We start from the raw sequence: 144,179 nt of genomic DNA, 5'->3' as shown, positions 1-144,179 counted from the left end.
TAGTCAACTTAACATAAAAAAATGCGATGCAAATAATGTCAACAACCATCAGAAAGGTGTTTGAAAGCGACCAGAGGGTCCTGACAAATTTCAGCTTCATTATATCAAATCATATTATCGTAGCAGAGTTTCTTGACAATAATTATAATCCGCACTTTGGAGCAATATTAGACCCACAATAAAATTAGGTTTTTTTTTTTTTTTTTTTTACAGAATAGACGCAATATCATACCAACGAAGATCCAAAGATCTACTGAAAATAACTACAAGTCTGAGGAGTAAAGTTGACGCAGTATACAAGAAAGCCGGAAAAATAACACTAATGGCATAAGAATATAGAGGTGGCGTTTCGGTCGTTGGGGGACGAAGAGCCGCTTCCAAACCAGAATTTAAAAGTTATCGAACTAGATCATCTGAGTGAAAAAGAAGCTTTTCCAGGTTTAGTAACAACAAATTTATTTTATCGACATTTACCGAGTAGTTTTCATCAACCTACGGACATATAGCATGCTCAGGGTGACTCTCTCTGAGCTCTAGAACAAAGGAGCAGTTCATAATATTATATCAACCTCATAGTGTCACTATATACCTTCGTTAGCATACTAAAATAAGCACGCATTGTGCCAAACGCGAAATGGTACCAAAGACAACAGTACATGTGGCATGTGGTCGTCTGGATGAGCCAGTATTGTTTACCATATGACTGTTAGAGGAAATAGATTACGCTGCCCTTCAGGACATAAAAAGGCTATTATGGACTTTAGAATATGACACTTTAGACGATGACGAAGCTAATCGTCCGGTTAGTTCCGCGATGGAATTGGTGATACGTACGGATAGCTACTACCATATTACACCAATCTGTAACATATGAAATAGAATATCTATATATATGTATATAATATAATATAAAAAACATTCAAAGTAAACAATGGCATGTCGCAGATTCTCTTCCCTTTTACATTGTCAGAGAGACATCAACGAGTCGATGATGAACAAGAGAGGACCCATCGATGTAAAGCGATCATCCGCGCAGCAAGGAGATGAACGTTCGCGTTGTTATAGTTGCTTTCTCGGGAAGTTGGCCTCATTGTACGTACTTTATTCGGCTTTCGAAGGAAGAATCGACTCCACAGATTCCTCTATCGCGCTACTTGGTAATAAGACATATTAGATAGATCCTTGTATACACTTGGGTTTACAGTTCGATTGACAGCTATAATCATCGATCAAAGAAGATAAAATCACTATTTGGTGCAAGGAAGATGTGGTACACAAAGTGCCATAGGCAAAAATAGCAATGAAGAATGCATCTTTTCTGCTATAAGCGCAAAACACTGCTTAGATCCTTAGGTACATGTAGTGTATTTATTAGTTATTCTTTGACAATTTATTTTTAATTAAAGAAACATTTACATATTTCCCAATTAGTGAAAGTTCGAAAAAAGGTAATAAAGAAAATGTGCGTATGTAGTTATTATCCAAATGATGACGAAACATTATTACACAAGACAGAGCATCCTTATTTATCCTTAATTTATTTAAATGTATCCGTTAAATAAGAAACTTTAATGTCCTCTATTTAACGTGTTCGCCCACCCATTTTGAAGAGGCGCGTGATATATTTATTATATTATCGAACCAAAGTCGTCATAATAAGACTGCTGAAAAGCAAAGTTGGATCTCGCTCTAAGCGAACATAAAAAAAGTATTTAAAGTGCCAGTAACTTTACAGCTTAATTATTTACAGTCAATACTTAAGGGTAGTATACTTTTGATTCTGTAAGGCCAGTAGCTAAGCTGTATGTAACGTAGGTTAATATATTAAAAGACCCACTTCGGCAGGTTATGAGCCCGGTAGGGACTTTTCGAATTAAGGAACGTGTAACGAACATAATCTACTAGACAATTTAGCACTCAAAATTATAGGAGAGTTACAATCGGCGATCTTTAATGCTATAACGCCGGAGTTACAGACCATATTTGTGGTGACAAACATCACTCAGCAATGCTGAGAGCTATTTATTCGATTTTTTCACACAATATCCACTAACTATTGATAGACGTTCAGCTCGAACAAGAAGGTTGCAAAATACAGATACTTACCGTACATTAATGAGGTGAGAAGAGAAATAAGATTCGGAAGGCTGTGATTCGAAAAATGTCAACATCGGAGAGGCTTTGCGGGCAGCCGATTGATATTGAACATCGTTCCTTTGTGCTAATTTCCCCTGTACCGTAACAAACACACAAAGAAGTATGCTTAAATGGGTTATTTTTCTACGTCTTTTACAAGCTGACTCCAAGACCTAGCAAATAGAGGTAAACGTGGTGTAAATTCGACAAATAATAAATCTCGCCGCTCTCTTCAGAATTCGAAACGCTTCCTCATAAGCGTCCACTAGCGAATGCGACGCACATCATGGATGGTTTCTTTCAGCGATGATGGAGGACTGCCGGGGCCTTCGCCTCCAATTTCTTCTACGAAGCAATTGTGTAAAACAGGAGGGTCAGAGGTGACAATGTCCCTCTGAGAAAATCCTAAAACTGCTTAGCTATGCATACAACACTCGTTTTTTGTGTGAGCGTCCTGAGGTGTGGGAATCCACATAACGTTCAACTCGACTGATGTCTGGAAGTCACCGATACGAGAGTGTATCTGTAATATAAAAAGCAGGCCAGAATGACTTAACGGTCTTCGGTTATGTCGTCATTGAGCTCATCATGCGAGGTCTTGCCATGCGTGAGTAGAAGGACAAATATGCATGGGATAACCTTTCCTTGTTAGTATTCCCATGGGATATCAAGGGAATAGTCATTAATTATCCTCATTTAGGTCAACTTTGCCCCATATTTCGACATTAATATCTACACCATGTTATATACCTAAATTTCTACCAAAAGAGACGGTTTAACCTCGAACTGTAGCTTCTACACAACGAAGTAGCTGTAGGTTGAAAAAACCATTTTGATCAAGTAAAAAAGTAATCCTCCTTATGAGCAACTATTTTTGTATCACTGCCACAAAAGAAACGACGATAATTATTGTTATCCGTTGCCCATGTAGACCCAGAAGTTCATGCAATCTTTTTTTTACTGGATTTGTTCCGCACTTAAACAGAAAGTTTTAGGTGTCTCAAAAGCGATCTTTTCGCACACATCTACAATCAACTAGTTATTATTAGCTAGCTTATCAACATATTCAATTCAGAGTTAGTCATATTTTCATCTATTATAGTATCAAAAATAAAATTTCGTGAAATTTTGGCCTGCTATTCCGTATATTGGCCAGACATATGTCAAGTTACTAACTTCCAAGAGTCTTGATCTATTCCAACTTAGAAAAATGAAGCCATTACACAAGCGTCTGACTGTAACTTCTAGTATGTTTTACGAGTCGTTCTGCAAGAAAAGAGGCGCAAGCATGCTTTTCAGCCTATAAAGTGACCACATGAACTAACAATTTTGGATAACTTTTTAATTAAACGAGGGTCTTCGTCTCGTAACGGAATCGTAACCAGTTTTTAACATCTAAGTGTTTCTCTTTATTTTGCCTAATAATGAAAACAGCAGTTACTTAGGACGATTATCTAACGGAACAAATGGGTGGCATTCTATATATCTGTCCTATACAACAAGTACTGCTAGCGCAAAAACCGTTTGCCCAAAACAGCACTAAAAACTCAGCCCTTGTTTGATGATAGCTCTGTTTTAGAGGGAAAACCAGAGAGAGATTAGTAATATCTGTTCCCAGTGATATATAGATTCTATCCGTTTTTACATATGCATGTATGAACTGTGAAGAAGTTTTTTGTTCCATCGAGTTATGGTCTTTCGAAATTGCCATGTTGTGTCCTAGTGATGGTTTACCTATATGAAAGGCATTCTTGCCCTAGCGAGAACTTATCAGAATAGCGCTTTGTTTAATCAGCGTAAGTGTTTACAATGTGTTGGTAAAGTAATATAGTTTAAGTCTGGTTTTTGATCGGGGTTTCTAGACCAATAGTACCGCACAACCAGTAATATCCTGCTGCTATTTTTCTTGATTGCCTATGGGAGATATCGGTTTCGGTGTTCAGTCATATGTTTCACCGAAATAAGAATGAAACCTTCAACTTGTCAACGTATCTATTATCACTGGGTCACCTGAGTTAAAACGCTGTTATTTGTTCGACGTTAGATGAAAATTAAGTTCGCCAATTTCCAGGATACTTATATTCGGTAACTATTATAAGTGGCAAAGTGATAATTACTATCTAGACTGCAATATTTAACTTGCTATTTCACCCTGCTCGCACTTAATTTGGAGATGGTATCTATTAACTTATACGTTTTCGTTATGTACGTTAAATACGTCGTTCAACTATAACATCTGACTCGTGCCACCTAGACACGATAGTTAGATTTTTTGGTTTAGACTTTTTAAATGTTTTCGATCGATCATTTTTAGTCGTTAAAAAAAGAAAGGTACCGAATTGTGGTCAGTCGTATGCGAGTACACGGGTGCAGCCCGGGTTCGTTGTGCCAGATTTGTTAGCGCGATAATGCTGTGCATGAGCTGATTTTTAAGAATTTCCTTAGAATAACACAGAATGATAAAGAAGCAAAGTTTGGGGAAATTTAATTAGTTAGAAAAAGCCGAGGCTCAAATTTATCGAGACGACAGTTGTCGTATCCTAAGGTCGCTGTAATAGATAGCAAAGCAACTTGTGATCTTACGGCCACGAACGGCTGTTGTCTCGCTTTTATTTCGCCTCCCAACGCTAACCGAGAGGAGTTGCGTTAAGCGTTACCAGTCCGTCTACTCAAATCGGCCAGATTCCGCCATCCGATCAGGCGGCCGCCTTCCAAACAGCGACCGACAGTAGCGGATAATTGGGGCAGCTTTCGCCTTGTTCCACCTTTAAGTTTTCCTGCGTTGGGGTCCACCTGCTTCTGCTTTCACTGGCATGCAGCAGTGACTAGAGCAACTACAGGGGAAAGCCGCAGCAGCATTAAAGGAAGAATAATTCATGTTCGTGCTGGCCGCTTTCACTGAGGGACGCGGCAGTTAATCATCGGCGTCATCCCCGTTAGACGGCATCAATAACCGCTACATCGCCGACGATCAAATTGTGGCCGAACGGGGACCGGTAGAAATAGGGGGAAAGAGGCGAAGTGTAAAAACCACGGGCATCGCTGGTAACGAACTCGAGCCAGGTGAGACGTAGTAGCGCAATGACGGGCAGAGAAAGCTGGCCAGATTGGCTGGTATCTAGGCACATCAGGAATACATATGAACTTTGCGAGAAAGCGAGACGAACGCAGAGTAAGAAGAAGGAAACAACATGAATGAAATCAGGTAACCAAAGCGAGCTCGAAGAAAATAAAAGAACAGCACAAGGATTCGAGGAAGGGAACAGAAGCGAAAGGCCAAAATGGTTTGAGAGTGCATGAATAAAAAGCACTAAAAAAGCTAAAAGGAAATGAATAGAAAGGCAATCAGTAGGGCAAACATAAACATGGAGTTTGCTAGTGTTGTCTCCTTTTCTGTGCCATAGAATTGGGGCTCGATGAAGACCCTTTTCGCTGGTACTATGCAGTGGCATTGGTGCATGGCCATCAACACGTCCGTATAGCTTCGCCGGGTTGTTACACTTGACAACGGCCTGGACACCGTCATTGAAAATTGATGGGGAGAAAAACAAATGAAGAAGAAGTTATCGCTTGATTTGGAAATCTGACAGATAATGCGACGTTGGTGACAACTGCGTTGGGACAAAGTTTGACCGTGAGTTTCTCAAGCTTATCGCTGCATTAGCGGGTAATTTAAATGAATTCTTTTAATACTTCACCAATATAAGATGATGATTAAACATTTCCTTAAACTTTAATAAATTGCTTGCAATTTTATCATTTTCGCTTTAATGCGATTATAATGAAACCTACCTATTATCTTGTGCATCATAACCGCTATCTTCACAAAAACCGGACTATAACATTATATTGGGCTGTCACAAGCGAATCCGGCAGACTTTAAAGTAGTTGGGCTAAACTTATGATTTAATGTCTGTCTACAATATTACAAGTTCTCTCCCTGTCTTTTTAAACACTTTTCTTAGCGCTCTGGCAACTTCTGAACAGTCCCATACCTCCCATTTGCGTTTCCATATGTAACTTTTTTTTATCTATGATTTTTCGAAGAATAGTGGAATATGCGTGCCCATTAGTGACTTTTTTAGGGCACCGTAATCACACGAACTTACGTTGGGCAAATAAGCAGGTTGAATCCGACGTTCGATATTCCTTGGAAGTAACTGAAGCATGGCGAAGAGGTTTGACGTTATCATCAAGGCTGTGTGCTTTCGATTACTGTGCCAACGGTCGGTGAATCTTTTGAGAAACCTGAAACAACGGCCGCATTCACCGTTTCATTTTCGACACATGTCTCATAATGGCAAATGCCCTTGCAAGTACTGACTTCATCTTACGTTTGAATCTAACAGATATTGCCATTAAACTCAGTGTCTTTCTAGGGCCACGCTTTTCTCTCGTCTAATCTCTCTCCACCTAGCGGTTATGTTTAGTCTGTGTTGATTAGTTTTCCGCAAATCGCGTGTAGGATTCACCACACCTGTTCCCAAGTGGCCTGCATTCAATCCGCGTGGACCATTTCCATAATCAGTATTTTCACTATTTGGGTTATAACCCTGTAACACAATAAAAAGTTGACAATTGAGCGTTAATTTTTGAAACTATAACACGTTTTTTTTCTCTTAAACTAATTTATCCTTTAAATGATAAAAACATCGGTTTTTGTTCATATATTCTGTTGACTGATTGATGAAATTGGGATATTTAGCAGTCAAATTTCATGTGTTAGCATCGTCTAGCTCAAACATTGTTCCGTTTTGACGTCCGCAAGGTTCGCTTGTAATGGCCTAATGATTGAGATTTGTTAGTGTTAAACTGAACTAGAAGCTATAATTGCGATCTATTTTGAGCGGTACTTAATTTATGGAAAGGCCAATTTGTCATGATTCAAGTGAAAAGAGGTTTCTTTTGTCCGGGGTAGAATACAATGCTAGAAGGTAACCGATGTGTCTTGAACTGAGGTACGACGCAGTCATAGATAGCTTCCCTCCTGTAGCTAAAAACTGGCCTAGCTCGTTGAGTTCTCCGTCGTATGCAATTTCATTTTATTCTTGAAAACCCTATGTACATGGGAAGGTGTAACTTGATTTCGCATTTATATCCTTGTTGTTTATTTCAAGTCCAAACAAACGCCTCAATATAATTAATAAGACGCATGAATGGCTTCAAGATAATTTTACATTTTAACCGTATGTACGAATAGACAAATTTTAAAATCTGCAATAGGAAACTGTAGACCCAAAAGTAGCCAGCCATCAAAAATTTGATCTGTAATTGTTTTTATGCAAAGTTGAAACTTTTTTTTTCCCTAAAATGCTTGCGGCCGGTGACACGGCGGGTGCTCTATTTTGAAAATGCTAACAGCCAAGAGGTATAATAATAATAATAATAATCAGTTTTGACGCTTTGCAATGGTGTAAGCTATAATAGGGCCGAGTCCAAATGGAAATCGTAGGGGTAAGCCATGAAATATCACCTTTTAACAAATGCATCCTTCGTCAAGTTATACTTGTCTAATTGTAAATACGAGTTAGATAAATTAGCCTATGAGTCAGCAGGTTTTCGAATACCTTGGACATTATGTTTCGATTCTGTACTTTGCCTATTTTACTTTGTTAGATCATTTCTGCCTCTTCGTTTTTGCACGGGAGGTAAAAGTGAAACAGAAAGTAAGGATAAGTGGGTTTTCTCGACAGGTTTTTTTCTAAACAGTTCCCCGATGGTGTACGGAACGCAGCTGTTGTGTGCGCTAATGGCTGTGTAAGCTAATGGCTACCCAACAAGCGACGCTGTCTGAGATGTTGATTGGGGCCTGGACTACTCTTTTAGTCGACTTCTAGAAAGTCGGCCTTGGCGCGAGAGGCCAAGAGATAATTGTACAGCACACAGAACAGCAGCGCGCTTGTTCAGCAGCTTCGATCAGTAATTTGCGTAAAACTATTAAACTGGAGCAACGTTGGCAGGTCGTTAAAAGAGAATGTTTCATCTCCAGAAAGAACACACTTCTTCTTCAGAAAAGATCCCGTTCATAAACAAAAAAACAAACAATTACGGTTGATGTTGATCAGGGATTCTTGCCAATCGTTCCCGCTGCTGCTGCTGCTGTTGCGTATTCTATTACAACAAAAGCTGTGATCGCTTTGAGTTGTTAGTCCAGCCGGTACTTTACATATTAGTTTGCCCTCAATCGCAGAACTACCCCACAACCGTAATTTCTATACTTGTCGGACTGATATAATTAGACAAGAACCTTCTGCAAGCGCAAAGGGCAGAATGGTGTGGTTAGTTGTGCCAAACGCATTAATTTCCGAAAGGATCCTGTCGAATTAAATTTATCACTTAATGTATCATGAATACACAAAGGTTCAAAGTTTTCCTGAGCTGTAGTCTTTTCACTTCACCTCTGGGGTATCGTTTTGGCGGAAAAGAACTTAATACTACTAATAACGGGGCTGATCAAACCCTATCTAGTATATTATACTTCGGCGCCGTCAGCGAGCGGCTTCAGATTTAATCAGTTAAAATATTATTCTAGACAAAATATGATAACAATTTGCTTTGAGCTTTTTTGCCTCCCATTTAAATTACGCACAACAATTTGGGTTTAAAAAGCGCGTCAACATACGTAGAATTCTCTGAAAACTGTTATATAGTAAAGCGGATGAATGAAAAAAATGTGCGAACGTGGATGTTTTACACAAAAAGAACGGAAGAAGGATAAAAATAATTGGTGGCGGGTATTTTTGAATTAGTTTTGTACATTGTTTCTTTAGAGTTCCTTGCTACAAGTTCACATAAATATGCGTTTAGACAGCAGCATCAAATGGAGAGATCACGATATGATATATTGTCGCATATTGCTGTATGCTGTTATAAAGAGAATTAGCGACGATCTACCCGATGGGTCCAGTTGACTATGCATATGTTATCTTGACGTTGTGCATATATGCGCATTCCCAAGCATATACGAGTTACCGTGTCAGGATGATATTTGAATTTACTTATACGACAAAACAGGAGCAAGACAAAACGTATGACGGTTCAACTTGCCTCATGTCTGGTGAGGTAGGGTTAGGTTTATTCGTTACAGTCGGCTGACCTAGAGCAGCAATGGTAGCAATAAGAGACCTTGCGAAAGCGTTCCATCACACTTTTCTACAGCAGGAACCCGTACAACAGCGTTATATCGTCCACTGCGGAATCGTAGCACGAGTAAAAATGCAGATCCGCCTAAACAGGCCTACTAAAGGTTATACGCAACTCTCTCTCTCTCTCTCTTTCCCTCTCGCATCGTGCCAATAACGCGGCAAAAGTTTGAGATAGGGTGGACAAAAATTGTTTCGAAATTTTCCGCCGGCACGACAAAGCAAGCAGAGAATGCCGCTATGTCCTACAACGGCTTCGACTGGTCCTGCTAGAGCAGGGCAGACAACATAGGGCCAGGCAACTCTAGCTGACTCTGTAGCTGCACCCGTGTGTAACAAGGTCGCTATGACGTACCAACTGTCCGTCATCCTCGCTGCGACGGGCTAAATGAACGTTTGTAGTTTAAAACAAGAGTAAAAAATAATAATAATAATATCGATCTGTTTGGGGTCTTGTGAGGTGACGATGCAATTAGGGTAATATTTAGGTAGAGACTAGCAGATAAGTGCAAGGCGCGTACCAACACGCACTGGACAATCGTCGTTAATTAAATCAGTAATATAGTGTGCCACAAATGTCCTGTAGGGACGTCTTAACGTCACAATAGTGATGTTAATTGATTAATAATGCACCGCTATTTGTGCGAACTTAACAATCAGAAGGGGAGAACTGTACCAGTCAATTAAGTGGATAAATGTGCTATTTTAAACACAAGTAGTATATGTTCGGCGGCTGATCCTATAAGCTGCGGCGTAAGCCGCGAATAACAATCCAGGCCATTGCTAATTCGATTTTGCCGGGCTTCAACAAAGAAAGATCGCGAAAATCCACTTCCGTGCATAAACACATGGCATAGCTATAAACAATATAGATAAGGGTCAGCTTGCAAAAATATACGTTGAGCAAATATGATTTATCAAAGATAGCTGGGTCGTTAATATCACGTTTATTGTCTATGCCGTTCAGAGACGACTTTTCTAAGGCTGACATATGTGATTTTTTTCTTGGCTCATTATGCTAGCCACCCAGGGACAATGTATCAGCTACGTGCACGTTAGCAGAGGTACCTTCAACCCTTAAAAGAGACATGGATGTAGATTAACTGCTTTCTGTGATACTTTATCTGTGTCTTTCCAGAGTCGTTCTTTCCTTTTAGGATACGTACATACATGACAGGATAATCAATAACAATATACTACCAATTGTGCTTCACCTGCATCGAGTACGTTTTGATTTAAAGCGGCCTGCTTGTTGGAAAGGATCAAACTAACAATGCTTTAGATTTTACTAGCAAACCTAGACATTTAAAGGAGGTTTAGACGGTTTTGAGAGGAATGAACCATGCAAGATTTTCAACCGTTTGTTGTTGGAAACACATATTCAAATAGTGCCACGTTAGTCTAAAGGAAAAAGAAAAACCTTATTTGACTCAAGAAGCGCTAAAGCGTGGCTGCGATCCTAAATAGTGTGAAGCAAGATTCAACACTTTCCAAAAGAAACTTTTCTATATACGTTTGTTGTTGATTCTAAATGCACAGCGCTATATTGATACGTATTTGCAAAAACAAATAGAAAGTACAAATATTATTAAAACACGAAAGATTACGCACCTTTATCATTAACACTCTGTAGTCATAAAAGGTAAATTTCTGTCATATATGTATAATTCTAGTCACTAGATGGTTTTGTCAGGTTTTTCGGTTACTGCCCGTTCGTTCTCATATAGCAACGGCCGGCGGCAAAACTTAATTAGAACTGACTCGATTAACAGGCCTGTTTCGCTTTGTCCTGATCAGAAGACAGGCCGTACATCACAGGCCGTCACCTAGCGTGAAGCCCAATAGCAAGCTAGAAAAATAAGTGGCAGTCCAAAAATGGGAAGCCGCTAAACGGAGGAAACGCCTATTTTTGATTAGTCAAGCTCTGATTGAATACGTTTAAAAATAGAATAATCGTTTTTGTGTAGACTTAGATGGAAATCAACTGGCACTTAGCCCTCTCGAAGCCAATGAACTTCCAATAAGAGAAGCAACTACAATGATCGTTAGGGTGCTCGATTACAGTTGTACTTTACCATTATTAAGTCAAACAGGCGTTTACAGTCTGAGCTGTAACATATCTTCCCTTCATATGGTCGCAGTTATCTTAGTTTCAACTCGACGTGGATGCCTCAGGTTCGGGATCAGACAGCGACGTTAGAAGCCATATTTACGCAGAACAGTAAAATGATCTAAACTATTGATTTTCACGAAAGGAATTGTTTTATAGTAACAAAGGTGCAAACGTAATTTCTGAGTAGCTTATCGATATTTACAAGCGTTCATTTCTATTGGTACCATCTTTTTTTTTACTTAATGAAATATGCCTTCATTCTAGTGGAGTCAATTTTCAGAGGAATCAAACACCTATTATAACTCCTTACCTCACACAGTTTGTCCGCTCGGGATGCCATGCTGTTATACCCTTGGCAACCAGGACGTAGAACTAACCAAAGATACAATAAGGCAATTTGAGCTCATCGGTATGCGCACGTACATCCGCTTGTAAAAGTCAGTTACAGGCAAGGACAAGTTTACTGCCATCCGGGTGAATATCATTTGAACCATTTACTGTCCTGACCAGTTTTATCCTATTTAGCCCCCCCTTCTTTTAAGCCAAGCTCTTCGTTGTCGAAAAACGTACTGCCAGCTCTGCCAGTGTCACCTGTTCAGATTTCCTTAACTTAGCCAGTGCAGCTCTATAGCACACCAGAAAGTTCTGAATCGTAATAGAAATAGACCAGGTAATATTATCATTGGAAACGACCTACATTGTTAGCCAGAAGTCGAGTTTCGTCTGTGCAAACGAAGCTGAATTGTATTGGTGTCCCAGATAGATGTTTCCTCTACTTTTTTCTGTCTTTTGTTCTATATGTTTTTCCCATATATTCTGTGAGCGTTTGCGTACATTTGGCCTCCTTAAACAGCAGGAGGTCAGGCCATCTTAACGAAGTGTTTGCCATCGTTTTCGGTAATAAGCGAGAGTTTTGAAAGAAAAGGAGTTGCCGATCCATTATGTTTCGCTACATTTTTCAACCGTTAGGGCAAACGCAGGGCAAAACGATCAACTACCACAGTTTCGGTCCCCCCGTTGGTTGCCGCTTCCACTTCAGAAGAATTAATCGTTTAAAGGCGCGTCTATGACAGGGATGATAGCGCCGTTAGAATAAACAGAAAAGTACAAAGGACAAACGCGTCAGTGGAGGCGAGAATGACCTTTAGGAAGTTACGTTTGACAACAATTCGATTTGCTTTTGATCGTCGTCGTTGCTATTGCCGTCTCACGAATTGCAGATTGCGTCTCCCACTGTGCTCTTATCAGCGTCCTTACTTTTGTAGAAGATACAGAATTATGAGAACCCAATTGTTGCATAAACTCTGAGCATCTTAAAGACCTAGTTAAAGACCATTTGTTCTGGCCGATATTAAAGCCCAGGTGAACAGAGTCGACGATATTTTAATGGAATATACTTGGCTCGCGATCAGCTCTAAAATAAGACAGGTTGATGTTTGTACACCGACATAGAAAACGAAATATCACTGTGCACTTTAAGCTGTCCACGCTTATTATACGACACAACCTGATACCCGTTGTAGTGGGCTGGAATAGATGTCTTAAACCGGGGCAAGTGCCGATACACTTTGTTCAAAAAGTTCCGGCCTAACCGCCTTGTTAAAGCTAGAACGGTTATTCAAATATTAAAAGTAAAAGTAGTGCTTTCAGTGAGGTATTTTTCTTCTCCAAATGGCCCTCAGGAGTATAGCAATGGAAGAGCCTTTCAAAAGGAAGGTCGTAGTGTGTATTGTTCTACGTCGCTAACCTAAATCGACGCATGCCTATAGATTGTCTCTTCGGTCGATTTTCCAAAATAGGTTGGTTTTGGGTTTTGCTGACATATGCACGAACATAAAAAGGTGTAATCTGTATGGTCCTTAGAGTCCTAGTGACTACCAGTTGTAGTCATTGTATCTCCCAAAGAGTTTTCATGCAGCCTAGATCACTCTATAGCGATGCTGGTAATGGACAACCTTGAACTGAGTTTTTGGCTGACTATCAATGTAACTCGTATTAGTTCTGCTGATTGCCCACATATATAGTAGTATCTGCCATGCGATGCCACCAGCGCGGATTAGGTAACTTGCTTCTGCGATAGCTGTTTTTTTCGAGGTTTACTACTGCCGTACATGTAGCAGCCTTCGTTGATACACGAAACATCATTGACGCGGCAGTACTGGGACAAATGTAAAATCAAAGAAGAAAAACGCTAAAATCAAAGAAGGCTTCTCGCCTCTGATTAGGGAATAGAGGGGTGTATCTGTACGACATTTACCCCATGAAGCAAAAGGGAGAAAGCGAGTTTTGGCGTTTTCAAAATAAGGCGAAGGTTCTATATTTATGCCATTCACGTTACACCCCGAGGCCCTAACAGAGAACAATGATTCCTCGTTTGCTTAAGAAATCCTTGGTCTCCTGTTCTTATCAATCAGCTTATGCTTGTCCGCTGTTTACAGGATATCTCTTCAAGATCGCCTATGACACTTTAACGATAGCCAAAAACCGTGAAGGCTTCTATTCGACAGTAATATGGAAAAACAAAGTGGTGAAGATAGATATCGGAAAGTCAGTACTACTCGGATCTGAAGAATAGGTCCACTTAGATAAAGGCCATTAAATATCAATCGGGAAGATAAATTAGAAAACTCTGCTTGATGTAAGCTATTACAGTAATGCTCAACCTTCGCTTCCCCGATACGAAGCATTGGAAATAGAAACGAGCAATCCATGGTCAAAAACAGCAATATGTCATTTTAGGGGACGGATGATTGATAATGGTGGAAGAAGCAGTAGGCTATCTGGTTTCTAGAAGTTTATTTAAAATTTTTCATTTTCCTTAAGCTTACAAATAGAATTTGTAGGGTAGAAACTGTGAAGCTACGTTTCAATAATTCTCTCTAGCTTTTCCTGGCCAGGCCAATCGACGCTTTTAAACTTGCCTTTTGTTCTTTTATGCATAACCGCCTATACCAGACGTAGGTTTTTTTAACGTTTCACGCTTAGTTCAGCAATATCGATTTGTTCGCTTTCCCCAAAAATGGATCATCCAGTGAATGGTTACATGCTACAGCCATACACTCATGAGTCTAGACCTATGTCTTGTGCTAGAAATAGAAAAGTATAAGGCCTCTATGGTCGATGGTATTTTCGAATGAAGAAAGCCTACTGCAGAACAATGATGAAGGTGCGATCGGAACAATCGCGTAGAAAATGATCTTGCTCTGTACCTTTCACTTGCCCACTTCGGTCGAAAATTTAAGATGGTGAAGAAGTCATCAGTCAATCTGTCATCGTAATGGGCCCTTTTACAGCAGTTCGCGACAAACAGGCTTTTAGGCCGAACGATCGAGAAACTGGATCTTAAGAAAACTGAATTATGCATATATATACTTGTTTTTTTCTTCATTTTGCGCGCTCGGCTTTCTTCTACAGCAGCAGCAGCAGGCAATACACTCAGCTTCTATTCATTACACTCGACTGTCGAGATGCAAGAAATATTGCATCTTACGGCTGTTACTGTCCGTCGTAAAATAAATACGTAGAGATCAACGTATCGAACATAGGATGTTGTTTCTGAAGTATACAAACAATCGTAATTAACATAGTTAAAGATAAAATGTATAGCTAATTATTTTACGTTGACATCTGTTTTTGAAAATAATCGTGGAGTCTACGAAGCGATTACGTCTCTGCGCATCACCATAAGACGACACGACATTTATGCCGACAAAGACAGTATGACTGATTAAGCCAATCCGGTCTATTTAGCTCAATCTGGCTTATTGTTATACGACCAATTTTCGACTTTCGTCTCCGTTGATTTTATGGATTGTCCCAAAAATCAATAAAATGACCTGTGCATCCCTATTGGGTCATTCGACTCACTGAAGTTTAGAGCTCTGCAATTGCAACATGTAAAAAAGTTCTACAGAAAAAGACGCTGAGGATCAACTTGTAGCAGCAGAAGGCTGTCGTTTTGTCTTGTATACAGGACTTGTTAGTAGGTTTGTTTCCATCATTCCACCATTTGTTTTCTAACTGAATTTTAACAATATTGGAACAAAAATCACGCAATGCGCACTATAATAGGAGTAAACTATTATATATTCATCTTGAAAAGGTAATAAATGAATGAGCGAACCATTTCATCGAAGTTTATTATAAGAGTTTTCAACACAAAAAGGAAAGAATCGGCTGAAAGCTGAAGTTGTTCGATGTGTTTAGAATATAGGTGCTTCAAACGAAAATTATTCCCAGAGGCGTGTCCCTATATGGCACAAAATATTTTTATGAGAACAGTACTTGAAACAGGATTTTTATTTGGGGATGTCTTGGGAATCTGCTCATAATTGGGGCTCGATCGACAGTTTTCTCTGTTGATAATAAACAGTTATGCGTTTGTATGCTTGTTTGCACGAAATATAAGTTTTTAACCTCAGAAACCCCAGTTTTGCTAACTGGGAACAAGTGGATTTTATAGCCGTAAATAAATTAGTCTGGGGGGGGGGGGGGGAAGCTGGCGATAAAGAAGGGAACGTAGCCTTGGCTGATTATTTTTCTCCCTGCTAAAGATTGAGTGGGTCAGAAAGAAGTAATAATTGCGGGCAGAAACTAGCGACTTGGTCGTCGCCATTGTTGCGTGTTTCGTTATCTCGGCTACATGAGATACATGTAAAACAATATATTCATAGCAGTACTAGAAATTAATCTATATTCGATTTCTACATTGGGTTTTAGAGCTAAATATATCTAGCCTCTGAGCACAGGAACGGGCTTTTGCTGTTTGACTCTCAGCTGTCGTTATTTGTGACAGATGCTTCGATACCGTTGCTTAACGCTAACTCAGTGGCTAATCAAATTGAGGATCTCAATACGAGCAACTTGGAGAAGCAAAACATGAAACGGGCCTAGAACTGGGTGACGACGCCCAGATTTGAATTCAGGGCACCTTTTTGCCCTTACACTTCCTAAGCTAACACGTCACAATTATGCCATCGCTAAGGCTCAAGAACAGTCTGTCGAAGAAAATTATCACTAACAATAAATCAAATAATAAACATCACTAGCAAGCATTTCAATAATAGTTTAGGAAACAGTTCGGTCGAGGTAACGTGCTGCGTTCAGGCTACTGTTGCCGCATGCGGAGAAGGAGTGGATGTTCATTTTATAAAGATATTTACTGCATTTCTCCTAGTACATTCTAAGACTTCAGTGATGCAATTGCGTTTCACAAATACAAGAAACACATTACAGATTGAAGTAAAATAGGACGAATGAAGTCCGCAATCGGGAATCGTCACCATTGATGAGGTGAGTGTAGCTACAGCTCAGGGTGTAGTTACCGCTACGATGCTCCCCGAACTTCAATTTCACTTACATTCGCATACCCATCGAGAAACCAATACGGCACTGATTTTGCGCCCTTTTATCCCTATGCGTTACGATGGAGATACAAATATGCTCGAAGCCTGACCTATATCCGTAAATGTTATCTTTTTCAATCGCTCGTAGAACCAAGCGAACTAGTTTCTATACGTAGATATTCCCTGCAAAAGCTATTTTTACTTATAAGGCTCTTCAGTTCCTGTATGAAGCCGTCTGGCATGGTTTTTTGTCGTAACGAATGAATGATCGACTCTTTTTGGTTTGATTTTGATGTAAAAAGCTTTTATCGTTACTGGCCCTGTGGTCACGGTACCATTCGCAAGTTGTTTCCTTTATTCAGCTATTGATTCGCTTTACAATACATAGATTTCTTTTATTGAGAAAGGGGTAATAATTGAAACAAATGTGTAAACGGCCACTGGCCATTTCCACGATTCTCATTGTCGGTAGTCGCCGTTTCAGCCAGGCGAATTACAGAAGCCACCCTTTAGATTGCCCTGTCGAGCTACGTCACCGTTACTAAGTTATTATTATTTCGAATAAGACCCGGTATCAATCTTAAGCTGGAACTCAGCGCCAACGCAACAAAAAAGATAGTACGATTTTGACAGATATTTTATCATACAACAACACATCAAGTACTCAGACCTGTCTTGCACTTGCTGAAACGAAAGAATATCTCTTTAATGAACGCCCATATGTGGGCAGGGTGCAGTATCGTAATTGATTAGTCATGATTTAGTAAAATATCTGTCAGGCTTTTCGAAAGGTAGTATCCGTGTTTGTTTCGTTCGTAGTTTCGTGTTTACAACTGGTTAAATCGTGTATATCGTTCGTGAGAAGCTTACTTAGCTCTTGAAGCCGTTACTGTCGTCATTTTAAACCTATCACAATATTTCATGTAGAAATTGTGCTTTGAAGTAAGCTTGGCTATTTTTTTTTTCAAAATGCGATAACTTCAACATGTCATAATATAGAAAACCCTTTCTAAACGAGAAACCGTGCTAATTTGAGATATGAAATCTACGACTAAAGCAAAACTACAAAAGACAATCATGAAATCGATTGATCGGTAATTTTTAACCAATCAACTAAGCCGCAGTACGAAAGATTAAACGACAAACATTAGATATACGAATCGATATTTATCCAAGGAAATGAAATTGGTCTGTTTCTTCTGACAGATAATTCTTCCGTTGACCACAATCTTCAGTTCCGTTGAGAACAATCTTCAGTTGACTCTTCAGCAGTTTTTTATCCGTTAAGGGTTGACTTGTTGTGTCTACCGTAATATTTTCCTGCATGAATTATTGGGCTTGCAGTGTAGAGGTTCCGGTGTATTGTGCAGGGATGGAGTTTATAAGCTAGGGAGATCTTGTGAAGAGCTATCAATGGATTTAATACAAAACTTAATAATTGTGCAATTACATTAAAGCATCCAGATTCGCTATACAATATGATTGAGCCATTCCTCGCACAGTCCGAGAAAAGGGCGGCTATATTATAGCATAGTAAAACATTTAGTCGCCTTTGAGAGCCGGGTCACTTAAACTGGGTTTCCAAAGAGGTCGCGTCAGCCGTTATAAAGAAAGCGATTACTTAAAGCTTAGACAGTAACGCGTGAGGACTGCTAGATTCTATGGTTTATAGAGTGCAACAGATCATTCTCGTATCCCGAAGGGTTCCAATGCAAAGCTTCTTGTGTATGTCCCTCTCAGCGATCTGTTTATCGTTGATATAGTTCGTGGGCGCCAGGGAAGTTGGGCGTTCCCTCACTGTTTTTGTTTCCTCAATTAGCCGTTAGCTTGCTATCGTTACTTGCGGAAGTTGTGTTTTTTTTCGGGATTTTTCGAGACAGAGAACGGAGGTTTCTGTGTTATTGCTACCGCTGTCACAGTAGCGATAGCTGGTAGATCCTTTGCCTGAATTTGGTGCTTTGCAACCAATCGTGTAATGATAATTTAGCACAAAAAAAGTCTCTTAAATCTTATGAAAGTTGTATGAAGCGGTCGTGTGTACAACGACGAGTTCGTAACTCGAATATAGCCATGGCTTTAAACAGCATACATTTGTGGTAAATTGTTATATCGGTTCACCTTTCACGGAAGATTAAGCATAACATACTCTTACTAACGATTTGCCCTAATATAGCTGACGCGGTTGTAATGGTCCCGTAAGGGCGATTGCGCCGCATTTGGGATGTGTAAGTTTCGAATCAGAGTACTATCAAAGTGGAAGCTACTGATCTAGAACGAAAATAAGTGTTTTTATTATTAATGAAAAAAATTAAGGAGATGACAAATTTAGACAACCTATTCCTCAAGTTAATTGAAACCAATGATATGAATGCAATAACCACTGACCCACTCCAAGAGGTTTAATAATTTCAACTTCAACCAATAGACATAGCTGTTCTATGCCGAGTATGCATGTAGGAACCTCAATTTCAACTTATAAGTATAATCATTGATTTGCCAAAGGTTTGATCAGCTGGGTTTGCATTGCTTTTTGGCCTTAGCAGTCAGATAGCCAGACGGCAAGTCGATTATTTAATTTAAAACACCCGATTCGACCGAGAATATCAATTTTTATCCTATTTTTGTGTTCCTTTGAGTTTATTAATTAAGCTGTTTGCATGGAAATTACATAATAAGCACCTCAGATGATCGGACAATAATTTTCGGAAAGCCTACAGAAGAAAGGAAGATCTCGAGCGACAAGCTAAACTTTAAGCTATAAAGGCCGAGTTGTTTGAATACGATTGTTAACGCTCACTACCTAATACCATAATGTTTATCTTACTCAATACTTTTTTCCAATAGCTCATGGAGGTGTTAAAGAGAAACTACACTCTAGGATAATGGTGATCTCCGACGAACGAAGTGCTGACCGCTAATGGGCGCTTTGGCCTCATCCATTTCGTATTCGTAAAATAACGTGTCTAAGACATTCCACCACCATATGGCTATTGCGTGCATTGTACAAAATATATTTACATTTTATATTTTCTAATATAACTCTTATACCATCACTAATTACATACGCATTCAACAGACTAAGCAGAGAAAGTTAATTAATTACAGAGCGACGGTGTCGGTATATAACTAATGGCTCCCGCTGGTCACCATTGCCGTGCACTTTAAAATAACTACATCTGTAGATGAGATCATCTTTTCCTTTTCTTTCTTTTAGGTAGTGCTCTTAAAAAGGTAAGAACTTGTATACTAACCTGACTCATAGTGCCTTATGTATCGGATATAATTCATTTTCAGCCGTATTATTACACGCCACACCCGTATCGTTTTAAATTTTCCTTTGATGGTATAAAATATATATCAATCCTGCATTTTGATTGGAGGACCTCGTCAGCTCTTACTTACCATGTCAAAATCCTCTATGATTTTAAGACTTTTTGTTAATTTTGATCGTATCCTTTTTGATTTATCCGCTTGTTCGAAGAGTACACACAGGTGCGCAAACATAGCAAGGGATAAATACAATGTGCATTTTTCTTTAAGCGCCTTGCATGATCCATCGTAACTTTAATTGAACGTAAATTCTACTTGGACTCAGAAACTCTCAGAGATAAGATAATGAAACCATTTCATTTCCGATACATTTGAGATTGGGCGATGTAAGGTATGATATTAAGTCCTCTGATCCGATCAATTCGAAGTGAAATTATGTCAATGAGCATCGATGAGTCGGTCTGTAGCTCATACGGGCACACCCGTGTCATCTAGTTTGCCTTAGGTTATCTAAACTACATTTTTCGAATTTTACATCGGGCTACGCCGTTACGAATTCCATCAGACGGCTGGGTCCCTGCAAGAACAGAAGTGTACCTATGCCTGGAGCCGAACGCTAGCTACCACGTGTCCTGAGGACTACCAAGCAAACACATTACCTACGAAGCTATCACGGGGATCCGAAGTTATCTGAGTCAATGCTTAACAGCAATACCCAACAGAAAATCGAATATATTTGTTTTTATCACGCTCTCGCGTTGTGTGAAGTGTTTAGAAATTACTAAGTACAGAAAAAAACCTTTTATACCATATAGATTGTAGATACTCATTAGATAAGTGCGAGTTTATTCAAAGAAGCAAATTCAATTTCTCCCACTTATGAGAATAGCCATTGATACGATCGTTTTATTTATTAATATTTTCTTTTACGGTTACGGACGAATACTCACTATAGAACTAACAGTTGCCTCCTTGTTGCCGTCTACTTCTGGAAGAGGTTTTCTCAACAGCTCCTATGTTGATTGGTGCATGGTACAGCTTAAACTTTTTTTTTTTTTAATTTATCTTGTCATCTAGCCTTTCTGGGAGAATTTTTTAAAGAGAGACTTCTGTAACAATACACATTAACGAATTATAATTACTATTCAGTATATCCATTGTTTTGGTTTGTGTTGGAAAATGGTTACAAGAACATAGAACGATCCGGGTAACGTAATATGGTATGTTAACAGAGCTCAATACAAACTTAATCAATCTATTTCGAAATATTTTTGCGATTAATTTGACATCCAGAGAAAAGACGGATCAGGGGCTCCAAGTGGAGAACTTCAATTTGAACAGGCATAGCAGGAAGAAAAAGTAATTCTACCATTGCTCCTATTCAGTATCAGTGACCATGTATAATAACTGCTTTCTAAGTTACTTGTGTGCAAGTGTCAAGTCAGTTACAAATAAAGGGAAATTAGCTATAGAAGTTCTTTCGCACGTATGGATATGCACCATCTTCCATACACTAGCTAGATCAAATTGCTTAATATTTTAACGTGCGCAGATCAAAGTCCGTTCATATCATTGATGGATATAACTAATAAGAAGAAGGCTTAAATCTTTGCAGTACGTCAATTGTTCTTAATACATTTAATATTGAAATGGTGAGTGCGACACTTGTTGGTCTGCCGCAATAACTAGGGGCATTCTAAGCTATATACTCAAGGTGAAACATTTAGAAGTCCTATTTGCTCAGCCGATATTGGTGAAAACTTCACAACGTCATAGGGCAAATAGTTGCTAAGAGATACGTACTGCTGGAAGACTGGTTCACTAAAGAACAGTTTACAATGAATACTTTCTATAGCGCCTCAAAGTTCGTGTCGTACCATTATTTTCTTTTTGACCTAGTTCCTTTCTTGCTCATAAAACCTAGAATTAAAGAAATTAAATCGAAAAAGCCTAAAAAGATTATTAAATTTGAATTCCGTTTTCCGCAACGAGTTAGGACTGCCGCCGTCCATGCTTCAAAAAATCTAACAAAACGGGTAAATGAGAATAGATGCTTCATCGCAGAAATATGTGTTCGCGGCTAAAATTCAAACGGTATATACAAGCGCATAGAATGAGATAGTGGTAAGCAATACAAATGCACCACGAATAATGCATCTTAATCAGACGTAGCAGGAAGAATATGGTAATCTGATGGCCTAAGTGACCATTAACTATTCTCAGTTGAAGATCGAACGCCGTTTTCCCAGTCGGTAAATAAGCAAATGGTTTCCACAGGAGAATTTGAGACTAGTACTATTGCGCGCAGTTTTCTTTCCTCCTAACCATGTGGCTTATAATATTGTGCCTAGTTACAACGTTGATAGAAGTCCTGTAGAATCTGTGGGATTTAAAAAAAAATTCAATTAATTTCATGATTACAAGTGCTACAGGTACGAGTGCATACTGTGCTCATTCTAAAAACCTTGCACTAATAATGCAGTGCTTACGTGAGTTACCGTTTCAACGTCAAAAAAGCAGCAAACATGAATAATCTACGAAAGCTGCACGAACACGATATTGAGTGCTTCCACTGTTGCGCATCAGTTTGTCAGCACCCCATTAGTGTTTCGATGGCGTCATTGTTAGGTTTTCGAATAGGTTGCAAACTCAAGCAAGGTCTTATTTCGACGGCAAGAAAATGATGTTGTGCAAAAAATCCATATCTGTAATATGCTTTAGTTCGTACGACTAGAAGAAGACTGATCGTACGATTACTAGCGACTACTACGTAGCGCTGACAAGTTGTACGCTATAGAAAAAAAAAGTTCCTTGCCAGTCGGCAAGGCATTAATTGGAATTTTCGTTCCGGACTCGATCTGACCTCGCCTATCTTCAGACAGGACAAGTGTCTTGACCTACCTTAATGTATTAGACGTTCGTCTTTATGGCCTTGAACAGAACACAGATCGAGAAGCTACCCTGTGGTGGTCTTTTAGCGCTTCTTTACTAGGACCCGTTTTGTCCTGTGTCACACTCGTGCGGTTGAGTTCCTCGTACTTCGAGCTCCTTTTAGATCAAGATCAGGAGCGAGTTCATTCTTCTTGGATTCCGATGTATAAAGGTATCTCAGAAAAAAGCTTGCATGCCCCTAGACACGTCACTATGGCACGAATTTTAGCGGTAGACTTGAGATGATAAATACATTTCCAGTTAGAAACGTCTGCCTGGTAAATACCGTTTGCTGAAAAAGTCATTTATCTGTCAAATATCCCAGCGAAATTCGCGATATTTTCACTTTAGACGTTACTGAAAAGGCGTGGTCTTCTTGCTTAAGTTCTTAAGCTTAAATTCAAGGCCGGTTTCTGCGTAAAAGGGGCAAAATCCACATTTTGCATGGACATCTTATTCACTCAGAAGCTAAATAGACTTAGGCGCAAAAAGACTTTGTAGATAGGTGAACGACCGTTAAGCTGTACTATGTTCGTTAGATCAAGTTGAAATCGCTGACTGGCCTTCCGGTTTAGTAAATAAGTTTGTTCTAATCGTCGTTTTATCTAAACCGTCTAAATCGTTATTTACCTACCTTCCGACAATATACTGTGATTAGGTGTATGGTCAATGTCAATCGAACTGGATGTTTTTTTGGTCTCTAGTTGTATGTATAGTTTGATTTATCTAGTACTTTTTATTTAGTAATTTTTTAGTCTAGTTTATTTACTGATGTGTGTTCAAAAAAAGGTGGCGTTTGGGTAAGTTAAGGCACTTGTGACAACGCATTCGCACCCTTCGTGCGCTTTTATGCGTCACAATTATCACCACATTGGTACTACAGCTTTTCTACTACCGTGGTTATATTATCTTTGGTGCCATTTAGTCCACATCATATATAAACAACTACAAAAATATGACACGCAGCCATTTTGTTCTTGTATGATGAATGATCGACGATATGGGTAGCGCTGAGCTGGCATTTAGATTTGCCCCCAGCGTGTCATGACGCTGCTCAATGTTTTATTTTCTATTTGTTAATCTCTTTATAAAACGACAAACCCCAAAAGTGCTGCTACAGCTAATGTCAGAGACATAACGCAGTACATTCGTTCCGTGATATCCAGTGGATTTCATCAACCAATGTGTGTTATCAATCAATAACCACTACAAAAAAGTGTAGCCTATGGATTGATCTGTCGGCTTTGAATTGTTGATGACTGGTTTATAATCTGTCTCAGCTGTCTTAATTTCTTCGAACCATAAGCTGGATTGAAACACCCTGGGAAATGTAAGTAGTCATAGTATGCTTTTTTGTATTCAATTAAGCCTATTAACTTAATTAAGTTAAAAAAATAGAAATATAATATTACAGCAAACTTAAATCGATACGTCGCTTGTGCGTCGCCAAATGAACGGTATCTCATCTTAGCCGATTTTCCGCGCGTGACGCTCGCTTGAAGACTGTATGTTGAATTTGACAGTTAATGTTCATACTAAATCATTCAATCGTTCTGCTGCATCCTTACGTCAAAATGTCCCTCTTCAAGTTGGTAACTATTAACGTCCTTTCTTCCTGCTTTCAAGAATTACATATGGTCTTTCGTTGTTCTTATTTGTAAAAAATTGATGAACTCTTACCATGTTTACCGCATATTCCGAATTTTTACCGCATACTTTATTAATGTTGTCTATTAATGATGTATTGCCATTCATCCGTAGCATTTCAAGTCACATTAGCTGCCATCATTCGTCAGGTTAGAAGTTGCATGACTATGGAACGAGGTTTTTTTTTATCAGTCGCGGTATCAACTCATAGATCTGAGAGCATAAGTGTAAAATTATTTTCATTGACAGCTGAACACAATATGAAGTGGGCTTACAATATTGCTTGCAAATACGCAATTAATTAAATATTCATAAATAAATTATTAATCCGCTTCCAAGAATTATACCCGTTATGGTTATGGTTTTTTATGGCAAAAGTTCATTGGCGTAATCATCAACTAGGTCGCGCTTTAAAGTATTCGCGAAAGGGTTAATTTTTTTGTTAGCCTTTGACGATCTACAAGTTTTCTTAATTGTTATTGAGTCCGCAGCATTCGGTCTCTCTTATTGTAATCGTAGTAGCCTTGATTGGCACGGGTTGGGCAAGTAGGCGATGTCTTGGGCCGGGGCAAGTTTGCTATGTCGATATACTTAGGGTTTGCGCGTTTTTCGTCCCGCGTCTCAAGCTTCAATGACGACGTGCGAAGCAGTAGTAGTTCGTCCTTGAATAGATGGTAGGTCCAGCATCTGTTACACCTTTTTCTCGTATGTTTGCTTACTAGAGCTTATTGAACTTTAAGACAGCACTCCGACCAAGTGCATAATTTTCTGTCTTGACTACTGATTTTGTAAAATGCTTAATGTTATGGGCAAAACTGTACACAAGAAACTTAGAGGGTGTCTCTAAATTGAAAGTACGTAGCCGATTATGAGAGAGAAAAGTTTCCTTTTAAACTGGATAACTCTCCCAAACTGGAGATTTAAGAGGGCATTATTGCATATTATGCTCGACAAGGGCGAAGGAAGGGCAGAAAGGAGAATAATAAGGTTTGAGACAAAATCTTTTATATGTATATATACAGTGGCAGCGTCAGATAAAAAAAAGATATGGGTTTTGTGAGTTCAGAACTTTCAACTTGGGGGGGGGGGGGGGGGGGGCGTTAATATTATTTCTAGCTAGATATTTTGAGCACGTACGAAGACTTGGATCCGTTAATGAATGCCGTCTTCCTTTAATCGTGCTAGCCCCTTTAATTACATATATAAAATATGTAAGTAGGTTCAGTTGTAAAAATCCGAAAACAATGATCCGTCTTTAATAACGCTGCGCTATCGGGCTTAACATGCGTCACTGTTTTTCCTCGAGATAGTACTTTGTTCATTGTTTGCACGCGACGAACTTTACCAGCCCCAGTTCACTCATAAGTTTACGTACGCCGTTGCAGTCTCTTCTTTTTGTCCTAGTTAGTTCTTAGTGGCCTAGTACCGAAATTACTTTATTTGTTTCACTTAGTTTGTTAGCGTTTTCTCCTGGCTAGGGGTACATGAACGTAATCTATATATCAAATAAGGTGCGTTCCGTAAGTATGAGTTTACGGTTTCACCGGACTGTAAGTAAAGGTTATTAATTACAATTCCAGTTTTAGATTAAATTATCTGCCGAAGGTATTTACTTAAAAATGGTAAGCAAACTTGTCAAGCATTAGACGATCTGCTCTTGCAAATCGATATAACCTCACAAAGACACTACAGTAAAAAATGAAAATCTATTTAGGTAATGTATCTGTGTAGAAAATGAAGCCTAGTTTTAAAGAGCATACTTTTTATATTGCTATAGCTATTATGTAATATGTAGACGCTATCGATGCATGAACATAAGTTGCGACATACACTGTAAAAGTCCTGTTGGAGATAGCTGGTCGATAAATGTAGGCTTTCAGAATTACTTCCGAATAAGTACAGCCAATGAACCACTTGGATAGAAACCACAAAAGTCCCAAAGCTCCATAAGGGCCATATCGAGTATCTATAGTCAACCTCATCACGAACTATAAGTACTATGCAATATAAAAAAAAAAAATGGCCTACGACATATTACAACACTCATAGCCATTTCTTTGATCATCACCAGCCCTGGGTATTTAAGTGGTATTAAACAAATTCACTGGCTTTGTTCCACGCTCGTTTTACTGTTGAATTCTCTGATTTGTGAGGGTATACTCAGTCTAACGTAAATTATAGCAAGTGTACACTGACAGTTATCCCACCGTGATGACCCTGTTCCGTCTAATGTGTTACCCTTATGTAACTATGAAATAACTATGTGTTTATAAAGAAATAAAAAAAAAAATGTACACAAAAAACGTTTCGAACATGTTAGAAATAAGTATGAAATAAGTATGTTCTAACATGTTTGCAAGGGAGCTCAGCTAACTCTCATAATATGTTGTCTCTTGGCGGATATCTAAAACTTAATTACGAAGCATTTTCAGTGTTGGCAGATCAGCTTTGTTTCCCGAACGTCGGCCAACTTTTAATCGAGTCGGCTAAAGTGTTGATCTTTTTCTTGCGAGGTTGTCAGGGCTTAGGAATTTAGATATACAATTAATTACATTAACTTTGTTTCCGAAGCGTCGCCAAGGCTTATAGGGTTTTTAAATTTGCCTTTTTCATAATAATAATTAGTTACATAGTCTACTGAACATCTATGTGTATATATATTATAAAGTTTCGTTCAATTGATTGATTCTTTCGTCATGATTTCGATGCCACGAAATCTTTTACATGTTATTAAGTATTTTTTGCTAATAAATATTTACATTTTTCTCTTCTTTTTAGATTTAGATTTTTTTTGAAAATGAATTAGAGAAATCAATTATATATATATACAGGATTTGTTGAAAATTGGCTGAGAAAACACATTTCCATCATGTTGTTGTATGGACAAACCAACACGACCAAAAGTTTTTTGCAGTTTCATTCAAAAACAACAGTCTTATAATATATATATATATATATATATTATAGGAGTATGTGTCACATGTTCATTCAGTCTGTCGAGATCTAGAAAAAAACCCTTCTATATAGAGCATTATGTTAAGTTTTCACGCTTCAAACGGCACTTTCAATCCGAGAACATATTGTTCATTGTTCATTGAGATATACATACAATTCAGCCCATCTGAGAGAGAATTCTATCGACAGATATTTTTCTTACATAGATTTTTATGCAAAAAAAATTATATCCGAGTATCATCTAAGCGAAAAAGCCACTACATTTGGTTTTTGGCATTTTTTACATCGAAATATAATCTTTTGTTGTATGAAAATGGTATCCATTTTTACTTAGCTCGTAAGAAACTAGCGTTCATGGAAAAAAAAAAAATGTTTTCGATATCTTGGTGTTTTTCTTAGGAAAATTTAGCTTCGACGAAGATTGTTCAACAACAACAAATATTCGTCTTACAAATGACACTTATCACAAATTTAATCAAAAGTAGCTCTCAACGTATTTCCACGCTACTGTTAAGTGGGTAAGGCAAATATCTCTGTAGGTTTGTTTTTTACTATTTTCGCACAGAAGTATATAGGTGAAGGAACGTGTACTGCATTTTCGCTCGGTTCGTCGACCCCTATCGACTAGGTTTTCGGCTTTTCGACCTAAAGATCGAGATTTAGATATAGGATTAAATATAGATTTAGATATAGCATTGCATTTTGATTCAACTCATGAGTAGCATTAAGAACAAGCTTCCCACATAGACTTCCACGTAAACATTCGGTTACCATTTTGTCAATAGAGAAAATTATGACGAAAACCACACCTAGAGGTAGGCCAGCCCAGCCCCTAAAACTATCTCATAGATGTATGTAAAAAAAAATCCCGCAAAAAAACAGCGTCAAAAAGGTCAAACGTTATTAAAAAAAAAAAAAAAAAAGATGAATTGTCTAAAATAACATAACATTTTATGGTATGAGAAAACAAACGGCACAAATATTTATCCAATCGACTTTACATTACTTTTCTATTCCGGGTGGTTCTCTAACAATCCGCCCAGATCAGCCCGATCCAGCCATTTGAAGGGATCGATTTGGGTGGGGCAAACAAATGAATGCAAAGTTTTAGCAGTACAAGAATAAACTGACCAGATTTTATCCAATATGTGCATTTAATGGGTTTCATTACAGAATGATATTTTCAAAAGTGGGCATTATCAACAGCTAATCCTTGTGAACATTCACATAGACCTTATAAAAAAAACCGTCTGGCTTGAAGAAAAAAAGAAAATATAGATAATAGCGTATCTAGAATAATGTAAATGAGTTTTTAAAAACAAGTTTTTATTCAGTGCACATTATGCTCATATAAGAGGTTTGCATACGTCAAATGCTTCCATAAAGCAATGATCGTATCGTGTCGAGAATGCCAAAGTAACAATAAATATATGGATTCCTTGATTGGACCAAAAAGCCAAAACTCAATAAAATGTCGAATGAATGGATGAATAAGGATGAAACTTTTTGTAAAAATATGTAGGCAGTCAGAAGACAGAATCCTTTGCATGCAGAAGACGAAAATACTTTGCATGCGTCTGACGCCATTTACTACCGCATGCCAATATAGAATATAGACTATTGCTGGGGTAAACTGCCTGAACACTGCGATTTGAAAATTCAGACAGATGACGCTCCAACAAAGATCATCGTCGCAGTGTTAAAGTAACAATAGTTGTTGTTAGAGCAATGGTTGAATCCGAAGAATATCATTCAATTTTAGTATGATCGTGCAGGCTTCCTTGCTTGTCGCTGCTAATGCGCTCCCGATGGGAGACGCGCTTAAATACATGCCTGAAAATAGTTTGATTTGTCAATATAAAATCGTCACTGAAAACCTTGTTTGTCTAACCTTCGTTTCATTGATCTGTGACGTATGGAGCGTCTACCCTTGCTCCTAGTGTATTTCATAAATATATTTAAATATGTGTGAATATTTAGAGTGTCTATGCATGCAAAAGAGTTCAAATTTGAAAGTACATCCTATAATGATCCCAGTAAGTCAACGCACTTTTACGCAGCTCCACCACGAAGCTCCGTTTAGGAAGTTTTCTTCTAAACTAATAAGAATCTCGATATTGCCTTTCTTACCCACGTCTGCTGCAGCGACATTTTAAGGTAGATAACGATCCTAAGCTTTGGTGATCTGTTTTTTAACTCTAGGAATTATAGAGACAAGGTTTTCGCAGCAAGTCGCTAGAGGTCAACGTTTAGCTAATTATTACCATTAGTCCTTGTACCTGAATGTGAGCTAGATTAAACTACTTGACTTAATTGAGCCTGGGAACATATAATAGCAATATAGTCTACTTTCTGCCCTTATAGTAATAAGCTAAATAGAATATACGTCGAAAACATTCGATTGTACATCCAATTATACACTTGATTACCCGGACGTCTACAGGCTAAAGGGTAAAGGGAGAGGCCTATCATCCAGAATTCCTCCTCATTTAGACGCCGTTTCATATATAGCTAGCCATTGTCAACTAGTATAATGCAGTAGTAAAAGTTTCTACTTGGGAATATACCTACACCCATTTCTAGCTGCAGACATATGTTACGAGCACTATAACCTGAGACCTCTAGCAGACCCGCTACTAGTTACCTGAAAGAATTTATATCTAGAGAAGTGTGGTGACGATTTCTACGATACACATACTCAACGAACTGCGAAATCGTAGGAAATCTGAACCATGGTTAGCGGGTTGTCAGAAAATTTTAGGATCCGACTAGGTAACGAACGTATCGTGAAACAATAAGATTAACAGAATGCTAGAAAAAAGAAAACCATATGTGCTATGTAGATTGAAACTTACGTCGATTCAACATTTTACCATCTTTCTATAACCGAAAACATCTGTTTAGGCGAGTTTTTCGAAGTATGTACAGCGTATTTTGCAGGAGCTACATATCCTCCTCGGCTTCCTGTTCCTTCTCCTAGGCAACCTTATCCAACAGAGATTACCTTTAGTGTCTAATTTTTACCTGCACCCATCCAGAATATGGAAATCTTAAAACAAAAAGGTTGAGCCAATTTCACTTCTGTTTTTAGAGCGTACTGTGTAGGACGTTCTCATTCACTTTCCCGAGATGCAAGGCAGCAGCGACACATAGAAAGGGTAGATGACAAGAAAAAGGGTCTCTCCGTTGGTCTGTCAGGCCTTTAATTAACAAAACCTAGCAACTGCAGTAGCCCAAGGTCGACCCTTGGAGAAATGACACCCAAAACTAGATGTAAGAGTCGGTGTATACAACTGTTGTGCTCCCACTACCTGTCAAGTTGCAAAGAAAAATAATACCGAGCGGCACGACAAGCGCCATTCAAACACGGAGTGTTTTTGTGATATGTCACTTTATTTAATCGGGATTATATGTACATTGATTAGCTGCTCGCTTTTAGACAGCTAGCGGAACAGCGTTAAAGGTACCGGCTTGTATACATCTATGTTTTATGTAAATGAACGAGTTTGTTTCTATATATTGTTGGTTTCATAATTTGTTTCAGTGGACGAGGTCTGATAATAATAAAGTTGATTGAGATCAGTTTTAGTGACGCAGTTTATTCGCGTGCAGACACCTGTCCTGACGACCCTTGGTTAATATGCTTCCCATAATAAATCGATTGTAAAATAAAGCCGGCAGAGTAACAAGGACCTGGAACAGCTAAAGGTAAAGCAGTTTGAGGCGACGGGTTCGAATAGGTAAAGCCGAAAAGGTATCTGCCACCGTTCGGAAGCAAGGACATTCAGATAATGTCCCCACGTTGAACTTCTCTAACCCTGTACGATTACAATCCGTTTTGTAATAAATGTACAGTAATTTTTAGAGCTGCCCATTTTACCGAAACATAACTAGGGGCGCTCCTAGTAGGTCGAGCATTACAAATAAACCTTTTGACCATTATTTTTTATTGTCCTTTTAACGCCTATCAAAGGCTTTCCGTTTACGCTGTCTGTTCCCGGCGCGATCTCGTCGCCAGAATTTGTAGTCGGAGCCATTAGCATTAGATGTTACCACGATTTGATCGAGAAAAGCTACCAGGGTGCTTTGTTTTGGTGCTTTGTCTCGGTAGCTGAACGAAATGATCAGCAGAGGCAAGCATTTTTGAAAGCATAGTTCTCTTAGTACCTAAAGAGCAGGTTAGGTATTGTTGTAAAATTCGCTGGTCAGATTGCCAGCTAGAGCTATTTGAACCAATGGTCATAAGCTAGAATGATTGGCTCGTGCCTGATCGCAGGAAAATTCTAGTTGTATATACATGTAAATCTAAGGACCACTTCAACGATTATTTATTCTCATCCTACAAAACTAAACGTGATTGTATTTAAAGGTAGTTAGGTATGAAAGTAGTACTGATGATAGAAGCTAAATGAATACCGATTAAGAGGGCACTGAGTTTTTAGAAATTATCACGAGATACTTATCTGGTCAATTCTTATTCGAACTTTTGGCTAGATAACAAGACGCATAATGGGCAAGCAATAACACAGAATGGGACAAGTTGTCGCAGTAGTTTCGTAACTTTGTTATAACATTGCCCGACCTGAAATGACACCGACGTTTCCTCATCAATATCTTGGACTTAGAGAGAGAATATTATTGGACGGGAAGTGGTCTGCGGATAGCTGCTTTGAGCGATCAGTACGTTATATATTGGTCGTCATTGTTATTATCGTATTTAACGCAATTATCGAAGCTTAGTACTCTTTCGGAGGTACGATTTCAAACAAAAAAATTTGCAGAAATCCAAGGACGTCATCATCTCTGAGAGCTACCAGCCTCGCTTGTGACACTTGACTTTATTCTGTTTCAATCCACAATAATCCTCTAGCCAACTATAACTACGACTCATTAAAGACGTTACTTATACCGTGTTTATAGCAAAACGGATTATCGTTCCTTTCTGAAATTCGGAACTAATTCCTGAGAGCCTAATAACGGTACATGTTTTGGACAATTGAAAATCGGTTTGATCAGGAAAATAGGCCAGTTTACAATCGAGTTCAGTAAGAAAAATTGCTACTAAGAATCGATCGCAATATTTCCGCCGGCTACGCTTAATCTCATTGTCTGTCATAGACGACATTTTTTTTTGGCGTTCTTAGTTTTGTACATTTCACGGTCTCAACCGGTTAACGGATCCGATGACAGATAACTACAGCTAATAGGATCGTTATAAAACGGGATAATTGTGAAATTATTTATAGTACAACCTTGTCTACTTCGTTTCACGACAACATCTGAGTAAAGAGAGTCCAGCTATGGCAAATGGTAGCACGCGGCTTGCTCTTTGCTTGACAGTCAATGAGCCTTGATGTTGTTTTGAGCTATTTAGATCGGTCAAACCAGATCGTTTATGGAAGCAAGCTTAGAACGTACATTCGCTTCATAAAATGGAATATGGTTTAGTTTTTAGGAACATAGTTATCTGCATCGCTCTAGAAATCTTACGAATTAAATCAACTTGGTTGTTGAAAGCAAAATTAGCGATAAATCGAATAATAACGTATAATAACATGAATGCACGTCGCAATATACACGGAGGACAAATCGTTCGTGTTATACCTATCTAGAACAAAATACAGAGCGTCTAGAAAAAAAAAAAATAGGTCACAGGATCCAGGAAGACGTAATACGATTACTATCGGCAAACGGACAATTGGCCCATATCCTATCGATTCTGACCAACTTGGTCTTATTTAGAGAAAGAAAGTATTACAGATTGATGTGTGTGAGATGGGCTGAGTGTTGAATTTTATGCACGGTCCGGTCAGCACCTGCCGCGTGGCAATAAGCCCGCAGAGCTCCCTAACAAACGTCATTGGAAGTGGTCCAAGAAGTTAGGTGCGCCTGTATATATATATATATATATATATATATATATATACGTATTATATAAAATGAAAACCTGCTACCTAATAACTATGAAAAACGCTTACAAGTGTACGCGTAATAATATTTATATGCAACATTATCCATAACAAACAAGTCGTTTTCGGCTAATAAGATAACTTTCTCAATTCACACAAACTCCATAATATATGTACGTATGTATGTAAGATTTGTGAAGGAAAGAAGTTATGAAAAGTTATGACCAACTGCAAACAGGACCGATCAGAGGGCTTTAATTAAACAGTACGAATATGTATGACCATATTGATTGATTGCTATCGACCGGACTTATAAGCAGTCCTGTTCCTCCTTTCTAACTTTAGTGGCCTATTTAAATTGGTGCTCAGTTCGCCATGCTTCAGTTTTCAATACGAGTTTATTGAAGTTGACAGTGGCCCTGTGAAAGGCAACTTTATCTTCATCTCGAGCCTCAGGCGCCTTCAAGTCGGCCGGCTGCTTCTTATTCAAAGGGTAACGTACCCTAGCGCTATAACACCAATAGACCTATATAACATAATCCGTCTGTATGAGGTGAGCCTGGATTTCGTTTTCGCCTCGAATACGGTTCATCGCACACGCGAAAAGCACTAACCACTTGCGTTATAACTCCTAATCGAGATCAGTTTAACCAATCGTCTATAAAATGCATGCACCCTTAGCCAGTGAGCTCTTTCCCGATTTGATGTACCGACGCTGTGCTGTCTGTTTCATGTCTGTTTAGACCGCGACGATCTCCGCAACATCTTCACACCCCCCGCCCCAGAATTGCCCATTGTTACTGGCCGAAACCTACTTTTTGGTCGTAGTCCGCACATGAAAGATGCGATAATTAGTGACTAAATGAACCTAATATATATATATATATATATTCATTTTGATGTAAATATTCAACCGACTAGTAGACAGCGGACCATCCGCTAGAGCTGTTGTTATGCAAAATAAGTAAGCCCTTTTCAGGTTCATCTGTTTTGATAGTAGAAGGCTGAAAATTATTTGATTTCATATTTTCAGTTTTATATTTCAATAATGTGACGTACAACAGTAGCGCAAAAAATCCGTATGATTGAATTCGAAGGAATATTCCGAGGAATTATCGCCAAATGTCAAAATCAATGATTTTATTTTCAACGAGTAGCTACTTCGTGTAGGTGTCTTCATTCAGCTGTGTTTTTATATTTCCGGCTTGAACTGCTACGAAATCCGGCGGCAGCATCCAGTAGCGAGAACCGGCACATGAATCAAAGACAACTTAGAATATGGATCTTAGCAATTATGAATAATGGGTACGTAACTGGTTACATATAAGCTCAATTTAGCTAGCTGCATGGCTGCGATCCTCTTTCGCCGTCTGTGGCTAAAGCTATTGAAGACTAATCTTTTCTGCGATGTCAATGGGTTGGGGCAAGAAAGACTGGCTTCTTCCACCCGTTTTCCGGCCGACTGGTGCCCGTTAATGGTGCGCGCCTTTCAAAAATTCTCATGTCCGAGGACCTGAGGCGGGGCTCTTGTTTTTACAGTTAGCACTGAATGATCCTCTCAAAACAAAGCCAGACCCAATTTGCGTTCAGCTCTCGGCGCCTGTTGGTGTATTAGGCACGCCCAAAAGAAACTGGATAACACCAATCACAAAGTGGAATGAAAATAACCTTTTTCAGCGTTAATAGATGAACACACCGAGTAGAAATCATCGAGATATCATAGAGCATTTGCACGTCGTTGCAACTTCGGTTTGCTACAGTCAAAGATCATTGCCAAACTGAAAATTAAGATGGCAATAAAAATGAGCGTGTCTATGAAAGGCTAAAAGGCTAACATATGCCTTTGTCAAGTTTATAAGCTTAGAAAGCATAATCTTTAGTAATAGTAAAGTGCTAGAATATTTTTCTTCTGGCAACAGGTTTATCATGTGCTATACATAAACAGGGTACATAGTGGAACATTTTCTGCATCACATCTCTTATAGTATCAAGGAATAGGCAAAGTAATTAAAAAAAAATGTAATTTTATTGTCTAAGAAATTTGAAATAGGCGCATCGTTTTACTAAGCATATAAGAGATTATTCTAATTAATTGGTCAACAAAACCATTTTGTGGTCATTGTTTTTTTTTAGCAGAAGTGCTATATTGTAGCATTATAGCAATGGTAGTAGGATCCCCTGCTGTCGCACAGCGATACATCCGTTAATACATGAAATATGTTGTTTTATATCACAATAAAAATACATATTATACTATTCGGGGCTGTTTTAAAACTAGGGCAATTTTTGAGCATTACTTTTATATTTTCCTAGTCGCCCGTATCGTATTTATATATTGTATAATATTGCACAGGTTGTTACTTACGATCGAAGGGCGTTCACATGATATATATACATTAACATAGCCATAGTTCAGGTAAGTAATATAATTATTAAAGCGTCATCCGGCATAGAAGATCAGGACTTATGGGAGCTCTTAGCTAAGCCGTACCTATCACAGGGTGGAGCATGAAGCTGGCCTTTCACAAGGGTTGGAGTGTAGATAATTCTCTTTTGCCATACTTTTTTTTTGTGTATTTAGTACGTCGACTATGACGAACTCTGATCCATACAGGTAACCCCCGCGTTCGTACTTATTAATACTGTGAAGTCTACTAGACTAAAGGTTGACGTTGTTCCGTAGTCGGTAGCCGATATAGCGGAACTTCACAGGCTTCACAAGCTAAGACCTGTTTTTTTTTTACTCAAACACACGATAGCCGTTTCCTCTATTGTTTCATATAATGATCTAGTACGATTCCGCAACTAGATCTCAGGACGTTTTGTCAATAACTTTATAGATAGTAGATGACGAATCATTCGTATCCGAGCAGGCATCGAAACGTTTTGAGCTCAAAAATTATGTCCAGATCGTTTAGAATTAAGGCAGGAATAGATAATGACGACGTAACAGCGGGAATTCTGTATTGGAAAATCGCGAAATACATCTTATCTACGAGTTATTTTTGAAAAGAAGGGAATTGTACGCGGTTAGTTTCAGGCAATACTCGAAGATAGACGGATGGACTATGCAAATGGTCATGTAAAGGCAAACGCCGTACACGTAGGTCCTTATTGTTGTCAGACGTCGATTTCCTTATAACGTTTTAATAAGGAATTAGAAATGCACGCGTTTTCTACGTGAGTATTGTCTCGATTTTGGGCAGAATGGGACTTCGGTTAAATCTAGCCTTTAGTTTTTCGTTCACCCGAAGATATGTTATAGTTTAAGGGAACATATTGTGTAACGGGACTCAAATCAGTGTTTCCTGGTTTAGTTAAATTATGGGTTTAATCCTTAAGCTAATAATTTGTTCTCCACCGGCGACATTCCCGTATTTTTCTCCAAGTCATTATTGTTTATGACTTTATATATATATATATATATATGTGTGTGTGTAAGTCTTATATAGAACTCAATGAATTGATCGAATTCGTACCTCATTACGGAAAGCAGTAGATACGAGCGTACTTTGCCATAAGCAAGAAGAAAGGTATTAACAAAACGAGATACTCCTGTCACCCGCATCCGTTCGTTGCACTGACCAGTAAAGATGATAGCGTCGTAGTCATTAAGTTGCTAAAAAAAAAATTCGCTACGTCTCTCAAATGTAGTGCCGCTATTTCTTAATACTCCATGAATACACTTGAAGAATTTTCTATATGAAATTAGACCTTCGCAAATATGGTTTCATCAAACTCATCATGTTCGCCTTAAATTAATCACGATAGCTCATTTTTTATTATTCTATAAAACTTTCAATTTTTATAGACATCAGAGAACGCTACGGTTGATTAGGCAACGAATGTATCAGGTCTGACTCACATAAACAAATGATACTGTCATCTTCACCATAAAACCAATTCGATTTCTATGTAGCTTTCAGTCGATTTACGTTCTGAAAACAGCTGATCTCAGACGTAACAATAATCAGTTTACCTTAATGTCCATGGATTTTCGATTACCACTAAGACTATATCCAAAGGCGCTCATTGAATATTATCTCGTTATTTAAGCTTCAGACATTTCGATTATCTAAGGGCATCACTGCCTCTGTGGGATTAGTTTTATTATATAGGATCATCCAGTCTTTCATGGATGATAATGTCATTAAGATTCTACATATCCTGTCAAATGTCATCTATAGCTGGTATTAATGACGTTTATAATGAACGCACAAGTGTCCTTCAGTTACCATATAATTAATCCTAACGCCGTGCTGATCGTAGCACGCATGACTGTAGATAATGACTGTAAAAAAATAAGAAAACAAGTTCGGTACCATTCTTAGAAGGAAATCCCTTCTCTAGCAATATAATAATAGAACGTTCGATTAACAAAACTTTGTTGTTGTTGTATGTACGTTGCATTTCAATGGAGATTCATTTCAGCGGTGTAAGACTTTCCACATTTTAAGTTACTAGCTTTATCTGAATCTCAAGATATAACGCGGGACCGCTTTCATTAATAGATAAACTCGCCTAAACTGCTGCTAAGCCAGCATGATCTCGTTCCGTCCATGGGAAATGCTATTCTTAGAGAGGCATAAATGAGCTTCACACCTGCTACGGCAATTTGCTTTAAGTCCCTATTAATATTATATTATCGTGAAGTGTACCTTTCTTCCAAACGCTGGACGAATTTAAGCTTGTGCAGAAAGGGTAGCTATAAACGTGTAAAAAATAATTTCAAATAATTCGGTGTCACGCTATTTGATTCACTGTATGTAGTTGGCTGGGCCCTCAGGATACATGTAGACGAACGCCCTCACTGTTTATACTTCTATATACCTTAGAATTTGCTTTTTTTAAAGACACGTTTTTCATAGATTCAATGTGAGTCGAGACCTTAATCAACGGAAGGCATAAGTATGAAGCTCCGATAGTCGGAAGAAGGAAGCATACGATAATGCTCAAAGACGACCGGAAGTATCATTTCGTTGGCCAAAGATTTGAAGAATGAACAAATTAACCATGTAGCCAGGCAAACGGGTACGTACATTAACGAAGGCGATGTCTATAGCGGGCGAAAAGTCCATATTCGGCAAGCACTATAGCGTAGGGCCTCACATAAAATTTAAACCAAAAGAGTAGTGCTCGTCGTATATCTGCTGGCCATAAAACAGGCTACGGCTTAACTATATCGCCGTTGTGCGTGCGGTTGCCGGTTTGTTAGACAAATAAATGGATGTAAAATATAGAAACCTGATTGTTACCGCCCTTTACGGGTGGAAGTCTATACCTGTATAGTTTGTTTTGTAGCTAGTCTATGTAGATCAGATCTGAATGCCTCAGAGCTCGGAAGGCGCAGATTTCCAGAAACGATAATTGCCAATGAAGACGACACGGTTTAATCATCGTCGTTCCATTGATCATTATTACAACTGTCTCCCATCCGATAATAACTGCGTATAAGCCCACAATCGTGCCGATTTATGCGTATCCGTTGTTTGGATAGGTAATTTTCAATGAAGTAGCTCATTACTAACATCTGCCTTTTGCTAAGGCCGCTGACATTAATTGGTACCTTAATAAAATGTTTATTGCTCTATTGCAATAGACCTTTACTGCTTCGTCCGGTCCGCTCAAGCCTATTTCGTTTAGGAACCAACATGAATTGACATTTGAGCGCCAAGTCTATCTTCCTCGTAATAAAGCGGAAGGGGTCCAGTGGGCAAGAGGTGTCATAATCCATCCAGGGTAATTCGTAGTAGATTCATAATTAACATTTAATTAAAAGTTCGTGAGCGCACCGAAACAGATAAGAACAAACGTTTGCCATCTGTCCATGAAATACTGTATAACATCTCTTTTCTAATCTATCTCTTCATGTTTCTCTTGATTGGTGCAGAAGATAAACTACGTCAAAATGTTCCACTACAATAGCGTCTAGTGCACGTTTTGAAGTGTGTTACGAGCGCGTATCTAGAGGCCGCTCGAGTAAGCACGATACAGGGTAGGTAGAATTTTTCTAGCCATAGAGGAAAACGTGAGGAGAACCCAATGGATCGAATCCGGTAGCCAAACCGCCATTCCCGCAGGCTAAGAAAGCTGAACTGTTTGATAATATAGCTTTATCCACTATTTATTGCAATTGGACTATTTCAATCCGTCAGCTCTAAAGCTCAACGACGCTCGCACTAGCTAAAATAAATGATACTAGTTTAAAGATGTTAGTCGCCCATAGGGTATCAACAAAGCGAAGTTGTATAGGTCAGCTTTTGTTGCGAAATAAAGTCGAACGTCGAACAGGTATAGGTTTATATGAGCATCTGTTTCGCAGAATGAAATCGAGTTCAGATCTAAGTCGATAAGATAGAAGATGCAGTATAGAGATAACTAGTTCAAACATGTTAAGTGAAGTTAACGATTTTGAAGTTCTGGTGCGAATATCTTAACTATATTTTATTTAGCGAGCAGTTTATCGTATTTTACACAAGATGATTTAAGATCGGTGTCGGTATTACTACACGAAGTTCATCAAATCTACATAATAATCTAAGTCTCATTTTAACATCTCCTCCATAGGAGAATATGTATTTGTTGCCAACAGTCAAAAAGTTGGAGCTGCTATCGACAAACGCCTTCTTGATCAATGTATGCTCAACTTAACGCGAGGGCAAATATGTAGGCGAACGCTTAAATTGCTAAGTCAAATTTTCTTTTAATAGGTTCAAGCACATAAAATGTAACTTGTTATATGCTCAGCTAAGACGGTCCTGGATATCAAGGACAAACAGTAAAAAGGCGCTGCATCCACACTGCTCCGAATTCAGTAGATAAGCAAGACTATTTGAGGCCTATTCGCTTCAGGGTTATAAAAATGTACATGCATATAGTTCCGATATTAGGGCCCATAAATATGTATAACATATAGATTCATAATGGAAGGTGCTATTAACTAAAATACGAAAATAAATATAACATTTATGCTGTCACAAAACGCAAATAAAGATCGATACTTTAGAATGAGGTATAAGTGAATGAATTGTTTGAAAACTGCCATCGTCATTATAGACTTGAATAGAGCATAACTCAGATACGTGTAACTTACTTTGAACAACAATTCTCCTAATCAATTATATTTGTTCTATTCATTTGCCTGAAAAGAATGATGAAAAGGCGAATCTTTTAAGGAATTGTCATCGTGACTAAAGCTAACGACAACTCCAAAATGTTTACATCTTTTCGAATCGTATTGGCATTACCTACAATTCCTGACCCAACGCATTGAGCCCAACTGTTAATCATCAAGCTTTGTTAGAATAACAATTAGTATATATAACGACGAACCAATAAGTGAAAATTAAAAGAATCAAACGGATCGTTTTAGCTGCGGCATGGGCAATAGTTGTCTATTGTTCACCTGTTTAGCCGCCGCGTTATATATACACAATCAAACATTTACTGGTACAGACGGAATTGGCGATCACGCTATTTGGCTATTTTTAGGCCCTTTTACATTTGACTGCTGCTGCTGCTGCTGCTGGTGCTGCCGCTGCTGCTGCTGCTGGTGCTGCCGCTGCCGCTGCTGCTGCTGCTGGTGCTGCCGCTGCTGCTGCTAATACCAGCTTTGCACGCACAGATCGGTAAAAACAGCGGTTCCTAACACAAGTGACGCGTCGCATTGAGTTCGAAGCTCTCGCCAGTTAAATGCTTTATCGTTGTCTCCCAACATCATGATATTGTTGTTGAAAATAATGTGTCGCCCACGCCGATCGTGTATGTTGTCTTCTCCCCCATTGGCTGGATTGGCATACTAAGCCGGTTAGCAGCTTCATTTACCAGCTTTCGCCTATCGAACATTTGTCCTTACTTGGCCGTGCGTAGAACACGAGCACCTTCGATGACGGCTTCTGGTGTCCGCTCGGTCAGAGCAAGCGTATTTGCGTAACTTGGCGGCCAGGCAATTCGGCCTGCACGATTCTATTCAGCCGTCGCTGCTCTAGTGGAAGTGTAGATGGCTATTTTCGTAACTGGTACTAGAAAACGAATTACAACGTCTCCTCGTGTTCCATTGCATCTTAACATCCGTCGATATGTAGCCTCCCCTGACAGACTGGCGTAATCTAATAAAACTGGCTTGTATAGTCTAATTTAACTACTAATGGCACGTACATCGTGATTATCGTATTTTGGAACGTTGTACACGTTAATTTGATAAATGCGATACTGTCCATGAAATCCCAACACAGTGTAGAACTCTAGCACGACGTAATTGGACAGAGGTAAACGTAAAGAGGATGTGAAATAATACTTTCCATTACAGTATTAGACCTATATGCAATGTTTTGCTATCTTCAAATCTGTTATTGCCTTTACGTCTATACGCGTACGGCATGTTCAACGCATTAGAACGATTAATTATCTATTTGACGTATTAGAAAGGAAGTGAATACTAATGACTGTGTCTAAGGGAAGTCTAGCTGGACTAGAACGTCGGACGTACATCGAAATTTTATCGTCAATGCCCTAAACCTACATATGATACTCTGCCGAACGTGTCGATCGTGTATGAGAATTACGTCAAACATTAGAACTGTTTGGTTTAGGCATAGCATCTGTGCATATATATGTACATGTAGAGTGATTCCTCTTAACACAAAACAAGTTATTTCTTTTACGTCGTTTATGCATACCTTTGAAGGCTTAAGGCGTTAGGTATTATTTTAGACGGCTAGCTCCTCTCAATACGAGGACTGTAATTAGCTCTGGCTAGCCTAGCCTAGCCTAGGCTAATATATTCCTTAGGGGCACTTAAGATGACACCGAACACTTCACAAAATAAGGCGATTCACCATTTCACAATATGTGGGTCTCCCTTATCATCCCATAAAGATCTGTGCTATTTTAAAGACCCGGTAATGTCCTTAAATTGCTTAGGCACTCTACATTGGATATAACTATAAGGAGTGCAGAAAAATCCAAATAGCCCAAATCATGATACTTTTAGGTTGCAAATTTAGAGATTTCTATGTATTGATTTCAATTGGATGTATGGTTTTGGGAAAGGCTGTTTACTTAGCTGCCGTATTTGTCGCAACAGCGCGCAGTGTGCATAATGCTATTATAGTCTAATGATATGGATAATAATACAAGTAGTAATTATTTGTTGATGGGACTAGATCGATTTTTGTACTGAGTTTTTTTTTAATGAACCTACCCACAGTGGGATGTGATCTTGGTCTTCTGATGTGATTTTGATGAGGAGCGTTTACTCTTGCAGGATGGAGCCCCATTGTCTTCTTGGCGAATGATCGCCGTACGCAAGTGTTTGAGTTTTAAGACGAACGGAAAGTGAACATAGAACGTGGTACGCCGCGTTGCGTCGCGCGCTTCCTCAGTCGTATCCACCTCAACCCCGTAGCCTCGTTATATCCCGAATGGCTGCACCGAGCATAACGGCCTCATAGGGTGAAGTGAAAAAGGTTTTTTCCGTCTAATTTTGTATCGACGTATCGGCTTCGCTACATGTACATGTTATTAACCCTTCATATTTGATGGTGGATTGCTACGACAAAGCAGCTACTACAATTATAGCTTACGAAGCTCGATAGTTACAAAGGAACTGATCATCAATTGAAGCTTAAATTTCGTCAGTTCAACAATAGCTTGTAGGGCTCGTATCGGTAATGATATGATGAAATAGTTGACTTGAGTTGAGCCCAATTACAACCAACTAACGATGATGCCGCATTGATTTCATTATTACTTTAGCTCAGAACACTTTTTATCTGCGAGTATAATTGTCGTGCACTTATGCCCCCTGTGGATAGCATAATCCCGGGAGAGGTGTACATAAATATTACATACTTATTCCGATACGTATATCGTACAAGCTGCTTGCGTAGGCCTATGAGACGATTTTCAACGTTACTGAGCTTGGAGTTTATCAATAGATCGCAATTGATTCTTCGTTTAAATACATGGCCAGAAGGCTGATGCTGGACCATGGCCAAGAAACTTCAGGTAAATCCAACCGGTTCCGAACCCACGCATGAACAAGCCAAATCGCGCGATTCGCCATCGGCTCCACTATCGACAGCATCGGTATAGTCGTGGACAAACGACACGAATTTTGATCAAAAACACATTCGGCTGGCTATTACTGTAGACCGTGCTAAGGAGCTACGTCAATCAAGACAGCCAGAACGGCGTTCCAATCCTGTTACGGCAATCAACGCCAGGTGAGCACAGGCCTGCAGTTCGCTACATTACATTTGTCCGCCTATTCGTGTTGGCTGCCTCCTCCGCCTGAACGAACGAAGGCCGATCGACGCGTAGCCGCAAATGACGATCGTTCGAGAGGCCGTAGAGAAGGCCGCACAGGATCCTCAGTTGGTACTATCCGCCAAACTGACTGCTGGCTGAGGCCGGTGAGGCTTGGTGTAGCGTCAGACGAGCACACGGAAATAGTGCGTGCTGGTCTGCAGAACGCCAGTTAGTGTGAAATGTTATCCCGCCGTGGTATCGTCGTGGCAACGGTGGTAGAGAGATAATCAGCTTTCCCTAAAATCGACGAAACTGACAAACCGACAACAGGTAAGCGTAGGGCGACAGACCTCCTTGTGGCGGTCCTTTCCATAGGTGCGAGAAAAAATAGCTGCCATTTATTGTATACGAATAGGCATTTCGTTTTCTCAAAATTGCGTCTTTGTCTCACCGTATTGGCGGGAGGCAAGCGCGGCTGAAGGTAGGCGACGAAAGCCCGAAACGGGTGGCTTGACGCGAATCTTAGCGCGTTTCACCTTGTAGTGAGTTGTTGCTATTCAGTCACACTATCGATTCGATCATAGAGGTAAGATCGTGTACATTGATCGATTAGAGTTCTATAAATTTACTTGTGTCCACAACGCTCGTATTTGCCGCACTCATCAAACGGAACGTTATTAATGTGGGTCGTTTCTGCGCGTGACGCGGGTTAATTGGTTACTTCTGTTAGCTTCGTTGGAATCGCTGAACCGATCATTCCTGCGCTTCGAGGGAATAAATGAAGATCAGGTTTTTGTTTATTGCCGTGTGTACAAGGTCAAACGAACGTTTGCAAGGCAAGGATAGTGCCAACTGTGTATCTCTATGCTGTAACGCTTCATAAAACAGCAGTCTTTCATAATTGAACGTGAGTACAACGATTAGACATTGACAAAAGTGGCCAGAAAGAGATCCAAAAAGACGACCCATGTCTGCATTGACGGCTGAAGGTTCCGCCAGGCATTTTGATGTCAGACCAACCGACGCCAAAATGCCTTGATGGATGACGTTTTAGCCTAAATGACCAACTTGTTGTCGTGATACGGCTAAAGTATACGTCCCAGTGAGCTCTATGTTCCCCCTCCTTTGAGGCCCTGTATACACGAGCCTTGCTTTCTGCCAAAAGTGAACTGGCAGGATTGGGCCTTATGAATGGCAGTCTCGCAACGCAAAACAGTGCCGTAGTAACCCCGCCTGCTTGCCACAGGATTACATTCCGCTGCTATGCTAGAGGAGGTCTAATGACGTAGTAGACCGAATCTTTCCGTTCCCTATCCAAGGCCCATGCTCGAAATATTTGGAAACTCGAAACTTGTCTTGGACGGACGAAAGAGTTTCATGGGAAAACGTCGCATTTTACTTACATTGAAAATAACGGAATCTTAAACACCTGGAAATTGTATGCAATTTCCTTTTACATACGGTTCTCGCAATAGTAAAGCCCTATTCGATCCAATGAATATTAGCTGTTATTATAGCGTAGATTCCATTGTGTGTTTAATTTCTCAGTGTCTGTGCGAGATGGAACTAGATCAATACCTACCAGACGCCCTAAATCGCATTGTAAAGTAATTGAAAAAATCTGTTACGTTCTTCTTTAAACTAAGATTCGCTAATCGGTTTTTTCTAGCTTGCCTCAGCTTGTTCGCTATATAGCCAATGAACAGCTGTACCGTAGATGCTATAGATATGCAAAAATGGTTAGCAACGCAGTGTATCACTAGCCGCCGGGGGAGAGGGGCTTACGTTATGCTTGTAATGCGTCGGAACTTGAAGTTCGAGAACGTGAATAGAGTACTAAATGGCATGCTAGTAGAAAAGGTTCCTTTGAACGATGCCAGACACTCTTCTCGGGTACAACTCACAGAAGAACGTTTCTACTTCCTACACTGAAAAGTAGGCTTATACTTTATAGGGTAGGAGAGTGGCTGTAGGGTGTTTGCCTTAACGTGTACGCTCGAATTTCGAAAAGCCCAGAAAGGATCGGGACATGTTTATCAAGCTTCAGAATCAATACTACATTGATTTGTTCATGCGGCAAACACGATTAGTCCGGATAGCTAGTTACAGTTTCTTATATACTTTTGCACTGGCCTTTGCCGGGAGCGATTTCAGAGAGGTAACGCTTATTTTCTTATCTGGCAATTCCCCTTCAAGATTCAAGAACTAATGCATGAAGATCATAAAAAGGTGTTGTATAACGGGCGTCTATCGAGGTTGACCAGTTGCTTTGTCAAGGGTTGGTTAGCTTTCGTCCTCATTTCTTTGCTGATCGAACAGCAAGCAGTTAATCAGCTATGACTTTTTCGAAATTCTGATAATTAAATAGCGAAGACGCTCCCACCTCGGCATAAAACGTGTAGTGACTGCTGCTTCACTGACCCGACGCGTACTTCCCAATGTTGTTGCATTTGTATATGACACGATCTCGAACGTATGTTTGGTTGAAAAGTCCGCTGCCTATGGGACTAATCCGTTAGTGTAAAACGCCTACAGCGCGTATCCGTTGGAACAATGGCCCTAACCACTGCGCATATGGAGGTAGTATCGTACACTTATGGCTAAATGATTTACGTCTTGAATACCTTTTTATGACTATTACGAGCGAATTTTGTTGAAGATCTGTTTTCGTAACTTCGGGCCTGAGCTGTACGTTTCAATGGAGGTCTTTTTTTTTTTAGCAAAAACAATAATACTTTATCTTGAACCCATAAACTGCACTTCCACTTATGGGTTCGAGTAAACATAAGTAGTTTCAATCAGCATTTGCCTGCTTCCATGTTGTCCAGGTTTAGGTTAATCACAGGGAGTTAATTCAGGTGTTATTCTGGTAAGTTTCACTTTGCTACTAGTTAAATTATTAAAATACGATATAATTAGGAAATTATTACTATAGAAGTTTAGTTCGTCCCTTAGTCCTCGAGACTATAAGTGTGCGGTCCACAAGATTTGCAAATTCTAAACCTTAATATTATCCCGGCTTTTGGTTTGAGAATTAAAGGTCCCGTTCCATATCACGTTCGCCGATTAAAATAATCTTGTACAACTACTAATACATCGAACTGTCCCTTAATTAAAAATCTGCGAATACGCCAACTGCTAGGAACCCTGATAAGTTCGAGACCTCTTGGATGTAAATGAAGTAAAATAACGAATTCACAGAAATGTGGTCCATTCTATTGTCGACTGTGTACGGTCTGATAGACGATCATCCAACGAATTAGCTGCTAATGTTGCAAAGAAACAGATACCAGGATGGCAGATGCGTGGAAAGAACTCATCCTATCGAGGCGTGACTTGCTCAACTCTGACACTACAAGTGACTGAGGATATAATACTGTTCGCCATTCCTGTTTTGGAGGCCGCTCTTTGACCTCTCCGTTTAGTAAGGCGCCGGTTGAAGCCCAGGCAGTTGCACTGACATCAAAGAGCATTGGCCTTTTGGTAACAGAAACTATGCTGTAATATAATGCTGGCCATATAACAGATGATATTAGTTGAATGCTTCAAGTCTGTTTAACAAGAATTAGAGAAAGCTGAACCTTCGTATAGGGGGAGATCATGGGGTGACAATATGGGGATGCAGTTGACACAAACCAAACACTTCTGTGAAAAAGAACGTTGACGGGCGGCGCTCTAGGTTGTCTTCGTGAAACTGTATTTCGAGCTTGAGCGTATTTCATTAGTTTTCTGTATTTAAACATATCACCTTAATGCAGAGATGAATTTCAAGTTAAGGCTTCTTCAAAGAGACAAGCAAAGACTTCGACGAAAATAATTTCACAAACAAAAGGGCAAGGACAGCTGAGCGAAGACGTCTCTCGTGTAGTAGGAACGTTTGTGAATTCTATTCGAAATTCAATTCCTATCAAATTATTTTATCAGAGATGGAGTCGACATTGGTTGTACTACAGTCATGTAACTAACAAGAAGCTACGAGAATCTTCAGTCCTAACTTGTCCTCTGCTCAGAACCTATGCTGATGCACAAAATGTAACGGGGAATGAACAATGTACTACATAAGCAGCTACTCTTTCCTGTTTAAAATACAGTATGAGCTAAGCAAACGTCGTCTCGAGCGAGGTCCTGTTGTTTATAATTCGAGGTCAAAACTTTTAACACCCATAAACGATTGCTGAAAAAATCGCCTTGTTACATGTCCGTTCGCGCTCGTCTAATGGCATTTCCGACCTGCCGACGAGATGAAATAAACACGGTCTCCGATTTTTTTAACGAAAAAGAAGAGATAGGATTATTTGAAGGAACGCAAATAATCGACCAAAAGAGTGCTGCCTTTACAATAGCGAGTAGGTAGAGGCAATTACTCTTCTACAGTATCCTCATCCTGTAATGTGTGTTATAAATGAAGAAATGCTTTGCGTTGCCGCATATTTCATGGTTTACTCAAGGAATTGAACATTTTGAGCCATAAAGACGCTATAGACACCAGCCGTTCCAACTTCGTGGTGATATTTGCTAGAGATGTGGAGCTAAAATTCCCTGAACTGTTTTCTGTCGTAAAAAACAATGTTTTCAGTAGTGAAATATTGGAACAGGAGTTGAGAAGGACTACTTTTCGTTTTTATATGCTAAGTGTTTTGTGCTTCTATAAATTTCGCCTATTCCCTATGTACTATCCTTCCTCACGGCAGCGTATACTATTTGTTCGTAAATTTCTTTCGGAAAATTAGTATTCTCGCTATTTCATCTATATTTTGCATACATTAGTACCAACGCAGTCGTACTAATTAATAGGAGTGAGCTCACTGTGTTAAGGATGCTTGTGATATACGATTATATGCGTGCGTGTCTTTCATCTCAACGGAACAAACAACAATAATCGATTTCAGCGTTAGTGTCTTCAAAGGCCTCACAACCGCTGCTGCCCCTGAAGCTCTCACCTGTCTTTCTGTCATTTTACTAATTTCTCAAGTAGGAAAAATATTGTTATCGATAGCAAACTCGTTGCCTGCTGACCATATTCCTTATGCTAGTATGTCTCTGACCTCATAACGGGTCGCAGATTTTTCAGAGGAAGCCAAAATGAAGGCTAGAGAGGTCAGGGCATGAGCCTCATTCGCCTTAGTGAGTCGTCTCTATCGTTATGCGCTGGCGCTTTTTTTTCTGCTCCCAAGAGATACATTGACTTTTCGCGGGTGGGCGGCGATAGGGACCAGACTGCGGCTCAGCGAATAATACCAGAGACAGCTATTACTGCGCTGTCACTGCTCTGGGCTGTCTCCGTCCTTGAAAACATTTTAAACTCTTCTTTATCCGGAGATTTTTCGTCCGGTCCGTACTCCCCCCGCCCCCCAGTCGCGGTCAATTCTCTTTTTTGAAGACCCTAACTTTTACCCGTTGATCCGTAAACCACCCACGCGGGCGGGAGCCGCGGCAAAGCCATAGCGGACTGCTGAAAATCACTTGACTAAGCGAGAGCTATTATTTACGGGGCGTACGTCTGCATAAACCCCCCTAACACATCGTAGAGAAAATGTTTATGAATTCGAATTATATTACAGCTTATAACAGCTTTACTCATCCTGTAAACACTGCATTTTGCCTAGATAATTTCTTTAGATAACTGATATGTAGAAAGGACGTCTATATTCGCTCTGAGGTACATTACTCTCTAGCGTCCTCTAACAAATGTAAAATTTGTTTGCCACTAGATAGAGCCTGCATTGTAAGAACAAGCACAACTAAGGATCCTGTAAATTTGTTAATAAGGCAGTTATTTTTATAATTTATTAATCAGTGTTAGCCTATAGAGACTGGGTGCGTCCTACACATCCAGGACACGATTGCGCATATTTCTAGAAAGTACTGATTAACTAAATTAAGAACTATTAGTACAATTAGGATTGTCAATTTTAGCGCCGGAATTAAATTGATCTCCTACTTAATGAAATATTGTCACAGAGCTGAGGTAGGTCCCATCAGCGTGTCTCATCGAGTCCTCATGTACATGACAGATTTCCGCGATGCGGTTGCAGGAAGCATGCTAGTGCAGAACTAAACAGTTTAAGCTACAAACCGATATTTTTAAGCCTCAGCAGACCACCCGGTGCAACATTGTTAAAGATTTCTCCTAGATACACATATGTACGGGCCGTAAGGAATGTTCTCGTAAAATCGAGTCTTACATAAGAAAATCTGTGTGTCTAAAATTATCAACTGTTACTACAATGAATGCTGTGATTTTAGTGACAAAGCACTATATCTTGCGTTATGGTGCATTCTTCTGTTAAAAAGAGGCCTTGTCTTCGGGAGTGGCGGAGGGCAAGGTAATTTCCAACCGTTTTGTTGAACGACAAGCTATCGCGTGTCTTGGAACAAAATCATTTAGCATCACGCTAGGTAAAACAGCACAAACAGAAGGCTAAACACCGACGAACTACAGATTCGAACCTAGAAGAAATAATTTTGTTGACACACATATCTCTCGAGACGTTAGGCGGTCTGTCTCCCTTCGGGAAAATTGTACGAGTTTTTCAAAATGCTTGCATTAGCATCGTTAAAAATCTATTAAGAAAGTTTACTTATGATGAAAATATCCTGACTTCAACTTACTAGAAAAATAAAAAAGCTACCATCGAAAAGTTAGCTAATTTTGCTATCGTTCTGCGTCAGTTGTAGATGGTCACAGGCCTGTCTAGTTCAAACGTGGCCATTTTTCTTTTGATTTTACCAATTAATTGTAAATTAATAGTGTGACGATTGTCACGCCCACCCTTTCGTTTGGTGAAATAACTGTATTTGTTTCGTCTAGCTTGTATGCTTGCACGACAAAAAAGACTCAGTGGTGAGGAAAAAGAGATCCGTATAAATTTCAGAGAAAAAATTTTGTTGAAGACGTTAAGTAATACTGTCAAAGCAGTAGGTATACATAGATGGCACTATTCTGTTATGTATTTGAAAAAAATAGCGGTTATGAAGTTGTCAACAAAATAATTGTACAGAACCTATAAATAGTTATCAAGTTGATAAAGCTAGTTCCATATATCCGAGGTGCTCCAGTTAGAGCGACCCTTACATATTGTTCAGGTCTTGCGCATGGTTGATGATACTGCAGAAGTTCAATACGCATCATGCTCAGCGCGCAAGTTGGTGTTTTACATGAAAAAAAAAAAAAACATACAATTGTGTTCGGTAAATAGATGCAGAGTTATGCAAAACTCTCCTGTTAAAAAAACGGCACGACAATGATTCGAACGACGTTTTTTGTAATTAGCAAACGATGATTTTGAACACAGCATATACCGTATATCAACGATTCGAGCAAATTTCAATTTATCACTCCCATTAATTTTAGCTCTAGATAGATAGATGATAGGTGATTATGACGTACTTGACAATATTATAAAGCATAAACTAGTATAACAGTAATAAAAAGGTATGCTTTATTTATGGGATTACAGTATGGAAATTACGGGTTACTTCAAGCATACTTTTTAATGAAATAGGTTGATTTACAGAATCAGACCCTATCTTCTAAATGTCGCTTTTTTTGAACTGTTAAAGCATTGACAGCGGACAGATCACAACCGCAACAAGACGTCGTTTATAGAAAATTTCTAGTTCTTCTGATAGCCCTTTGCCAACAAAAATCGAAGGTTTTTCTTTCAAAAAATAAACAAACACCCCACGTGTAAGCTTACCTTTCACGTTTACGATTGTACCTCGCATTGCCTTTTTTCTCGTTTATCGATCGCCTGCGGACTCCAACTGTTTCAGCTCGACGCTATGGGATTTCTGCTCTGTCAGCCTGATTCTGTTTCATACAGACGATGCTCTTTTAGGCGTATTAGATTTCACGAAGTAGCTCTCAGTATCTTCAAGAGGCATTAACCGGCTACTATGATTAAATATGGGTAACATGTATCGGTTCCTACATGATGACTATAAGAAGCTTTATTGTTTTACCTACCGGCGAAATAAGAACCTCACTTATTTCTGTTTGTAAAGGTAGTGCACGACGAACTTCTATAATATACATCATAAATAAGAGAAATATCATCAATTCATGTTCATAATACTCATTGAAACATGTGCAAATTCTAAGTTCCACTCTACTCTACATGTAGATGTTGTTTCTACAATTCAGTGACTCGTCAGGGTGGAAATTCGCTCTTACGCAAATTTCACTGAAAAGGTAGAGTACACAAATTTTGGCCAGATACGAAAATACGCTTTCCGTCTCACGCTTATGAACGAAATAACTATTTATTTCGTGAAATATAATCGCATAAAAATATTTACTGCCACAGAAAAATCATTTCATCACGTTTTTCTAGAGTTAAGATGAACGATAGAATGTGTTCGATCTACGTCCGTTGCGATAGTAAGGCATCTCTTCTTACAAATACAGTGTTTCTTTGAAACGGAGCGAAAGAGCAAAATATATTAATCGCATGAGGATATCATTTTATCTAGGAAATTAGACTTTATATATTGGCTCAAGTAGTTCTTTTTGACACTTGGGTCTTTCTACACCTGCAATGAATCTATTTTATAGTTGATGGGCTTCCCCAATTTTTTGCCAATTAGTTCATTTGGGTTTTCGAAATCCCAAAAAACAGGTTTACATATCTGGAAACGGTAGCTACTATGCGGTGTACCCGCTACAGCGTCTGCTTACAGTCACTTCCCCCTTATCTGTCCCGCCAGGATTGCATAATCGTTGTGCAGTTGCTCCGGTTTTCCTTATGCGTAATTTAAAAAATGCCATAACAGCTATCTGCAGTGGTATCCAATCTGCGCCTTAGGAACTGGCGAACGGCCCATCTCTGAAGGTTAAATGCTATTGGCTATCTAGTACCTGGAGCTTCAGGTACATAACAATGCAAATAAACATCTCCGTAAATAGCCCTCCCTTTCTCTCTTTTGTACTGTAATTGCCGTTCAGCTCTGAGTTACCTTTCTTAACAGAGGCGACCACTGATAATTCAATTACAATGACGAGCCGCGTGAGGATTCGCGCTGAAGGTCATTTGCAACGAACGTCACATGCAGGCGTCGCTTTTCCGCCTCGTAGATGCCGATTTATCTGATCCGGATGAAGGCATACATCACCCGTTGGGGTCACGCTGATGTGATAATCATTGAAACTTTTTATTGTATAACATGCTTTCGTTCCCATAGAATATCTTCCCTTATGCTGTAGTGAGAAATTAGTAGCAGAATTCGTGTTTATAACACCAGATTTATACTTAACGGCTTGCTTGCGCCCGTCTATATTGAACAGAGTCTTTGATGGCCCTACTTGAAATAATAACGGATACTAGTTAGGAGACAAAACCTTTCAGTTACTGCTAAAGATATAGATTAGTTACAGTAGCAGCTTTTGCAACCATCACAAAAATAATAATTTATCATATCACTTATTATTATTATTGGCCCACAACTATGTATTAATAAAATCGTACGGTGTTTAAATAGCTGCGCAATTGGGTGGCACTGTAATGAGTTATGCAGATCAGGCGTAGACACCAAAATGAATCTTTCCCTAAGCATGTTCATGCTAATTACTGCCACTCGTCATTAAAGCCACCTTCAAACAGGTTTATAGGAAAATATCTTCCTGTAGTCATGTGCTTTCGTCTCTTGTAGCCTCCACTCGCTTGGTCTGTTTCGTGTCACCGCTCTTTGATTGCTATCCTATACTTGGACGTGCCTTTACTATCTTCTAAGTATTTTGAGTTTTTACGAACGATAATCGTTTTCGTATGACATTTTTTGCGATCCGTACACAAAACTTATTGATGCGACCTATTCATTCGTTTTCTGCTTACGCGAAAACCGCTTGGGTATGTACTGCTGTTGGAATAGATAAGTTCATCAAAATATCTTGGTTTGTAATTTCATAGGGATTACATCTAAGTACGCTTTATGCCTATGTGCGCTTTATCTTTAGACTAGTATAGTTCAATATGGAAGCTTCAGAAGGGCATACATACATACATATAGCCCTTTTGCATAGCTGCGTGCCTACAGATTTGTTTCCCTACGAATACATCTCGTCTCTGCAAATAGCTCATGCTTGGACTTAAATTTACAACGTATATATATATATAGACGAAGTTCATTACGTACATACGATGGAAGCATGAGTAAAAAGACATCTTTCAAACGACAAGATCCGCCAAAACGGAAGTTGTAAAAAGGACATAGTGAAGGACAGAAACATAAGTGCACTTCGAGAATGAGAAATGTCTAGAAACTGGCCCGTATCTGCATAGTTGGCAACGGAATCATGTTAATCGTTTACTAAGGAGTTCACCAATTCTCTCATGATTTGTTTAAGCATGAACGACCAGCAGGAATACAGGATGGCAGACTGAAACGTATACAATGAGACTGTACTATATGAGTTCTGCAGTTCATGTTGATATCTTCTGTGAACCAGAGTTTAAGATCGGTAAACTTTCAACTGAGCTGAAAACCATGGAAAAAAACAAAAGTTCACTAATTTGGAAATGAAAATGAGAGCATTTTGCACAAAATAATAGCCCAAAAATTACTAGTATTGACTAGAAAGGCTGGCATTAACTATTAAGTTGAACTTACTGCGGGCAATTAGGCACAGGGACTGCCGTGTATTACTCAGGAGTCAATAAAGTTTCAAGCATTTGCCAAATCGAAGCAGACATTGTTTATGTTTTCAAATTACAATTAAGCTAAATATACACCATTTCGAGCGATTGCCTTTTGTCATTTCGCTATTCACGATAATTACCGTAAGACTTTTATGGTCTTTGGGCTAAAAATCGTGACAAATGATTTTTGTATCCCCTTTGTGAAGCCAAATTAACGCCATTAAAGGAGTTCTATGAAGACCGAAGCAGATGGTAGTTCTATGGCGCAAGCTGTGGGTTATGCGGACACATATATTAAAATTTCCCCTGTAAGTGCGTCTATTTCTGCCATATAACGAAAGGTGTATGTGGTCTGATACTGTTGATGTGGAAAGCGACGCCACTCTTCTCTTCACTACACCCGATCGAATTTATTCACTATTTGTTATCATCTTTTTAGTCGCTGACACTGAAGATCTGAATCGATCGCTTTGCCAGGTAGCACCAGCTCTTCCAGTTCCGCTATACATAGCACCATCTTCTTTGGCGTCAGTCTGGATTACACACCATATAATTTTTTTTTTTTCTCACATTCTTATTATTGCATACGGTCCACTCGTCATCAGCTGTAATCAACCGCTTCAGAACTTTCATTGCGTGTCTGAGAGTTTAGCAAATGGGGGGAAAAAATATGTATATTTTTTTTGCATAAATTCGTCTTACGCCGAAGCTTCCTTTTTGCCGCCAGTTTTCTTCGACTGGTACATTTAGACTATTTAATGGTTTAGTTATTTGGCAAGGGCAGGGCTACTAACGCCAGATCTCAGTATTAAAATTACACCAACGCCGACCCGACGCAACTTCTGATACTAGAGATATGTGATTTAACTGTCGCTCTGAATTAAAGTTTAGATAACTTTAAAAAGTTAGATACTTTTTCGACATGCAACTATATGATAGCGAACAACGTACGAAAGGTTGTGGATTGTCGTTTTATATTGAGAAGGGGTTCTATTTTTGAAAATTCCCAACGACTGATGTTTCTATTGTGGAAAGCGTGGAGTTCAGTGTAGCCTGCACTCTCTACTCTAAGTGAATTTAAATCAGAGCTAATTGAAAGATGTTGTTTTCCGGCTTAATTGATGAAAACAAAGTTCCGGACGTTAACTCAATCTTCGAGCTAACGTGAGGCAATGCGCCACTATTCAAAGACGGTTCTTCTTGGTTGTTTTCTATTTCGAAACTTTGCAAATCAGTCCCTTAAAGCCACGGCACAAAATCAAAGCATTCGTCAAAATCACGGACACAAGCAGAACCATTGCGCACTATACCGACTGCCTCGAAATCAGCCGAAATTCGAGGGTTTCGTCGCTGACTTTTTAACCAGATTCTGCTATCGGCTGTGTATAGCTATCGCTTTGATCTCATCTGTGGCCGTTGCAAAAGAGAGCTAGCTAAAAAATGACCCCAGCACTGTTGCGTGCCATTGTTTCAAAATCACATCCGTTCAATTCTATGCTGTCGTTTACGGTCAGCGGGTTATCTTTGAAATGGTAGCGAATTCTATTGCATCATATATCATTTGCCCAATGAACGAGATAGGAATAAGGACGGGCCACGCAAGTGGATAAAGGCCTGCCGCCCACCGAGTAGAACGTTTCAAGGGCCACTATGTGAGTCTTCTATTTTATGCAAATAGTACCGTTACTTAATAAACAGAAAATGAGAGGACGTATATCGCGTCTATCATCGCTCACAGACAGATGTAAGAACGTGCAAAGGGATACGACACTGGAAACAAATAAATTTTGGCCTTCTCCGCTTCCTTTTGAAACGACTATGACGTTGACTAACGTAATTAATATTGCTTCATTCACCTTTCGATAAACATGGCAACTTTTGAGAAACTTCAGAACATGTTAGATCGACGCGGTCGCCTACACGTGTACGGTAGAAATTTTAGGAGGGACTCTAGATAGTGTACTCGATCTTAGATCCTCTCCAGCAGGAGGAAACGATGTGAGCGTGACATACCCCTAGATGTATAGGGTAGAGGGGACCGAATCATGGATCGAAAATTTATTGGACAAGTTCGTGTGTTTTAATGTACTAATTATACTGTGGTAGGTCTAGCCCTTATGGTATAGCAATTGTTTGTACACGGTTTGATGTATTTTGCCATTCATTAAATGTTTCTGCGCTGTCTTGGAATGGTGGCGGTCCATTATTTATTTATATATTTATGCCTTATCAATATTACCAAATATCAATACCTGCTCTCTTATTTTTCCAACAAACGCAAAAAATGTAATCTCTGTAACTTGTAACTTTTTAATAATCTAACCAGAGCACTTCGTCATATAACGGAATAGTGGTATGAGGTGAATAGCAGTCTTCTCAGATTCGTTCAGTAAATTTCGGATATTAGAACCGACATACCAGGCCTAAATTTTCAACATTTAAAGATGTAACATGTATAAAACACGTTAGGTTTGTGTCGCTAATTTCGTACGAGATGCGTGACGCTTGGCATAACACTGGGCCAGTCCCGGAGCCTGAACATTCTAGCACAGATGTTATAATGAATTCCAAATCACATGCTAAAATAGTATGAGCGAACTCTGATCTATACTTCATCGAGAGCTATTTTCTTTTTTATGTTTGCTACAAACTGGATACGTGCGTCCAAAGTGTGATTGAGCCAACTTCGCCTTTCAATAATATACCCTTTACGAAAATAAGCCTTAACCGTGCGCTGCTGTACTATTCTGCTACCAACATTAAATACAATTTTTATGAACGGCTTAAAGTTAGGGGAACGCTTTAATCATCATTGTTATGGGAGCTAAAGTGCCGCCTGGACAGATTAAAATTAGAATATAAAGCGGTAATATTATGTTTTTTTTTTCTTATTTTACTGCTTCTCATTCTCGATAGTCGAAAACTCTTTGTTTGTTCGACCAGAAGTCGTTGCTTAGCTTTGTCTAACAAGTTGATTTAGTGCAAAAACCGTGTTTCAATACCGAGTCTAGCGTATCGTTGTCCGGATTATATGTCGATGTTCCTGTTCGGTTTTGGGCTCTAGAGATGGTATACTGGGTGAAAGAGAAGTTAAATTCCCACCTTAACTTTTTGTTTTTGTAACGAAACTCCGTAGCCAGCATCTTACCAGTATACATGTACCGTGCCTGTAAGTTTATAATCATAAATAGTGTCCTATCTATCAGTGATCCACCATCATGCAAGGCGATCCTTCCTGAAATCAAAAACGCCGGAGAACAGCGTGCTTTAGATCGAGAATAGAGTTTTTGAATTTGCCAAATCAATTTTCGAATAGTATAATTAGTTATGATGCGGTCATTTTATACGTTAACTTATTGCAAGCACTTTCGGTAGCTTCTTAACATAGGTTAACAATGAGAAAAAAAAAAACGCTATAAGTGATGCTTCTTATCGGTTGACATACTTTTTCAAATTGTCGAAGTTATTGTTGAAATTTGTAACCCGAATAAAACGATGATGACGCACCTGTAGAGCGCGAACAAATTTTCCAGCCGTATGTAAGGCTGGATATATAGGCGACACCTTAGTAAAGGGAAGTAGTAGATCAAAATGGCCGTAACTGATGTGACCTCCTAATACGTAGATCCTAAGGCTGGAATTATATTTTAAACGAATTCATAATAACGGTGTTGTAACCTGACGTGTTTCAACTCTACCGTTTGCTTGCGCCAATAAGGTATGAACTTGGTGTTTGTCTGATATTTTGGGCCGGTGGCATTTTATTCTCCGTGAGACATGCGTGAGAAACTCAGTGGGTCTGCTAACTTGGGCCAGGCCCATCTACTGTCGCTAAATATATTATCACAGTGTACATCTGGAACGTACAATAAACGAGACATCGTTACGTTGTATTGACTGATATTATGAGTACTGTGTACTTCTTCAATAGATAAAATAGGTAGAACTGTTTTTTATAGAAATTTCGAGATTCTTGCTACCCTCTACAGACACAGGCCATCCAACGGGCTCCTCTCTATCTATGGCTGATATTACACTTAAACTCATAGTCGAGTATATCAATAATGCGTTATATAGTAATGAGGATTGTTCTTATGAAGCTCAATTGTGGTCTAGATAACCGAGTTTGAAGCCATAATTTGAACTAAACAATACGTGATGTATATCAGATGTAGTTTTTCTTTTGTCTTCAAATAGCCTATACTTAGCAAAGGCTTTCGGCTAGAGTTTTTACGTAATAAATAAAACTGAACGCAAGCTTAATCTGTTTATATCTACAAAATGGCGTCTATCAGTCCGCTATCCGGGTAAATTTTTTTCTCTTTCTGAAATTCATACACGTATATTTTCGTGGGAAGCCTTCTAATGCATAAAGGCAACAACATTGCTAAGATGCTGTTTCAACTTGAATACATCTTCTAGAAAGTACGCTAAGCTCGCTCATTCAGTGACGTACTGTCTCCGTTCTGTATGCTTGGTCACCACTATCAAACGCTGAATTCGAGCATCGATACACCGGAAATATCGAGAAAGCAAGGTGCGTGCAGGGTTCGCTACGTCGTCGTAAGGCACCGCGCAAATGACCTTGAAGGCCAATCGTAAAGTTGTATCAATTTCGGGTATCTACATTTCCAGTATTTGAGGGCTTGTTTTATTTGGCCTAACTAATAATAGTTAGCATACCAGTACGGAACAGAGTGGTAAATATTTGCCCAATATTCACCTACGGAGAAAAAGGCCCTTGACATTGCCTGCGTCGGTCCATTACCCCTTAGTACTGCACTATCGTTGTCGTCGAGAATCATGTACAGGCAAAAGCAGTCACAGTAAAAGGAAGTTAGCTCAAGCAAGCTATACGGGGTATGTTTGTCCAACGGTACGTTATTTAGCGTATCTTGTAGCGAAATCCCTGTTTCGGTACGTCTCAACACTGAATTGAAAAAAAAAAAAGTCAGTCATATGTTGTTTTTTCACCCTTTGAGAAGGTGGTAGACGTCAGAGATATTTCTTTTTATTATTTTTAGTTGTATTATTAGGGTGTTTTATCTTCGGGGGCAGAAAACGGGGTCTGTTGGTGGGTCGTACGTGTTACCACGTACGCAAACCAAGTCGGTCAGCCTTTGGCCAGCATCGAATAGACAGGCATAAATCAGAAACGGAATTCACTATGAGAACGACACATCCCGCCAACTGAGGTGCATTTATCGAAGGCATGTACGTCACATAGGTTAAATGAAATTAACTATTGGGCGCACTAGTTTGTATGCTTATGTTACATGGAATACTTAACACTCCAAATCAAGCCGTGGATCTATTTGTAAATTATTCATCGTACCATCTGCTATAACAGCAGAGAACAGTATCAGAGCAACTGAGTGTAAGCGTTTTTGGCGGAAATAGAGATTATTATCATAACTGGGTGCTATTGCTTTTCCAAAAGCCTGCAATAAATATATGTTCAGTCAGGACTAATAATAGATCTTGATTATATATAAATCGTATTTATATAGTAATCATAATAACGTTATAGATAGGATATTTTTACTCTTAATTAAATTGTGAAGAGACATTTCTTCAAAACGTCAACTGATACTTATTTTTTAAGTACGCAACTAAAAGAGAGAAAGAACGTATTCAATGAAGTCGACAGGGGTGTCTACAATAAGTGGCTACCATACGTGAAATGCTTTAGCTGATGGGCGGTAATTCAGCTGACGCATCATTCATTATAGTCTTTTATTTAAGCAAAATTTTGACTGTTTTCTTTTTGGATAATTTTTTTAAATATCTGAATATTTGTAATATTCCAAATATTACTGTTGGAAGAGCAATGAAATATGATTGTTTAATCATTCTTTAACGAATTAGGTTTTTTGCCCATCGAACTACCGTTATTTAGTCATCATAATTTTCACGCAATGACGATTGATGCAGCATAATCCTCGGCTTTCATCGTGTGAATTATAGGATAATGCGATTCATAGTAGTATCCTTGTAGTCGAAATTTCGATCATTGATTATGTAACCCAGTTTGGAGGTATTTACTTATCCACCGGAGAGCTCCTTTTCGAAGCTAGTCACTAGTCGTGCATTGAAACCGCGACAATCCATAATTACTATCGACAGACAGCGGCGTTAGCTGACGAAGCTGCTCAGTCACCTATCGCCCATTGTCTATCCTATATTATTTTGCGCAAGGCCAACTATTTTCCATTTAGCATTTGCGGCAGTAGCACTAAACTTTTAAGCGATATGTTCGCTTGCCGCTACGTGCTTTGTCGTGCTGCTAAATACAGCAGGTGCGCAACCCACGAGCTAATCAATTCGTCATGTTTTTTTATATGGCCAATACGCATCAGGTCGGTTTGTGAATAGAATTGTTCGTTCTGTCGCAGGTTCGGCTTAAAACATTGCTCGTCCTGCATGTAGTCTTGCGTATACATACAGACGGTAGCAGGCATCACTTGAAGGTCCGGCTAATAAAAACAGGTAGAAGAAAATGTTTTCCTATACCGTTTCGTTAGGTAGTTTTCGTTAGCTTCTTGTTGGTCGAATCGGTCGGTGTCTGTTTATCAACTACAGTATAATGCGGTAGGCTACCGCCACGCTTGAAGTACATAATGATAGTACATAGGTGAGGTCGACCAGCGCCCAACGCTCAATTCGGCGACGTTCATTACAACGGCCTTGCTGATAGACCTTACACAATTATTATTCTAGTTGTTTCAAGTGCATTGCAGAACCTGCGACGCGTTCAGCGCCATCTTTGGTTCCACCCGCCGCTCGTGAGCAGGCCGGCCGGCCGGCCGGCGGCTGCCGCAACAAATTACGTCAACGCGACTTGTATTGACTCGCCTTTTCGCGCATCGTCGTCGTCTTTGCCGTCTTCAATATTTACTGTAACTCCTGTTAGTTTGCCTGTACTATCACCACCGCCATTCCTCCTGCTGCTTCGGCCGTGGTTGAGGAGGCGCTCGCAAGCGAGAAAGGGTGGCCGGCGAGCGCTAAGCGGTCGTTGGTCAGGTAGCAATCGCTGGGTGGCGGTAAGGTAAAGGTAGGCGAAAGAAACAACGGAAGAAAGAAAGGCAGGGAGGCAAGCAGCCTTCCTACCAACTAACCAGCATGCGCAAGTCGACGCGTCACCGTTACGTCGAGGTCGGCAAAAGGGGCCAACGCCACATGATGCTCGTCATGGAGGATGCACCCAGACGCGTAAAGATCAAGAAGCGGCCCTCAAATCAGTGGAAGGATAATCCCTCCATCGTTGTCGAGGAAAGCTCTGATCAGGACGAACAGGGAGGAATAGGCACCTCAAAACGTGAGTATCACCATTACTAACCCATCAACCAAGAAAACAACCGATACTGATGACTAGCAGTCAATCATTTCCTTTAGCATATGCCCACTGCCACCTCAAATGCCTTATTACCATCCTGCCGTCAAGTTCAGACAGGCACACATTCAGTATCCCATCATTTGTCGACATATCTGTCCGCATAGCACAGAGTAACGTCTCCTAAAAATCTACTCTTTTTACTACATGCAAAAAGCCAGCACCACGAGGAGTCCTGTAATCAGGCGCAATGCCCGACCAGTCGTCGTGGTGGCAGAGGTTTCAGGCGGCCATTGAAAAAGAAGTGTTCCTCATTTTTCTGTTCAACTCAAACATGCTTGTTAAAGGTGAGGGCGGAGATTACCTGTACGAGGATAAGAACCGTGATGATGGTGATCAGGTTTCGGACCACGAAGGTGACGACGCGTCGGATAAGTCGCAGTCCGAGAGCGAAGAGAAGGATAAGGACGAGATCGGTAAAGACAAACATGACGAGGAACGTTTCTACTCAAAAACCTTCCTCGAGTTGGCGACCAAGTCCGCTCTGAAAAAATCCGATGTCGGATTGACCAAGGACAACGACGATGGAAAATACGCGGCGGAACTTGACGCCAGTGGGCTGCTAAGCCTTGAAGAACACTTACTGTTAATGGAAGGACGGCTGATCGAAGATATTTCGAACATCGTTCGCGAGGAACTAGCTGAATTCAAGCGACTGTTCGTAAGTTGAGCGTGCGCCCTGTAGTGCTTTCTACTTTGTAATTTTATAACCTTATCTAAGTAAAATTTAATTTTGCACCCTATATGCACTATGTAGATTGTATTAATCTCCATCCAAACATGTTGATGTATTACTATTTCTGCCAGTAATCTTCTAATTACGCATATGCATGTACATGTACAAAATGTACGTGTTGTACGAGGGTGTGGCCGTACCTTCCAATACTTTCAAGTGTTCATTTATTTAATAATCAGTTTCAAACCGCTGATTTAAACGCGTCCAATCAGGGCCATTCTAATGCGTGGAACAGAACGGGGACCAATCAGGTCAGTTAACCTAATGTGTGTCCGTTTGTTAACGATCAAAACATTTGTTTTTTCTATTTCACCTAACTCTACTTTGTGCACCATATAGGCTTTGTGTGTTTGTTTCTCTATTCGGTATGTTTTATTCGTACGCACTAGCTTCATATTGCCTCAAATCATATCGCCCAGCAAATTGATTCCGTGATGCGAGTATGTCGCTATATTTGTGCTACACTTTCACAAACCACCCCTAAGATCGCCAAACTAAGATACTTCAATGAGGCTGATCATTAGCCGACGTCAAGCAACGCTACTCTGCGATGAAGATGGCCACGCCAAAAGAGCCGACGATCGAATCGTAGATCATCGGCCTGCTGTACCGTGTTATTAGCGGACAAATTGAGCGAGTATTGCGGGTAGTGTGTATATGAGGCAGAGAGAAAAAAGGATGCTTTGTACATACGTGTCTGCGTATGTACGTATTTAGGAACAACCACCGACATCAATAAGGGCTACCAATAGGCACCAGAAAAGTGAGAGTGAACAGCGTTAGAAATGACTGCATGGCACGCGACGCAATGCATGTGACGCATGATCCACGCGAGATCCTCACAGTATAACACGTTAATTACTGCATGTAGTGATGTATAGGGGATTGTCTACACGCAAGAGTGCGTGGATGCTGAACAGGTTCGCTTGTCCATTCAATCGTAAGGAAATGGGAGCACTGAAGACAAGTGAAGCCTAGTGTATCAGTTTTCGGTATTCTGCCCGCTAGAAGCAAGCGTTCTTTTCTTCCAGAGTTAGCGGGATGTGGAAACGAAACAAAGGGGGGGCAAACAACAGAATAAAACGTCTGTCTTCGCAAGGAGCTCAGTAGGGTCTTCTTATTGCTAGAGATATACTAAATCACGGGTAGCCCCGGTAAGTGGCTGACCGCTCCGACAAACTTCTTTTTTCTGCCGTTTCACTTCGGCTGATAATATGTATAGATGCCATTGTTGTATAGTGTCATTTTAGATACGCGACTCGTAGATACCCTATTCTTGGATGAATTGATGAGACACCTCCATCGTGTCAGCATGCTGTGCGACATTTAGGCTGCGTGACACAATGTTACGCATTTGGCTTATGATAAAAATTGTATGACGCACACGAAAGCAGTCATCGTGACCTCGTACTAACAAAAACCTAGCAAAATTACAATAATAATAATAATAATAGAATTTTTAAATTCGGATATCCGTAAACTTAAATGATTTTAGCACATTAAACAAATCAAATGTTAGGAACTAAGCGAGAAAAATAAGGGAAAAAGAAGGTATCTTAGAGCGTACGTAAATTTCGACCACACTGGGCGTGCATTGTTGTAAGTGCCTGTCATTCCTCTAAACCAGTGACAAACGCTGATTTTTGGCCAATGTTTCGGTCATTGGAGACATTACAATTTCTGGTAATCGACGAGTACAATAGACGTTAAATAAAGCAACATGTTTTTCATTTGCGTGTGGTAAACGGCATCCAATTCTAGTCAGATTCATTTTCCTCTTTACTCAATGCTTTTCGTCATGGCTAAATTTCGAGAGAAGTAACTAGCACGTTACATTTCTAGCTGGTGAGCCCCTCCGAAAGTCCTGAGCCTGAGGAGGCTTCTAGCGAGGATTTTGCCGATATGTTCAAAACTTTCGCGAAGTTTGGCGACTCCAAAGGAGCGGGCGATTTGATGAGTCTGTCCAATTCGGATCGTTGGTGGAAACAGGCCAGGGTGATCGATGGACGTCGGCTTACCACGACGGACACGGGCATCTACTTCCGCAAAATCGCCAAGTAAGCAATTAATGAATAAGAATAGGCTTTTATTAGCTTCTGCTTAACGTCGAGTTGTAGCGCCACTTAATCTTCGTTGGATTCTGTGTAGGAAATTAGGCTATCGACGATATAGTGAAGTTGAAATAACTATAATGCATTATTTTCGAAAAAAGAAAAAAAAACTTATTCTCAGAGAACGGCATAAGTGTGAGGTGTTTCGATATCAATCTCCATATTGTATCAATACGAGAACAAAAAAGGGAGAACGAACTTATTTATGAGCGATGACGAATTTTGCTTACCTAACGTCCCAAGCCAGGTAAAATGGCGTGGTCGACAATTCAACCGCTCGAAAGGTTCAATTCTGCTTTTCGTTATTCTTATTTTGTTTTCTCTCTGTAATATTATTGCGGTATTCGTTTGAGAGATCACAATATGGCCGCCTAGTTCAGCAATGTGAATCTCTTTTATTAGATTTCCTTTTTCTAATCACTCGGCTCTGAATAAGACAGCTGACGTATCAGAGACAGTGTTAACTGCTCTTACTATGCTTTTGTTCGCCAAATATATTTACATATATTACAGCCATTGCCTATTGCATTACTACAGCAGATCACTGGTCACAGTGAAAATAAATACCGCTTATTATGTAGACTGATGCCTAACTGTATTCTACCTAAAGTGCTGCAGAGTACACACTTGCATCTTCCACAAAGCCCTTACCCTGGCACACTTGTTTCTCGTAAGTTTTGCTCGTGCGAAAAAAAAAAAAAAAAAAACGCAAAACACAAAATTCACACTTTTCATAGCACAATAACAACCCATTTGTATTAATTCGTCACGGTGCTGCTTTTGAAAAATTTTCGCTTCAAGCTTCCCGTTGCGACCAGTAACTAGCAAATCAAGAATCTACAAAAACGTTTCGTATCTCAGGTTCCCTTAGAGCAGTAGATATTCCTCATTTATTAGCAGAACTGCCCCTAGGCAGGATGAAGGCCGCTACTTAGATAAGACAAGGCACCAGTGGCACTAGAGAGGTTTATGTATCCTACAAAAACAGCCATTTCTAACGAAACCTCATGGGCTCGCAGAAACTGAAAAGAAGAAGAAACTGACTTGACGAGGAAGTATCCATAGAAATGCAGTGACCCCCTAGCCTGAGGACATGTCTATTCTAGCAAAGCTGAAAAAAGCTTCGACTTCCATGAAAGAAAACAACGAACCTTCACTCGGCTGCATAGCGACGGCCGACGCCATGCCTCAATTTCAGAGTTCCCACGCTAGCTATTATATAACGAGCTTGTTGTTTCGCCAAGCCAACATATTCGGACCGCATGACAAGTGCGGCCTGGGTGTGCCGTTAGAATGCCGGTCTGGTTGTTGAATACAATGGACAAAAATGACGCCCTACTTATCTAAGCGAAACTACGGTTTTTTTTATTTATATTATAAGCCCATTTAGATTTAAATGGGCTTATTAGTTATTATGATTAAACAGAGAGCAATTGGCCCACTAGAGCAGAAAGGGCAGTGGTGTACTGAATATCGTTATAAAGTAGTGATCAAAATCGTTGTTAGTAAAGAAATCAATGTCAAGTACATGGTGTTCAGATGAGCTGATACCGCCCTTTGGTCAAAGTAACGCAGCTAGCCGTTATTAAAAGATAGCATAATTAAAAGGTTTGTGTTAACAAATATTGTAGATCTAACTCTCGAATTGATTCAGTTTTGATGTATGAGACTGTGGCCTGCCTTTTTAGTTATAGGGGTGCCTATTTCGTATGATATTTGCCTATATATCGTCGACAGATTTTATGATAAGCCTATTTTATGACAAGCCCTAGAAAACATAAAGCAGTATTATGAATTGTTTCAATGATTGGAACAACAGCTCCATAGCTGTTAGATATCGAGTAATTAATTATACCAGAATGACCTTTATACTCTAACGTAAGTCGTATTATAAATTGCGATAAACCGTAACAAATTTCATCCGCACGACTTATTGCAACGAAATTAATGATATATATATATATATATATATATATATATATTGGTTTTTTGCCCGAGGCAGCTTAAAATAGCAAAACTTAAACAAATTCATTAATTAAGCAAACAAGCTACAAGCATTGCTGATAATGATTGAATGGTTTGTCGTGTTGGCCTTCACTTGAGCTTCACATTGATAAAATAATATCGTGCTGCGAAAAGACACTTCAAAATAGAGTAACACTTCGTTGAGAGCCTCAATATAGGTACAAGTGCAGTAAATAACAAGCGTAGTTTGGCTTCGCAGTATGGTATCCATTGAGAAGACAAAATTTTGTTTCCTTTTTTAAAGTAGCTGCAAATGCGTAGATACAAGTATAGCCGACTGAGCCAACGCGGAAGGCAAAAACAAGATAGCGTTTCCTTTCTTCTATTTGTGTAATAGGCAATTGACGGTTTCATTAATGATCTTCTATTACAATTTATCTGCACTGCTATTGAACGATTCAAACTGCGCGCCTTTGAGCTATAATTTGTTCTCAATACGTTGGTCGCCTTTAGCGACCTTGGTAATATCCCACATATTTAAGCATTTGTATTTCTAATTTAATCAGCATCGGGCAGTCGACGTGGAAGACAGCGTCTTATTTGCTTACTAGTTCCGGACAATCATTTTAAATGGCTTGCTGCAATGTTCTCCATTGTCGACAACAAAGGTCCATATTAGCTGCTTTTCCAGGCACGATCCTTTTTAAGTTTAATTCGTGTGGCACCCAAACGTCGAGCGTTTCTTTGTAGCCAGCTTTCTTCAAATCAGTTGCATGCTTAGTAATATCATGGCTACTCAAGTGCCGATCGTGTCCAAATTTCGCTACAATTTCATCAGCTTTTCCCGTAATTGGGCTAGCACTACGGAGAATATCTTTATATCGAAACGAATGCAATAGTCCCTTCTTTGCGCCATTCGTTCAGATGACACATCTTTTCTTATTGCGCTGTAGAAATCTGTACCGCCATCGTGATAAAACTGTAAAAATATTACGTTGTTACAAGTGGATTCGCCGAACTTCGAGATATAAAATACGTTTGAACTGAATAATGAGTTTTGATATGCGTCAGAGGTTCTCTTCTCCTATTTCTTCCATTCCAGGGCCCTTGCAGCTTCGGGATAGCCGTATACTTACTGTTCGCGTTCCTACATGTAATTTCTTTATCGGTAGTTTCCTGAAGTAAGTCTGTAGTTGAATGTATGTTGCTCCTTTTAGGGCATGCAAGGCCCCATAATGACACGGACATAAGTCCATAGAGTAAGTGGCTTGAACCCCGACTTGAATATTCCTTTGTTTAACACAAAAGTAACTGAGGCATGGCATTGGGATTTGGTATTCTCATCAAATAGCCACTCTGCGTGCTCACAATTGCCGTGCTGACAGTCTATGGATGTCAATTGAGGAACTCAAAATGGCAAGCTGCATTAACTGTTTCAATTTCGACGAGTATTCCATAGAAGTAAATGCCACTAATATCTATCGCAAGCCCTATTATCACCTCGTATCTGAACATACTCAATATTACCACCGAACATGAAGACGACGCCATCTCACCTGGTCCATGTCTGGCTGGCGGCAAAGACAGAATTATGCCTTGCCTATGGTGACTGTATGTTTACGAGCATTTCTAACTGGTCCAAGTCAATTCATGGGGAACCCCTTTTTTACTCATTCTCAGCATTTGGATTGTGGTTGTGCAACACATTACATGGGAAACGCCAGTTTTTTTTTCCGATAGAGCGCTTAAACTTTAAGCTCTGCCTGCGTAAAAAGCTTTCCTGGTTGCGGGAATGTGTTTTTGTCCTTCGAATATCGACACCTTCTTGCTTCATCTTAAGGCATTTGCATCATTTTTGTATCCTGTTGTCGCTTAAGGCTTCCCTACCTAACCTCTTCACCAATTTCCTATGCATTTCTGAATAGATACTGGAATAAAAACTGGGTCATTAAACATTGATTTTTGCAACTGAAAAATGTTTTACGTACCAAATAGAGGCGCGTAGTTTAAAGGCCGTTCAATTTAAAAGGTCTGCTGAATTCGGCTGTAACAACTTAATATAACCGGTCTTTACAGAAGTGTCATTTTTTTTCAAGACACTAAATCTAAATAAACCATCATTTTAGCACATCTACTTATTACGTGAGATACGTGGCTAAAGAGTTATTTAGCTAGAAAAACGGTCGACAACTTAATATCTAATATGCCATAAAAGTGCGGGTCAAAGATAATATGGTACCACAATAGTACGGAACGAACCTGCTGGTACCTTGAAAAGTCATATATATGCTCAGAGTCGTTTGGCGAAATAGCAGATTCCCAGGCAAACACAATATCGGAACGTATTCGTAAAAGTCTCATCGTTTAGACAGAATATGCATTAAAACCACACGTATTTGCTATGTCGCAGGACTCACACGATTCAAATAGCCATCTTCGTAGCTAGCAACACGTTTCTCAAACCGTCACAGCTTTAACTCTTCGGTCACAACTTTGTTGTTACGACTCATATACGACTGCATAGGCATACGATCATGTTAGAAGCGTCTGGCTATTCCAGTCGCATTTGATCACCGTAAAGAACTCACCAAGAGGATTTTGCACTTATAAATTATAACCTAATCCTTGCCATTATCTCAACAATATTAGACCCATGATTTATATAAGAGCCGAACAAGTGATCATCATCCCAAATGTATGCAGCCAGTAGAAACATGGTAGATACGCTGAAAATGGCTCAAGCGCAAGTGGCACGATGAAGATTAATGAAGCCGTTGACAAATAATCCCATGTAACCCTGTAGTCTTTTTGCCATATTGAACGAGCTTGCCAGGCGCATCTTATTCCGGCAAAGTTAGTACGAAGTAACTACATCAAATCATACAAATAGGTGTTTCTCTTACAATACATTATTATATCGTAAATGGAATTTTACGGCATACATGCTAACTGTGCAGCTTCTCGGCGCGGGCAGTAATTCCTTGTCTCCTCATTAGTTGCTAGTTATTTTTGCAGGTACACATGCCTTTTGCAACTTTCTGCATGAGTAGTGCGCTAGATTATTTTGAACAAGAGTTATCGTACTAAAAGTGATTGAAGTATACTGGGTTAATGCAGACGTTTGCAGAAACAAATGGCGCCTTAAACTTCTATGTCACAAATTCATAGTTCTGAGTAAATTGTCAGGTAGAAGGGTGCATACCCACTACAAAGTAGATCTCGGTTTTTTCTTGAAGGATTGCAATCAAGTGTACAGGTGTACATCTATGGCTTGCACTATGTCCGTGACGTTTACTTGCCGTACATCCTTAGGCTTCATTGAGAGGCCATATCGACTAATCTCAAGGAAACTGTCGCCAGAATAAACCGCATCCACGTAAAAGGTTTAAGCTTTGAAATTCGGAATTGACTGTCTATTCTATAATAATGTTTACGTTTATCTATTAATTTTATGATAACGGTTACGTAGTAAATGTTGTTTATTCCCGTGCTCAAATTCGTTTTGAAGCCGAATAAGAGCTTATGACCGTGCACTATTTCTGTATGCGAGTCTATTTGTCATACGCCACCGTCTATGAAATGTCACTTAGACTCGTCGATCTCAACGAAGTCAATTCGACCTCTAAGTTCCGTGATATGAAAAACTACCTTTGAACTTTTTTTTTTTGAAACATTTCGAAGACAGTTGTCGAATTGCTCACAGCGGCTTATGTAATAGCTTCTAGCAAGGGTATTCTATGGGACTTGTGTTTTTAGGGTGATATAGCCTGATTTACTACACTTTACTATGTGTACATGAACAAAAACTCTCACCATTTAGTAGCCCTTAGCTTTGGTCAATATTTGTCTTATGTGTTTCTGTTGCTCCCACAATCTTAGTGTTTGTTAGATACAGAGAAATTTCGTTAAAGATCCGTACGTACTTTAAGAAACTACCGATCTTGGGCTTCCATTGTAGCGACGCCCCCTCTAACTTGTAGGAATCACGATGTCGAAGAAGGGAGTACGGATCGGGCAATATCATATTCCGGAGGAAGGTAGGAATCACGAAATCAGAAATTTATCTGCGTTCCGTCACTTAGGAGTGGATAGATGCTTTATGATGAAATTCTGGAGCTTACCAGGTGCACTGGCTTGGATTGTGTAGATTAATCAAACCGACCTCGGCGGAAGTGGCAAACGAGCAAAAACATCCGCTGTTGTTATCAGTTATTGTAGTGGGGGCCGATTCGCATAAAGTTAATTTTTTCCTCTTTTTACTTCCAGTTGAAAAGTCTGTAGATGTATCGACACAAAGTCGATGTACCACGGTCTTCCGCGCACATATTCCAAAACCTCCGAGCTGAGGTGCATTCATTACCAACATATGAGACGTGGCGTATATACACATATATATTTAGTGTGCGCAAGCTTGAATTTAAACTAAACAAATGTGCTATGGTTGTACATTTGTTGGTGGACGCCGGTGCCACCAGTTCGGATAGTTTCAATGAAGTATCGGAAGACCTGATGTAATCTTTTCCTGCGCACTATTAAGAGGTCATTTCGGCCAAAGGGGTAATCCTCTAAGGTTCTTCTCCCTACGATGTATGTGACCGCAAGCTGTCGAACGTGGGTGCGTTTGTCCACAGTCGTGTTTGTATGAAAATCTATATGTTTTGTACATGAAATATGACTTCTACTTCTGCAGGACCTTATCTGATGGTGCACATTTTTTCAAAATTACCCTTTTTCTCATGAAAATCAATATCTATCTCAGCTGATCTTATTTTCATTATCTGAGTAGCGAATAGTACGAATTATTATCGTAACGTCTCGAAAACGTAATCCGAAATCGAAAGGTTGTTTCAAGACAAAAGACTGAACGATCCATTCAAAATATTAATGGAAAACACCACGTCATCGTTGCTTCAGGATTTCGCTGGCACTAGGCAGAAGCTCGCTCCTGGATATACTTCACGCCCTTGGTATAAACTTCCTGTTTGTCGCCACCGCTGTGATTTCGGTTGAGTGGCGGCGTCGCGACTTTCGAAACAATTCAGCCGCCAACTGGTCGGCATTAGCAATTCAATTTATTACGAAAGCATTTAATTTCTTTAAGCATCGAATCGCATTGCGATGCTTTGTCCGGTTGTTTGAGTGACTGTTACAATGTACCATTGGCAGCTAATGGCGATCGCAAAATGGTTTCTTATCGGTGACGTAACAGATTTCCGCATGGACACATCATGAGGCTGACGTTGTTGTATATAACGCTATGATATCGATACGAATCATGCTCTCGTACCTGATTCTATCAAGTACAAGTTTCGTGTACTTACGTGACGTCATTAAGGGTAGCGAAGATAATGAACATTGTAGCAAGTTGTACGTGAAAAGCAATTTCCTTGGAAAAAGGCGGGTATTAATAAGTTTTACTTGAAAACTTATTAATACCCCCCTTCTGTCGTTGTGAACAACGTCTCCAATAGAGGAACAACATCTATGTATTTCAATACACGTCGCCATTAAGAATAAAGCAAGTATTGTCGTCGGGAATATGTTAAAGGCCAGATGTTGTTACTGAGCTAGCCTCAATGCAGGACGGTAAATTCCCAAGGAGTATTGATTTCCTAGATAGAATACTGCGATGATGAATTGTAGGGCGATATAAAAAGATCGAATTGATGTTGTTATAAAGGAACATTGTGTTCCAAGCTACGTATCCTATAAATACAATTGAACGTTTACTATTCGTCAAAGTGTGTTACTTCAATGTTTTCAACTGTTTGTATAGAAGCTGATATTTCGAAGCGTTAACCAGCTAAATGTTTACAAACAAATTCTAGGTAAACGTCTAAATGCTATGAACAAGCTGAGACTGGTTTATGAACAGTAACTTGTAGCCCCCATGCTAGATGCGATTTCTGGTATTATCTGGGTCGTAAATGCTTTTTCAATCGTATTATTTCAGTCTCATTATTGGATTACATCATGTTCGTCCTAGACTAACATGACCGCATAGAGAGGGACTTTCGAGTAAAAAGTACATTTGAAGCAATGGTTTCCATGCAGCTATGTAAGCGCGAAAACATGCAAACTAGCAAATTGCTATTTTCTGTTCTTCAGAAGTATGTGTCACGCAGGCACTCTGAAAACAAAACATTTTTTTCTCTATTTCAGCAGGTTGTTTCTACATAAAGCGTACAATACAGTGTCGCTATTTTGCGTTTGTATAATAGACACATTCTGTATATGGAACAATACTGCACTAGTTGATGCAAATATAATTTTCTATCGTTAGTATGAAATACTGGTAGGATCTACGAACATTTGTTCTTACTGATCTTCGAGTGGAATTACTTGAAAGACAGTCTTTAGATCACTTCCTTGGTAAATCTATTTAGCATATGTTCAAGCTCAGTAACATAAACTTTTGAGAGACGTTTATTTTCAGAAAACAAAGCTTATCTATGATTTTTTTTGTTGCACGCTATCGACGGTTGAGCATACGGGAGATTTCTCTTGACGGTTGCGAGTAGGAAGACCTTTATACTAATTGGTATGTAGTTGAAATAAACGAGAATGCTTTCGAAGATATTGCAGCTGTGCCACGTTTGCGTGCCCCTCTGGTAAGCCGAGTTCTACCTCATCGACTGCTAGTTGAAACTCATGTAGGTAGTTTCTAATACATAGGTAGTTCTTTGGAATAAGCCTGGTAAATGCTAAGTAAAATCCGCTCGCGTAGATTAAATTGAAACAAAAATAAAACAAACGCGTTAATTAAGGCAAGCCCGTTTTACGAGGCTAGCTTCCGATGATTTACGAATTAGTCGCTATATTGTACGAAGTGGGCGCCTTAGGGCTCGCACAGTTCTTAATGGCTAACTTATTCGGCTCTCCATACATCAGTAAAGCTACCTTTCTTCGATCGGAAATTTGTTCGGTCCTCGGATAATATATAATAGGATCGGAAACCTTCGTAAAGGCCACAATCTTTTTTAAATGAAAAGACATTCACAAAAGCTGTAAACCGACTAAAAATGATAACGAAACGTACGCAAGCCGAAGAACACATTTTTGTGATAAGTTAGTGCGGTTTTATGAAGCACCGTATTGATGTTGAAGCATACAATACTTATACGAAAAATATTCTCGGAACAAAATCTGTAACAATAAGAATCTTTTCGGTGCGACGTGTTACAATTGTATGAAGTTATCAGAAACTCGTTCATGTGTTTCTACACCTACTTCAAGAAGTCGGACGCAAACCAATCGTATCATAAGATATTTCTAGCTATATTTATGATACGTGGAATGCCAGGTAAAGATCGTGCATCAGCTAACTTCCTAACTAACACCCTGTGGTGTTAGTCATTTCACCTTGTTCGGTTTAGACGTTATCCCTATGCCGTGACGAGAATGGTCTCTATACTAGAACAACTTATCCGGCAACTTATTACCATCGATGCCCGGTTCCGACTTCCCACGGTTTGGTGCTGTGAATGCATTTCTCGATACTCAGTCAGAAGTGACTCCTTGAGCTTCAGAAGGTGCTATCTTGTGTATGTCCTGAGCCGGCAGGTTATGATATTACATAGGCGCTATTTGGATAGGTTGAAATAAAATTAGCATGCTACAGACACGAAAGAGGAATTGCCGAACATGTACAGTCTTGAATCGCTTTCAAAGATCGTCGTTTACATTCTACCGTGCTAAATGAACTTTCAACTCAGGCTCTCATAGAATGAGGACTTGAGCTGAAGGCTTTTTTAATTTACGCTTCCCAGTGGTCGAGTCACTTATAGGAAGATAGAAAACATTTTTTCAATATCACTTTGGTCGCTTTGTTATAAGTATAATCGTATTTTCAAGATGTGGTTTTGTACCCATCATGTCGTGATCTGCAAAACATGGGACACTCTTTATGTGCTCATGTTCAAACTTTCACTCAAACTGCGTATTCATTACAAGCCTGGCAATCCAAAGATAACACTTTAAGAAAAAATCTCTTCTTCTTCATTACCAGGCCGCAACCAACGCTTTCTAAACTTTTCATTCGCTTTCAAAATTTACATAGGTCTCGTATTTGTTTTTGCTTTTAGTTTCCGCCAACAGGATCTAAATTTGCTGCGTTCTATTGAAGAAGCAGAGTAAAGTTCCATTGCAAATATAGATATTGCAGTACTTTTCTAAAGGTGCACTTTGTGTTACAAATTTTAATCTAAGATAAGACTGGAGGTCGAGTGCATCTGGTATGCTGACCGTTTATAAATTTTTGACGGTGCCGTCGTCACAAGGTGTATTTAGTCCATATAGTTGACCCTGTTTCGATTTCAAAACAAATTAGCTACTATTGGTTGGATCTTTTAGTAGATAGATAAGATACGCAAGGTAACAGTGCGTGTAACGAGCGTATACTCACAAACAATTTGTTGTCTCTTTTATCTATAAAAACCAAAGGGGAACATTTTCATCTTTATCTTTTTTTTTCTAATAATATTTTTCTAATAAAAAAGATATAAGATATCTTTTTTCGAAATCAGTTTTCTCCGATTTTTTTGGAATCGACATTATCAGCATTGTCTATACTAGAGATAACGTTTACGTTTAGATCACTGTGTACAAATAAATTAGTTATTCAATGTCGGAGCATTTTAGTACCAGTTATTGCCACATTGAAAATACGCTTCCTGTGACATCAGATCGATAAGTCCTCAAATTCTTTTTGGTATTAATGCTCAGCTGGGCAAACAAAGGCATGGGCACAGAAAGGAGTGCTCAGGATATGTTCTAATCACACTGTCACTACTATTTCCGTACAGAACCAAAAGGACTCTGACGTTCCGCGAATACCAGCAATTCGTAGAGGGCGTCGCCAAATCTAAGAAGATTCCTGTCGAGGAGATCCGTTTCAAATTGTGTAACTGCGGGCCGCCATCGTTCGGCGGACGCCCTCCTATCCAGGTGAGAAGCAATTCTTGTTTTTTTTTTTGTTTTGCTTTTTATAAGACCTTAGTAGCATTATTGGTCATAAGGAAAGGCTGATTTCTAGATTATCGAAACTAGCGATACCTATTAGTCGAGGTAAATGGCCCTCTCGTTCGTCAGCGATGACCAAGCAACGTTTGTCGCCATACTGATTCATCGGTAGAAGTGAAAACTTGCTGGTTGGTGGACCATATTTTGTTTCGACCCTACCTAGCGCTGAGTTCAGCTACTTCTAGAGAACAACTTCAAGCCGTAGAAGGCTACTTTAACCGTCGTTTTCTCGAGTACTACACGGCGAACACTCGTCACAAACGACATAGCAAGTTACATCCATGGTATTTGCAAAATATGGACATCGATCAAATATTATCGGCCGTTCTTCATGAGGCCATTAATCGTGAGTGTGGAATCAACAAGTTCGAGCACAGATTTAGCAACGATTTTCGTGGCTAAGAGACGATTAGAGATCGACATAAAGGACTCTCTCAAGGCTTTCTAACTAGCGGCACACACGCCTTTCAACAGAACGGTTCGAACACCGTTCTGTTGAAAGACATGTGCTCAACATGTGCCTTTTGAGTTCGTGCAGTACTCCAGTGAGCCGGGCGACTAACTGCGTTCGTAACTGCGGCGGATTCCTGTGTGGGAATATGCTCGATGACGTCGTCTGTAGCTTCGTTACCTGAGACAAAGACTCGTTCGAACAAGCTTAAGCGCATAGATTTCCAGGAATTAATTTTGTCGGTAGCCATCGTTACGTCGTCTGGGATGTCTCAAATATATGCTGCATCTTCCTTTACAACACTGGAGGCAGCACAACAGCATAATCTTCTGTTAACAAGATCACCAAGTCACTATTTTCAGCGCGGATACAGATATTCTTTGTGCTTTTAATTACTTAGCATTCAAATCCGCAAGACATCAGTTTGAAGAAGCCAGGTGGCCGCGATACTCCATGTTGGTAAGAGGAGTGAAAAACATCAGCAACTAGCCACCAGAGCCATTTTCTCAATGCTGCCAAGTTGAAGAAACAATATTTGTGCTGCTCTGCTCAAACCGCTTTAACGAGCATCTTTCGCGAACCCCTCTTGCGCAAAGCACAATCGTAAACTCCCTCTAGATATATTGCTCAATCACTGACATCAGCTGATATCTGTGAAAGGATTTGAGTGTGACTACGCTAACCTTGTTAGCGGATCGAGCATCCAAAGTAAGTTGAAAACACGTCGTGAAACATGCAAGGAGAGGCTCCTTTTTCGTATTGGAATTGAACGTAACTTAGCTAAGCATTTAACAATGTTCTAGCAGCAGACAGAGAGCCAAGAACAGACTTGAGCTCTAACCGCTATAAATTACATTTGATGGCTTCTATGTGCGCTTTCTACGCATTAATACTGCTTAGTCAAATCGCAGCAAATGCTTCGAGGCTCTCTGTCACTCCGAGACGTTTGACCGAATTTTCTAAGCTTTCGCACTTCAGAGTCGACAGGTCAATCCTCCGGGGCTGACTAGGCGTAGGCTCTTTAGCGCACTGATTGATAGTCGTAATGGCAATGACGGCGGTAGTCCCGAAACAGCTTCGCACTTTTACGCGTTTATGTAGCGTTCAATGGTCTAGAGGGCCTGCTACCGCTGGTGTTAGACAAATTGAGTAGTTTGTAATACGGTAGCTGTTTGAAAGCTTAATGCCAGACGTGCTATCTCAGACGTAGTTCCTCTTCCGTATTAATTAAGCTGTAACAGCCAGGTTTAATAATCAATTTCCAAAGCCAACTCAGCCTGCCGATATTAGAGCGACTACTGGGCTTAATTAGGGTTTTTTTTATTATAGGTTCACACGGGCCCTTAATTAAAAATTCATTATATCAAGCAGCAGCAGTAAAGCACCTGGAAAAAATCACAGTCACCATTATAACTGAGATAGACCCTTTAGGCCCGGTCAACAGATGCTGGCTGATTGATTCAATTAAACAAGATCTTTAGACGTAATGATTTAACCAGGTGGGTCCCATCAATATTAACCCAGAGGGTTAATAGGACTGCGCTGTATTGAAATCGACTCCGGTTCGGAGTTCCACTACTGCTAAGCTCCTCGAACGTGCCATATAACTGAAGGGATTTAAAAGTTTCAATGACGTTTATCCCCGATGCCTTGAAAAGGGTCTTTCCTTCAGTCCCTAACCTTTTTCACGTCTAACCTAGTTGGCCTCCCAAATCTCTCTTAACCGGTGGCATTGAATGACCGACCTAACTCACTTTGTGGTCTATTTGCCGAATACGTAAGGGCATCTTGGCTTGCTCCTAATAATAGTGGAGTCGTCAATCTGTGCGATCATGAGCCCCGCATATGACAACTCTCATAGGTCGTGTTTTTCCCTCCGTCTCAGGTAGCCACTGGGACGGGCAAAGAATTACCGAAGTGATGAACAGTGTACTTCAATAGGTCCCGTTGGGCGCTTAAATAGAAGTATCTGGCCACGAAAGAAGCTGTATCATTCTATTGAAATGTTTCTATCGAGTAAAGCCTTAGCTTACATGAATCTCTTACTCTAAGCGTTGCTACCCGGAGTTGCGTGCTTATAGCGATATATGGTGCTGCAACGATCCGGAAGTGTGTCCTATACACTGATGCCACATATTTTTAAATTGAATATAGAAAAAATGTAACGATTGCGACACAATGCGTAGCTTATTTACATTTGACAAATGGTAGAGCAGCTTTTTGTGCGTTAGACAGAAGCATTGTTTCATGCAGATTTCTGCAAATTGCGTTTTATAGTCTACTTCCAAAGCCGGACATCGGAACGCCTTTAGTAGCCCGTCACAGTCGGGAGCACTTTTTCGTTTGGGCTTATTGGAGATAATAATTCCACTTGAAAGCGATGACTGACGAATCCCGTAGTATTAAACTGCCGTTCGATGATGCTTGGCTTCGCTGTGCCTATGAAAACTTACATGACCATCGAATGACAGAGCAGATAGGCGACTTAATTGAGTTAAGAAACACATTTCGTAGCATTTGTTGTTATAAATAATCTGCGTGTTGATGTTGTTTCAAGAGATACCTTTCTATTATATGCAAATGTCTTATACCCATAGGTTGCTTGATGAGGTGACAAAAAAAAAAGCGCCTTAGACACGAGCCTTGCGGAGTGATATGAGGTGCACTCAAGTCAATCTGAGATCCAATACGTAACAATTGCAGAGTAATCATTTTACTGCAGTATCTAGCAAAGCAGGAGAAGCTGGGATTCGTCCTGGCTAATACTTCTACAAATTCGAGATACAGTAGGATAGTAGTTTGTGATATGACTAACCGTTAATAGCTGGGTGGCAGCCGACTAACTTTTAATGAAACGATGTCACCAAGAAAGTTGTTTGCAAAGAAGAAAGTCAACAATTTCTTCCATAATTAAATACAGAATAGAAAATTGCAATACATGCCGATAGTTCGTTATCAGCGGCCTCGATGCTTTCCTGTAAGGGGGTGGAGGTGATGGCTGATTATTGAAACTAATTTAATTTCGTTTCAATAGATCACCTGAGTCATTGCAATTTAGAAAAGCGTATCTGGTTGGCAATTGCAACAATGATCTATTCCGTTCCGGGAAGACTTCAACTAAGGCTTCGGTGAAGCACGTTTATAAATGCGAGGACCAATCTAGTCGATTACGTAGTCTTCTATCGAACTAGGTCTAATCGAATGATTGTAATCTTGTCTCTTAATAAGACTGCTTAATCATGCACATACTCCACAGTAAATCCTGCTAAGTGAGCAAAAAAGAGGTATCTACAACAATTAATATAGCACGTAAAACACTGATATAGCAACTCCTCATTTGCTGTACACTTTTTAGCTGAATTTCTTCAGTAGTTCTTCAGAATTCCTCATCTCGGTACATTTCAATTTTTAGATCTGGTTGGCTGCTAATACGAAACGAAGTGTGTAACTGTGGCCGGATTCGAACCTAGACCTAATATCATCTAACTAGTAGAGTCTGTCTTTGTTGAGCAATCGAGCAGTGTGTACACCCACACAGGTCAACCAACAATGCTATAATAGGCATTTATAATGACGAATAGTGACTCACTACTCGTTACTATATAACACAATAATGCACAAAACCACTCATTGTTATAAGCGAACCACTTTACCACATGAAGACATCGATTTTCAGCAACTGTCAGCTAAGATTAATGTACGTGCACCAGGCAAGTAAGCCCTCAATTGAAAATCATAGGTATGAGATTATCCAAAGGATAGGTCGAAGGTACGAGTCTCCAGGGTCGACCCAAATGACTCTATCGTGTCTCCCATCTAGCATGTTTTCAACCACAGTGACTGTGCCTACAGAGGGTAAACGTGTGCCGGTTACTCTTTCAAGAGATGAGCCCAAGCGTGCTACAGCTGGTTTAAACTAGCATATTTGATTTCCATATAGATTTCTGTGGACACATATACAGAGGCACATATAAAGACCCTTACCAATTTAAATTTTTTAAGTAATTTGCATCGTTCGAACAATATCCGAGAGCTCTTATAATTGTATAACTTCAGCTACAGTATGTGTGTTGGAGCTTTGCGATACGCCCACAATCGTTGAAACGGCTGAAATTCATGCTGACTTGAGCGAGCTTCATTCACTGTCTTTATTTAACGTTCGCCAATTTAATCAGTGAAGTCTTTTTGCCTTTTTTTTTTTTTGTTTATGTCGCAATCTCCGTTGTTATCCTACTGCTGTTATTGACTTGGAACGACTTTCGCTCAACTGAAATCAGATCAAAGAAAAATCAAAGAAAATGAATACAAACTATATACAGACAGTGTTTTTAACTAGCTATTCGGCTTGTGTAGTAATTTGACAGAAGCGGGATTACCAAAGTACATTTGAGTGTGCATAACGATTCTTAACTGTGAGTGCTTTAGAACAAAAGGCCAATTTATTATGGGAAAATTTATTTTGTTTGTTCATTAGTTTCATGGACGACGATGGATTATGAATCTTTTTTTAAATTTCAATCAATCAGAAAAATATATCATTAGTTTTTTTTTTAGACGCAATTAAAAATGCTATTTCACGTTAAAGATCGCATAATCATTAAATGTACGGTCCTCTTCGAAAGATTACTCGAAGTAGGGAGCTTCTAACTGGCCGTAAGGGCACACAATAGTAATGCTTTCTTTTGTTGCCTTCAACAGTGATTAACTCTGCTTGTTCGTCCTACATAAAAGACTAACAAGGCTCGAGTTTTTATAGCTACTCATAGCCATTGGCTGGCTATAGAAACTGGCCAAGCGATTGTGTGGGCGACACGTGCGCGCATGATGAATGAACGCCAAGGCACACGCCTGGCCACCCGCATAATACAGATTGTAGCTAGGACCCACGCTTCCAGTTCCATTGGATAGCCTTTTATAACGCGTGTTATCTTATCAAATATAGGACATTTTCACATTTGCATTGGAGATTCTGTAATTTACATAAGGTCCCACCAAACAAGCTAATCTGATAACACGGTAAATATTGAAAGAAAATGATATTCATCATAAATTGTCTAAACTTCGCTATTATATCGCATTCTCTGCGAGTTCGTGAAATTACATAACGAAACTAAGCCTAAAGAGAGCTTAAGCTCTTCCTTTTGTCATGGGTTTTCAGGCACGTATGGTTTCGAATGGTTGGTACCGGCATCTATCATAATGTGTTTGCTATTAGAAAAATATGGTGGACACCCTCGTTCTACCCTACAATACCATACAATAGTCGTGAACTTGAGTCGGCTATCCGTATCTAGAAGCTAATGTGGACATTAACTTCGTAGTTTACGTTTATCGTCTGTCGGGTTTCCGCCGCTTAATATAAATCTCCGTAGGGGCGTCGAGATCGGGACTGAACGAGCTATCAACGTTGCTGTACAAGATGAAAAAGAAATGCTGAAAAAGCAACTACATTGTTCCTCGGTGCTGTTTATAATTGGCGCGTTACCTTGTGTTACTCTGCAGGCGAACGCATCATTAATACCTCGTGACGAAAATCCTATTACCTTTTTATACATTGACATATCTGCCATTTTTTGACAGTAGCAATTGAGGAAATCATTCCAGTGGGGAGCATTCGTTCGGAATTTCGATTTTTAGGTTGGGTTCAATTCAGATATCTTGATTCTATTGAAAAAATACGTTACACCGGCAACTGTTTGTTAGGTTCTGTTAAGGCTCGAGTGTTGCGCGTAAGCAGGACCTTTTTTTTTCATTCCTGTACCCAACGAGACCTTTCAGTGTGATTATTCCTCTGTGGTTTTTTACGCATCTTCCTAAAATAGACCCTCCATCATAGGTATATCATAGTACTGATGCTGCAAAACCCATCAGTAGATTCACATAAAATTTTTGGTATTCTGACACATAGCATACATAGAGAATTAGTCCATAGTCGGGGATGTTTAATCTTACGTATAGTAAGTCGGCTTAAACTAGAATATACCAAAGTGTTGGCTAAACTTACCGGCCATTTTTACCTGCTATAGGAAGCATAAGCATTAATAGTTGAGGGTAAACTCAATTATCAGAATTTGCCTAACACCTGATATCCATTTGCATACTGAGTAGATTTACTTCCACCGGCACTGATTTGTGCGAAGACATTTCAGAGTGAAAGTGAAAAGGACGAATATCTTTATGGGCATTTACACATTATAATTTGTAATCTTGCAGCCGTACCATCTGAAACGATCGGATACTTCTTCTGAACTTTGAAATCGTAGGAAGACCTTAGATGCAGGCACAGCTCCGCAGAACACATATTTTATATAATTTTATTGGATATCCTTTTTCCCTAAATTTGCGCGAACGATGACCAATCGTATATTTTCTTTTACAATGGTGGCGTATCGCAGTCTCCCCTACTGGACTAATTCGTCCTGGCTGTCTACTGTATATTCTTTGAGGGACTAACTGCAATTGATAGGAATTAACTACGTTCAATATACCTCAAGGCTACAGCATTTTGAGAGCAGTCCCGTTAAAGTCATTTATTAGGCACCTGATTTTTCACTTCTAAGTGTTCCAAAGCCCACTGTACACTAAAAACTTTTTACAGGCAAAGCATTTTTTGAAAAATGATTTGCCTGTACCTACAAAGAATTTATCGGGACCAACATTGTTGTAGTCTTAAAGTGTAAAGCCCAGGCATAAACACGCTTCGTTTCATTGCAGTGCCTAACGGCGATATCGAACGTTGAGAGAAGTCGAAACGTCGAGAGAATACGTGCAACAGACATTTCAATAAATATTGTATACATCTCAAGTGCCCTTGATATATTTTTTTGTCATCGAATAAAAGTAATCTTGACTCGACTTGAAGATAATTAAATTGAAAAAAGAGCGTCAGCGGGGAGTGTCTGCAATGCCATAAAGACAAATATGTGTGAAGGAAAAAACGGTATACCATTACCAAAGGACTTTCCAAGTATTCTGCTGTGCATAAGAAACTATTACTGTATAACAGCTCACGCAAGAAATGGGTTGTGTTCTTTCTGATCGCACGAATCGAATTAAAGCTCACTTTCAGGAGTCTCTTAAGAAGCCACTTTAACAGGACAGAGACTTTTAGGTATAACTTAATTTTCTGGAAACGTACGACCAAGTACTCACTTAGCATATATGCAGCACATTCAAAACAAAACTTACTTTACTCATGATGTTCGTACAACTAGCAGGCCAAGCGATCGTATCCCTACTAACATTAAGGGGTAATACATGAGAGTGAAGAAGTGAACTGAGGAAAGAAGAAGGACAAGGAAGAACCCAAGCTGGTATTTGCCGCTACAGCGCAGTACTATCGCCACCACAGCTATCATCGTTTCCATTGGAGGTAAGCTCATAGACAAAATTGTCAAACAACGTGGAGCTGGAGAAGCATCCTATCTATAAGTATAATACATGCACGATCTCAAATAGTTGTTCCAAGGCGTCCGCTTGCCCGCTGCCAGTTTTCGTGTAAGGGCCTGTTTGCCTTTTGGAGCGTAAGGTGGTGCCAGCTACGTTAAACACCGGGTGCAACTTTAAAAGCCATTGTTTAAACCAGAACGCTCAAGTTTTACTAGCCGTGTTGTTCTCGCCGTCTCTATTTTCACCGATGACATTCAAGGAGCAGCAGCAGCAGCAGCAAAAGGACGCTATGGCATTACGTCTGGTGGCTTTTGTCCTAACCACAGCCCAGTGATTGGTCTCGCTGCTCTGCTATGAATGCGCGCTATCGCTCAGTCAGTTTCTTGCCCATTGCAATTGTCACCTTTTCAAGGAGCGACTAACAGTAGCAACTTTAAGGGGGCGTTGTGTAAGGGGACTAGAAGTCAGAGAAAGACTGAAAGTCGAAAAAAGGGAGACGGTGTCATTTGTAGGCCGCAGGAGAGGCTGCTTTGTGGTTTGGCTGCCATCGTTGCCGCCAAGCTTCTAAAACGAGAGAAGCAGAAGGAAAATGAGACGGTGGCGATGACAACGACGAACTGAGCAGAAAACGTCACAAAACGACGATGGAACGGTAGCGAGAGCCAGGAGACCTACACGCCTAATCTGCTGCCAGCGCCTTCTAAACCTGGTGCAATGTATGAGATCGGACGATGCGTCACTGCTTCTGTCGCCGCTGTAGCTGTATATCTGCTAGCCAACTTGTGTGGGGCATGATAAAGAAAACGGATTAGTTATGATCGTTTCGAAAAATACTGAAGCAGCCCTATAATAGGTTATGTGGTATAAGATACTAAGGATACGATATGACGCTCGAATGAGGATTCCATATAGAGCTAATACAATGATGGTTGTTATTCTGGGGAGACGTTACATACCTGATTTCTATTATTTTGATGAACCTTTAGCTTCGTACATCGTCGATACAGTTAGTCATGCGTTTATGTAAATATTAGTCATTGATTTTATTTTAGTTCATGTAGTATATGACGTATAGCACGGCTTTAATCAGTCATTCCTGCCATTCTCCTATTGCTTAAATAACAATAATAGTAATGATAATTAATCACTACCATTTTTTCCTAGATTTGAGGAAAATATTTCCAAAGTTTTGCTCTGGACATGACTGCGAATTGTGTGGTGGTGCAGACAAAATTCGAGAGCGTATTTTATCTGACTCAGTTCGATTGTTCGACTTGGTTGCACCATTTGTTATAATAAAACGTGTTTTATTTGTACAGTGATACGACATGGCATTGCAACCCGCGTATTATTCAGCAGAACAAATCGCATAGCTTGTTAGCATGGACACAACACGGCGACCACGCTTTCTTTCTGTTTACCGTGACTCTACTTTGTAATAGATGACACACGTGTACTACTCCGTGAGTATCAGACTAAGACCGTGGCTGGTGAAGTATTGTCGTAACGTGCTGCTACATGTCTAAAGAACCGATCGTTTTCTTTTTTCACGATTTCTCTCCGTTGCATGTACATGCCACGCAGTGTACCGTAATAGCAATTGCATAGAAATGGCTTTTGCTTATTCTCAGGTTTCATCCTGACCTTTTTCGACGTGCTTTGTTACTTGAATTGTTGATGCAGCGTATCATTTTTGAATGTGGCGAGAACGAACAGGGATTGAAGGAACATGCAGGAGTGAAAATTTCCGCATCGTCTGCCGTTCGCCGAGTCGCCATCCTTCGCTGACTAAGGTGAGCTCACTCGTCCCGATGTTGTGCCCTGATACAAGGACGCCGTCGGGTCGCGGGAAAAGCCAGGCCTTAGCCGGATGATGGAAGCTTACCTCGGTTTCTTTCTCCATCGACTGGCTGCCTCGTTTGCTGCACGTGCCTTTTCCTTAAGAGATGAAAAAGCCAAGCTAGAAAACTATGAGCCACTGCCTCCTAGGGATATCGACGGAGTTGCTGGAGAGGGAGGGCGCTAGTGCGCGATTACGAAAGAGATCAAAGGAAGCAGGGGAAGGCATGCAGCGTGTTTCCACACTCCGATGCCCTAAACACCCAAAGAGAGAGACGAATATGGACGAATGGCGACGACGAGAACGTCATCGTCCTCAGCAGCGGCGGCGTAGCAGAAGCAATCGCAGTAACATTTATCATTAGCTTCCAGAAACAGACACACTCTATTGCTCCGCGTAAAGAAAAAAATCAAACAGAGCTTTCTGCCATCTCTCAGCAGTTGCAGAGCCGGCGGTGTTAGATGCACCTTCTTATCCACCTGCGTGCACCAACCAGCCCGTGTCCTCCGTTACCATTTTTCTCGCAGCATACACGTGTCGTCATGAAGTCATAGTTTCATACTAATCGAATTGCAATGAAGGCAAACGGAGCTATGCATCAACGAGTATTCGCAACGAGCGATATCAACGAGTATTCGCAGATACGACTCTTGCATCTTCCCTTAAAGGGGCAAATATTTTAAGGAAATAGAGGTAGGTATCCGCTCATCTAATGCATTCTTCTTTTCATAAAAGCACGTACAAAAAAATGTTGGAAACAATCTGCGATGGCTCCTTATCTTTTTTTGCAGAAACTAAACACCACAGGGTGTAGTAGAAGGCGAGGAACAGATGCAGGAAATTTCGACTGTTGGCATTATAATTATATGATAAAGTAATTCTGATCGGCATTCTTCAATTACTAGCAAAAAAAAGACTTGCATTTGAGGTATTGATGCTGCGTGAGTTTGCACGCAGAAGCTTTCCTGTATATATCTATAGCCAAAGTGCGTCGTGGTCGAAGGGTTTTACTGCAAATCAAATGTAGGATGTGGATTATCTTGTATCTTTATAAACTACCAGTGTAGTACGTTTGAAGTTGAATTGAAAGCAGGTCATGTTTTTAAAGATGTCTTCAGCACTTTATTGTGTTCACTGTTGTCATCGATTGATAATGAAAGAAGCCTTTTTAACTTATTTTTAAACGATGTAATGTTCTGTGAATGAGTTTGTTCTCGGCAAATTTTATTTTTTACCGTAGTTTGGATGATAGTATTGATAACATTACAGACAAGATAGAAAAACGTTTATCAGTTGAAGTGTTTTTAGTGATCCCATTCTATGTGATCTAAGTATAGTGTGCAGAACAAGAAGTGTACACTTTAGCAAGTTATTGTATATTACTTTTTATTACTTAGATCGAGTCAAGGCCACAACCAGCACATCCTCAGGCAAAGTCAATGGCAAATGAGAAAAAAAAACTATATTCCGTGCTAAGAAACCTCTGTCTAATATTGCCATCATTGACTAATCTGCTGAAGCTGCAGCGACATATATTTAGTGCTTATGGTAGCCGCTTAATTTTTGGCGTCGTGTTAAACATATGAGTGATTGTTAATCGTTTGGCCGGTTTCTAGAATTTCTAGAACCGGCATTGACATGGCAATTTAACCGATTTGTTTTTCCTATGACATACTACGAAGAATTACTATTTAAGAAGAATTAAGAAGAAGTACTAACGGAAGCTATAATTGACAATGCCGATTCTCAAGAAATCCAAGACACGAATAGTACGTGGTATGCACAAAAAACTACGAAGTATAAATATAAATAAATATACTATATACGGCTTGAATATAGAGGGTATAAGGCGTAGACTTCATTAGAACGTACACAAATTCAAAACGCTTTAAAATTGGCTATTATAGCCTACCTCACTGAAGAATTGCGTTTGCAAAATGCGTGTTGCGCCTCAGAGCGTTGTGCTCCTAGAATAAACTGGAAAAGTTTGTGGAAAAGAAGTGGCCAAAGTTGGATAAAATAGTATAGGTCTGGCAAAGCTGATGAATATGGGTTAGTAACTAATGAAATACACGGGCTTCAAAAAGTGGCGCTCATGAGACCTGTTATAATTAAAAATTTGAGGCCTACGTCAAAAATCGGTCGAATAGCATAGCCACCCCCGAACTTCGTTAGCTAACTGCCGTTCGTTTCTAAAAGCAGTAACACGTTTAATTGCACAGCTAGGTAGACACGTGCTGTGATACCTATACAACAAATAATCATGGCGTTGACTTAAATAGTTACTCGTATTCGTCTAAACGACTGGCAAAGACGCTGCGCATATTTTTTCTATAGCTGTTTACCGAAATAATTAGTTGGTTAAGTATACGAAACCATGATCTGTTAATATGCTTTATGGGGTTCGGCTTGTGCTCTGATTTGTCGATCTCAGGCTTTGATTTAAGATGCATTTTTTAGTGATGCATTATTTCCTAGAGACTTAATATGGGCATTCGTTGTCATCGTTAAACATGGCATTCGACTGCCGCCTGTGTATAAAATAGCTACTGAAGATTTGATTTACGCATTTAACTAGAGGAAGAAAGAGTCCTACAGACGGATGTACAAATAGATAGCAAAGTGAAGCTCTTTCGGAAACTTAAAGACTGAATGATAGCCGGCTGTCAGCTATTAACGAAATACAAAGACGCCCCTTGTCTTCCTAAAACTAAACAACTTAAAATTTCATCAGCTATTTTTTCTTACACATTTAGCATAGTCAGGGTGTTGAAACTTACGATACAAAGAATCAGGCCAATCGTTTTGGAATACAATGGCACAGACGGGTAAGAAGTACCGATCAATCCTGTATCTTACTGAACGGGTTTTTTCATCTTCTGCAAATATATTCAAAGCACTTCCCCTTCGTGACGGAATTCTGAATCCCGCTATTCATTACTAAACTTTGCTCAGACAACATGGAGTGCATATAAAATCCGCTCAGGTTTCCAGTTGTCTTTGAATGATCCCCTGCACCCGCTATGAACATCGTAGGCTATAAAACTGCTAAAGACTCCTAGTTGCAGTCGCCTCTAGGTTCCGAATAGAATATGTCAACATTTTTACATTCTATGTCCGTCAGTACCAAGGTTTAACAAAACCTTAAAGATTACACGCATAGATAAAAAGATATCATCATCACTGACAGCGACAAAGAAAAATTTTGTAGATGTATTTGACGAGTCGGGCATGGTCTCACTTAGCTGGGCTATTCTAACAGTTTCATATAAGAAGCCGAGGCAACAAGACGATAGTTACGATTTTGGTAATAGGCCTATTACTGTTGACGTATGTGATATACCTGTGCTAATGTTAACATAAATTGTCATATTTACACGTGGCGACAATGACAAACACATGGAGCGGTGCATAGCACTGGCGTAATGAGTCTCTCTATCTGTCTTGATAGGAACAAAAAACTACTTGCTTGGTTCTACCTCTCTTTCACTCACTTTGTCTCTTTGCCCTGTTCGTCCTTTTTACTCTCATTTTCGTTGCCATTATGCGTTGGCATCGCTGCTGCATCTGCCTTTATTGCAGAAAGATTTCGTTTTCGTTGTTGGTAGGGAACTTTATCCCGCGCTCACGCGAACGGCTTGGGCCAGGTCTGGCCGTCCGATCGCTCATGCTTCTGTTCGAAGGCATAAAAAGGCAGAACAGAGAAAGCAAAGGGATTTATGACAACGTAACTGCTATCTAGTGTGCCGGGTAGGGCGTACAAAATGTCATCGGTGCATTGCTTGGTCAGGGCATCCATAGCTCCGGGAATGGCGTTGATGTTACCGTAACCTGCATAGATGCTCACCGCAAGGGCTGTGCCTTTAGAGCCGACGGAAGCGTCGCTTCTAATGGATGGATGCGTCAACATTTTTGCAGCCATCCACAGAACACGATCTTCCCTTTTGCCCAGGTTTGCGTTTAAACAACTTTTCCTCCACATGCGCTCAGTCTCTCTTCTAGCGTCCCCTGGCGTTTCATAATGTTTGTTGGGGAAATGCACCGACAGCTTGCGACAATTCATGCCACCGTTCTACTACTACTACTAAGGTAAAATCCTACTTGTCATCTGCAAACTTTTCGCTTCTAGGATTGAATGTATCGTCGAAAGAAGTAAATTGTGTCAATGGCAGCAGGCAACAAGATCAGTTGCCTGTGGAGAAAAAGGGCAATATTCATTTCATAAACAGCGGCAGTGAAAAAATGCAGAAAAATAAAAAACTAAAAGAAAATATGAAAATTTGTGTTACTCGGTTGGGTCATTTGTAAACGAACGTCACGCACGAAACTGCAAAACTCCCACTACAATGGCGATGCTAGACGCGGACTACTAAACAGGACATGTATGTGTCATCTTTCGAAAACAATCAGATTCGACAAGGTGCAACAGTGTGTAGAATGGAAGACAAGCCAGTTTTAGAGAAGGGCATAGTCAGCTGCTTCATAAATATATGTACGCGTATCTATAGCACAAAAAAATACGGGAAGCAGCTGAGATGCGCAGAAAAGGCGGATTTATTACGAGGCGGAAGTAAAGCTAAGAACCAGGAACAGGTTCAGAAGGAGTGTAACCCCTAGACCAACCGAGCAGTTGAAAAGCGGGCGTAAATAAGCCTACAAGCCTGGGATACAGGGCCGGGGTTTTAGCCCATTTTTGTTTTTAAGTCGTTCAGGCATGAGCTAATAAAATAGAAACTTCTTTTTTGTAGGTATTTAGTTCTGCTCTTCTTTACTGGTACCTGTGTAATGTGAACTGTGCATCGAGATTTCTACGCTTTGACCATTAAAATATAGTTGTTGACAATATTTTATTTATTTTTATTTTACTTATATAGTATTTTATTTATTCTGCGTGATGGCATAGGCGTAGAGTACATGTAAATGCGATAATTAAATTTTTAGATTTAAATAGTAGATAATCATAAAATTTAAATACTCATTACACTCCCTTTGTACATATAAGCCTATTAATGTTAACGATCGAGATAAATAACTTTAAAGCCAGCATACCCACCGTAGCGGAATAGATTGGTCCGCTGGAGAAACTTAAGCTACGAGAAAACAAAATTTATAGACCCAAACTAAAAGGATCTGTTTTTTTATTAGGTACACTTAAGGCAAGCATGTGACCAACTGAAAAGTAACTTTTGAGTTTACCTGTAAAATTATTTATCATGGTCTTTTTAGAGGAGCTCTACATACCAAATAAAGTAGCACTTCACATCAAGGAGGGTTCTCCTTGCTTATTCAATAGTTTTCAAAGCGCTAGTAAAATTAGCTTAAGGACGTCCCTGTCCTTAAATTTATTTCATAGACCCTGTGTGTTCACTGCGTTCTAGGAACGCTGAAAGTCACATGCTTAACCCAGTTTTTCAGTACACTAATGGATACATTATACATATATAGAGAGAGAGGGAGATAATGCTCTTGAAAAGTTAAAAAGCCTTTTTTGGTGCGTGGTTCTAGCAGACTGCACAGACGCCAATTACAGATGTCTATAACTGTACTTTCAAAACCTTCTTTAATATAGATTTTATGCTGCGATTTAAAACTCCCAGGAAAAATCGAACCTCACAAAATGAAAAATCCAGGGTTGATTTACCATGTACTTCTGTGTTCCTCATAATAAGCCTCACCACACGCGAACAATAATCAGATGAATGTTATTCTATTGAACTAAATATTATAAAAAAAAAAAAATCTAAAAGTTTCCTCTTCTTCAGTAGCTGGCTATCAGTCGTAATATCCGACCTTGTATTACAATTCTAACTGAGAAGCAAGAAAAAGACTAGTGGTTCAAGTCTTTGCTTACAACAAATGTAAATGTAAGTTATACTATATATATTGAGTATACCTACTTTCTGACAAATTCAGCAATGTGATCTAGCTGGCAATGTAGTAGAACTACCAGGTAATCGCTTTTTTTTTTTATCTAAGTTATTCACCATTTAATCTATTCGTAAATTTTTAATAAAAACATATAAAAAATAATCAAGCTCTGAAACAATATAGATATAAGCATTAATTTAAATGTTGTTGGATAAACGTTTGATACTTTCTTTCGCAGGGGTCCACTGGCGTCAAGCCTGATCGAAGCACTGGCGGATATCGTAGGTTCGATGGTAATAAATAATTAGAGCGCGCTGTATTTGTCTCCTGTACCCCCTGTTCCGAATCGCAGAACATCAGAATGCCGGCGGGAGGGAGAAAAGCCGAAAGCGGAAACGTAGGCGTGGACTGGGAAAATCCGAAAATCGCAAGTGACGCAGTGGAAGACGAAAGAGAAGGGAATAAGCTGACAAAAAAGGCTTTAGGGGGGCCGAATGCGAGTGGGAAGTGAACCAAAAGCGCTGCAAGTCCAGGGCCGGTGGCAGTGAACATCCATAGGGTACCGCCGAGGCCGCCGCCGGTATCATTGCCTTCGCAGCGCCTACGAAGTTCATCACCGACAGATGCCTTGTTGCGATTACGGAACGACTCATTCACACTACCACTTAGCTTGATAACACTATGCGTCACTCTTAAGCAGCTCGAACGAAATTGTGGCCATTTACAATAACTCTATAATTTAAATTGGTTTTATTATTTTTACGTACGTCTATCACTACATATATGGCATGCACGCATACGTTTCGACCACCGTAGCACTGCTGCGACCGATCACAGCACAGACAACTCTATTGTACCTCACATCGGAGCGAAAATAAAAGCGTATTCATAGATTTATCTCACAGCTATTTTTTTTTTCTATCTACAGGAACTATTGCCAGAGTGAGCATGATCTGTTCTGTTCATAGTTCTACCTTGAAAAACAGGCAAGTTATGTCTACATAATATTTACAGCGTATATCGCCATAGCATACTCTTATAGCTACACATATATACCGATCGCCCACACAGACATATATAAGATTAGTTATTAATAATATTGCAATTAATAGTACTTTTATAGGCAAGGGGCTAGCATTACTCTGGTCATTTTAGACTTTTCGAGTAGTGAGAGCCGTTGCTGAAGTACGTAAGGTAGATCAACATAAACATTACTGACGAGCTTATATTCTTGTAATAAGCTTGCCGTATATGAGCAGCTGCGCCTATGAAGAGGTATCAATCTGCAGGTTCGCTTAAATAAATAATTTGCGAGCACCACCATTCCCGTTCAGATATCTTCGAAATGTTTATTTCCAGATACAATATTTGATATTTGGTCATATCAGAGATTAGAATTTAGTTTAATCTTAGTCTGGTTTGAGATCATAGCGTAATAGGATTCAGTCATTTCCCTTGTGGCTACGTAGCGGGTTCCCATGTCGTTTCTATTTGTGCCAAACCGTTACCGTGCCTACACGATGGATCTGTAACACGGACCAGCAATGTAACAAGCCTTCTCCAAAACGTCGCACTAACACAAGGTTCCTATAAGCGAATATAATCTTTTAACGTTCAAAATGTTGCGTAGGTTACTTCCATGGAACAGTTCAATACGCTTACCACAAACGAAGAATTTCATTATTTTTCTATTTACTCACTCACAAACCCAACTTACGTTAAGCGAGAAATTATCTAAGATTATAACGATAATGTGACGTTCGATTGTCCCTTTTGTCAGCTAAAATTGCCATTGTTGTATGTAAGCTAAAGCTTAAATGCTATCTTTAACTGTACCCTAGGCAATAAGTTAAGCGTGTATTGAGTTGGTGTTAAGGCTACAGTTCGTATGTATCACAGCATAACACGTTCTGGATGTGAAGGAGCGTCACGGAATCGTTGATTTTGTAAAAAAAAAAAACATTTCAAGATTTGTTGTGGATTTGATGCTATGCTATTAGCTGCGAAGGCTAAAATAGGTGTAATCGAAAGCTCCGTAACAGCTTGAATGATGGCAGATAGCGTGTCTCCGGCAGTATCTTCCCTGGAATCAAATAGTCGTAACAAACGCATTTTAAAAATTTTCCGACGATGAATGGTTAGGGATAACAACGTATAGAACGAAGGAAAATGTGTTTCTTTACCTATCGAAAGACATTGAGTTTGGTTTCAGATTTACTTTTTACTTGAGTAAAGGGCCAATTCACAAAACGCGAAGGCCTCCCGATAACGATAGGCACAAGAATATAGAGTACAGGAGTCGTAACTGCAATGGATTTTTGTTGTGGTCTATGATAATAGTCTACTTCCACCCGCAGTTCTTTAACATGAACTTGTTTCAGCAGCCCCAAAATATTTCTAAGAAGTCCAATCAACTTTAGGTGACCTCTGTTACTTGTCCTTCATCAACATATTATCTATTGTTAGCGCATAATAATCACGATTTGTATAGGAGAATTTTGCAATAAAAGATGCCATATAGTAGTATTTTATGGAGGCATACAAACTGGGTGCTATAAGTACGTTAAACGCTTGAAAAACTTGCACCAACAATATGGAATTTTTGATAATATTCAGTTAGTCTGCAATCTAAGCTTGACCGAAAGGATAAGTGCACTATCTCATATTCGTCACCCGAAAAAGTTATGGAATTTTTTAAACGATTCATTTTCAATTAAATTAAGTAAACACCTTTTTAGGTCCTATCGTTGCCTTCGGGGATTTTATGCTTAGTTAACTGACACAAATATTTCCCTAAAGGCATTTTCAGTAATTAGTTATATATTTTAACTTAAAATTGTGTTTCAAGGTGTTAGTGTGTTTAGTGTTTTTATACAAACTAATAGTACCAATATGTATTTTTTTTTCGGACACGAACAAGACTCGTACTCGCACTTAAATCTAGAAGTCAGGGTATTCATCAAAATGTGTTACTGATTAGATATATATAGAAAAATACTCGAACATTTTATATAGGTCGCTCCGCTTCAGAAGTCCTATCGAAAGATCAGTCGTACGGGACCTTTGGAGACGTAGGCATCGTTACGAAAATATAGACATAACGCTCGGCGTAAATTAAGCCAAGTTTAGCATTTAATGTTGGTGCCTTTTGCAGATTAGGCTGTTATGCACGTTATCGATATCAAGAGAAGATTTGTGGACAGTAGACCTTGAGGAGAAGACAGAACCTGATTTTGAAGATCACGCTGATTTCCGCCGGTTTTTTTTTCCAATTGTTCTGTGATAGATACCGCGGTATTTGTTTTAGCATATATATGTATACGATAGAGAGATGTAACCTTTGGCTAATTCGTGAGAAGCTAGCGCCGGAAATGCATCAGCAGGAAGAAGGTATCGATGGCCATGTTTCACTCATTTTCTATCTTTTATGATCCAAATATTATTGGACGGCGACGACATATACCTTTCAGAGCCTTACTTTTACCCTATCACGGATACTGTTCAAATAACCCAAGCACTTCTATTCACAGATATCTAAGACCAATATAGTAGAACTCATAATGGCTCACGCCTTTGTGGGACGTTACGGTTTTCCTATTCTAAGGACTAGATAAACATTGGACTGATAAGGTTTCTAGAATACATAGTGAATGTTATTGTTCGAAGAAAAGCGCGATTTTCACTACTTTCACAGGTGTTAATGCATTACTGGCCTCTAAAACAGATAATTTTGACCATTCGTGGAATAGGATTTAGCGAACTGAGTTGTCCTGCCTAGTTTCCTGATCAATTTAATTTCATTGGTCAATAACGACCACCTCCATGCCTACTGCTTGGATAGGCGTATACGCCATTGTGGCAAGTCGAGCTGCTTCTGCGTCAAGTTTGGCCTACACAATCTGCGAAGAAGGCCAGTTCAGGAGGTTAAAGTTAACGTATACCACACAAAGTATTCATTCTTGATTGCTAATCTAATGGTAAAGATTAAACAAGTGGATAGCTAGCGGAGAGTCACTTCGCGACTTCAATCATTATAATTATTTCTAGATTAAGCCGTGAACATTTATGCTATTACGTTGTTACAGGCGAATCCGGTGTACCTGAAAATCGAATAAATTTAGAATTAGAGGCCGCTAGCAGGCAAAACCGATTGAGTTTATTCTAGGAGAAATGAGTTTAGAGGGAAAGCATCTTTTAGTTTTGAAAATCATCAAGTTTTTGGTCATTCGAAGATCACAACGTCGCGGGAAATCATTGAAGATTGGTGAAGACAATAGGCAAGGAGAGCCAAAGAAATCATAGTACGTAAATGGTGCAAAGGTCTCAAGAAAGGAAATTAAATTGCTAAAAATCAGGGAGAAAGAGACTAAGTATCAGGACCTGAAGAACAAGGACGCATTGCCGCAATCAGGAAGGTCTTTGACAAACATTGGCATTTTACATATAACATGTTACTGAATCGTAAGTCAAACGTTGAAAATGTCGAAACTGATTAAAAAAAACGCTGAATTTACTTTAAGTCAATTGGAAATACGTGTGGTGTATTCCACCTGCGATTTTCAGAACTTTAATTAACAAAATATTTGCTTGGGGCATACGTTCGTTGGAGATGAGGGTGGGTCAATCCATACCGCTACCCGGGGAAAGACCAAAAAATGGTGATCTCCTATAGAAGGATTGCGGTCGGATCAGTGCCGAGTAGGTTCTGTAGCAAGATGATGGTAGTACTTGCAATAGACATCAAAAGCATCTGCTACTATGGATACTCACCGAGAATAGAGCAATAAATGTGGCCAACTATCTCGTGTTCTTCAGTAGATTGATTGATTGTTATAACGGCAACTGAAGACACCCTGTCGGGGTATTGATGACAACCTTAAACCTCAATGCCATGCCTCAGTTTCTTTCGAAATACAGCAAAGAGGTAGCCAACATTAACCTCAACCTGTTTATAAGTCCGTCTGATTACGAAGTTTTTTATATCATATAAATTTGAATACGACTACGTGTATCCCTCGAATTCTAGAGAGTATTTTTCGAAGGGAAACCTACTTGCGACAAGCTATCTAAATCTTTCTTCAGCTGGCTCAAATGTTGTGGCTTTTTCTGCCATTATGATTTTTCTTGAAACTGTAATTTATTTACAATTAACAACTATTGTGTTCGACAGCCATACAACGAAACGGGGTCAATCTACAGGAAGTCCTGTCCATTCGAGGACCTATAACATGTCCTAAAAATAATTTAGAAATCAGAAACAAATAAAGAGATACAAGAATAAGAAGTGTATGTGTCTTATTTGCCTTGTTTAGCGCTGATTTATTTCTACGGTTCGTTTCGACTTAAGTCAGCCGCTCGTGCCTTTTACTTTGAAATTGGTTTTAATTGAAAGCATTAGATCTAGAACATTTCAACTCTTCTAGAAGATACGAATGAAGCAATGCAAGTTAACAAATAAAAAAAAAGAAAGCAAAATATTGCTAGAAAAAATCGTAAGTTATATCGCGGTTAAAAGCATGTATTAAGGTTAAAAACTTTTGTAAGTAACACTTTTGACGGTGGTCATGATGTCTCCAACGTGCATCTTGAATAGTATAAATGGGGAAAAACGATTTGTGCCTAAATATTGGGTTAGTTCTTGTCATTGTCCTGATGATTAGTATTCCGTTCATATACACGAAATATCTATGGATAGATTTGATTTTTGCATATTATACCTGTTATAAGGTGCCGGTTTTTATATTAAATAAAAAAAAATAACGTTACTATCGCAAAACGGCCGGTAGCGGCTTGTTATAAAATTTCATTCAAGTACATTCGTAACAACTTTTGTAATTGAACGGCCGCATAAAATATAGAACGCTATACCCTTCGCACTGTAATCGCCTTCCTGACGGACAATCAGTCGATCAATTGTATACGCTACGTAAACCGCTATCTTTTACTGCACGAACAGCATAGCTCGCTTCTACGGCGCATGCCTTTTGTAAATTAACGATTGCGTAGTATTAATCATTCTTTGAATGTGCTTGTGTATTTTGTACGTTTGCAGTTCGTCACATCACTAAAAAGTGACTGACGCTCAAATACGGTTCTGATAATCATAAATTTAGGGGGGACATAAAATAGTAGCTCAAAACTGAGCGCTAATATATCCCATTTCGCACTGGAAGCCAGCCGTCTGAAGCAATACTTAACGCCAAATATTTGTAACAGTTGTTTCTTTCAGATCACGGACCCAAGTTTACGTACGATATGCCATGCTGCTTTGTATCTCGACTGAAACGGTATTTTAGTCAAATGTCGAGACGACGACAGGGGTGCAAGCGGCCGGTAGCTACATAACGAAAGAATATTACTGCAGACATCACTATTCCTTGCCGATTCAGCTCGTGTCTAGTAGAAGACGTGCGAGCATTCTACGCATTCATACACTTTCACGTAGCTACCTACCCATGGAAGATGCAATTTTCTTGGGTTGCACATGTATCGAGGGTTAGCTTCCTCTGTGCTCGGGTTCAAGAAAATAGCTCTGCTTCTTAAAATAATTACCTGTCAATGTTACAGTGATAACAAAACGGTGCTTTCGCAGCGTGCTGGGTTCGTTAGATGCTATTTGTTCTCTTTCACATTGCTATCGATAATAAAGTTAGTTCATTTCTACTATAAGCTAGGGGTGACTTCAACGGGGGGTGACCACTATGACCAATATATATCGCTGGCTACATAAGAACTATTCAACTTACATAGTGAGCAAATAACTATAAGTGGACACAGGTGTCAGGTCAAATGAAAATTTTGTACTTATTTAGCTAAATAAGTCCTGAGAGATATGCCCCGTCGATATTTGGTAAACGGGCCTCGATTTTAATACTACTAATAAATCGTTTTACTAGATTTCAGACAGGTCGCTTGTTATAGTATTGTAAAATCTAGCAGGAATTCAACAAGCAATTGTTAATTGGAAATACTGCACTGTATGTAGCAATATTACATTTTTAGTTCGTTCAGTTTACGCTTGACCGTTGTCAGAAAGGTAGCGTTCAGCAAACTTTCCTTTTAAATTAAATTGCATATCAGCCTTTGCCGTCAAAATTAGACCCTAATTTTCACGAATCGTGAGGATAAGATCTGCTCTTACAACTGTTTACCTAGCAGCTTTTTTGTTTCGTCAAATCATGTCCTTGGCTTCAGAGTGTCATTTTAGATAGCTCGAGGCAAACGTGAACTATAATGTCTACCTAAAATCTTTTCCGTTGAGATAACATTTGTAGCAATGATGGCATTAGCTTTTCGATAGTTTTTCCAACACCAACCTCCGCAGTAGTAAGGAACCGACCGACCACGTACATGTCGCATAATGATCTTTATTAAAGATCGGTTTGTTATTTGAATCAGCCTTATCGTCTATCAGAAAATCAATATTGAAAATTTCACCCATACTTTTATACATCCTATGTAAATTATGAGGCCATACAGGTACCAAAGTTTTCTAGGAAAGTGTCCAGGTCACTAGGACGTCTATTTATAGTATATTAAATCTCTGTAATATCATAAAATATGGGTGGGCCGTTATGGATTGAGTTACAGTAGGTAACGTCAACGACCTTCCATTAAATAAAGCTGTTATTACGTCGCCTCCTAGCCTAATCTCAACCTAAGGTGTACGAGAACTAGAGCAGGCGATGCGTGCCTAGTTTTCACGGCACGTTTCAGTGTTGCAACTATGTGATGCTGGCTATCATGAGATGAGATGCAATAAAATATGCAACGTTTAGAACTGCTTGCTCTGTAAGCTTCAGCAGGACCCTCGTTGTTGGTAAGGGACTTGTCGACGGAACTGGTTTAGGCTACACCGCAAACTGTTAACATGTGTTGCTGCCAAAAAAAAAAACGACGTTTTTATTTCATATACCGAGCCACTGGCGTAGACACGTAAAGCCGTGTTTCGACTTCATATTGAGCCAAGAACCTGCAGAGCATGAAAGCGCACCAAGAAGCGAATATGTCTGCGAAGGGAGCACATCAAGTGTCGGACATACTCAGCGGACCCAGGGGAGTCACTGCTAGCGATTAGCTGGCTCATATGCATGGTCAAGCAGAACGTCCAGCAGTTACATAGATTGCTTTAAACGCACGTGCAGCTGATACCCCTAGAAAATCTTTTTTGTAGCAATGTGACAAAGTCAAGGCATACCAAGCGTACGTTCTTCATAGCCCTGAAACTTGCCGCCTAGAACGGATGCAATGTAAGTATTAAACAAAGAGTATATTGCCTGCTTGACATTTACGCTGAGCTTATATACGAGTACTATCGTAAACAGCAAGAAATTGTAATTAGTAAGCATTAACAGTTATAATAATAATAATTAAATAATCATTCAAGTTCTTTGTCAATCGTAGGCTACTCACGCCTCTGTACGCTTGTAGCTTGCGGAATATATATGTTTCTTCCAACAATACAGACCATAGCACGTTGCCTTAAGTTAAGCACGCCACTACGCTCGAGGCTAAACTTCAATAGTATCTTACCTTACGTTGAAATGTGTAACAGTGTTATAGATTTACTATAAATTTATGTTATCGGAAATTTAGTAGTAGTAAAACAAAGTAGATGACGTATAAGGCATAGCGTCAAAATCGAACTACAACGCAATATCTTACAAATTAGACAGCAATTTTTTATAATGTATTTTAACTACATAAATATATCTAGCTATATTTTAAAACAGAAGCCTTTCTATACCATCCAAGACCTCTACAATAGCCTTTAAGAAAATTGTTATTTCATAAGTTATAAGAAAATGTTAATTATTTTATCTTGTTACTGTTGCATAATTCGAACGCAACTTTAAAGCCAGCCCAAACTAAAAATACTTCCGGCGTATGTGAAAATAGGTAACTGTCAAACTATGGTTCCGGCCAAACGTTTATATTAGTACAGCAGCAACAGTGTTGTTTGTCAGCCTTCTCATTTACATTCGAGTATGTTATTAAGGCTTTAAAGCCCGGGTATTGCAAGTCCTAGTTTCGGCCCTGGATCTACAAAAACAAGTATGCCCGTTATCATTTTTGTACGGCATGAACTGCCCGATCGATTTTAGGTGTGCATTAAACATGGACCGTTACGATGCGAAACGGAATCGATCAGCGATATCCCTTAGCTTAAGCGATACTTTTACTGACTGAGCTATCCACAAAAGGTCACGCGGGATGGAACTAACTCTCATTTACGAGGATAAAACACGGCCCAACGAAATCTAGTTTGACATATCGCTTCATGGAAGCTTAGCTCGTGTGGGACGTGTTTGCTATGATCTGAGCAGTACCCCCCCTCCGGCATCGCTCCAACTTCTTCGTATGTACGCACGCAATAAGTTCCGCGAAGTACAAAGAAAATTAATTTATGTTATTCCCGTTTTCGGTAACTGCCAGATATGATGTAAAGATATTGGGCTTATAATTGAGCTAATTGATGACTATGTTACATGTAATAATTATTTTTCTAACACTTGACTTTTTTGATGAAAATCATCCCTTATCAACCCTTCGACTACATAAAACGCAGGCTGTGTAGTAAGCAGCCTTCAAATCATTACAAAATAAAAAAGTTAAAAGCAATTAATCTCATATATATAATTAAACATATAATTTTCACACTGTTACTATAGTGTTGTAAATTATATTATCTAAGAAATAGAGGCTACAAGGTAGGCAGCAATTTGATTTCAAAAGATTTAACAGGCTCCACTCTCTAATATAGTAAAAAACGCGATATATGTACATTGCAATTAAAATCGTTACTTACATCTCTTATTTTTGCTCTAAAACCTAACAACCTGAAAAAGCTGATCGTAAAACGCGTCAGTATACGTGGATTGAGACTTGTTCTCGAGCATATTCCAAACAAGTAAACGTAAATAAAACTAAAATAAAGAAGCTGACAAACCCTGAAACAAAAGCTCTAAAATTTAAGCATTTCTTTAAAGCCGAACTTTTGTACAAAAATTGTCGCAGTGCCATCAGAATCTCTAAAAAGGGTCGAGACACATTATTTCATAACAAATAAAACCGTCATGTGAATATTGTTTCGTTCGCATTTGCCGTTATCAACGTATCCCTCATCGTACATTTTTTGCGTCAGTAAAAACAGTTTGCAGAAAAATCTCGCATATTCGAAGTGAAACTGCAATGCTCTTACGTTGATAACGTGGCGTACGTGCTTTGTCCATAAAAAAAAAACGCACGTGAACTAGGAGCCGGCAGGCAGGTGAGCATTGGGTACTCTTGTAACTATGTATTTAGTTTATCGTAGCATTTCATCATTTTGAAGCAAGTGCGTAAAACACGACGCGAAGGAACGATCTTGCACCATGAAGATCTCTAGACAGGCCAGACTTCAACTTAATGCAACGTCTCGGTGTTATCGAGTAGAGTTTGAAGCGTATGTACGTTACGCAAAGACAACCTATGGTTGAAAAGAAGTATTATAGACATGTCGTTGTAAAAAGGTCACAAAACAAAATATCTCTTAAATTGAAATCAGCAGTTGAGGGTGGATAAAATTTTCTTAACACAGATAAATAAGTGATAAACAGGCCAATCTAAAAAAAATTTAGTTTAAAAACGAAGCGTCAAAGTAGAATCCGGTCTGTACGAATTTTGACCTGTTCAACAAGTTTATTATCGGAGTTCACGACGAAGCTTCTCAGAGACGTTATTTCCGAGATGTTAAAAATAAAAGTAAATAATGTCGTAAGTAGCGGCAAAACTAGTCGTACTTAAAATGCTTTTCGATTTATCTAATACACGGCTTTAAAATAAGGCTCATACAACTATGCAATTAGTTAGTTTCAATAGTGGATAAGCTGATTTAGTGTATTGTACCGCGCATCATGGGGTGATTGTGTCTATTCAACTCTATGTAGAAGGCCAACGAGGGTGGTCTCGACTAGAGCTCTAAACTTAACCACTCTTGACACAGTTAATAATATATTTTTTGTGGTAGATAGAAGGATTAGTCCATGAGAAGCCCATTTTTTTTAGACCTATTATAGCCTTCTTGTACGCTCCTTGAATAAAGGAGATCATATAATACAATGAAGCCAATGGACTATAGTTACACTTTTTTAGTTTAGGATTATTAGGACACAAAGGTACCGCAAACAATTTTACATCGTTATAAATACATGATTTATATTCACCTCTAAAATGAAAACGTCAGGCTGGCGTAAGAAAAAGATCAACATCCTACGGTTGATTGGCCGCCGTAATTGTACGTTCACAACGATAACAAAACGAATTGTTAAATTCTGTTCGCAGAAAAGCTAACACAAATAAAATAGATACATAACATCCTCCAATTTTACGTCCAGTATCGCCGTTAGGCACTCGGTTAGACGGCTGCTCGCAGAACGAAACAAAGCCTGGCTATGCTCGGGTTCGAACTGAGGCCACAACATGTCCCTAAGATTACCAGGCTACACAGTATGTGCATAACGAGCCTTAAACAATCATCTTATCCTACAGTTTTAGCTACACAGTTCGAAACATTTTTAGGTTTCAGACATTTGTCTAGGGCAAAGGTGCAATAGAGAACTGTTTGACATACCAACTTATGTAGTTGACAATCGAATTCGGGTTACGACTAAAACCTCATCTAAACAGAATTTTTGTTAAAACAAACGTAATCATTTCGATTTTTTTCCTATTTTATGGAGTGTATATATAGCATTTGCTGCCCCTTACCGAACTTACGTTGAAATTAATTTAGCAAGTAGACCAAATTACAATCCTACCTCTTGCGCGTAAGAGTTCACGAGAAAACCGCCGCCGGGGTGAATGATAGGGAACTTCTAGTGCAAAGCACTTGTTTGAGTACGAAAAAAGACGACGAACGATAGCAGCGAGCCCTTCGACCATTTGATGGGACGAGCTGACGATAAGTCTCTTCTCTGTTTGATATGAATGCAATATTGTTTTACGTATAGTGCGGTCTACGCTGCACATTTGCCGTTTTTTCTTGGAACCGCTCAAAATGATTTGCAAAAAGATTGACCTGTGCAACTGCTTGGTGACGTTCCTATCAATAATTTTCTTGCACGAAGTTTCACACGAAGGTAAACCCAAGTCACTCTCAAGCCATTAGCTATTCTGTCGACTTTGACGTGTTACGTAAGACCACTTTTGCATTCTGGCGCTATCTGTCTTCCTATGGCAAGCTATCTTATGGGCTGACGGCCTTCCCTCGTTATTGTCGTCTCTTTAAGTTGCTCCAAGTCCTCAATGCCACTTGTTACGAATATATGTGTGTCAGGTCGGAATTAAGAAGATACAGCATGTTGTATATGAAACACTGAGTCTGCTCCATGCACTGCATATGGATGAAGATAACGCGCTTGTCTGCGGACTGAACTGAACTTGTAAGCACCAAAATGGGTAGGTTTAAGATTCCAGTCGTCCCTGAGAATCCCTAAACGAGACGTATGGTCGAAGCATAGGCTTCTGGCTTCATACAGAGTTAAGGACCTCTTACCTCGTTATCCCCGAGAAAGTTACATGTCTCCAAAAATTCGTTCATATCTTACTTAACATATTATCTTCTGAATAATACTTTGGCTTATTGGTGTCGCTTTCTCATGTATATGGCTTGTACTGTACAGGTTATACCGAACATCCATTGACCCGTTATGCACGTTTTATCATCCATTCAATGGGAAAAGGCTATACAACTGCTCTTGATTGCGAGTGCTACTGAATCACTCATACAATTTTCTTAGTTATTTTCCTATGCTGATAATAATATGTTTAATAAGAAAAAACAAAGGTTTATATTTCGTGATCGTGATGTTAATGACTGTAAAAAGTGAACTGGTGGGGAAAGCTTCACTTGATTTATGAACTACGTATCATAATATAGTCCTAATGGTAATTGTCCACAACCGATTTCTAGTGACGAGATTGCTGAACTAAACGTACGTGACAAAAATAACTGTTTTAATGCGATGAAGATGCTACGCGTTTGCCTTTATCTAACAACATATTCTTCCTCGTTGTTGTGACTTACCACGTAGCTTTTACTCATTCTATTTCTCGAGTAATTTTATCTGGGCCTGAAACTAATAGCAATTTAATTATATTAATATAGTTTTGCTGCGGTTCATCTGTCACCCTTCATTAGCTGTCGTCATCGGATTTATCGAACTATTTCAAAAGATCTTGTTTCAACAAGTTCAGCAGAAATGTTACAACAGTAACTGACTTAGCTTTTTGAAGTGTATTTCTCAGCTCTCTCGACGTGTCTTATTGAAAGAGCGTATGCTATCAGAAACCAAGATTTAGAGGGAACATTTTGCTTACAAAATTTCATAGAGCAATCTCAACATGGGTTGCAAGATCTGGGTGAACCACTAATGCATCTGGGTTTATGTAATGACTCAGCGAACAGACGTTTCGAAAAATAGAAACAAAAAAAAAAAGAGCGAGGAGAATCGGTATAACTCGTCGAGTGCCTGTTTTCAACCGCAACATATTTGTTCCATACGAAGGTTCTCATAATTAAAAAAAATAAGACGGACAGTGAAGAATTGTAATGGCGAGCATCACTGGAGAAAATTAGAGTGCATACTTTAATTTTGTGGGCATGCTTATGACGACGATGTAACTCCAGTCTGCGGACGAAGTGGGCGGAGTTGTCTAGGGGAGACTGTATATTCCTTGTGTCTATGAGAACACTCAGTGATCATCCTTAATTTCGGCAGGCAAGCTATAAGAAGGCAAGCCGTTTACGTGATGAATTTTCACACGTAGATTAGCTTGCGTAAGGGGCTCTGTCTCAGCATAACGGTAATCCACAGATGCGTAGGTCAGGTTACCCTCACTTTTGTAAAATTCCATTCAAAAAATGCATGCATAAGTTATTAAATACGTGAGCACATTCAACGTTTTGCAAATGGGGAAGCGGAACGCAGAAGAATACTACTTATAGAAGAAAAAAGTTTTAATGTGCAACAAGCTGAATAAGCACTCACTAGGATATAATTTCATGGAGGTTTGAACATATGCCTTGAATTGTACTACAGCGAGCTATTGTAAGTCGCCTGTTGCGTGACAGTGTGGCCGGAAGTGCCTGACAAACCCAGAGCTGAAGATAAGCAGACATCGCGGGTAACCGTCTTCATTTCACAGATGTAACGTCGCGAAATTCGCAAGTTCTAGATAAGTAAAAAAATTCAGGTTTTTATTGCTTAGCGATTTCTTCACACGAGTGAATGAACACCGGCTGCAGTTTTAGGTACGGCATGCTCATCAACAAACAGTTTATGAGTGAAGGAAGGAGCTGGGCAAATAAAAAAGTGACAATAATTTTATGGACACATCGTCTGTAGATATTAAACTAGCCGCACGCAGAACAGGAACAGACACCGTATATTTTGTGGATCACTGCTAGCATCAACAATAAAACTGAACCTAAACAAGCTGCCATAGGAAGGTAACATATCATTTCAACAGAATGACAACATTTTCTTCGTACAACTATGTATTAAATCACTTATCAGACAACAGCATAAGTTTAATCAGTCTTACTTTAGCTATACTAGATAATAATCTAAGTCCAAACAGAACGTATATTATGTTCCACGACCCTGATGAGAAAGTTTACTACCGGCCGATTGTTAATCTGCATTTAACTGAATAACGTATTACCTTCTTTGTCCTTGCTTGTTGAGGTCATTTGGAGTTCATTTTTAAAAGTTGGTGTTTTCACGCGTGTACATGTAATAGTTTAGAAATGACATTGTTACGCGGCAAATGGACTATGCTTTCTTTTTGAAAAACAAATAACATGGAGATCAATAATAACATTATTTGTATTCAGTTTTTTATATCTGGAAGGTATAATTATTGATGTAATGAAGTATCTGCAAGAATGCTGCTCATTACTACACTTCAGTGCGGCCATTGTCCTGCGTAGCGTAACATGGAATATCCTAACAAGTATTATACCAATTGAACGAACGGAGAGTCTACAACGTTCTTTATATCGCAATGGTTGTGTGCGCGTACATGGCTGGACTTGGACCTTAACGTATTAATGAACTATCCTTCCCCAAACCTTATACTACAGGAAAGGTTTGATTATTTAAACATCTTTGATTCCACTAGATTTATCCTGAAGTCGGGATTTGGTCAAGGGAATGAACGGGATCTCAAAAACATCCTAAATTATAACAGCTGAACGCCAGATCGTCCGATTGTTAACGGTGACAGTTAGAGCAACTGGTAAAATAGTGGAAAGGATAACCGCTATCGTTTAGTAGTTATGAAAAGAGGACATGAACGAATATAATTACGATGAATGATAATGTATTCATTTGCGTCTAATAGGGCCGAAGATGTTTACTCTATGAAACGGCAAGGTAAAAACAACGGCCCCATATAGAGACGTAGCGTGCTGGCCTCTTTTTAGGCGCAAGCTGGCCCCAACTTTTTAGCTGCCCGCACGGACGAAGATGTTGTCGCAGTTGGCCACAGCTACTGGATGTCCACTGCACCGACATGTGATACGACGGCGTCTGAGACAACAATATTACTCTGGCTGAATGTACGTGTAGAAAGCAAATAGTACATGCTTTTCTTGTTCTTGCCATATACGTGAGCCTAATACACGACATATAGAGTAAAAGGCCGAGTGGTTGGTTAATACGACGATTGGCTAACCGTTCGTAAACCAGAATGGCCTTTCGTCAGGTAGGCAGGCAGGCAGGCAGGCAAGACAACCAGGCACGGATTGCGGCCCAGCATTCCTACCGCAATGCAATAGGCTAATTATTAGAGAAGGATGGAATACGAAATAGTCTTGTTGGATTAGGTCATCGTGTTTGCAACACGTGCTGTTATGGTAACGCCGTGTCACCATCAGTTGAAACCTACGCAGCCGACAACAAAAGCGGCGTGATCATTGCAAGGCTTGCTATTCAGGTAGCGATACTATTCATTTTAGCAGTGGCAGCTATTAACGAAAAGCTGGCAAAAGTTGATTTGTGCAAGTTCACAGCACTTTATGGGCATCTCATAGACTCATCCATGCTGGTCGGGATATCGTCGTTGCGTTGCCTTAGCCTCCTGTTCCTGTGGCGAACTACGGCTATCGAAAAACATTGTCGGCCTGCTACGGTAACAAGAAAATATATGCACCTTAGTAGTAAACGTTTTGTGTCCTTGCCACAGCGAGAGATACGAGTAAAGCTTTGATCATACCAAATTAAGTTGCCTGTTATTATTACTACCACCATCATTATGATTAGTACTGTTATTGTTGTTGCTGGTGCTGCTGTGGCGGTGGTGGAGCTAGACAACGGTGCGGGTCAAGGGTTTCGACAAAGATTTCGACATTGGCTGTTTATGTAAATGTTACAAGTCGCGATTACTTTCCCATTACAGATCTTAGGCCACAACGCTTTCTGTTATATGATTATATGGATGTACATTACATGGTTTCTGTTATACCTGTGTCGCGTACTGGCTTTCAGTCCGGTGAGTCGCAAGAAGCAAAAAATGGGGAATAGTTAAGTACAGCTTTAAACAAGCTGGTCGAAGTCAATGATAAATACGTTAGTAACAAATATGATTAGGATATCTAAGACATTACCGGTAATACTCGCCATAATCCAAGAGCATTTTCAAAGTAATCAATGTTCATTAATCCTTAATTTCTGTTTTTTTTTTCTCGTACAAGATGAAAAATGAAGTTTAGGTTTATAATGCAATAATTAGGCTGTGTCCCATATCGACAAAGAAACAAGTGCTGTGTACATAAATTACAGTTGAATCTATTGAATTTTATCATTAAGCCATATGTTAAATTATCCTCTCATTTATCTAAATACATTTCGGCTTGGTCTGGCGTGAATAACATTTGTCTACCCTAGATTTAGCAGCTAGCATTCAAACAAACAAAAATGGAATAACCAATTGATTTTACACTCGGATCGGTATCACTGATGAAACGTTTTCCGGAGCTGAAACGCCTTTTGGTCGTTCTGATTTTGCAAAGGTCTCAAAACTCAGCTCTGCCCAAAAGTACACACTTAGTCAACAGAAGAAATCAGTTCAGCACATATTCTTAGGCAAAACATTTCACAATCTATTACAATAATAAAACATTTATGGCCTAGGGTGTGGTACGTGTGGATATTGTTGAATAGCTTGACATAAAGGAATCGATCCATGTGAAAGGACAAAGTATGTCACTTTGCTTCCGCAGAATGTGATCCCGTGGGTCCCGAAGTAACTGTTATTCAGGCAATGGCCGGTACGGCAGGAACACAGGAGAACTATAAAAGGAAAGAAGTTTGGTTAAGCGTCCGTGTTAGTGCCAAAGGCGACGCCATCCACAGCAACCTACATCGTCCGTTGGCGAAACGTACTGATTATCGGTTCCGGAAGGGATCTGCACAAACGAAAAAATCATCGTCGATAATGGTGGCAAGGGAGATGATGAACGCCGAGTTGGCAGAAGGTTCTTAGCTCATTGCAACTGTTTACGGACGAAAAGCTCCCGTTTAGAGGAGATTAGATCTTAGAGCAAAGAATACTTCTGTGGACTCTGGACAAAATATTCTGGCTGGTCGAAGGTATTCAGTGCGGCGGGTGAAAAGCAATAAATAAAGCTTTTTGCTGTCCGATATTATATTTCTTGTCATTAATTTGTAAGAAATGAACTGAATCCGTAGTCCTAAAACTTTGAACCGTACGAATACGGCTTCTGATATCATCTAATGTATTATGCATACTTACAAGCTTCTCTTATGTCTTATGCGACTATATAGTACAGAGCAAATACATGCATTTATGAAGGATGCTATACTTTCCATGGGCGACGGTATCATTTCTAGGCGCCGCCAAATAGGTACAACCTATTTCACTCATCCGATGGGACATTAAAGCGTTGCTATGCTGAACCGAAATGGCCTTTCACCAAATGATCGTGTACTAGTCCGTACGTCCCTTTCGTAAAACAGGAATCGATTCAATGCCGTCCACCTTCCCGCTGGTGGCCCGATTAACGTATTGGAACTTCAATATGAACGAGAAAAATTTTACTTTTATTCCTATGCAAGCTACCCTTCGAACGGACCGTAATTTTGCAGCACAAACAAAAACGTAAGTGCGTACAGATAAAAGAAGATACGAAGAAGTTAAGTACAAGAAGTAAACAATAAGAAACAAATACTGAATAAAAAAAAACTTGAGAAGTGTTAAAAGTAAATTATGCTGTGATGGTTTGGATTTCCTGTTACCCGCTCTGTGCGTAACGAGACTGAAGGCGGAATTTAATTGAATGTGCCGAGTAATAGCACCTAATCTTCCACTAGAGTCATTGAGGTAGGTACCTTCAAAGACTTTATCCAAGTTATAGAACTTTTTAGAATCTGTTGGCAAGCATTTTGTGCTGTCTGTGATTGTCTCTATATGAACTTAACAGCAATCTATGGCACTATTCTTTTGATAACATGTTCAGGTTGTTAATGTTCGGACATAACGAGTCTTCTAGGAAAAATCGTTCAGCCTAAACCGTTTGCTTTCCTCTAGGCGTCTATAAGCTAAGGTAATAACACGTATACGATATTAAAGCAAATGATAATATTAAAGTGATATATACAACACAATTTGGATAGGCGGATACACTTAAAATTTTATTGTTGAGCCCGATGTTAGTTGTTTCAATTAAGAGATCCAAAAGCCTAAATTAGATGATTTGAGACCTTTATCTATATTTTTTTAAACTATAAAAATCACGTCGGTGTTGCAAATACTCAAAAGTCAAAAAACGGTTGCTAGGTTAAATTGGTGCACCTATTAACTCCTGAAGTATGATGCGTTTGCAAAAAGAATATTGGAAATGTCTTTTGAAAATGATCAGCTAGGGTTTCAGGTCTTTCCAATTCCGTAAAGTATCGTGGCTGCCATATCTACGACTACAAAAAAAAAAACACCTTACCCATTAATTGGAGAAGTTCCTAACTTATCTTTCAGTCACTCTCTAAATTAGGTGTTATATAAAGCCTTATTGATGTGCATGCAATGTAATGCGACAATATCATGTTGCAATCCCGTTATGACAAGGGCCGCATCCTATCCATGAACAGACTATAAACAAGCGTATTGACTACAAAACAAGATATTGTCATTCAAGTCGGTACATTATTACTAAAGCATTATTATATAGAGACTAAAAGTTAGATAGACAATGCGTCACAAAGAGTACGTCAGATGTCAGCAAAGGTTATAAGTTAAAGTTTTCTCTTTGCTGTCTGGTTATAGTTATGCCGTTTTTGCTGAATCAATACTGGAAATAAATAAACCAATACATCTTGCATTTATCGATGCTTGTTCATATGATTACGCACTCGCATAGCCGCTAAATTTGTCTAAGCAAACACTATTTAACCTAACGAACGATACCTGCAAGTTTCATCGTAATGACGCCATTCGTCATAGTTAGGTCTCAGTTTTGCATTGGAAACTATAAGTTGTACTACGGTCTGGTACTATCAAAGTGCCAAGGAGCCGACGTCTGCCAACGCCCACGTCTCTATACTGAACCATAACAATAGGGCACCGTATTTTGGACAAAACTCTGTATCTACTACGAAACACACTCTGTTCCATTGAGGTGTTATGAATCTAAGCCTTACGAGGAATATTTTATAATATTTGATGCCTCGATACACCCCAGGAGAATATACAGCTCAGCATAGCTGTGTACAAATCATCGATAACCCCCCGGTTTTTTTATAAGCTCCCTTCGTATATTATCCTCCCTCGAGCAAAACCGCATAACCTTTGCCCTGGCGCAGTTTTCCTAAATCGACATGTTACACAATATACTCATTAGAGTATTCTAATTTCGCGATCTACGTGCATGAACAGAATCATGTGCATGCGTTTGAAATATCCATATATATTTTTAATATGTTGGACGTGTGTAACTTTTAAAAGACAATACCGCGCGCTAGTCATAACGCTGGTACGAACCCACGGGACAAAGTCATTGGTTCATTGCGATAGCTTCAAGGCTAATTGTAGCATCGGTTGGCGTCCTGGAGCAAATGAAATTAAAAGCTATTAGTCTATATCTTTGCATGAAATTAACGAGATTTTTAGCTCCGCCGAATAGAGAGACCGATCGACGACTTCATACAAATACTTGGAAAACATTTGCCTGAAGATACCGAGATATTCACCATGATCAACCTATTAGTTCACGGTTTGCATTGCTCAAGTGATGGTGGAGAACTGAGCTCCTCTTTAGGTCTACCCTACAACATATGTACAGATAAAGATGCCGCTGCTCGCGACATACTAGGTTGCTTACCAGTACTGATGTTAAGTTGTAATCTTAAGCGCACGTCTATCTATTTGTTGTAAAATGCACAAAGGTCTTCTCTTTCTAAAATGTTCCGAAATGTTTTTTCTCATTCTAGCAAACATTTCTAGGTATTTGTTGTTCGGAAAATATGGGTATACTGCATTAAGAGAAGATCATCTTTTATCTTTAACATTTGTCTGTTAATCGTTTTGAGTAGATATTGTAGAACACAGAACTATGCCCAGGCAAGACAGTTAGGAAATTGAAACCAAGGCGTATGTTTGACCTTCTGCAGATTGTTCTGTCCCTTTACCGGTTGTTTAAAGGCTGTCTGCCGACTCTAGCTTCATGTTGCATTGCCAAAGGGCATATCTGATAAATTAATACCATCGTGGACCAAACAGGTTGCTTGATTAGATCGTAACACATTTCACCCCATTGACAAGCGTAAAAAGTGAGAAGTCACTGCCTGTCGGCAAGGCAAATATTAACGGATTTGGTATCGGCGTATTTCAGTTTCTAATACCTTATCACAAGGAGGAATTTCGTTTCCTCCTTTTGACATGTGTACTTGTTAGCGAACAGCAGACGAGCTACTTCTGCACGACTTTCGGTCGCGGTAATTGCCGCGGCGGACAACCAATGGCAATGGCTTTAGCGAAGAATATATCTAACTTGAAGCAACTAACTCATACTTACTCTGTATATCAGAAGGAACTTGAATGAAAATATTGTTCTTATTTAGTTATTCAGTAGCATGAACTTTTTAAACAGAATTAAAAAATAGAGGTGGATTTCAAAAGAACTTATTGGGCCAGTACACGCGCTATGACACTTTTTCCATCTAGTGAAAACGTCTAGCTTAGTTAGTCTAGCTAGGTACAGAAACACAGTTTGTTGTGCATTGATCGTCACTTCCCTAAATCTCAATCAATTTCTACACTCCTTCTCTTTGGAAGATGTCGGGTCAGGTGTTTTGTTTTTCTTCAGGTTTTTAACTTGTCCAGCCGGTTTTTTTAACCTCTTTTTAATTCCGAATCTTATGCGTCAGTTATCGTAAGGGGTAGTAATCCGTTAACATTTGGCATGTGTGGCCTGGCACTGTCGTGAATAAGGACGATTTTGTGTGGTCAGAGGGGTTTTTTCTGTTGGATATTTTTATCCGCTAGATGCAGACGGGCTCTACATAGACCTTTCCTAATCATCTTGTCCTTCGTTTTCGCTTTCAGCGCATAAGACCTTTCCAGTCCTATCAAATGCAAATTATGGCTTTGTTAATGCGGATATTTGATTTAACCTCACCGGCATACCACTCGGAACCACCCATTATTTTTTTTTGCTTCGTATTGACGTCAAAACACAACTTCTAGCCACGTAAGTGTTCTATGCCAAAACCTGTCATTGTGGCTATGTATTGTTAAACTGATATTAACAGTCAATGAGGCGACATTCTTCCTTTACCTATATATCTATATAACACTCAAACTTCTTATTGTGACAAAATCTCATGTAATCAAAATGACTATAATCAAATGTCCATAGTTTACCTTCTACGCCTATTAACGAGTTTCTTGTCATCCAGAACTCCCGTCGACGTCAGATGGCTGAACGGTGCGATAGGGTACATCTTCTAGCTCATCATATATCATTGGGAACAAACATCTTTGAATCCTGAACCTGGAGTATAATTCCGTTCACTATACAATGAAGAGCATAACGAGTGGGAAGGTACTAGGTAAACGATAGATTGAAAGTGAAAACGCCGTTACCTATGTAACAGCCTAATACATTTCGAATTAGTACTCTTTAGACGTAAAAGGTAAGCAGTATATTGGATTTCAAGTTGCGCGTTGCGCCAATATTTTTCCTCAAGCTTCGAACATTTCGTCTCGGATCAAGGACGGTCAAAAGGTCTCGGTGATAGCTGAGGTAGCTGTGAGACTGATGCTAACAGCCAATTTTCCATAAGTCACGTATTCATACCTAAATATTTATGCGAAACATTTTTACGGAAATCTTTCTCGCAAAAACAAGGAATCTCCACAGCGACAAATTCTCGTGTAAACCACAAATATATTTATTCGCGCTGCTCCTAAAGCGTCCTAGAAGAATGACGAAACACGGAAGCGAGAAGTAAGCCGAAGCTTGCTAAAGACGCAGGCACGAATAGTACAAGGTCTATGGACTTGTATACGAAAAATGATGAGCTCGGCTTAAGACATCAAGTCGTTAGAAACTTGACGATTAAGAGATAGATGTCGCCTAAGTACAAAAATGTTACCATCATGCCAACAGTGCCGGAGCAAAATATGTGAAGGATGCACGGCTACCAGGCCAAGCGCACGCAGTTCCAAAGAGTCCCGCAGGCCGGAAACTGTAAGGCGCCCTAGGACATGGATCAGCCAAGCGTTGGCTGACTACTAACAAAATCAACATAGACATTTTATCGGCGTTTGTTAGATACGTGCAACTTCGATATTCCGTTTTCAATTTATTTTCTTTTAACACGATGGTATATACAGGTGATCTTAGTGTTTCGCCGATCTAGCAGATGGGCAAACAAGCCGATCATCGGGACTATGCAAATTTATCCTTAATCATCGCCTTGTTCGAAACTTAATGACACATTCGGTTTTTCTTAATATTTCAGAATGTAAAAAATACAAATATATACGGTTACAAATTCTATCACTTCATCTTCGACAACAACCAACCAATTATTCTATTAGTTCGGTAGGGCTGTCACGAAACCTATTCTAGTAGACCGACTCTGTTCTCGTAGCCTTTATTGAGCCTAAATTTGCCACATACGCCCAAACGGTCGCCTAAAAAGTCGGCAAATTGAAGCACCCATTATAATACCAGGCAGAACAAAAGCAGCGATCGGAACTGGAGTGGAAATATTTATTGTTAGCAAAGGGGTTATGGTACTGTGAAAGAGCGCAGCATCTAAATCTATAAGGGTGAGACAACGTCTTTGAACTGTGAACATTTATTTGGTCGAACGTGAATATTACCACTAGGATCGATCACCTTGGGGAGAAATCTTGTGTGCCAAAGCGTCCGCTCGTGAAGCCTCTGAGTCAGCGAGTAAAAGCGTTTGAATCGCCTATACAATCTATAGCGATCTGCGCTTCGTTGTACTACAGCTGTGTTCGATAAACAAGTAAAATGAAAATCGTTTGATGATCTAAAAATGTACTACTGTGGTTTAAAAAGGCCCAATATAAAAAAATAGAGTGGGAAATCTTCATCGGTACCCTCAAAAGGTCTGTACTGAATAAAACATTATAGGTAGGTGGTAGCACGCGTCACTCGCCCTTAGAGGTGATAGCACGAGGCTGCCAGCAACAAAATTTACCTTTTATTTAAAGTTTATCATTTAAGCCCTAGCTTTATTGAGTTAGAAACGCAAGTACGGTTATTTTGTTCACCTTTATAAAGCAGCGGTTTATTGCTTACGGAATGTATTTGATTTTCATTATAAAATTGCCCGGGAAAATCATAGGTATTATTTATTCAATATATGTGAAACCTTTACGAAGGTGCTTATTTGCTTCGCCTTTATATCGAGTAGTGACTGTTGTTTCACGCGAATGGAAATATCGCGATGCTACGGACGCTGTTTAGCTTTGCAAACACAAAGAAGGTAAGTCTTGTTATCCAACTGACCGTTTGCAGCAGCCCAGGTCGGTCTTCTGAGTTTGTCCTCTCGGAGAGAGAAAAGGGCCATCGGACAGGGATTGATTGGGATGAACATGGTAAGGCGAACGTGTCAGACGGGTCCGACCAAGGAATACTTACAGAACATGTGAGACGGTGACTTCCTTGCTCGCGCATAGTCAAAGAGGATCGTTTTTCTCTAAAGTACGTTAGGCTGTCCTACTACCTTGCGTCGCGTAGTTCTCAATCGTACAACAGCCGTGTACGGTCTGTTTTGCAATGCACCGTGCATGAGCCTTTTAAACGCATTATATTTAAGTAAATGTAAGCATAGTTAAAAATGTAAAAGCTATCCTTGGCTGGCCAAGCGATATAGAATGAAAGTGTTACGGAACCAATTGAACGTGAAAAATCTTAGTTATTTTTATTTGCAAGGTCCATTATTTTTGCCGGCTTCTATACTGCATTATTAAGTCACTGTAAAACACTCCACGCGTTGTCGTAGTGACTGACTAGAATATTGCCGCATGTTTTCCTCTTACAAGTATAAATATAATAAAATTCGCTGAATATGTTTGATATTGGGTTTAAAGTATCAAATATTTTTCATAGACACCCTCTGATTCACGAAGCCGTATGGTACGATTCAAGAGAAACTTTTTTTTTTTATTAATCAAATCAAATAAATACGCATGCATAGCAAAGCCTGTATGAAAGTGAGACGTGCCTCATCCAACAAAAAGCCTATAGATATATTCAGGTTTATTTCTGTGTGGAAAATCACAATTGTATTAGATGAACGTATGAGCAATTCAGAATCTAGCACCCCATCGCTGCCAATCAGAAACCTGTACAATATACTGCGGACGACGATTATTCATACCACTATCAAATGCATTATCTATCGCTTTTGAAACTTTCATAAAAAGCTCTTGTTATATAATATGACCTAGCCGAAAGCGACGATATTTCCGATGAGTGCCATTCAAACGCTATCTGCAACATAGATCATATCAAAAATAAGATATTAGAAAAGACCTGCGTCGTCCCATGAGGCAATCGGTAACTGACATCGCGTCAGATATTTACCTCTATAAAGTTTCCCATAGATCCGTTGACCGTCACAAGACATAGCGTTTTTGAAAAGCCAGCAAAAATTGCTCACTTTATTGAGTGAAGGTGACCTTTTGCTGCTATTGCCGTTACTGCCGTAAGCATTACTAGCGTTGATAATTGCATGTTATCGAGCCGCTTACGCTTGGCGTACCGTTAACCTGCGGTAAACGAAGTAAACTTTTGACCGTACCAAAAGGTTTGCTAGTTTGCTGTTAAAATCATCGACGAAGCAAGGTTAGACGAAGCGAATAATTGGTAAGATAGAAGCTCTAGTACATAATCATTGAGAGAAAATGTCACGCAGCGCTAACGGGAACGCTCGGAACCCTATGTGGCCCAACTGGCACCTGGAGAACTAGATTTTTCGTTTTATAGCATGAACATAGCGCGCGACTCTGTCACGCCTTGGAACCTATAGCATTTGCATTGTAGCAACGACTATGGAAACAGAAGGTTCCCAAATTTCTGCAGCCTTGGAATCAGAAGGTTCGGGCCTTCATGGTAATGCGAAAACAAGTTTGGCCATAGAACAAAATTGAAGCAAGTGTGAGAAGGATGGTAAGCTATCGCGCAGAGATAGAGAGTAACTAAATGTTTTGATACTGGTTCTTGATCATTTTTTGTTTGTTTTTGAATTTACAGTGAGTCTTTTTTTTTAATTCAATTACAGAGCTACTGACGAGCTTTCGATGCCTGATGGTATAACATGCCACCAAAAAGACAGAAGAGTTTCAGGTTCTATTTTGGATACGATATAGTATTTGATTGCTCATCGTCAGCATGCATTGATAATGCATACGATCTGTGAATTGTAATAGTCTTTGAGATTTTTTTACCCTTTTTATCGATTTTTACACATTCCGTAAAACAGCACAGTGTAATTACCCTTTCAGGATTCTTGTTTTAACGACTTTATCTCGCCCTTATAAGCATTTTTGAAATTGTTTAAAAAATACTTTTTTTAATTACATTCGTACACTCAAGCTCTGTATTTTTAGCGAAAGTACTTTTATTTAAAATACAAACACAGGGTAAGTTATCGCTTGTAAACTGGCATGCGTCTCGTTTCAATACAAACCATCAAGGACGGCTAGTTGTTTTTAAAAAGATGTTGCTACCATGTAGGTGTTCTTACAAGCCGCAACGGCCTTTTTCTTACTTTGATACGAGCATACACGCTTCCGTTAATTTAAAACGGTTTCCGCCGTGAAGATATTTTAGACTCAAAGTGTCATCTACGGCAAATGCCCGCGCTAAAAACAGCTTTCGTCGAGACACCGTCAGTTCCCCAAGAAAGCCGGCTCGCTAATAACCACAGTATTTGCTTACAGGATAGACTTTACTGAAAAAACTTCACGTTTAAGATATTTTCCAAATAAGAAGTCAGCCAACTTTTCTTAATCACTCTATTAGTTTTAAATCGTCCTATTTCCTTACGTGGTCATATTTCATGTTTTCTGAGGTAATGGTACGTTTATTGAGCAGCTGGTACCAGATACCCAGTGCGAGAGAAATGGACGTAATGCTAGGCACGTCAATAGGTTTCTAGATCTAATTAAAGGCACATAATACCGAAAGGACACAATCGGAGAGAAATAATTAAATCTCTTTAGCGTATTTGATTTCTAGAGTAAATGTGAGTGAATGAAAAGTAAAAAACAATTCGCACGTATAACTTAAATCCTTTTTCGATTATTTAATCATAAAAAGTCGTAATTGAGCTGTTTGAGCCAAAAACAAAGCGTCTAAAGTACATATAAAGAGAAATACCCGACTGGCTTTACTCAGCTGTGCTAAAATTTCATTCCATGTGCGAAGCCTACTATTTTGTGGCTTACGTGTTACGTAACGTTTTTACGCAATTATTATGCCTTTTTCGTTTGTATTAGAAGTCTTATGCTGTTCTTACGTTCAAGCATATTTGTGTTCCGGTTGAAGCATGTTCTGCTAGCCTCTAGTGTTTCTAGCTAGGCAGAATACATCTACAGCTGTCCTATGCTAGCAAAGTGTCAGTATCCTTTCACATTACCTGAAAGGATTTCCTGCTAAATAGAACACCCTTCATGGCGCGCGTACATAGGGAGTTATGTATACGTACCTAGACGGAATACTTCCGCACTATAATAACAAATACGAGGTAATCCAGAGTCACACAAGTTTCCTTGCTTATATCTTGTAACTAGACTTCGTAGGATCTTCTTATTGAGGTGTGAGAAGCGCCGTTCCAGTGGTTTCCCTTAACGAATACTATTATTAACCACAAATGCTGGTAAGTTGGGGCGCATGAATTGCATCAATTAACCTTGAAGTTTTTGGTCCTAATGGCAAGGATTCAAGGTCACTAGGAACGAGCATAACTCACAGTGCAACCACATATCGAACAGCTTTTATTTTACCGCAAAATAGCGAATAAGTCTAAACTGTATATTGGTTTGTTTAACATAGCGAGCTTTGAAACACAAACGTCGCTTCATTCGTTAAACGAATTCTGTCCGTATAATAAGTTGAGGAAAACTGCTTATTTTAGGAAAGCTTGTAAAAGATAATTTTTTTTTGTATTAAAAATATAATGCTAGATATTAGGATAGTATGATATTGAATGCACACAACTAATTAATTCTCTCATTACGATAGTTCCAGGTATACACTGAGCATGTGCCCAGCTGGTCAACATATCATAGAGGCTGCTGTGCCTACGTTCAGTACAATATTCCAACGTGAAAAGTATAGCTAATGCTATATGACGGGTAGGAAAACTTAAATAAGGTCTACTTTAATACAAGTGTAGAAATTGTTCTACTTTAGCAATTACTTGTGATATCTGCTAGGTGTATTGATTGCAGCGCCATACAGCCCCGAGGCTTTTAGGACATCTGGCAACTTTCATCGTGATGTTGTCGAACAATATTTCATAAAAAAAATTGGCCATTGCGAGAATGAACATAAAGATACGTCTCAACACTATTGCCGAAGTCGCTCTCTTTCACGTTCAAAACCAGCCTTTCGCCAGATCCTTCTTCTGTGCTCGACACAGATGGTGAAGCGACTTTTTTTTCTGATATTAAATTGGCATCTTTTTTTTTACATATAGCCTGGGCTACGTTCGTAACGTCATAGTCTTTGTTTTTCTTCTTCATTTCCAGTTTTTTTTTTGACATAATTTTATAATACGTGCTCTGGGAAAGCCCATATGAAGCCGGAAAAAGCTCACTGTCCACGGGGGTCTTCAATCGCCCGGTTTCCGTTCTTAAAATAATTGCATCAGCAACAAACGATTGTCTCCCTTTTGTCTAGCATTTTTACCAATCTTTAGTGGATTCCACAGGCGTTTTGGCCTTCTAGAAACAATGGATTAATCGATAAACGTTATTTTTCCACATTAAACAGTATCTCTAAGGTCGGCACTCTCAGATGATACGCGATCAGTTTATAGTTGCAGACTAGATATGAATATTTACTACAATGACCATTAATGATGCCTAGTTAAGAAATTATCAAAGATTTTCAACTAGCTAAATAGCTTTGGAACTACCAGTCTGTTGCGGATCTAACTGCAGCCAGTCGCTGAGAAGGTACGATTTCATAAAACATACTGTCGACATCGCTCTCTTCGCACGATCGAGTGGAGAAGCAAACAACGAGAGATAATAAAGAACCGAAGAACAAGCCGATTGCTATCAGTGGGAGCATATCGAAGACTTTGTCTCTGTACAAATGGGTTTTGCTGCAATATGACTCTAAATGAATTTCAGATCTAAACTATATGTTATACTAATATCGCTGAGTGTCCTTCTCCTTAATATTCTGACATTTGACTTGTCTGGGCTCTGACATTTTGGTACAACGAGGTAGGGTACTACAGAACTCGCGAGAAATACGCGTCGCAGTCATCAGCATCATTTCAGCAAATTAAACTTAGAGACAACTCGATAGGGTGCAGTCTGGAGTGACACCTCAAATTATTGCCATTGCATTATTTTATTACTATTGCATGATGTTTCATTTCTTCAACAACAACAAAATTGATAACTGCGAGAAAGTGTTTAACCGATAATGATTATCAGCCTCTGTGTATATATTGACTTTACACCTAGAAGCGTTATAAAACCGTATAGTCCAGCTGTTGTCGTCAAGCAGATGACGTAGCATAATGTTACGTATATGATAAACATCGAACGGCATACCACACAGCTTGAGGAAAGTGACAATCCTCGTCCTTTTGGCGCCTGTCTATCTTCTATACACATTCTCACAATTTCCTTCAAGAGCGCTCACTAAAGTGGTACTTGATGCTGTTGGTAATTAGACTAGCTTGCCAAGCCTCTTTTGGCAATAGCTAAGCTGATTTTCTATATCTGCCAAAGGCGCTATAAATGACACCTACACCAGTCGATGTATTCCGCTTACCACCCAGTGAAATCAGTACGCCAATAAAGTTTAGTATGCCCTACGTTTGTGTCGCTACGAACAGGCAGCCACTTGTGGTCGTTATAAAGGAAATCCCGTAATGATGGGAAAAAAGAGACAATGCTTTGGCCTTACGAAGGTTTCTAAGAAAGGGAAGAATAAGCACATAGAACTACAGATGTTGAGGATCAAATGGTTGGTAACGCAAAAGTGACACCGCTAAAATTGTTCTATAAAAAGTAACACAAAGTTAGCTCACTTCAGTCTCCCTGGCCTTCTATAGGTAGCGATAAAATGTAAACATCAAGTTATTTTCGTATGAGTCTGCTTGGTTTAGGTTAAAGGTAATTCCTGATTTTAAACAAGTGTTTAAGTATTTCATATAAAATTACGAGAACTTCTTTTCATGTCGTGTCGCTTCTTCGTTCCCTTCGATCACGTGGGGCTCAGCAGTTAGCGCCTACCGAGGATATCACAAAGGAAAGTGTATGGACTTAACAGCCTTCCGATTGCCTGTCGTACTTTTAACTGAACGAGGACAAAGCACAAAATGGCGAGGAATTTCTCCGACCCGCTAGTGCTGGCCTTGTTAATAGATGCATGTTCCAAAATCGTTTGCCAAAATTAATACTCCAGACTCTGTGTTAGCTAAAAACACGATCATACTACCTTGTACCGTAACCATAAATTTCGAAGCAAGTTAGTAAAAGATCTAGCCCACCGCTGTTTGTGTCTTGTTGAGCGGAATCAACTACATTTTCTCCTTAAAGTCTTATCAGCAATAGATAATTAATACAGTAACGACATATCGGATGGTTACACTTCTTTAAGACCGGCTGTTAGATACGACGCCATACGCGTTCGCTTCATTAGGAGACTAAAAATAACATATTCTAATTTCGATTTCTTGCTGTTGTTGCACATGGATACCGCATAAACTTGGAAGTCGTAACTTGCCAGTGTAACGCCCATACAGTTAGCTCAGTTTTCGCTTTGCAGTAGGCCACAAAAACATCGCGGCAAATAGCTCCCTTTGTATGAAAACTGCTGGCAGTCACAGACATGCCATTAGCTAGCATTCGGTCCTTAAAAAAAAATAAAGGGCAGTCGCACATCGTTACGACACGGGTATACTTCCGTATTAGAATGTTCAAATAAAAATCCTGTATACGAGTCAATTAAGGTATTTTCGAACGCAGACCTGCGCTAAGCACTAGGTTTTTATACTTAATGACACAAAGCGGTAACTGTTGGCTGATTACTTCTCCTGTGTAAGGTATCACGTGTCCTTTATCAGTACTAGTTAGGTTTAAACGCATTATCTCAAGCATGCGAAGCATACAGGAGCATAGAGGATGGTACAATGGAGATGCAGGAACAAAGCAAAGCTATACCGAAATACTTCCGCAATACAATGTAATTGCTGCTGATACAAATGTTTAATACCATACAGGTTTAGCATTTTATTACTTTTCACGCAGGCACAAAATTTTAGCCATTCTACTAGAACACTTCTCCATGGTCCTCCGACCCAGCTCGCCTTTGTACAGGGACAAATTAACTGAGCATCTAGGGAAGAGCGAAAGTTCAGCTATACTTGAGTACTTCGACTTGAAGGAAGCGAAAACTGCTAGCCTCCTATAGAATAGCAGCCATCGACGGTAGCGGAGTTTTCTGGAGTTATCTACTGAAGGCAAGGCAATCGCGGCATAAACGAGAACAAGTTAAAAATCTATTATCGAAAATATTGAACTTGGGCCTTTACTGCGACAAAATGTAAAACATGAGCTCGTTACTATGTTAAACAATATACGTATATTTAAGTAGAGATTTTTATTGGACAAATAATATAGGTTTTAAGCTAAAGCTTGATGTGGTCTGCGGTATGCTTCTGCTGAAGTATGTCTTTTTGTTTCAATTATAAAATAAACATCACAGTCGGAATATGTATTTAGAATAGAAATGTATTGCACAGAAGGCGGCCTTTGACGCTGTTGAACTTTGATGAGCATTGCAATTATCCTAACTTTCAACTTCATAGAATATTCAACGGATGACGGCTGGGTCAACCTTTAGCAGAATACGCTTTAACGCTATATATATGTACACTTTGTTTATCTTTATTATTGATATATATATATATATATATATATATATATATATATATATATAAGTTATGTAGATACTAATAGTTCCTGGCATTATTTGCTATCCACTAATCAGTGTTTGCTACGTAGCAAAATTTCGAATGTCGTTTATTCTAAACGTAAGTTAAAACCGCCTTCAGTCTCATCATCAAATGAAACCATATTGGCGCCAAGCATTTTTCTTTCATTATACAGCTACATTTTGTTCGTATGTTGTCTAAATATACCGATTAGCTAAACATTTCCCACCTTTTCAGCATTTCCATAGGTTTGAGCGTTTTTTTTTTTGCCACAATGACTTTTTCTCAGATTCGAATAACTGCCGAACGTATCTATTACCTCTTAAAAGTTATCGCATCTGGCCATTAGTTGATGTAAAACGATGCTCGTTTGCTCAATGCTTCGTGATCTGGGTCAGTATTCATTGACGACCTGAATAACAGACCAAACACGTGTTCAGTCCTGCATTTGACAATGACATTTCTCATCCTTCTAGCTGTTAATTAACCGCACCAATGCCAAACACCGAACAATGCACACGTGCCGATGGTAATTTCTCGGTGCGACTCACCATGACTAAGCGATAGCTTCTTTGGGATCAGATGGGACCGTTTACTGGGTCGTTTATGATTAACGAGTTCATCAATGTACGTCATTCGGTACTGAAGACATTTCCGCACAGACGTATATAGATGCGAGTTTTGTAATACAAGAACCAGCAGAATTCTCGCAGCACGTGTACTGCCAAGGCAGATGTGGTTAGGGTACGAAGCTTGGTGGAAATGTAAAGTATCGCATATTTATAAAATAAATAAGTTATTCAAAATATTGTCAACGGGAAGCAATAGGACAATAGGTCTCATTGTGATTACGATACATATGTAGTATGACGTGCATGATCTTGTAAAGGAGTAAGCCGTTGATCGAAGACTGACACTATATTGGCTAACGATTAGTGACGTTGTAACGAGCCGCGTTCCTGTTGTTTATCGTACCACTTGGTTATTGCTACCAGCTACGCTGCGTCTTCGCAGTGTCCGTTTGTGGCCGTACAATTGTGCTTTTTGCAGTTCGATGCCCGAGTGATCTCGCGTGCTTGATCCAACGTCTGCCAGCTGATCGGCACGCACCGGTTAGAGAGGTGGTCCCCTGCAGCCCTCCAACGGCCTCGGCGCTTTAGCACGTACTCAGCGTTTGAGTCTTTACGGTCCGGACCTGGCAACTTCGTACGATATATGACTTTTTATGTCCTGCGCGGCACATGTCTCTTAAGCTGATAGTATGTCGCTTAATGGCAAAAGCGTTTATACTCCGACGCGGGACTTCGGTTGAGCCAAACCTTGGCAGGCTGTTTTTCGTAACGGGAATGAATTCATACATTTGTCGTGGCGAGCAGCGGTGCGTCGTTTTTGAAATTTAAATAAAAACCAACTATTGTACAATCTCTGTGCGTTGGCCAAAGCCCCACCTATATAAATGTCTTGAGTCACCCGAAGTCACCAACGTACCCCGTTGCATAATAAGTGGCAGAAGAAGTGGAGGCAGGTTCCACTTTGGCATAACAAGAAGACCATCACAACACAAGAATAACGCGGACTTTGTTATTGATCACTGTACCTCGATTAGCACGTTAGTGCGAAAACCTGATGTGCGTAAGCGTACCATTTTTCGAATTTCCTACGAAGTTTCGGGTACACGTCGTATATCATAAAAGCCGGGCAGATGCTCTCTGAGGACGATGAAAGCAAAAATTTTGATCGGTCATTGTTTGCCTCTCACCTCGCTCAAGAATGAAGTAACAGGTCGTCTTAAATTTTTGTCTGGCAATAATAATTTTTCACTTGAATAACACAATAATAAAATGAACTGTAAAAATGCGTGCTGGCCTTTCGTGAATTTTTCGCCAGAGATCATATCCTGAGTATGGTATCCACTGAAAAAGCATGTTTTTAGATGAATTTAGATTAGTATATAGAAAGCGTTATTAAACGACACAGCGAGGTCGGCTTCTTTATTCGTGTTACAAAGTAGATGTTCGCTGAATTGGAAAGGGGACATTCGAAACAAAGGCGGCTTAGGGGCCTAGGAAGCAATAGTCGCGGTGAACAGCGGTTGTATTGATTAAATATTACCATTGTCACCTATAAGATTATTAAGTCAGATCCAGCTTAAGAGACCAATATGAAGTGTGAAGCTACAGGAAGTACTACGTAATATATAAGTATCACAATAATGTGTGAATATGTTATCTAACGTTGCACTACTTACTATCGTCTGAAAAACTTGTTAAAAAAATAAGTGCTATACAATTCGCTTATATTGTTCGACTATTTAAATGTTCGTTTCGACGATAAAAACGCTGGCTTCATCGCAACACAGCGTAGCAACAAAACCAACGCTAAATTGAAAAAAATGTATTACAGCAAATCTGTATGAAATGCTGGAAAATACGTCCCCAGGTTTTTTTCGTATTGAGACGAGTTACACTGGCAGATAGCTAATTCTGATCGATCAGGCTCCCGCTCTATTGGGTCTGACAGCTGCGAACAACCCGATGTTGCGAAGAAGGCTTTTATTAGTTTGACTCGATGTAAAAATGTAGTGATGGTTGGGAACTTCAACTTGAATGAAGCCCACGACTTCACGCCAGTAAACATCATACTCGAAGTACTATGACGGGTAACATTCTTGGCCGGATCCCGCGGCCCATCAGTAAGATGAAATCGAGCGCATTGCAAATACAAAAGCAGTGGCCCCGCCCCAAAAGGAGTGGGGTCAACAATAAAGGACTGCGAATCAATGTATTTGGGGTTACAAATTTCGAGCAAATGATAGTATTTCTCGCTGTGACGTCGTGCTTAGAAAATAATAACCAATTAGCATATCTGTTTCCGCCTACGCCTCGGTAGTAAGTACACTTTTGCCTTCTCTTCCTTGAAATATATATGTATATACTCGGCTCGATATTGGGTAAGAGACTGACGGGCGTCTAAATGCAGGAGTTATTTAAGGATTTCTGCACAAATGGCGTAAAATACCTCAATGCCTATTGTCGCTAAAGGCGGGCATATGACACAGGTCGACTGGAGACAGCCACTAGATCCGAATGTGTATAAAACGAGTCCTTCAAAACTCGTCAAAGATGTTAAACAATAGACTATTCGTATAAACAAATATACACAAGCAATGAAAAGAAAGTAAGCATATGCTAAAAAATAATTGAGTCCCTTTTCTCCACCGCGTTTCACCGTAAGAAAAAAAAAAACAAACAAAATAGATAGATCTAAATAATGAGGAAACTGAAATATGATATATAATTTGAATCTAAATGCGAGCAGTCCGATAGTTTTATGATATATTCTCTGATATTTTTTTTATGATATATAGCTCTGACGGAGCGTCGTCGTCGTTGTTAGTTTATTCATAAGAACTAATAAAATGCTACTGTATAGCACGTTGTAGGCATACAATATGAGTCAAGCACGCTAAGCTAAATTTCGCCATCATTAGTGGTCGGAAATCCCATCTAAGCGAAGAGATAATAGAGAACCAATGGAGTAATCTGACGGTGGAAATGTTTATGACGATTTGTTTAAGTCAATTCTAATTCGACGAGGCCCTCAGACGCTATCTGAGGCCATCATATTTTCTCGTGATCTCAGTAGTCAATCTTACTAGATATAGTCAAAGGCATCAATCACACTACGCTGTAGGATTTCTTATAAAAATTGACTTGGGTTTCATTAGAGCGACTACGTCCGCCATAGCAGTCATCGACAATAAATAACAATTAGTCATATTAATAATATTACCTCTGTCGTACGACCCAGAAATCTTCCTACTGCCCTTTCGAAGATGCTTCGGAGATTATTATTATTATTATTGTTAGTCGGATTATATGAACTCGTCGTTGTTCGCGTTCTATTGCAAAGTCAAGTAAGGGCTTCATTTTGAGGACCGATTACCATAGCAAATCGCCGTTAGCCGGAAGCTGAACATCACGGCTGACCGATTTATAAGCGAAGTGACATGAATTATGTATGTCCGTTAACTCTCGTTGGCCCAACCCATATTAAAATTCTAAATTGTAAGCTAAGTGCAGCTTTTTTACAATTGTAGTTGGAGCTATCTTGGTTGCCTTCGCATAGCTTGTTGACTTTGTCGTCCTGTGTTAACACCGTGTTAACTATTTGCAATCGTTAATACTTGCACAGTAAGAAAGATAACAACTGATTGCATAAAAAGCGTGAGTGTGCAATGAAGTCATTCAGTGCCGCCTCCTAACCCCCCTACAAAAAAAGGGTTGCAGAATAGGATATCTGGCGTCACCCCTTCATAGACTCGGATAGTTGTCAAGGCGCACTGTTACACAGTGAAGACAGTAGTTATAGACTTTTGTCAAAAATTAATAGTTTAGCTTCACGACTGCTTTCTAAATAGTAATAAGTTTGTTTTCCACCAATCCAAGAAAGCTTCTTCTAAACTCGCCAACCCTTTATAACTTGGTGCGTCCTTGATGAGTGGGGTTTAAGCTGACAGACCGCTCGTTCAACAACGACATTAGTCAATTTCGAGCGTAATATTTGTGTATGTAAGGCGTGCCCTAACCGGGCTGCAGGTAATAGATTTGAAATCGTACACTACCCATATTACAGCGTTAATGCTGACAACTGTAATATCGTTATGGACATATGGCCCCACCCTCAGGGATATCCTGGCCTTAAAAATATATAGGCATATCAGCAGTGACTGCATACTTAAACGTTTTAGTCTGCGTGCAGTCTCTCGAACGTCGCAGCCAACCATGACGGGTGATATTGATCCGACTTCTAAATATAGCAGCATCAGTAGCAAAATAGTCATCAAATCCCTATCGGCAACAGGACGGTGCCAAAAAGACGTTTGCAAGAAATAAAGCACGCGAAAAATCTCTTTCGTGAATAACAAGTTCTGTGCAAAATTGCCCAAGCTTCAAGCCTGCTGGATAGTCTGCCAAAAGTTAGCTAGGAAATTCTGCTAGTCTTCTTCAACTTATTCCTCTGATATCATGGCGCCGTTCGTTCTAAAGTCAACTTGTGTTTGTGTTATTTTAAAAAGAAAAATAATTCTCCCAGTTTAAATGAAAACGGAAAGCACTCGTGAGTTAGCTTGTTCCATCTTGAGCCTGCCGTTTGCCAACCGAATTTCACATCGAATATCTGAGCGAAACATAAAAGTATAACTGGTATCGCTGCATTTCGACAATAATAATTTTTAAAAATTAACACTAGACAGAGTCAAGCAGCTAGTCCTCAGATATAATCAATATGATCTGCTGTATCGCTTTCATCTGAAACAGATTAAATATGCAATATGACAGTTTTTCTATGTCAGGTTCGGCCTTGATGTGCTGGGAGCAGGAAATCTTGAGTGGAGACTGTTTCGTTTATTGCATGTCGGCTAATGTTCTCAGTATTTGCTGGAATTGGCCGAGTTTTAAGGCGAGCAAAACCTTCCACTGAAAACCTAAAACAACAGGCTATTGGCGCCCGAAATTCGTTTCTCAATCATCAGACGAGTAACCGAACGCACGCATATGCCCGACACAAAGGGGCTCCTCAATCTAATTGTGGGCTTTTAATTTGTGAGTAACGCTCAACTGAAAGCAGCTGAACGGCTGAACTTTGGAACAGTTAAAGAAACCACAAGTAGAAAAAGGCTTCTGCCAGCTATTTGGATATGAATTGATCTGAAATCAAAAATGAATTCTAAGCTAAAAGCCCAAACGCCACGTCTATCTATTGATAAAGATGGAAAAATAAATGGCCTCTTCAGCATCAATGCCATATGAACGTTTGGGCAAGCAGCTTTACCTGATATTCATTACATTACTACAGAGAAAGCAACTTGAACTCCAATTAGAGCTAATGTTTTACCTGTTGCTGCAACGCTAGCAGAGATCAAAGTTAGCATTAATAGAGCCATGTCAGAACATAGGAAATGCTCTCAGGAATAACTCGGGGCGGTTGTTTCAAGCTTCGCTATATGGCACTCATGTTGCAAACAAAGTGGGCCTATAACTAAAGTGGGCTTTTGTGTCAACTATTGTTGCCTCGTCTATTTACGTCGCGACGTACGAACGTATAGCTCTACTTAACATCTCCTATAGGTCGCCCGGTAAGTAGAATGTACAGAGGTCAATTCGTTGATGAGTAGTTTTGATCATCGAACGTCTGTCATACGACTGGTTATGTTAAACCAAAAATAGTACAAGAATCTAAGGCAGCAGTATCAACCAGCTAAGCAAGGCCGCTATATAGTCTTCTTCATGGGTACAGCAGGCCACATAACAAACTATCCACAGCCATTATACTTCCCGCATCAGATGATGTATTTATTAGGACCAATGGCCGAATATTAATTTGCTATTTATTTGTCGGAGCCTCTAATTTGACGTGACCCATCCTGCAGGATAGGCCCGCTTAGGGTCATCTTCGTACGTATTAAACGAGGTTTCATTTATTAGGAAAAAGGTTGGATTATTTGTTGATTTCAATCCGTTGTTTGTGATGCGGTGAGGCGTTAAGTCTTACCCCGTTACGATAACAAGCGGTCAGTTTCTTAAAATTTCTTTTTGCGTAAACGCTGGTTTCCCCCGTACAAAATAAAAACAGGATACGCGCACACGTACCTGATCCTGGTATATCTATTCCGTCTTAAACGGATATTATGCCGTAAGCAATAAGCAAGTCGAGTCGAAGTAGGGAAAATTAGGCTAATATTTTTCAGTAAATTGCTACAGATATAAAGGAAAACGTCTTACCAATCGTACCAATCTTAACCTCTCGTCCACGGAGGAGCAACGAAGCATTTTCTACACAAGCAAAGAGTTGCTGAATATGCGCCGAAGGCCCTGGCACTTCACAAGCTTCACAGACAATTCAGACTTCTATAGAGTTTGTAGCTGCTCAAAATATAGCGCTAAGTTACAGTTCTCGATATGAGTTGTCCAATCGCATCTTTCTATTTCTTCATTTTCATATTAATCTTATCGTGAAATCACTGCGTTGCATCGCCGTTTCGCGGTGACCGATATCAATCGAATTTTGAGAAAGATTTTAGAATATAATAACATTTATTTGAATATCTATAATACGGTCGGCTGAATCTGAGTGAAGAACCACGCATTGTACCTAAGTTATTCCGACGACTATGGTACACCTAAAAGAGTCAAAGAAAGACATCGACACTAGGGCCGACGCTATTAGTAGATAAAACGACTCCCAATCTGTCGTACTGATTCTTCAATTTTTTGGCTTAACAATAGAAGAAGAGCGGCCAGAGAGGCCATGATTATTGTGTCACACTAGGACAGGGTGGCTGCATGTGTGTAGGACTGAATTATAGAGAGTCAATACATGATAACGTTGCATCTTAATAATCGCTTTCAACTTTTCAGCCGCGCCAACATTGGTGACTAACTGGAATAGTGAATATTATAAATAGCCAACTTTTTTACTTCTTTTTCTGTCAATGTCTACTTATTTAGCATTCGGTTACGCAATTTGCTCGAATCAACGGCGACCTATTTCATTTGGATCAGTGGAGACTACTTTTTGCAATCACTGTGCAAGCTCTCATCTTGAGTGATTGCTTTGCAGCTGCCTTTTCAACTGTATATGAAGCGTTTGAGCGAGAAGGGTAGGCCCTAGTCAGACGGGAAAAATGACTATGTTTCCGTCTGACTGTCGGCGTAATATCCAACGTAGACCTGGTCACGATGATAAGTTATTCTCTCGTTCAGCCTTCTCGTACAGCTAAGCCGCTGGAATGTCTCAGTGTCAAGTTATCATTCTTGTTTACAGAGACAAATGTTTACTCAGGTGTCTTCGATTCGATACGTGAGGAATGAGTATAGTACCTGTATACGGAAGGCTTAGAAATGTTTGCTTCTCTCCGAAGGTTGCGGACTAACTAATCGCTCACATAGTAACACGTCAAATAGGACATCAAAATAATCCGCTAAGAAAATGATCATGGTTTATTCCTTATCATTTTCTATAAATATACCTTTGGTTTGTTCGTAAAATGAGTCGTTTTCAAATCGAAATTCGTTCCCAATCAATCTTCCTTTTTTCCAGTGGGTTTCCTGAAGAGAAACGCGAGGTATGTACATTGACAATTCCAGCTATTAGGCGATTAAATCTTATATGCCTAAACCGGGACGTTCCTAGCGTACCATGCGGAATGAAATAAGTCTAGCAAGTTTTCATCCTTCTATCTCTGTGAGTAGACAATTAAAATAAAGGTATAAGCATTTTCTAACGTACATATGTACATATAGAAAATGTGTGCATTATTCCGGTGCCGTATTTCCATTTGATTCTGAGAATTAATTCCCTCGGAACTCACACCCACAGTATCTCGTATATTTAATAATGACCCTACAAAAAACTGCTTTTCACAAATATTGTGCGTCATAGTTCAATATTGGTTGACATAAACGAAATAGGTCACAGGTCGCGTGTTTCAGGTGAAACAAGTAGATAAACGTCAAGTATTCGTCAGCTGATTTTCGTCTCCTGTTTTTTAAAGCAGTGGGGGCTAAGACACCAGGAAAGCGCTTTATAGATACACAGAAAAAAGAATTACTTCCTCACGGAATCATCCCTCCATATCGCTAAACTGTTAGGTAAATTTGGCATTCATTGTAAACACTGCGAAAAATAGCTACGAGCCAAGTAAACGCCTGTCTAACGAATTAACAATAACGAGTACGGCAGAAAGTCTCCGACTAGTTTTGTGTATATAGCCGTTTCGGACATGGACGCCGCCTGATAGGTATGGGAGGATCGTAAAACGTGTCCGCTACCTAGGTTTTTCGTGTGAAAAGGGATATATAGCAATAGAAGTCCCGCGTGGTCGGTTTTTCGCGGAGCTGGTCACGCAATATCGCCATAGTAACGTTGAAACTTTAATTTCATTGCGTATGTACACTGTTTAAACATAGGTAAATTAGACGCCCCGCTGACTCATAAAAATGTATTCGGGCTGCTACGGCGTAAGGTGCTTGTTGAAAGCCCTTATTGAATATTCATGGGTGATGAAATTTTTGTGGGCGTTCAAGCGCTCGCTAAGTTTGATGAAGTGTTTAATTTTAGCATTACGTAAATTGTGACAAATTTATACGTCCGTACACATTTATCATACGCCTATTAAGATTGACACAGCTAAACGAATAGGGCAGCCTTATGAATTCAGGACAAAACATTCCAAGGAGCGTAGACAGTGCCGAAAATAGACAACAATGCGTCGCTCGATAAATATGTTCATTATTTAAGATTATGCTGATGCCCAAATGACATGCATTTGCTAGATATGTAATAAATAGTTATATGCAAGTTCGGGTCTTCGAAGACGTCTGAAGACTTCATTAACGACGGCATCCAAACGGAGAGACACGGTACAGCTTCGCTGTTACAGCCCAAATACATTTTAGTTTCGTCTTTATAACGTTTACCGTTAAGTTTCGATTGTACGTTGTCTAATAAAAACTACCAAACGTAGTTAATTCATGTTAGTATATCTAGCCTCCATATGCGGACTGGAATATACCGAATTTTAGGCTGTGCTACACATCTATCACTCAATAAATTTAAGTCCAAATCGAATTGAGCAGTTTCTTCGTTTGTTAACCAACCAGCAACGTGACTATTCTTCTAAAATATAGCGCCTTAATTACAACAGTGGAAGACTTTATATACATAATCGATTGCTCTAATTTGGCTTGGCTCTGTAGGACTGACTATTAACTCAAGCTTTTTACCGCCTCAAAACAATCAACTAGCATCTTCGGCCAAACAGATGGCCAACAATAAAGTCTGTCGACAATGAAGTTTCGCGAGAACGCTCCGCGATATGCTATTGCTTTGTCGTATATATTCCCTGTTACTGCTCAGGGCTTACCATATTCGACAGAAGCAATAGCATATCGACGAAGAAAGCATGTTTAGTTACTCCAATCCATCAAAATTATTTTTAAAAAATCCATATTTTGTCTAGCTCATGATGGCTCCAAAAATGTGGTCGGTCTGTAAGCGGCAAATCTACTCAGTCAACTTAGTTGCTTTACAACTTACAGCCTACTTGCTTTTCATTCACTCTAAGCTCTTCCCAACAATAATCCTTCCTTTCTCCTCGATTTAGATCATTAGGAAACAATGTTCGCCATATCAATTACAGCTCCAGATTATTCTAATTTTATGCCCGGTAACATCTGCTTCATATTTCAAGGCCCTTTTGACAGTGATGGCATCTATGGAAGGTGTTTTCAGCTGGTGCCGCCATGTGCAACGGATGCGTCTGAGTGCAATCTAAAAGACTTTCCTTTGCACTGGTCGCCAACGCCTATCTTGATTGTACGTATTTCTGTCGATGCGAATTATCCCGTCGGCCAATGCTGTTTACTATGTACATAGGGTAGTTCTTTGTTCTTGAACACCAGCAGGTGTTCGACACCTGATAGAGTCGATCAATTTTTAGGCTGGCAATGGCAACAATGAAAGAAACAGTTTTCGCCGGCGTCTTACATTGTTCTAAATTTGCTGAAAGGTCGTCCGTTCACTGGTGCGACCCGACTAGCTGATTCCACACTGCCCTCTGTGATCGTGTCATTCCTTTAACTCTCTGACATTTCTGCAATACTCGACCCCGATATTCGTCATTCAGTGACGGGGTAAACTCTAAACTCTAGCCGTCTCAATCTCTTTCGCTCGCCATGTGCCCACTAGTCACACGAAGTTTCTGCTGGCCGAAAGGATTACGGAGCTAACGAGACGTAGCCACCGCAGGTGGCTACGTCAATCGGGCCTTTAGCCGGCAAACCGAACCTTATAGACCGATTAGCCGTCTAACTAACTACAAGATCCTTCCCAGTTTCGTTAAAACGAAAAGGCGAAACATCGTTTCATTGCGCCTACGTTAGTTGGCGTAGAAGAGCTTGAAACAAAGGTGGTAATTATCCATACATTATAGCATAATAGGATAGTTTCCTGAATACTGGACCATACGGTCACGCTGACGCCCTCTGTCTTGCATAATAAATCCGGCGATCTGCTCGAAACGCTGCAGGGACAAATACCTATTTGGGCTTTTGGGGCAGACTTGGTATGCTTGTTTGCCTATGGAAAAATTATTGTCAAAGGACTATTAAAAAAAACCCTTTCCCGAACATTTTACACTACCATCATATATTCATAGTCGAAACGCGCGGAAAGTAAGTTTCGTCGGAAAGGACAATGGAATTGATGCTGTTGAGAATACTATAGGACAATATGAGGGCTTTGCAGAAGGTAACCGAATGCAAAGCAAAGCTCTTGCTTTTCGATGGGACTTCCACAGTGACAACAGGTAAATGCTAGCCTTAACCTTAGCATCATGGTATTGAGAATTTTCGAGTGTTTCTAACTCGGGTGTTAGACTATCTTCATGGCACATCTCGAACTCTATGTCAGAACAAACGAGCTCACTAAGCTAACAAATTGCCACTGGTACAACCATAGAAAAGTCAAAGTCTCTTAGTTAAGTCAAATTAATGTAAATAAATGAAATAATTTACTTCGATTATCTCAGTAGTTGAGCGTAATTGTCAAAATTAAATGTTTTTCTTTTTTTTTTTTCTCGCAATTCATGCTGTGTTAGGAGCATTGCCGCCTAATACGTGTGAAAATTTAGCTGAAATTATTATCATTTCCATATGGGAAACTGTGATAATTGGAACAAATATACGAGCGTATTCATTCACCTTCCTTTGCTAAAAGACAAAAAAAAGTAACGAGCAACAATTAATTATAACTAATAGAATAGCCTCGTGCCGGTTATTCCCGGTCATACTGCAATTGTGCCCCGATAAAAAAACCCATGTCGACGGCTTACCTGCTACGTACGAGTTGTATCCCTACAAGTGCATTTGCTATTCAGTTTCAGTACAGTACTTGGGTATGCTGCCGCCCAAGCCCAACTTGCAATACAATTCATTTTGACACGAAACATACGCCCCACGCTAAAGCTGCCGGCCTATTTAGCATACCAGTTCTGAGCATTTCCACGACTTACGTTATTACTAAAATAATCTTTGGTGATGAAAGCTGCCAATTCTGCAAACATAACTTGCAGAGCAGTATCTCAGCTATGAATTTTAGGCCATTGGGCCGATACCTTTCCTCCGTAACTGTCCACATAATAAAAATTATACGGGATAGCTGGTACCGATAAAAAGCAAAGTTTTTATCGAACGAGAAGCGTACTTCAATGATACCTTTCTTATATTCTAGACCATGTTCCACAGTTTCTGGCATTTTCTAGCGTTTAATGTGTGAGGAGTTAAAAACATGTCTATTTACGCATCCATGCATGACGCAGTTAAACTTATAACGTATATGAATGGGAAACAAGAATCACTAATATAAAGTATTTTATACAATAAAACTAACTGACCAATCGCTAATGCAGCAGTCGGTTTCTCCGCGGCTGAAGTTACCCGAAAGTGGTTAGACTGACGCTGATCTAAAATGTTTGCCCAACATATTTTTGATGTACGAGCGACATTTTGTTTGGTATTAGATTAAGTTACACAGAGTTAAAATTGCACAGATTGTAACGTATTCAGCTATAAAAACGTATTACTATCGTTCAACACTATACATTTAATATGGCGTACATGCTGCCCAAACGAAGTGACGAATAATTTCGTTGTTTGTGTAATTATAATAACCTTCTCTCATTCTCAACTATAGTTGGATATTACGATACCTTTTGCAGATGATTAAAATCATATGATGCCATTCACACAAATTGCGAACGATGATTTTCTTATGGCATGGCAAACATCACCGCACTACAAAACTACGCCAAAAACAGGATTAGCAAAAACTTATCGGAAATACTGTAACAACGCTTATAAAATTGATTTGTTGGCTTGCGGCTTACGAAGCCATAACGTTAACAGACGAAACAAGTCAATTATCCGCAGCTTCAAAGTGAAAAATCTATCTTCCGGATTATCAAGGACGCTGTGCCTACCAGGACCACCCAGTTAACGTGTTTGACTCGTGGCGTCAAAAATAAAGCACAGCTTCATTTCATGTGTTTCATTAATCACAACAGGCTGTATTCAGTGCAAGAAGCTCCTAAAGAGTAATGCATAATCTAGCAATAAAGGAATCATGCACAAATAGGCGTGCTATCATTTTATATATATATAATCAGTATAGATATGCCTATGCTTAAGTAGCACTAGCTCTAAGCACACGTGAACAAGGCAAACACTCGGTATTGCGTTGAAATGCAAAAAAGCATCCCTATCTAGGTATGTAATGATATACCAATTTTTCACCATTCAGCAACCCGTCTCTGGGTCAGCACAATCAGACTATTTGTTGGATATCGCCTTAGTCCATCGATTGAGACGCAGGATCATGATAGGAGGCACATATTCATGAGGTGGATGAGACAAGCCAACCGATGGCCAGCGAAATCTTATTAGAGGGAAACAGCGTTCTTGCCCGCGTCGGCCGGATGTGAAGGCATCTGGAGAAAGCTAACAGAGAGAACCGAACCAAAACCAAACAGAGAAAGTGCCAGTGAGGGAAATAAAAAGGTCAAACAAAGGAGCCACCTTGACTAGATAACGAAGCAAACAGAAGAAGGGTAAGAACAGCTGACCAGTACGATTTCGTTATCGAATTGTTCTGAAAATGTGTCGATCGACAGGATGCCCGCGCTTGCCTGCCAGACTGAGTCTGCTCGCGGACTTACATTCAGCCGAGTATACGCAGTACGACATAGACACCGCGAGAGTGACGATACTCGGCCATACGGTTTCCCACGACGCAGGTTACCTACCTACCTTTGCTAGCTGTGGTCCTCGCTTTCTCGACTTCTCACTTCGTGAAGGTGTGCAAGGGCATCCAAGATTACTCCCTTAGTGAAGTAACGACAATCCCTTAGCGCACAGTTTTTTTGGCTCTGGGATAAAGGGCAAATCAGGCACTGTTCTCCGGTACACTTCGTCTTAGTATGGGCACTGACGTTCGACACGTCGCCAAATGCGTCGGTTTTCGATTCCGGCCAAGGCAATCGGCAAAAAGAAGACCTGCACCGGTGTAGTGGCAACGTTCTCAAATAGCTGGTCTACACCGCTCACATCCATTAACATACTGTTCTGTTTTAATCAGTTGGCCCCTGGTGGCAACAAACAAGCAGATGGCCTGCCAGCCAACGTTACGTTGATGGAAGACCATTAAACTAATCGTCCTTTGTCATCGACTCTATGCGTGCTTTCTAGGGGGCTACGTGACTGTCTGAGTCTATGTGTGCGCTCGGCCATATAAACGCTAAAATCTACATGAAAACATTTTACAGATACTGGACTTGTTTCATTTTACCGCGTATTAATATGTCCAAGTTACGGAATGCTTTCATTCCTATGAGCTTTGAGGTATTACTATCTTGCACGAAGCTCAGGAATGTTTCTATTTTCAATTTCATAAGAAAACTGAAACCAGCCTTAAATAGGGAAGTAGGCTGTGTGGACGAAGCTGTAGCGATGTGTGCAAAATTTACACAAAAGAAATCAATAATAGAACAATGCAACAAGTATTGGACGAGAAACCATCGAGTAGGAAAAACTAAGCCGTCAAGTTTGACGCTCGAGCTATTAGATCGCTTTGGAGAAATTTGGTATGAGCATATTTATAGTTGGCACGTCCTCCACGCGATTAGGAAAAAATCCCAAAAGATTTAAAAAATTGCGGCCAGAGGAAAAGGGTCGTCGGCGAAAGTTATCCCGTCACAGAGTCCGATGGTTTTTGTATGCGACACGCTATACTGTTCCGGACATAATAAATGAAGCTTATTATTTTCGAAATAGATTTACGTCGAAATGATTTTCTACAGGCTGTTATTTTTCAACATTAATTATTATTATACTTGTGACAAGTGAAATGGTATGCGAAGAACCATGACTGAATACATATCTCATAGGTTATATGAAAGTTTTGGGCGTATGAACATCTTAACTGCTTTCCGACTCTGGCTGGAACGTATGTTTTTCTTTTGCGGTCTCTCTCATAGATTTGAAATTAAAGTGACAATCATATACTAGATATAAAGCGTTGATTTCTATTCGGCTTTTCATTTATTATTCATAAAAATCGATCACACAATATTAACTGCTCACAGAATTGAAGCAAAGCGTTCGAGTCGTATTCAGTAGATCAGTTCAGGCCTGCTTCCTGTGTCGAACGATACGTTGTTGTTCCATGTTTCCACACTAATAGAACTGAACACCGACCCCAGACGTTTGTCTGGGGTCTGTGTACCTGTACTCTACGACCAACAACTATTTTTGCTTCAAAGCTCGTTATGATCATAATCGTAATTATTACCGGAAAATTCGGAAGTTCGACTATCGACACACAGGAAGCGCCAAATAAAAATAACGACGCATTTACTGACGCATCTAGGATTCACGCACTTCATAACAGTACAGCTTTTGTTGCTACACGTTCGGTCCCGTCTGTGACTTTAACCTCAAACAACATTGTATACAAAGGGCATTTGGTTTAGCAAAATTCAGGTAGAAATCAAGCGTAACACGACAAGTTCATTTGAAAATCTGAAGTTGGGGCCCTAAAAACTAACTGTCCCTTACAGTTAGCTTAAAACAAACTTTGGCTTCGAGGAATACTTGCTCGTGCAAGCATCAAAACACATAGACCGAAACGAAACAACTCGTCAGCAAACAGCACATGCAGAGAGACGTTTGCAGACGGACGGAAACGGGCGCTGGAACACGAGACAGCCACTGTATCAGCCGTAGGCGTAAACAAGCCAGTGAACAGCGACCACGTAAACTTGCACACGACCAGCAACTTCGTACCAAAATAGAAAAGAGATGTCATTAAATGGAAAAGTAAAACAACTACAATACGCCTTTCACTTTGAAGGAGACTACAACTATTAATACTTGTTATCCCTCTTTCTTTTTCTATTAGTTTTTCTTTATTTGCTATGAGCAGCGGCACAATTTCTATAAACTGTCAGCATAATAACATTAGGGCGGGTGTTGCAAATGACCAATAGCGTTCTAGAATCGTAACTTTAACAACAAAAATGTAACTGAGCTACTTCTAGAATCGTAGAGAGTTAAGTTGAACCTATAAGATTTTTTTTTAATTGATCAAATTGTATCACAAAATCACGCTTGACCTGTATCATAATGACCTGATTGATGAATTTACTTAACAAGAACAGGTTTTAAATCGGTAGGGTTGCTGCTTCTCCATCATGCTCTTTCCCTAAATTTCTTATGGCAACAAGCCATAGGTATTTAAAAATTACTTTGTTTAATTGCTTTCGCATCAATCTGGATAGAGTTTGATGGGTATAGATTCAGAGCGACGTGTTTACCTATAGGTAACGTTCACTACTTTTGTCGTCGAATACAAACACGATGTTTAGGACCCCGATGGCGACATTTTAACAGAAACTAATGATACCATTAAACCGTTATATGTCTAGTGTCGCTATAAAATTGCTATAGTTATAGAATTACAACTTTTTTGGTCAAACAAAAAACTCAACTTTTTCTTACGATTTCGGCTGCTCTGTTATACTGAAAAACGGCTCGGCGAATAACGTCGCCATTGGGGCACTTCTATATAACCCGTTCGTGTACGTATGGGCCAAGCTTAGAACATAAGTCCATTTTATATATACGGTAAAATAGGCGCAAAAACACTTGTATCCACTAACTCTAAACTATGCCTGCGCGTTTCCTTTAGCCACTAGCCGTAGATCTTGCTGAAAATACTTCATTCTCCTTCGTTGTAGGCCACTTTGCGAAATTGTAGAGACAGCTTCGCAGTTCGTTATGTTCGTCACCTCATAGACGAATCGGAATCATTGGCCATTTTCACTGCACTGGGAATCAAGGCCGTTCTATCAGTAAATCTCTATATCACAGAAGTCATTTCTCGTCTGAACTTACTTGCGTGAACATCTTACGCAAGCAGGCAGGCAGGCAGGCAGGCAGGCAGGCAAGCGTCAGATAGGCTCTGCGGGGAGCCATTCCAAGCAGTATTTGGCTTCTTTGTACTCCTAAGCCTACGAAAACGTAAATAGGTTTCATTATTTACTCAGCAAAAGCGAAAACAAAAGAATACGTGACTCTTTCTATTCTGGTCCAGATAGAGTAAACTCTCTTCAACGCAACCTCATCTCGCGTCATAAAAGCACACATTAAAAAAACCAAAATCACGTAGACCAATCTATATCTTCCGACGGGGCAGTAATAAGCTGTTTGCCGAAGCATGACGTAATAATCGCATCGAGCCATATCTAGAGGGCAAAGTAAGATCTGTATAGTTAAAAATCATGTCGCGATTGTCTATTGTCAGCTTCGCAAAACAGCGTTGAGCGAAGCACAGTGCGGTATGGCCGCACGCGGAGCAACATCTAGAAGTGCTTCGTTATTTTCGGGATAGTGGACATTTTTTGCTGTACTATCCATCCGCAGCTTATGATCAGCACTACGACCGGCAAACAATGTGGAACGTCGGCCGTACGGGACACTTGTACTCAAGTTCTTCCTCTGGAAATGCTTCTTCATTGTAGTTAAAGTGTTCCAGTCACTAGCAATGAAACAATGGTAACGTAATTAACTAAACGATTGGCAACAAATTTGCCAAAAGCTGGTGCGCGCATGAAGCTTTTCTTTGACAGCTTTCGGCGGGGCTATCTAGCCATAAATCACTGAGGGTAACGACAAACTCTCCCTATAAACGCGACCATCCAGCATATCCTGATTCCCCTGCCATTCTAGTCATGTTACCATGGTGAGGTCTACCACTCATCCACATGGCTCACAGAACTCCCGGTAGAGTCTAATATGAGCATGGGTTAAACGGGGCTAACGCTCGCACCGTCCAGTAATAGGAAGCCCTATGCAGCATACAATGAACTAAATATGCAGGGGCGAACCAGTGCGCCCGATCCGTCTAAAAGGAGTGCGTTTGAAAGATAATTTTCCCAGCGGATATGTAGCTACGTTCGTCCGTACTTCTTCACCGACGTACAATGTATGTGGAAAACACTTTTGTCCATACACTCTCTAGCTGCTTCTACAGCCGTTACCTTGGTAAGCACCAACGCTTGTTCAGATAAGCAAGTAACAAAAAGCTTTACAAGCGAAGTGATTGCAATATATTCTAATTGGAACAACCAATATCGAAAGTACCTTGAGGTTATATACATTATATCTATAGGAGGACTTCGAAATCGTATAAGCCGTAAATCGTATAAGCGTACGTATAAATCGTAAGCGTATCGCCGGCGAATTTTGCCGGTCATATGTTCGAAATAATGGCTACGGCCTCATTTTCTACTATCCACATACGATGACTGGTACTGAACTGAATGAGCAATGAAGCCGAGCACCGCCGTTACTAAACAATGTTGCAACAACACTAATTTGAAAAAAGCTATACATTTAACGGCTTCGATTTGTATCATTGGCTGTAATTCGATTGGCTACCACTTCAATAAGCAACAAACTTATCGCCGACGAATTTCCTGCTTTTGAATAATTATATTTCAACGGCCATCGCCGGTTGCTGTGTTATGGAGTCTTCTTTCGATGTATTTCATTAGGGGCTTAGTTGTGGAACGGATCTAGCATTGTAATCTTCTAGCACCATGGACATTTTAAATTATGCATCGGAAAAAAATACTTGCCTACTTTATCACTGTTAAAGAAAATGCCATAGAACACCGTTAAAAGGGAATATGTGAACGGTTCTTTTGCAAGCTTTTCACGTACGCGTATATATAGCGTGGCCTCGGACATACAGCCTTCGCCTGGCCCGCTTCCAGAAGAATTTGTCTGTTCAATACGTCAGCCCCACGCAAGTCGAACCTATTCGATACATCATGACCGTTTTTAATAGAGCAGTAAGGTCCATTATCCTGCACGGAGGAAATAAATCAGCCCAAAAATATTTCGACTTCGTCAGTGGCCGATGTCACCGTAAACACAGCCACGTGTTCAGTACACGTGTCCCAACGGCTTGTTAGAGCTTGGTTCTGCCCAAATCGAGCTTGTTGCGCCAAGATTACGGCCTCTGTTTTTATGAAATTTGTAGAGTATACGTGGCTCACCTGCCATTCGCCAATATTTATTTTCAAACCACTTCCCTGCTTTCAGTATACGTGTGGTTATTGCTTCTACTAGACCGCTTGATAGTACTATGACTCGCCGTAACCTGTGTCTGTCTCGAGTGCTCGATTGATTATTTGGCACATCTTTCGACAGTTGTTCCCTTATACACTCATATGTACGGCCCGAAATAAGTGATTGTCTTTTGTTTCAGCCAAAAAGCGTTGAATGAGTAAAATCATCATCTCTATTATTTGACTAACAGAAGTCTGTCTTGTTTTAATGTGATTATTGGGAAAAGGAGACCTGTTAGCGTACTGTAAACAGAGCAGATTTAATCAGTTGTCGAGTTTAAAGCTGGCGGGGAGAAAAACGAGAGAGAGCCTACATTGAGAGAATTGATGGTATACTGCCAAGGCTTGCTTTTGTCAGTGGCCTTTTGATTAGACCTTTCCACGTAGATTTGCATGAATGCAGTATACATTTTGACAAAAAAACACCTGTGAAAAGAAGCTCGGTGCTAACTATTTAGTCTAAACAAATGTTTAGTCTTTTCGCTCTTTTGCGTTTAAACAACGGTGACAACCCTTCGATCTATGCTTTTCTCGTGGGTAGAACGTTCATTTCTATTTTTTTATTTATTTTTAGCTGGAACAGCGGTAGTCACTCTTATGCTGTGTGAGCCGGTGTTGAGAAGAACCTATTCTTCATAGGGGTGCAAGCCTTTCTTTCGTCAGTCTTTTATGCACCCAGCATACCATTACTTCCTCAACATCTGTTGAACGGATGAGATAAACTAGATAATCAGCCTTCCCTTCGACCAACAGCACATCAAACGCGTTTCTTAGATGTTGCTTATAGCACTGAAGCAGCTTCTACCCCTCAATTGTGTCGATTGATATTTCTTTAAGTCTTCAGGTGAAGCGTTACGCCGGCGAACCGACTTCTCAGATGTTTTAACCGACTGAGCCCGTCGGTCGTGACGAATCGTTAAAAAAAACATACGCTATTCACATATAGGTGAGGAGAAAATAGCAAAATGCGTTGATTTTATTTTTTAGTTGTTTCCAAAAAATTATTACCTAAAATCTGCCTAGTGACTGGCGACCCAGAAGCAGTCTAGGTTTTGTTAGGATAGAACTTCGCAAACGATGGTCCCATTTGCTTAGTCAATATAACAATGAAAAATATTCCCTATTTAACCCAAATAAAAGGGACTAGCAGCTTAGCTTTATGAGTAACGAAATAAAAACCCTGCTTTTCATTAGTTCGATCATTTCAATAACAAAGTGCTGTTTTTAGTTTTAGTTAATTCATTGTTAAGGTGATTGCTGCATTTCTAAGCCTACGTATATTGTGTTCTTTGAATTATTTCCGTATCTCCATCGAAAGCCCTCCTTTCAAATTCAGTAATACTCATAGCCTCAGTCGCATAGCGTTTGTTTTTAGCTTGATGCCATACAGGTGGTAGCAAGTAGTTAGTCTGTCCGTCACCCGTGTTATTCCATATTGCGATCTCATGTTGGTGGTATTTTTGCAAGATTTTATGCTTTGCATACGAGGACGATTTCATTTCGTGATCTATTTCGGGGTATTATTCTCATAAGAAATTTTCCGCCCTGTCCCACGTAATCATAGACAGCGTACAAAGCCCCGTAATAGGCAGGTGAGCTCTTCAACGCTGTCGAAAGCTCTTGTTTGTGATGTTATTGTCGAAGCTGCATGTCGAAACAAGAGTGCCTACTTATACGCTCGCGCGTCAGGTGCCTAATCTTCTACGGCTCTAGAGATTCATCGTTTGTCCAGTTTGTTAGTTTGAATACGTCATAAGAGAAAAGTGCCTCTGAAATACGCTTTACACATAATATTCATACTAATTAGATCTGATTTCAACAATCCGGCCAACAATTTTTGAGTAGCTGTATGTTCAGCGAAAAGCTTCACAGGCGTCCGGTTTGTTCATTGTACGAAATATAAAACACAACAGCTTAAATAATGCTATATCGCGATTTCTGGAACATGGCAGCGTTGCCGCCAAAATTTGAAAATAATCAGACAGCCCTTAGCAAAATGCAACGGAAGTATAACACTGCTTACTTTAACGAGCGTCGCTAAGAGCCACCGTGTATCATCTGGCGGAATCGATTTTTCTACGTATAAGCAAACT

General features: G+C 39.6%; 1 protein-coding gene and 1 long non-coding RNA gene across 10 annotated transcripts; both read left to right on the top strand.

Annotated features, from left to right (window-relative positions):
• Positions 1-43,811: 43,811 nt before the first annotated feature.
• On the top strand, positions 43,812-92,007 carry LOC111243547 (uncharacterized). 9 transcript variants are annotated; one of them, XR_015319810.1, is made up of 7 exons: positions 43,813-44,029; positions 61,057-61,654; positions 62,017-62,390; positions 64,308-64,522; positions 75,346-75,487; positions 83,231-83,385; positions 91,349-92,007. XR_015319810.1 is itself a non-coding variant. In XM_086978413.1 (6 exons), exons 2-6 carry the CDS (start codon positions 61,459-61,461, stop codon positions 81,211-81,213), a joined length of 969 nt encoding a protein of 322 aa, XP_086834539.1. In that variant the 5' UTR covers positions 43,812-44,029; positions 61,057-61,458; the 3' UTR covers positions 81,214-81,400. The 9 variants fall into 9 exon arrangements, 7 of the variants coding, with proteins under 7 accessions (XP_086834539.1, XP_022645038.1, XP_022645035.1 ...); XR_015319809.1 differs by having other exon boundaries at positions 83,228-83,385; XM_086978413.1 differs by lacking the exons at positions 83,231-83,385; positions 91,349-92,007 and adding an exon at positions 81,172-81,400 and having other exon boundaries at positions 43,812-44,029.
• Positions 92,008-99,036: 7,029 nt separating this feature from the next.
• Positions 99,037-108,802, top strand: LOC147758513 (uncharacterized). Its single transcript, XR_015319105.1, has 2 exons — positions 99,037-99,359; positions 108,377-108,802. It is a non-coding gene; the product is annotated as an uncharacterized LOC147758513 (long non-coding RNA).
• Positions 108,803-144,179: the final 35,377 nt, after the last annotated feature.

The sequence above is a fragment of the Varroa destructor genome, unplaced genomic scaffold (assembly GCF_002443255.2).
Source record: "Varroa destructor unplaced genomic scaffold, Vdes_3.0 BEIS01000001.1, whole genome shotgun sequence".
NCBI classification, from domain to species: Eukaryota; Metazoa; Arthropoda; class Arachnida; order Mesostigmata; family Varroidae; genus Varroa; species Varroa destructor.
Note: the sequence above shows the minus strand (reverse complement) of the source record. Positions and strands in the feature narration are given on the sequence as shown.

Bases quoted from the DNA above. Each gene is read 5' to 3' on its own strand.
- LOC111243547 (XM_022789303.2), top strand. From the start codon at position 61,459: ATGCGCAAGTCGACGCGTCACCGTTACGTCGAGGTCGGCAAAAGGGGC. The intron at 61,655-62,016 runs GTGAGTATCACC...TGCTTGTTAAAG, and splicing joins AGGAATAGGCACCTCAAAAC to GTGAGGGCGGAGATTACCTG. The intron at 75,488-91,348 runs GTGAGAAGCAAT...TTTCTTTCGCAG, and splicing joins GCGGACGCCCTCCTATCCAG to GGGTCCACTGGCGTCAAGCC.